Genomic DNA, 144,179 nt, shown 5'->3' with positions numbered 1-144,179 from the left:
CAATAGTGGGAATCATGACCTAGCCAAGTTGACAGATATTTTGGGGGGACACAATTCAATCCATGACAGTGGTTAAGTGCTCGGCTGCTAACTGAAAGGTCTGCGGTTCGAATCTACCAGGTGCTCCACGGGAGAAAGATGTGGCAGTCTGCTCTCATAAAGATCACAGCCTTGAAAACCCTATGGAGCAGTTCTACTCTGTCTATATGGTCGCTATGAGTCAGAATTAACTCAACAGCAAAGGGTTTGGTTTGGTTTGGTTGGTTTTGCTTGCTCAACATCTCCACTGGGTGTCAAGTAAACATCTCACACCGAACATTCCAACAACGGACTCCTCTCCCAAACCTCTGCAACCCACATTCTTCCCCGTCTCGGTGTATGGCAAGTTCATCTTTGCAGTTTCCGAGGCTAAAATAGCTTAGGGTCGTTGTAATACCCACCCCCTCCCCCCCCCAAATATGCCCATATCCAAACTCCTGGATCCTGTGAATGTGACCTTATTTGGAGAAAGGGTCTTTGCAGATGTAATTAAATTAGGGATCTTGAGATGAGAGCATCCTGGATTATTTGCGAGGGCCGTGAATCCAAAGACAAGTGTCCTTGTAAGAGACAGAAGAGGAGATGACACAAACACGTGAGAGAAGGCCGTGAGAAAACAGAGGCAGAGACTGGAGTTATGCAGCCATAAGCCAAGAAATGCCTGCAGCCACCAGAAGCTGGAAGAGGCAAGGAATAGACCCTTCTCTAGAGACTCTGGAGAGAGGGTGGCCCTGCCGACTGACACCTTGATTTCAGAATTCTGGCCTCTGAGAAAAAAATTTGTTGTTTTAAGCCACTGAGTTTGTGGTAATTTGTTAGAGCAGCCTGGGAAATTATTCTTCAACTTTAGTATATGTGCTGCTGAAGTGAACACAACTTTAGGAAATTAATACCATTATCTTTAACCTTTCTCACCTTTCTCGTTCCTTTGGGCCTTACCTTCAGTCTTTCAGCAAATTCTGTTGGCCCTATTTTCAAATTGTATCCAGAATCTGACCACTTCTTACCATTTCCACTGCTACTTACCTGGCCCACACTCTCAGCATCTCTTGCCTGGGATATTGCAATCTAACTAGTAGTCTCCATGGTTCTGCTTTTGAACCCCATCCCCACCCCCGACCCCAGTCCCTTCAGTGATCTTATTCACACTGAAGTTGGATCATGTCATTCCCCTAGCCACTATCTCAGAGTTAGAGCCAACATCTCACCTACAATGGCCTTCGTGATCTGGACTGGCCCCTGTTATGTCTCTAACCTCATTTCAGACCCTCTCCCCCTTGCTTACACTATAGCCACAATGGCCTTTTTGCTCTTCTTTGAACACATCGGTCATATTTCTGCCTCAGGGTCACCACATTGGCTTTTCCTTTTGTCTGAAACACTCGTCCCCCAGATACCCATGTGGCTAAAAAAAAAAAATGTGGCTAAATCATTATTATTCATTCATCTTCTCAGTGAGGTCTTCCTTGACCACCCTATTTAAAACCTCAATCCTGAGCCACTCTGCTTTATTTTTTTTCCTAGCTCTTATTACCATCTGTAAAAATGGCGTGGCATTGTCATCTGAGCTTCTCTAACTTCACAAGGGGTGTGGAGAGTCAAGATCAACAGCCCAAGGCTGATTCCTATCAGGAGGAGGTCAGACATGCCTCCGCTCTCCACCATCTTCACCAATTCTGACACCAACCGTCCCTCCCACAGCACTCTCTACTTCTCTGCTGGGTTCAATTATTCAATGCAATGGCCACACAGAACTCACAGACCATATTCAACAGGTATGGGGTTTATTAGGGATGCAACAGGTTATAATTCAGGTTCAGGTTCAGTTCTTCGATCAGGACAGCCTCTTCTCAGCCGTGCCCACAGGCAGGTCTCTCTCTGGCTCTTGGGCTGTCAGCCTGGCCTCTGCCACGCTCAGGCAAGTGTTACAAAGCTCTTTTAGCTCTGCCGATAAGTACACAGAGGCGCCCCACTCTGCCAGTAAGCTCTCAGCTCTAGCTCCACGAGTTGGCAAACCTAGCTCTACCAAGAGCCCAGAGGTACCCTACTCTGCCAGCAAGCCTCCTGCCTTAAGGCGCTCAGCTTTCTCATTCTGTGGGCTGGGAAGCCCACTGTGCCATCTCCTGCTGGTCTCCTGCCTTGCCTCTGCTGCCGCCATTTATCTGCCACCACTTCTCACCGTCATTGGTGTAACCACTTTCTCTTGGTCTCCTAGTTCCAGGAACTTCTCAGTGCAAGGATCTCAGGTCCAAAGGATCCAACTTTTCTTTCTTGGTGATGGTGAGATCCTCCCTTTCTGCTTCTGGGATGGCTCATTTTAAGCCTAGCAGAATGGCAAAACTAACCAATCCTCTCGTTAGTGTTTCATACACTTTATTTGCATGGTCGCACCCCCTCCACATGGATGCCATACACTCTATTTGCATTATTAGCAAGCTATTCAATCCCCCTGGGCCACGATTACCTTATTTTTATAGCCCCACCCTATCACTTGGGTGGGAGTTAAAAGACCATGGCGAGAAAGGTCATTTAAAAGTGATCCATCTCAGGATGCCATCTAAATATCATATATTTGATTTGTTCATTTTATTTATTGTTTTTCTCCACCTACTGGTAGGTAAGATTCTTGTGGAAATGGATTTTGGATTTTTTGTTGTTGTTGTTCACTGCTGTAACTCTAGCCTCTAGAATGGTGCCTGGTAAGTGCTCAACACATATTTGTTTAATGAATAACTGAAAATCAGACTGCGTCAACACTGAGAAGTACGCAAGAACAAAGGATGACTATAGTGAATATTATAATAGATACAATTCTGAAACAAAAGTAATAATAACCAAAAATCTGTGAGTGGTTACATAGGTAGATATGTATACTTTTTAAGGGTGGGAGGACGTATGGGAGTCCGTGTGCGCACGTAGATAGGTATAATTGTGAGCATTTGTATATATACACATTGGTATGTGCTGCATATATATTCATGTATAATAGAGCACGTAGGGGGCACAGTTATGGAAACTTTTTCGACATATCCAAACACCTTGTGGGACTGAGTTACTGGCCTTAAAGACTCAGCACCATAGTCTCAGGGGACATCTAGGCCAATTGGCATAACATAGTTCATAAAGATAATGTTCTACGTCCCAGTTTGGTGAGCAGCATTTGGAATCTTAAAAGCTTGTGAGCAGTCATCTATGATATAAATATTGGTCTCTTACCCTCTGGAGCAAAGGACAGTAAAGAAAACCAAAGACTCAAGGAAGCAATTAGTCAATAAGACTAATGGCCCACATGTATCAGAGTCTCCTCTTGCCTGAAATGAAAAGAACTAGATGGTGCCAGGCTACCACTACTGACTGCTCTGACGGGGTACACAATCAGAGGTACTGGTTAGAATGAGAGAAAAGTGTAGAACAAAACTCCAATTCATAGAAAAGACCACACTTACTGGACTGATAAGATAGAGACAAGAGGAACCCTAGAGACTATGGACCTAAGAAACCCTTTTAACCTGGAACTTTAACCACTCCAGGAGGTCACCTTTCAGCCGAATAATAGATTGGCCTATAAAATAAACAATAACACCTGTGAGGAATGTGCTCCTTTAAACAATCAACTATACAAGACCAAATGGACAACATTTGCCCAAAAGCAAAGATAAGAAGGCAAGGAGGGCCAGGGAAACTGGAGGGATGGAAACAAGGAAGCCAGGGTGGAAAGGTGGAGAGTGCTGACACATTGCAGGGATAGCAACCAATGTCATGGAACACTTTGTGTATGAAGCGTTGAATGGGAAACTAATTTGCTATGTAAACTTCTACCTAAAGCACAATAAAATGTTAAAACAAAAAAAGGAGAAAACCAGACAGCTTCAGTGCAGTGGTCTACATGAATAAATGCAATAAGATGGTACACCCTGTCTGCTATCTTAGGTTCCCTCATCTTCCAGAGACTAAGAAGAGGGAGAGAAATCCACACCATCAAAAGCTGTACTTTTGGTAACAGCTATTCTTTCGCTCAGACTCGCCTGGAGTGATCCAGTCCCCGCATCACACCTACTGCCTTGTCCAGCATAATACAAATAACTAAACTTTATTCCAGGGCAATGATGTTGTTGAAAGCCACGTCATGGATTTTCCCACAAGTTCTGTGTCCCCTGGTGTTCATTTAATCAGCTTTACTGGGCTTGACTGGAGTCCCTGGGTGGTGCAAATGGTTAATATGGTTGGCTGCTAACCTAAAAGTTAGAGGTTTGAGTCTACCCAGAGATGACTCAGACGAAAGGCCTGGCAATCTTCTGAAAAATCAGCCACTGGAAACCCTATGGAGCACAGTGCTACTCTGACATGTGGGATCACTATGAGTCAGAACTGACTTCCTGGCAGCTGGCTGACCTGGGCCCTCTGCTGGTGACTGGAGAGGGGACCGTGCAGGTCTCCCAGCTGGAGGCAAGCCCGTCCCTGACACAGCATTCTGTCCAGTGGCCATGTGCACAGGCCTTCTACAACGCTTTGTGTCCATTTTAGTGAGTGCAAATCAATTTACGGTCCCGTGAAAAAAATCTCTACAGATTCTAAGAATTAACTTGGATGCCAGGCAGTCTATCAGACCAGAATTAAGTGCCTCTCCCTAGGAGAAGTGAGCCTTCTGACTGAGGCAGAGGTGGTAAAACTGGCCAAAATAGAGCAGTCCTCAGGTCCAGAGAAGGCTGCTTAATAATAATTGGGAATATATACATATATATAGGGTCACTATGAGGTCTTGTTTTGTTTTATATATATATATATATATATTTTTTTTTTCCTCCCTGTCTTTGGTTGGGTTCTCTAGAGAAGCAAAACCAGTAAAGCATATAAATACATATAGAGATTTATATCAAGGAAACGGCTCACACAGTTGTGGAGGCTGAAACCTCCCAAGTCTGTGTATCAGGATAGAACCGAAAAACGAAAACCAAACCCACTGCCGTCAAGTCGATTCCGACTCATAGCGATCAGGATAAAGGCTTCTCTCAATTCACCTAGCTGCAGGGCCTGGCAAACCCAAGAGCAGCAGGTTGGAAACTGGGATCCCGCTTTCAGGTTGTGAAGATCCAAGAATTCCAAGATTTGCAGAGAAACTGATAGCTCAAGTCTCAAGAGCCGGAGGTCAGAAGAACAGGAGGCAGCGGAAGGATCCAGAGTGAGCCAAAAAGCCAGAACGTCTGCTTATATTTGGATGTAGGCCACGCCCCCAAGGAAAAGCCCTCTCCACTGATGGGCTACTCGCAGCAGATTCAATCATGGGAGTGGTCACACGTAAACGCTGGGAATCACGGCCTGCCCAGGTTGACACACAGTCATGGGAGTGGTCACACGTAAACGCTGGGAATCACGGCCTGCCCAGGTTGACACACAGTCGTGGGAGTGGTCACACGTAAACGCTGGGAATCACGGCCTGCCCAGGTTGACACACAGTCATGGGAGTGGTCACACGTAAACGCTGGGAATCACGGCCTGCCCAGGTTGACACACAGTCGTGGGAGTGGTCACACGTAAACGCTGGGAATCACGGCCTGCCCAGGTTGACACACAGTCGTGGGAGTGGTCACACGTAAACGCTGGGAATCACGGCCTGCCCAGGTTGACACACAGTCATGGGAGTGGTCACACGTAAACGCTGGGAATCACGGCCTGCCCAAGTTGGCACACAGTCGTGGGAGTGGTCACATGTAAACACTGGGAATCACGGCCTGCCCAAGTTGGCACACAGTCGTGGGAGTGGTCACACGTAAACGCTGGGAATCACGGCCTGCCCAGGTTGGCACACAGTCGTGGGAGTGGTCACACGTAAACGCTGGGAATCACGGCCTGCCCAGGTTGACACACAGTCGTGGGAGTGGTCACATGTAAACGCTGGGAATCACGGCCTGCCCAGGTTGACACACAGTCGTGGGAGTGGTCACATGTAAACGCTGGGAATCACGGCCTGCCCAGGTTGACACACAGTCGTGGGAGTGGTCACATGTAAACGCTGGGAATCACGGCCTGCCCAGGTTGACACACAGTCATGGGAGTGGTCACATGTAAACGCTGGGAATCACGGCCTGCCCAAGTTGGCACACAGTCGTGGGAGTGGTCACACGTAAACGCTGGGAATCACGGCCTGCCCAAGTTGGCACACAGTCGTGGGAGTGGTCACACATAAACACTGGGCATCACGGCCTGCCCAGGTTGGCACACAGTCATGGGAGTGGTCACACATAAACGCTGGGCATCACGGCCTGCCCAGGTTGGCACACAGTCATGGGAGTGGTCACACATAAACGCTGGGAATCACGGCCTGCCCAGGTTGGCACACAGTCATGGGAGTGGTCACACATAAACGCTGGGCATCACGGCCTGCCCAGGTTGGCACACAGTCATGGGAGTGGTCACACATAAACGCTGGGAATCACGGCCTGCCCAGGTTGGCACACAGTCATGGGAGTGGTCACACATAAACGCTGGGAATCACGGCCTGCCCAGGTTGGCACACAGTCGTGGGAGTGGTCACATGTAAACGCTGGGAATCACGGCCTGCCCAGGTTGACACACAGTCATGGGAGTGGTCACACATAAACGCTGGGCATCACGGCCTGCCCAGGTTGGCACACAGTCATGGGAGTGGTCACACATAAACGCTGGGAATCACGGCCTGCCCAGGTTGGCACACAGTCATGGGAGTGGTCACACATAAACGCTGGGAATCACGGCCTGCCCAGGTTGGCACACAGTCGTGGGAGTGGTCACATGTAAACGCTGGGAATCACGGCCTGCCCAGGTTGACACACAGTCGTGGGAGTGGTCACACATAAACGCTGGGAATCACGGCCTGCCCAGGTTGGCACACAGTCGTGGGAGTGGTCACACATAAACGCTGGGAATCACGGCCTGCCCAGGTTGGCACACAGTCGTGGGAGTGGTCACATGTAAACGCTGGGAATCACGGCCTGCCCAGGTTGACACACAGTCGTGGGAGTGGTCACACGTAAACGCTGGGAATCACGGCCTGCCCAGGTTGACACACAGTCGTGGGAGTGGTCACACATAAACGCTGGGAATCACGGCCTGCCCAGGTTGGCACACAGTCGTGGGAGTGGTCACACGTAAACACTGGGCATCACGGCCTGCCCAGGTTGGCACACAGTCGTGGGAGTGGTCACATGTAAACGCTGGGAATCACGGCCTGCCCAGGTTGGCACACAGTCGTGGGAGTGGTCACATGTAAACGCTGGGAATCACGGCCTGCCCAAGTTGGCACACAGTCGTAACTATCACACTTCCTATGCTCCAGACACTCTTCTAAGGGCTTCACAAAATTGTTTCGTTTAATTCTTATAACAACTTTAAGAGATAGGTACTATTTTTGTCATCGTTTTACAAATAACGAACATGAGGCACGGGGGGTGAGTGACTTCACTAACGACACAGAACTAGTAAGTGGCAACACTTGGTTTCAAACCCGGCAGTCTGACTCCAGAATCTACACTCAACTAATATGCTAAATTGCCTCCCAAGTTGTTAAAATAGTCAGCTTACCTTCCAGCCCCATTCCAATTGTTTTTTTTTTTTCCTTAGCCCACTTCTCTCTAAAAAAACAACAAATAACCTGTTCTGTTAGTTTCCAAGACTACCTGCTGTCGCGCTGACCCTGACTCGTGGTGACCCCATGTGTGTCAGAGGAGAACGCCATGGGGTTCTCACTGGCTGATTTTTCAGAATTAGATCGCCAGGCCTTTCTTCTGTGGTGCCTCTGGGTGGACTTGAAACTCCAACCTTTCAGTTATCAGCCAAGCGTATTAACTGTTTGCAACACCCAGGGACTTCTATTCATTCCCTAGGGCTGCCATAACAAACTACCATAAATTGGGGAACTTATAGGAAGAAAAATTTATTGTCTCGTGATTCCGAGGCTAGCAGTCCAAATTCAGGGTGTTGGCAGGGACGTGTTCACTCCCAAGGCTCCAGGGGAGGACTGATCCTGTCTTGTCTCTCCCAGCTTCTGGTCACCCCAAGTGGTGCAGAGCCTCTTCACATGGCTGTCTTTTCTCTGTCTCCCTCTGCGACTTTTCTGTTGTAAGCCTACCACTCAGACTGGATCAGGACCCACTCCACGGCTGTATGACCTGGTGTTTACTTAACTGATAACACCTTCAAAGACTTATTTCTAAATGAGGTCACGTTCACAGGTATGGAGGTTAGAACTTCAACAGATTTTGGAGGGACACAGTTTAATCCATAACCCATTGCCGTTGAGTTGATTCTGACTCACAGCGACCATATAGGACAGAGTAGAACTGCCCCATAGGGTTTCCAAAGAGTGGCTGGTGGATTTGAACTGCTGACATTTTGGTCAGGGAAATTAGAAAAAAAAAAAACAACAAACCTGAACGTCATTCCCGATGCTCTTTAGACAAGACCTCATCCAGTTATTTCAGAGGACTGGGAACATCTCCTATAAGGAAATTCCCTCAATACCAGCTCATGCATTAATCCATTGAGCAGAGACTATATACCAAGCTCTGGGGAAGCAGGGTGGACCAGAAAGGCAAAGTTCCTGCCCTCATATAACTTGCTGTCTAGGAAGGAAGCCTGATTTAAATAAATGCTTACGATCGAGTGTGATGTGTTTTATGGAAGGGCAGTACGGGGGCTATGGGAGCTGTGAGCAGGGCACCTAACCTTACCTATGATGTCAACCAAACCAAAATGCTTAACCCTGTGCCACTAGGGCTCCAAAATCCCCATAAAATCTCACCAACTGAAGAATCATCTTGCAAACAGTTGTGTCTTCCAGAAAGCAGTTGCATCATAAGCCCTAGTTCTGGCTATTCTTTGCAAGAAGCAGACTGGGGACATCAGTGCCCTGTGGGTATATACAGATACACAGTGTTTGAGCAAATAGAAAAGTAAAAATCTGAATGTACAAAACAAACAAATCAGAGGATGATTGTTTACGTTATAAAAGGACCCTTCAATTTAGAAAAGAAACCAGTGTTGAGTTCTTTGAAATAGCAGCTCTCTAGTGCAAGAGTGTTTGTTTATTTGATTAATGGTTGGGGTCAGAAAAAAATCTCATACGAAAATGTTAGAAGCCACTGGTCATGGTAAATTCTGGCTAAAATGATTACACAAACAGTGAGAGGAAAGTAATTTCATTCACCCCCACCTCTCGAATCCTCTTAAAATGACACTTTGAAAAACACGTCTTTGGCGTAAAGCTGAGCATACTCATAGTCCAGATGCCATGGGGAACAGCCTGCTTTACAAACTCACATGGAATTAAAATTGGAAGCCAGGGTACCTGTCAGCATGTTCACAAACCCAGGAGGTAAAGCAAGTCTGTTTACAGACACACAGTCAGACCCATAACTTCTCATTTACAAACAGTACACACGTCATCTTTTTATGTGTGTGGGTTGTTGAAAAAAATAACAGCTTGATCCTCCACCACCACAGTAAAGGTTTGAGGTCTTTGGAAAGCCCTTTAAGTCTTCAGGGATTATAAGCAACCACTCACAGTACAGTGTTAGTTTTCTGAATGCTAATTAAATTCAACCACGAAAACCATGGCTATGTGAGGAGAAAAGGTGGTAGTAAACATAGCCTGAAATTCTGCATTTCACCAGAAGATCTGAATATTTAGAACTACACCATTAAAAAGACATCTGTAGTCTTCCGGCGCTGCATGCTTTATGTAAATTTTCGCCGACTTCATGGTTAAGTACACAATTTCAGTAGATTTCTTTTAACTGGAAATTCAATCTATCCATAATGAGAAAATCCCACAGGGCAGCAAGGAACTAGATTGGTGTCGATCTTGACAGGCTTCGAACAAGAGACAATAAATTCCTGTCACCAGAGGGCACCAAAGCTCAAGTTGATAGAAAAGTTGTAAACCACAGGGTCACACCGTTGGGAATTAGGGAAAAAAAAACTCAAAAGGTCATTCCTGTGGTCTTTAGACAAGATCTCACCCAGTTATTTCAGAGGACTGTGAACATCTCCTATAAGGAAGAAATCCGCTAGATTTTTTTTTTCCATAGCCCAGTCTATAATTTAACAACTCTTCCAGCCAAGAAATACTCAATACCAGCTCATGCATTAATTCATTGAGCAGCTACTATGTGCCAAGCCCTGGGGAAGCAGGGTGGGCCAGAAAGGCAAAGTTCCTGCCCTCATGAATTTGCAGTCTAGAGCGGAAGCCTGATTTAAACAAATGCTTACAATCGAGTGTGATGTGTTTTATGAAAGGGCAGTATGGGGGCTTTGGGAACAGTGAGCAGGGCACCTAACCTTACCTATGATGTCAACCAAACCAAAACCTATTGCAGCCTACTCTATTCCAACTCATAGCGACCCTATAGGACAGAGTAGAACTGCCCCATAGGGTTTCCAAGGAGAGGCTGGTGGATTCAAACTGCCAACCTTTTGGTTAGCAGCCAAGCTCTTAGTTTCCTGCGGCTGCTATAACTTAATTACCACAGAGTGGGTGGCTTTAAACAACAGAAGTTTATTCTCTCCAGTTCTGGAGGCCAGAGTTGAAATCAAGGTGTTGGCAGGGCCATGCTCCTTCTGAGGGCTCTAGACAAGGCTTGGCGTGTAGCTGCATAGCTCTAATCACCTCCATGGACACATTGTCTTCTCCTCTTCTTGGTGTGTCCATTTTATAAGGATACATGTGATTGCATTTAGGACCCACCTGGATCATCCAGGATAAATTCCTCCTCTCAAGATCCTTAATGTATTCACAGCATGTTTGTTTCCCAGAGCTGCCACAACAAAACCCCATAAATTGGGTGGTTTGTGGGAACAGTAACGTATTGTCTCACAGTTCTAAAGGTTAGGAGTCCCAAATCAGGGTGTCAGCATTGCCACATTCTCTCCAAAGTCACTAAGGGGAGGCCCTTTTTATCTCCCAGCTTCTGATGGTCCCAGGTGCTTCTTGGCGTACAGATGCAGCATAGTGCCATGGTCACATCCTGTTTTCCCTTTCTCTCTCTGTGTCTCGCCTCCTGTTTGATAGGACACCATTATGGTGGATTAGGGCTCACCCTAATCTGGTATGACCTCATGTTAATTTAACTGATCACATCCTCAATGATCCTATTTCCAAGCAAGGTGACATTCACAGGCACTAGAGGTTACGACTTCAACATGGATTTTTGGGCAACACAGTTCAATCCATAACACAGTCTTTTTTTTTTTTTTTAAATAATTTTTATTGTGCTTTAAGTGAAAGTTTACAAATCAAGTCAGTCTGTCACATATAAGCTTATATACACCTTACTACATACTCCCATTTACTCTCCCCTTAATGAGTCAGCCCGCTCTCTTCTTCCAGTCTCTCCTTTCATGACTGTTTTGCCAGTTTCTAACCCTCTCTACTCTCCCATCTCCCCTCCAGACAGGAGATGTCAATACAGTCTCAAGTGTCCACCTGATACAAGTAGCTCACTCTTCATCAGCATCTCTCTCCAGCCCGTTGTCCAGTCCCTTCCATGTCTGATGAGTTGTCTTCGGGAATGGTTCCTGTCCTGGACCAACAGAAGGTTTGGGGACCATGACCGCCAGGATTCTTCTAGTCTCAGTCAGACCATTAAGTCTGGTCTTTTTATGAGAATTTGGGGTCTGCATCCCACTGATCTCCTGCTCCCTCAGGGGTTCTCTGTTATGCTCCCTGTCAGGGCAGTCATCGGATGTTGCGGGGCACCACCTAGTTCTTCTGGTCTCAGGATGATGTAAGTCTCTAGTTCATGTGGCCCTTTCTGTCTTGGGCTCATAGTTATCGTGTGACCTTGGTGTTCTTCATTATCCTTTGATCCGGATGGGTTGAGACCAATTGATGCGACTTAGATGGCCGCTTGTTAGCATTTAAGACCCCAGACGCCACACTTCAAAGTGGGATGCAGAATGTTTTCATAATAGAGTTTATTATGCCAATTGACTTAGAAGTCCCCTTAAGCCATAGTCCCCAAACCCCCCCGCCTTGCTCCACTGACCTTGGAAGCATTCAGTTTATCCCGGAAACTTCTTTGCTTTTGGTCCAGTCCAGTTGAGCTCACCTTCCATGTATTGAGTATTGTCCTTCCCTTCACCTAAAGTAGTTCTTATCTACTAACCAATCAGTAAAAAACCCTCTCCCACCCTCCCTCCCTCCCCCCTCTCGTAACCACAAAAGAATGTGTTCTTCTCAGTTTATACTATTTCTCAAGATCTTATAATAGTGGTCTTACACAGTATTTGTCCTTTTGCATCTGAGTAATTTCACTCAGCATAATGCCTTCCAGGTTCCTCCATGTTATGAAATGTTTCACAGATTCGTCACTTTTCTTTATCGATGCGTAGTATTCCATTGTGTGAATATAACATAATTTATTTAACCATTCATCTATTGATGGACACCTTACTTGCTTCCAGCTTTTTGCTATTGTAAACAGAGCTGCAATAAACATGGGTGTGCATATATCTGTTCGTGTAAAGGCTCTTATTTCTCTAGGGTACATTCCGAGAAGTGGGATTTCTGGGTTGTATGGTAGTTCTATTTCTAACTTTTTAAGAAAACGCCAGATAGATTTCCAAAGTGGTTGTACAATTTGACATTCCCACCAGCAGTGTATGAGAGTTCCAATCTCTCCACAGCCCCTCCAACATTTATTATTTTGTGTTTTTTGGATTAATGCCAGCCTTTTTTTTGTTGTTGTTGGAGTGAGATGGAATCTCATCGTAGTTTTAATTTGCATTTCTCTAATGGCTAATGATCGAGAGCATTTTCTCCTGTATCTGTTAGTGGCCTGAATATCTTCTTTAGCGAAGTGCGTGTTCATATCCTTTGCCCACTTTTTGATTGGGTTGTTTGTCTTTTTGTGGTTGAGTTTTAACAGAATCATATAGATTTTAGAGATCAGGCGCTGGTCAGAGATGTCATAGCTGAAATTTTTTTCCCAATCTGTAGGTGGTCTTTTTTACTCTTTTGGTGAAGTCTTTAGATGAGCATAGGTGTTTGATTTTTAGGAGCTCCCAGTTATCTGGTTTCTCTTCATCATTTTTAGTAATGTTTTGTATTCTGTTTATGCGTTGTGTTAGGGCTCCTAACGTTGTCCCTATTTTTTCTTCCATGATCTTTATCGTTTTAGCCTTTATGTTTAGGTCTTTGATCCACTTGGAGTTAGTTTTTGTGCATGGTGTGAGGTATGGGTCCTGTTTCATTTTTTTGCAAATGGATATCCAGTTATGCCAGCACCATTTGTTAAAAAGACTATGTTTTCCCCAATCAACTGACACTGGGCCTTTGTCAAATATCAGCTGCTCATATGTGGATGGATTTATACCTGGGTTCTCAATTCTGTTCCATTGGTCTATGTGTCTGTTGTTGTACCAGTACCAGGCTGTTTTGACTACTGTGGCTGTATAATAGGTTCTAAAATGAGGTAGAGTGAGGCCTTCCACTTTCTTCTTCTTTTTCAGTAATGCTTTACTTATCCAGGGCTTCTTTCCCTTCCATATGAAGTTGGTGATTTGTTTCTCCATCACTTTAAAAACGTCACTGGAATTTAGATCGGAAGTGCATTGTATGTATAGATGGCTTTTGGTAGAATAGACATTTTTACTATGTTAAGTCTTCCTATCCATGAGCAAGGTGTGTTTTTCCACTTATATAGGTCCCTTTTAGTTTCTTGCACTAGTACTTCGTAATTTTCTTTGTATAGGTCTTTTACATCTTTGGTAAGGTTTATTCCTAAGTATTTTATCTTCTTGGTGGCTACTGTGAATGGTATTGATTTGGTTATTTCCTCTTCGATGTTCTTTTTGTTGATGTAGAGGAATCCAAGTGATTTTTGTATGTTTATCTTGTAACCTGAGACTCTGCCGAACTCTTCTATTAGTTTCAGTAGTTTTCTGGAGGATTCCTTAGGGTTTTCTGTGTATAAGATCATGTCATCTGCAAATAGAGATAATTTTACTTCTTCCTTGCCAATCCGGATGCCCTTTATTTCTTTGTCTAGCCTAATTGCTCTGGCTAGGACCTCTAGCACAATGTTGAATAAGAGCGGTGATAAAGGACATCCTCGTCTGGTTCCCGTTCTCAAGGGAAATGCTTTCAGGTTCTCTCCATTTAGAATGATGTTGACTGTTGGCTTTGTATAGATGCCCTTTATTATGTTGAGGAATTTTCCTTCTATTCCTATTTTGCTGAGAGTTTTTATCATGAATGAGTGTTGGACTTTGTCAAATGCCTTTTCTGCATCAATTGATAAGATCATGTGGTTTTTGTCTTTTGTTTTATTTATATGGTGGATTACATTAATGGCTTTTCTAATATTAAACCAGCCTTGCATACCTGGTATAAATCTCACTTGGTTGTGGTGGATTATTTTTTTGATGTGTTGTTGAATTCTATTGGCTAGAATTTTGTTGAGGATTTTTGCATCTATGTTCATGAGGGATATAGGTCTGTAATTTTCTTTTTTTGTGGTGTCTTTACCTGGTTTTGGTATCAGGGAGATGGTGGCTTCATAGAGTGAGTTAGGTAGGATTCCATCATTTTCTATGCTTTGAAATACCTTTAGTAGTAGTGGTGTTAACTCTTCTCTGAAAGTTTGGTAGAACTCTGCAGTGAAGCCCGTAACACAGTCTTTTGCCATATAAAGCAATAGTCATGATTTCTGGGGATTAGGACACAGAGTGGGTTTTCGAGGGCCACCATTCAACACACGACCGGAAATTTCCAGAGGAAGTGACATCAAAACTGAGACTTAAAAGATAAGTAAGAGTTAGACAAAAACCCCCAGTGTCAAAATGGTTAAGTACTGGGGAGCTACCTGAAAGGCTGGTAGTTCAAACCCACCCAGAGGCTCCACGGGAGAAAGACCTAGTGATCTGCTTCCTAAAGATCACAACCTAGACAACCCTATGGGGCAGTTCTACTCTGTCGCATGAGGTTGCTATGAGTGGAAATAGACTCAATGGCACCCAATGACAACAACAGGTAAGTTGCTGGGGGTGGAGAAGAGGAGGGAGGAATGCTGGAAGAAGGTCTCTGAGAGAGGAAGGAGCACAGGGAAGGCCAGGAAGTGAGTTTTGGAGTTCAAAGGGCAGCGTGCAGAGGAGTGAGCCTGGGGCTTAGGTCAGTGGGACCAGATCATGCAGAGCTTGTGAGGCCTGTTTGGGGGTCTGTGTTTTATCTTAAGTCTTAAATTGTTTTAGAAGAAAGGGAGGGAGGCAGAACACAGTCAGATTAATATTTTAGCTCATTCAAAGCAGTGTGCACAAGGCAGTTGGGAACCAGGGAGACCAATTAAGAGAATTTTGCTATAATCTAAGCAAGGGCTGGTGGCCAGGACCAAATGGGGCAGTGAGGAAGAGACAGATAGAGTTAACCGTGCCAGTGGCTGAACAAAAGAGCTTTTAAAAGATTATCACCTAGAAGTTGGGTAAACAGGAACCACACCCTATCATGAGACAGATATGATTAATTGTGCTGGTGGAACAAAAGAGCTTTTTAAAAGATTACCATCTAGAAGTTGGGTAAACGGGAACCCACCCTGTCAACAAGAGATAGCACCGGGGCAGCCCGTGAATTACTATGTCCTTTTTAGTGTATTTCTAGTCCCCTCCTCCTTTGCAGGCTCCATATGTGAGGAGGAGCAAAGTCTGAGTGCTGTTTGACCTTCCTTAGCTCTCGGATGTAGTGCAGAAGATCAAGTGCGCTTGCTCCATGTCGCATAATAAGTGATGCCAAGGGCTGCCGAGAGGACTCCATCTTGAATATCAGCGGGTTCCATCTTAGATTCCAGATGGATGCGCAACCTAATTAATGTACACCACCATTCTGAGAAGTACCCATCCCTTAAAAGAAGCCCACTAAATATCGATTACTCTGTTGTCTCCACCGAACCCATATTAGCCCTAGCCTTACTTCCCTTTTCGAGTCAGTCTTTTGGAGAGGCTTAGATCCCCCCTGACTCCTTTTGCTTGACTCAAGCAAAATAAAGCTTGCTGAAGATAAAGTTTGTCTTTTGCATGTATTCTGACTCAGGAATAGACAAGGACTCTTTGTGTCAGGTTGGCAATTGATAAAAAGGAGGGAGAAAAGTAAGTTGATGGACAAATATTTAGAGTGGAAAATTGAAAGACTATGATGGGATATGAGGATTTGGGAGAGGGAAGCTTCAAGAATAACTCCTCAGTTCCTGGCTTGAGCAACAGGGTAAATATTGGGGTCGTTATTATGAGCAGGGGAACCTGGAAAAAGAGTAGGTTTAGGAAGGTAGGAAGGACAAAGGATGTTCCCTTTGGGACATGATTACTGTTAAAAGAAACTGAGAACTTTTCAGAAAGGTAGCTGTTTGACCCCAGGCTCAACACTTCCCAGAAACTTTGATAAAGATTTAACCCTTTGCAGAAACTGAAAACTCCTGATAAACACAGTTCTGGGAAGAGTTTTGGTGGCACAGTGGTTAAGAGCCCAGCGGCTAACCAAAAGGTCAGCAGTTCAAATTCACCAGCTGCTCCTTGGAAACCCTATGGGGCAGTTCTACTCCGACCTGTAGGGTTGCTGTGAGTCGGAATTGGCTTGATGGCAATGGGTTTTGGTTTTGTTTTGGGAAGAGTTCTGCTAAAAAAATTAAAAAAAATTTTTTTTTGTTGTACTTTGACTGAAAGTTTACAGATCAAATCAGTCTCTCATACAAAAATTTATATACACCTTGCTATATACCCCTAATCGCTCTCCCCCTAGTGAGACAGCACACTCCTTCTCTCCACTCTCTTTTTGTATCCACTCCACCAACTTCTGACCCCCTCTGCTCTCTCATCTCCCCTCCAAATAGGGGATGCGAGCATAGTCTCCTGTGTCTACTTGATCTAAGGAGCTCATTCTTCACCAGCATCATTTTCTATTCCATTGTCCAGTCCAATTCCTGTCTGAAGAGTTGGTTTTGGGAATGGTTCTTGTCTTGGGCTAACAGAAGGTCTGGGGACCATGACCACTGGGGTCCTTCTAGTCTCAGTCAGACCACTAAGTCTGGTCTTTTTACGAGAATTTGGGGTCTGCATCCCACTGCTCTCCTGCTCCCTCAGAGGTTCTCTGTTGTGTTCTCTGTCAGGGCGGTCATCGATTGTAGCCAGGCACCATCTAGTTCTTCTGGTCTCAGGCTGATGTAGTCTCTGGTTTATGTGGCCCTTTCTGTCTCTTGGGCTCATAATTACCTTGTGTCTTTGGTGTTCTTTATTCTCCTTTGCTCTAGGTGGGTTGAGACCAGATAATGCATCTTAGATGGCCTCTTGCTTCTGCTAAAAATTTTAAAATAGCAAAGTTAGAAAGTACTCAATTGCAAAAAATTAGATTAGCCATAACTGACCTATGGAATCCAGCTACACAAAATTAATAAACCAATCCACTTTTAGATAGCCCACCTTCTGCTGATTAAGTCAATGACAACGGCAGTGTAATGAGTTACTTAATATGGGCCTTCTAGCCATGGTCTTCAGTACCATGGGTTCCTGCCATGTGGTACCTCCTGAAATGGTTGAATGTTGACCGATTCTTTTTGGTACAGTGACTCTGTGTGTTCCTTTCATCTTTTGATGCTTCCTAAGTTGTTTAATATCTTCCCCATAAAATCCTTCGATGTTGCAACTTGAGGCTTGAATTTTTTCTTCAGTTCTTTCAGCTTGAGAAATACTGAGGGTGTTCTTCCCTTTTGGTTTTCTACCTCCAGGTCTTTGCCCATGTCGTCATAATACTTCACTTTGTCTTCTCGAGATGCCCTTTGAAATCTTCTGTTCAACTCTTCTACTTCATAATTTCTTCATTTCGTTTCAGCTACTTGATGTTCAAGAGCAAGTTTCAGAGTCTCTTCTGACATCTATTTTGGTCTTTTCTTTCTTTCCTGTCTTTTCTGATGACCTCTTGCTTTCCTCATGTATGATGTCATTCCACAACTCATCTGGTCTCCAGTCACTAGTGTTCAATGTATCAAATCTATTCTTGAGATGGTCTCTGATTTCAGGTGGAATATACTCAAGGTTGTATTTTGGCTCTCATCAACTTGTTCTAATTTTCTTCAGTTTCAACTTGAACAGCATATGAGCAATTGATAGTCTGTTCTGCAGTTGGCCCCTGGCCTTGTTCTGACAGATGATTATGAGCTTTTCCATCATCTCTTTCCAAAAATGTAGTTGATTTGATTCCTGTATATTCCATCTGGTGAGGTCCACGTGTATAGTTGTTGTTTATGTTGAAAAAAGGTATTCACAATAAAGAAGTTGTTGGTCTTGAAAAATTCTGTCATGCGATCTCTGGCATCATTTCTATCACCAAGGCCATATTTCCCATATGAAGTACCCTATGAGCAGGAACCAATGCTACTGACAGAAGTCCAAGCTGCACTGAAGATATTGGCAAAAAAAAGGGCTCCGGGAGTTGACAGAATATCAGTTGAGATGTTTCAACAAATGGTTGCAGCTCTGGAAGTACTCGCTGGTCTATGCCAAGAAATTTGGAAGACAGCTACCTTGCCAACCAACTGGAAAACATCTATATTTATGCCTATTCCCAAGAAAGGTGATCCAGTTGCATGTGGAAATTATCAAACAATATCATTAATACCACACAAGTAAAATTTTGCTGAAGATCATTAAAAAATGGCTACAGCCGTATTTAGACAAGGAACTGCCAGAAATTCAATCCAGATTCAGAAGAGGACTCAGAACCAGGGATGTCATTGCTGATATCAGATGGATCCTGGCTTAAAGCAGACAATACCAGAAAGATGTTTGCCTGTGGTTTTTTTTTTTTTTTTTTTTGACTATGCAAAGGCATTCAACTGTGTGGATCATAACAAATTATGGAAAACATTGAGAAGAATGGAAATTCTAGAAACACTTAATTGTGCTCATGAGGAACCTGTATATAGATCAAGGGCAGTCGTTCAAATAGAACAAGGGGATACTGTATGGTTTAAAGTCAGGAAAGGTGTGTGTCAGGGTTGTGTCCTTTCACCATACTTACTCATCCTGAATGCTGAGCAAATAATCCGAGAAGCTGGACTATATGAAGAAGAACAGGGCATCGGGATTGGAGGAAGACTCATTAACAACCTGCATTATGCAGATGACACAACCTTGCTTGCTGAAAGTGAAGAGGACTTGAAGCACTTACTGATGAAGATCAAAGACCACAGCCTTCAGTATGGATTACACCTCAACACAAAGAAAACAAAAATCCTCACATCTGGACCAATAAGCAACATCATGATAAACAGAGAAAAGTTTGAGGTTGTCAAGATTTCATTTTACTTGGATCCACAATCAATGCCCATGGAAGCAGCAGTCAAAAAATCAAAAGACACATTGCATTGGGCAAATCTGCTGCAAAAGACCTCTTTAAAGTGTTGGAAAGCAAAGATGTCACCTCAAGGACTAAGGTGAGCCTGACCCAAGCCATGGTGTTTTCAATCACCTCATATGCATGTACAAGCTGGAAAATGAATAAGGAAGACGGAAAAATTGATGCCTTTGAATTGTGATGTTGATGAATATTGGATATACCATAGACTGCCAAAGGAATGAACAAATCTGTCTTGGAGGAAGTACAACTAGAATACTCCTTCAAAGCAAGGATAGCAAGACTATATCTCACATACTTTGGTCAAGTTGTCAGGAGGGATCAGTCCCTGGAGAAGGACATTATGCTTGGTAAAGCAGAGGGTCGGTGAAATAGAGGAAGGCCTTCAATGAGACGGATTGACACAGTGGCTGAAACAATGGACTTAAGCATAACAACAATTATGAGGATGGTGCAGGACCAAGCAGTGCTTCGTTTTGTTGTACATAGGGTCGCTATGGGTCAGAACTGACTTCACAGCACCTGACAACAACAACAGCCTTGGTCTTTGTGACTCACACACGATGATTGTGTGGGACTATGCAAATAAGGTATATGGAAACTGTGATGGTTGGGGTTATGTGTCAACTTGGCTAGGCCATGATTCCCAATATTGTATGGTTGTTCTCTATTTTACCTGTTGGGAATCCTGACCTCTACATGTTGATGAGGCAGAATTGGTGTGGGGAGTGTATTAGGTCACAGCCTTGTAGGAGGGCTTGACTCGAGTCCCACCCTTACTCAAGATAAGCCCTTCCCTGGGGTGTGGACTGCATCTAAGATAAATGTGTAGATGACCTGGCTCTCTCTCTCTGCATCTGTACCCTGTGTTCTGTTCATAAAAGATTTACCTCCAATTCTTAGGACTTGACCCAGAGGCCTGCTGTCTGATCAGCCGATTCTGGGATTCACCAGCCTCCACAGTTTCATGGGCCTGGGGTCTACTGTCTGACATGATTTGCCAGGTTCCACAGCTTTGTAAGCCAGCAGCTTGTGGTCTGACCTGCCAGTTTGGATTCATCAGTCCCTGCAGCCACGTGGGTCGGGAGAAGCCTATACCTGACCCACAGATTTGGGATTTGCCAGCTTCCACAACCTCCTGAATCATTTCTTTTATATGGTTCGTGAGTTCTGTGAGATGTCGTATCAAGTTAGGGAACCCTTCCCAAGGTTTACCCTCCAGCCAAAGATTAGACACGCCCATAAAACAAGATGAGACTAAAAGGGCACACCAGCCCAGGGGTAAGGACTAGAAGGCAGGAGGGAACAGGAAAGCTGGTAACAGGGAATCCAAGGTTGAGAAGGGAGAGTGTTGACATGTCATGAGGTTGTTAACCACTGTCATAAAACAATATGTATACTGTTTGAGAAACTAGTTTGCTTGTAAACCTTCAACTAAACTCAGTGCCGTCGAGTCAAAATAACATACAATAATTAAAAAAACATGCAATAAAAAATTCAAAAAAAAAAAAGTTAGGGAACCCAAAGACGGGAAGGAGAATTCTGATGGAAGAAGGAGTATTGATGTTAGAGATGATGAAGTGGTACAGCAGTTTGGAAAAGTTGGACATTTGGGACATCTTTAACCTCTGCCTCATAGGAACCAACTTTGTGCTGATCTGGATGAAAGAAATTATTCGTTTAGTAATCATTTTAAATTTTCCTTTTGGGAACTCCTCAACAGTTTGTAGTAAATATAAGCTGATCAAAATTGTAATGTGATGATCTTATCTCTTCAGAGGGGTGCTTCTGGTTGAAGAAAAATTTTCTCCCTCAATAAAACTCTAATTGATCAATTGAGCAGATTTTTCTTTCGACACGCATTTGAGGGGTTTGTAGAAATAGATCCAAAGGGAGGGGCCCAGTGGTCAGTTGGCTATATGGAACTCAGGTAACAGGCCTGAGCATTGTCAGACTTTGTTGGTGTTGGACGCCATCGAGTTGGTTCCAACTCATAGTGACCCCATGTGTAACAGAATGAAACACTGCCCAGTCCTGGGCCATCCTCACAATAGTCGCTATGTTTGCATCCATTGTTGCAGCCATTGGGTCAATCCCCTCATTGAGGGTCTTTCTTTTATTCGATGACCCTCTACTTTACCAAGCATGACGTCCTTCTCCAGGGACTGGTCCCTCCTAATAACATGTCTAAAGTACTTGAGACCAAGTCTCAACATCCTAGCTTCTCAGGAACGTTCTGGCTATACTTCTTTTAAGACAGATTTGCTTGTTCTTCTGGCAGCCCATGGTATATAATTCAATATTATTCACCAACGCCATAATTCAAAGGCACCAAATCTTCAGTCTTCCTTATTCATTGCTCAGCTTTCACATGCATATGAACCTACCAGCTGCTCAGAGGGAGAAAAGACCTGGTGGTGCCTCCATAAAGATTACAGCCCAGGAAACTCTATGGGGCAGTTCTTCTCTCTGTCCTACAGGGTCACTATGAGTCGAAATTAACTCAATGACACACAAGAACAACAATGACCTGGCTACTGCTGTAATGTAGGGCTAGTATGTGTGCGAGACAGAGAGAGAGAAAGGATGGTGGGAGGCTGCTGGGAGAGGAGATAGACATGCATAGGGAGAATAAAGAGGGTGATGAAAGGTTTAGGAAGAAGTGAAGCAGACAACGGCCAAAACTAAGAGGGAAAAAGAAAAGGAGCACAGATACACACTTAATGGCAAACCTACATAGTGAGGTGTGGGAAACCCTTTCCTTCCAAGAATGCACTTTTTCACTTTTTTACTGGATGGCAATCAACAGGGATTTGGGATTTTTGGCTGCTTAGAATCAATTTTGTCTTCTTAACAGTATTCTTTTCTTTTCTTTTTTTTAATATTTAATCGTGTTTAGGTGAAAGTTTACACAACAAATTAGATTCCCAGTTCTACAGTTCATACACAAACGGTTCATGACATTGGTTACATACCTGTCATGTGTCACTCTCACCATTTCCACCTTGCCTGCCTCATCCATCCAGCTTTCCTGCCGCTCCTTGCCTTCTCATCTTTACTTTTGGGTAGATGTTGGCTGTTTGGGCTTGTATAGTTGATTGCTTAAAGGTGCACATTCCTCTCAAGTGTCACTGTTTATTTTATAGGCCAATCTATTATCTGAGTGAAAAGTGACCTGAGAGACTGGCTTAAGTTCTAGGTTAAAAGCTTTTCTTAGGGCAAGAGTCTCCGGGGTTCCTTTAGTCTCTGTCAGTCCAGTAAGTCTGATTTTTTTTTTTTTAATGAATTTGAGTTTTGTTCTACATTTTTCTCCCATTCTAACCAGGACCTTCGATTGTGTCCCTGGTCAGAGCAGTCGGTAGGGATAGCTGGTCACCATCCAGTTCTTCTTGTCTCAGGTTAGAAGAGGCTGTGGTTCGGGTGGGCCATTAGTCCTGTAGACTAATTTCTTCCTTGAGCCTTTGGGTTCCTTCACTCTCCTTTGCTCCAGAGGGAAAGAGAACAATAGTTGTATCTTAGACGGCCGCTCGAAAGCTTTTAAGACCCCAGACATTACTCACCAAATTAGGATGTAGAACGTTGTAAACTATGTTATGCCAATTGACCTAGATGTCCCCTGAGACTTTAGTCCTGAGCCTTCAAACCCAGTAAATCAATCCCATGAGGTGTTTGGATATGTCTAGGGAGTACCCATAACTGTGCCCACTATGTGCTTTATTATGTATATGAATATATATTCACATACAAACATGTATATACATATGCCCACAATTGTACCTATATATGCACATTCGTGTACACCCATACGCCTTTCCACACCCATATAACATACATGTCTACATATGGAACCACTCATACTTTTTTTTGCTTGTTACCATTGTTGCACAATCGTATATGTTATAGCATTTATCATAAAAATAGCTGTCCTTTATTCTTGTGTCACTCTCAGTATCTTCATTTACCTTGGTTACATTGTGCTGACTTCACTTCTATTGTATACTGCCTTTCCCATCACCAGAATTAACATGTTTCTACTATGGAAACCCTGATGGTATAGTGGTTAAGAGCTGCGGCTGCTAACTAAAATGTCGGCAGATTGAATCCACGAGGCGCTCCTTGGAAACCCTGTGGGGTAGTTCTACTCTGTCCTATAGGCGCTATGAGTCAGAATTGACTCGATGGCAACGGATTTTTTTTCCTATCTACTATCGCACAGGATTGGGCTGTGTTTCGTTCTGCTGTACATAAGGCTGCTATGAGTTGGAACCTACTGGATGGCACCTAAGAACAACTATCTAGTAAGTTATTCCTCACCCCATGCCTGGTAACCGTCAAAGAATATTTCTGTCTCAAATCAGCTCCAAGTCCAAAATCCAAAAATTCTTCCTTAACTGTGAAATCTAGAATAGAAGTTATCTGCTTCTGAAGTACAATGGCAGAACAGGCAGAAGCTAGACATTTCCATTACAAATGGGAGAAATTGCAGGGAAAGAAGACAAAACAGGCACCAAGCAAGTCAGCAGAACACATTACATTAGCCCTCAAGGCTTGAAAATAATCCTCTGCTCTCTGAGATCTTTTACACAATGGCCCTGCCCTCCAGACTCCAGGTGTTGGCCATACTCTCCAGATGCTGAGTGGAGAACGCCTGGCCCTGGGCTTCAGCTTCACCCTCCAGGCCCACTGGGACAGCGGCTCTGCTCCCTCAGCTTCAGGTGCGCCATTCTCCTAGTCCCTCTGAGCGGTGATCCCACCTTTAGAAATGCCAGACTTTAGATGCACCGTTCTCCTAGTCCCTCTGAGCGGTGGTTCCACCTTTAGAAATGCCAGACTTTAGATGTGCCGTTCTCCTAGTCCCTCTGAGTGGTGATCCCACCTTTAGAAATGCCAGGCTCCATGGCTCCACCCTTTGAAACCCCAGAGGTTGTGGCCATACTTTTTGAGGCTGAGACTGCTCAGCTTCCAGTGTTCCTTGTCTCTTCAGTTTCTACTTCCTTGGCCTCTTAGACCCTTGGGCCTCATGCCCACATCTGCACTGCTGGGGTAAGTGTTCCAAAGCTCTGTGGCTGTATTGATAAGTGCCTGGAGGCACCCACTCTGCCAGTAAAGTTCGGCTGGAAGGCACTCAGCTTTCCTGCTCTGTGAGCCTGCAAGCCTAGCTTCACCGATAAGTGCCCAGAGGCATTCCGCCCTGCCAGGAAGCCTCCTGCACACGGGCACTCAGCTCTCTTGCTCTGTAGGTGGGCTCCATTATCTTCTCGCACTGGTCTCCTGGTTCTGCTGCTGCCGGTTCTCTGCTGCTGCTTCTCACCATCTGTGCAGTCTCCAGTGTTAACAGTTCTCCTCACTCCCTTCTGAGTCTTCTATCCACATTTTCAAAGCCATTCCACATTTTAGGTATCTATTAGAGCAGCACCCTACTCCTAGTACCAAATTCTGTCTTAGTCATCTAGTGCTGCTATAACAGAAATACCACAAGTGGATAGCTTTAATAAAGAGAAATTTATTCTGTCACAGTCTAGTATGCTACAAGTCCAAATTCAGGGCACGAGCACCAGGGGAAGGCTTTCTCTCTCTGTGGTTCTGGAGGAAAGCCCTTGTCATCAATCTTCCCTTGGTCTAGGAGTTTCTCAACGCAGAACCTCAGGGTCCAAAGGACGCGCTCTACTTCTGGTGCAGCTTTGAGGTTGGTATGAGGTCACCATATCTCTCTGCTCGCTCCTCTGTTTATATCTCAAGAGAGACTGCCTTAAGACACTATCAAATCTTGTAGATCCCATTAATATAAGTGTCAGTAATCCATCTCATTACAGCCTGGTGATAGGATTCACAACGCATAAGGAAATCACATCAGATGACATAACGGTATACAATCATACAGTACCAGGAATCATACCCAGCCAAGTAGACAGATATTTTGGGGGGATACAATTCAATCTATGACAATATTGGTTAAGCTATTAACTGTGTCTGCAGATATTACTGGGGAGAAAATAAGGGTGTTAAAATCAAGAAAAAAGACGCCATTTAGCCAAGAAAGGATCCTGCTTATGTTTCGGAAATCTGGATTTCTAGATTCTATTACTATGTGCATTTTTCAGTTTTTTCATGGTTAATTATGGTTAAATATTTCTAAAGAGGACTGAACCTACAGATTCCTTGCATTAGAACTGGTTTAGAGGGCAGCCATCCTGGATTTATGTGGCAGAGCAGTTCTTCCCACAGGCCATGTGCCACTCACATTGATCCCTCAGTCCTAGAATCTAAAGCAAGGGTTGGCAATTTTTTCTGTAAAGGGCCATGTTATGGGTTGAATTGTGTCCCCCAAATATATGTGTTGAAATTCTAACCCCTGTATCTGTAGATACGAACGTGTTTGGAAATAGTATTTTTCTTTTGTTACGTTGATAATGTCATACCAGAGTAGAGTGGGTCCAAAACCTAATCACCTCTGAGTTATAAAAAGAGCGGAATAGACACAGACACACACACAAGGGGAAAACAGATGCTAAGCAATGTCAAACAAAGCCAAGGAAAGCAGAGGATTGCCAAGGAATGCCAAGGAATGCTGAGGAGCTTCAAGAAACTCCCAGGACTACCAAGGCAGAAGAAACTTTTCCTGGAGCCAAAGCCTTGATTTGGACTTCTAGCCTCTAAAACTGTGAGAAAATAAATTTATGTTCTTTAAAGCCACCCACTTGGGTTATTTTTTCTTACAGCACCACTAGGAAACTAAGACAGCTAAAAAGACAGCTAGATAGTAAATATTCTAGGCTTGGTGGATTATACAGTGTGGTAGGCTGAATTGTCCAAAATGCTCCTTAGGAGCAAGAATTGAGACTTTGTCTTGCTTACTTTGGACACATCAACAGGAAAGACCAATCGCCAGAGAAGGATACCAAGTTTGATAAAGTGAAGCGATAGCAAAAAATGAGGGAAACCCTTCAAGAGATGGATTAACGTGGTGGCTACAAAATGGGCTCAAACATAATAACAGTTGTGAGGACGGCACAGGACTGGGCAGTGTTTCTTTTCCTTATGTATAAGGTTGGCATGAGTCAGAGCCAACTCCATGGCAACTAACAACAAAACAACAAGCTGAGCAAGCCTCGCCTCCCCAAAGATATCTATGCCCTAGTCACCGGGACCCGAGAAAGTGTTACTGCATATGGCAAAAGAGAGTTTTTAAATGTAATTGCGTTAAGGACCTTGAGATGATGCTAGAACAGACAAGGAAATGGATTCTTCCCTAGAGCCTCCAGAAAGAGTGCAGGCCTCTTGATACTATACCTTAATTTTAGGACTTCTGCCCTCCAGAACTGTAAAAGAATATATTTATATTGGTTAAGGCACTAAGTTTGTGATAATTTGTTATAGCAGCAATGGGAAACTAATACATATGGTTTCTGTCACAACTACTAAACTCTGCTGTTGTATCAAAAGCGACTACAATGTATATGTGAAATGACATGACTACGTTCTAATAAAACTTTATTTATAAAAACAGTAGATAGGCTCGATTTGGCTTATGGGTTATAGTTTTTCAGCCCCTAGTCTATTTTTTCTTCTATAGTCTTACATATGGTCCACAATTCTATGTAGTCTTCAATTTTGGGACATGAGTTTATCTCCATTTTTTTCTTAAAATAAGCAATGTTCCAGTGGCCATTCTTGTGTATAATTCATTGAACCTATCTCAGATAATGTGTCTAGAATAAATTTTAGACATAGAATTTCTGGGTCAAAGTGTGTACATCTTTTTTCATACACTGATGTCAGGGTAAATACAAATCAGAAAAGAAAAAATTCCCTGGGGCAAAAGGGGAAAGAAACTCTCTACTCCCTTTTCTTGAGCATTTTCTTTAGAAAACTTGTAATTATAAATTCCGTCTGTGTCCCATTGAGATGTATGTAAATCTTGTATGTAAAAACTTTACAACACAGGGAAGTTTTTCTCAAGGACTTGGGGCCATTTCTTTGAAATGTAATCATCAGGGAAGATAACTCCCCTAACTCCCAGTTATCTTGGGAGGAGGGGGGCTTAGAGGCCTAAGGTCAGCGGGCAGCCAGGCTCCAAGTTGCAAACTCACCTCCTGTCATAAAGATAAGAAAAGTCCTATATATTTATTTTTTAATTTTATTGTGCTTTAGGCAAGAGTTTACAGCACAAATTAGTTTTTCATTCAAAAATTTATACACAAATTGTTTTGTGACATTGGTAAGATACAAAAAGCTTTATTTTTCCTTTGGATAAAGGCAATTAGCAAACACGGATGGTCACCCCAATTACCTGGTAGGTCTAGGATGAACTCCCTCTGTCAGTTTGTCATTCTGTGGTGACTTAGGTGTTGCTCTGATGCTAGAATCTATGCCACCAGTATTTCAAATACGAGCAGGATCACCTGTGGCGGACAGGTTTCAGTGGAGTTTCCAGACTAAAATAGACTAGGAAGGAAGGTCTGGCTATCCACTTTCAAAAATTAACCAATGAAAACCCTGTGGCTCACAACAGAACATTGTCCAATAGAGTGCTGTTGGAAGGTGCTCAAAATACGCAGCGGCCGCAACAATGGACTCTAGCACTCGTGAAGATGGTACAGGACCAGGCAACTTTCTGTCCTGTTGTACATGGGATCACCATACGTAGGAGCTGACTCGACAGCAGCTAACAACGACAGCAACACTGTGGCAAACGGTGCTGCCCAGTCCTCTTACTTGAGGACTAGTTATTGTTTATCTGGAGAGCTTGCTTGTATCTGCTTGGCTATGTAACAGGGTGAGGTTTCTTTCTGTCTTTGCAATCTCGTAGTGAATCAATTGCCTATCTTACACATCACATTCGGATTTAATGCTTATTCGATAACAAAATGTGTTTCCTCTTCTGTTTTTGTGAAGAGGTTTTCTGCATTGGCAGGAGATTTTGTTTTTAATTGTATTTTCCCAGCACTGACCTCTGGAAAACCCACACTAATCCACACTCTCAGGGGAGCACAAGACTGTCTGTCTGCCTGTCCACATGCTCTGCGCGGCCAATGCTCGGTAAACAGACACAGAGGCTGGAGTAAAACACCGGAACAATAGCTCACATTCATATTTTATATGTTAATATTCAAGGATTGGAGCAGGTTATTTATCTGGTAACTCTGAAATTGGGCTGTTTAATGTGCCATTTTAAATCTAGGCAACAGAAAAGAAAATTTCCAACACTTGAAAACATTGGCCAGCAATTACAATCTTTACATTTTACTTAGCCGCTAAAAATGAGCATGCTCTTAGTTGGTGACTGTACTTAGAGTTTGGTCCTCTCGGTGCTGGCCCATCTATAGTGGAAAATGGCTGGGTACATATGATTTCCTCATCCGTTGTCTCAGCAGAGGCTTGAAAGGGCAACGTTCCTGGAATGAGCTCTTAACCAATTTATTTTTATTCTAGAAAAAACTATCTTTGTATTCACAAGGAAACCCTGGTGGAGTAGTGGTTAAGTACTATGGCTGCTAACCAAAAGGTTGGCAGTTCAAATCTCCAGGTGCTCCTTGGAAACTCTATGGGGCAGTTCTACTCTGTCCTATCGGGTCGCTATGAGTCGGAATCCACTTGACGGCAGTGGGTGTATTCACAGTCCTATTTCTGTTGGTCCCTGCAGGAATTTCACCTTGGAACCCCTGTTTTAAGGTTATAGGATATAGGAGAAATGACTGATGAATTAATTTTTTGCAGATTTGGAGAAAAGTCAGTACCTTCTATTTTCCAGTAAAATTCAGTATGTTTCTAAGACAATTCATTGATTATTCCTGTGTTAACAAAGAACCCCAAACTGAGGGTTATGCTCAGATTGGCCAACAGCCCTGGTAAGATGCTTGGGGGGAACTACCTATTACAATGTGAGGATCCTCCATTAAAATAAGATAAGGCGTGTGAAGATGGCAGGCACACACTAATAGTTAACACTGTTGAGGACTTACTATGTGCTGGATTGGAAATATTATCCTGTCTAATTCTTAGAGTATCCTTGGGAGCCAGGTATCATTATTTAATTATTGAGGAAACTGGGGTGCAGGGGCACATGGGGAAACCCTGGTGGCGTAGTGGTTAAGTGCTACGGCTGCTAACCAAAAGGTTGGCAGTTCGAATCCACCAGGCACTCCTTGGAAAGTCTATGGTGCAGTTCAACTCTGTCCTATAGGGTCGCTATGAGTCAGAATCGACTTGACAGCAATGGGTTTGGTTTAGTTTTCATTTGATATCTATACGGTGATGTTGTATTTTCACTAAGCAGAGGACTCAAACTTATATTATTAAGTTATTAATAATATACAGCTAGGCCTCAATTATTTGGATATTAGGTGAAAGCAGAGATTTTTTTTTTCCCCTTAATCCAGCTGATTTATGTACATATGTTGACGCAATGTAAAGGACATTCATAAAACTAAGGGGCAAAATAAACAACCATGGGTGACTGACTTGAAGAACTGGAAGCAAAGCCACTGAAAAATAAAACCAAACGTGTTTTTTCTCTAGCCTTGGTTGTCATGCAAAAATCTTCCAGTGAAAATAGGATAATACATGAGAACTATTTTTGGGGGGATTTTGTCTTTTATTTTCACTTTAGATGGCTGGTATCTTGACATAAAATATTTATTGAACTACTTTTTGAGAAATATTTTGGTATGTTAACTATTACATAAAAAGGAAACACACTGGCATCTACATACAAATGTCTGGGCTGAGCATCCAGTTTGCTTCATTCCTTCTTTGGATTCTAAGCTCCATGAGGGCAGGGGATATGCCTGACTGGCAATGCTCAGTATATACAGGATATTTGTCAAATTAACTAATGAAAGAAAGCCAGGAAGAAGGAAAAACGAATTCCCTTTATTCAGTTGATTTAGATGCCATTGAGTCGACTCCGACTCTTGGTGACCCCACATGTGTCAGAGTAGAACAACTCTCCACAGGGTTTTCAATGGCGGATTTGAGGTGCTTCTGGGTAGACTTGAACCACCAGCCTCTGGGTTAGCAGGGAGCCATTAGCCATATGCACCACCCAGGGATTCTAGAGACCCCAGGTGGCACAGTAGAGCTGCCCCATGGGGATTTTTGGCTGTAATCTTTACAGAAGTAGATTGTCAGTTCTTTCTCCTGCAGAACCGTTGGTTTAAACCAACAATCTTTTGTTGGCAGCTGAGCACTTAACTGTTGCGCCACCAGGGCCTTCATAGAGATGGAATTGAGGACGGTAATGTAAGATCATGTTGCAGGGACAAGACATTTAGCTTCAGTGCCATATATGCACTCATTGCTGGTTGACTATGGCAATTGTGAAAGGCATTTGTGCTTGCAAAGAGTGACACTGAGCCACTCTTTTTGCTGGTGTGCTAGTACCTACCTTTGGGACATAAAAATCAAGGCAGTGGCAATAATTTTCATAAAGAGTTCTTTTATGTCTATCTATGTCAATCAACGTTTGAGCATATACCCACCCAGGCTGAGAAAAGATCCTTTTATTAGTGTTTTTTTTTTTTTTTAATTTCAGACATCCTTTTAATTTTTGTGACTAGCATTTAAAAATTGGTATAGAATAGGAAATACCGAATGCATTATACATTCTGAAGATGAGTATCATATCATGTACGTATGCATCGGATTTAGATAGAAAACGAGTCTCTTACTGTGCAAAGTGTTTTAAAGAAAAGTTTGAATCCAAGCTTTAAATCAAGTAAGTGATTGAGTTGGGGCAAATATGATCTTCAGATCATGAATAAGCCATTTATTTAAATCCCACTGATGCTCAAATCATACTGAGTTTAGTACAGAAACATCGAATGAGCACATATCCTGGTTCGAAACCATCCTCCAACACTTCCTAGCAGTGCTACTCTGTTTCCTTTGTTTCCTTACCAATAAGATGGAATAATAGTATCCACTTCATGGAGCCGTTTTGGGTATTAAATGAGCTAATATATGAAGAATTATTAGAAGAGTGCCTGGCACATGGTAAGGGCTATAAGAATGTTGGCTATTATTATCACTGCTGTTGTTGTTATGTGATGACAACTGTGTGAGAAGGTTCATATGCAATGTCTCATTTAACCCAAGATAAAGCAAGGGTTTTAGCAAAAGCAGCACTTTATACCTCATTTGAAGGACACCAAGGCTAAATAAACACTGGTTGCCGTTCGGTTGATTCTGACACAAGGCGACCCCTTGTGTGCTAAAGAATTGTGCTCCATAGGGTTATCAGTGGCTGGTTTTTCAGAATTAGATCACCAGGCCTCTGGGTGGCCTGAACCACGAACCTTAAACTTAGCAGCTGAGGGCGTTAACTGTACCACCCAGACTTTTAAACAGAAACTTCTAACACCTTAAAAAATAACTATCTTCTTAACTGTTCTTCTGTATTAGATCATGTATAGCAACCAGGGGAAGCCCTGGTGGCTTAGTGGTTAAGTGCTACGGCTACTAACCAAAGGGTCAGCAGTCCAAATCCGCCAGGTGCTCCTTGGAAACTCTATGGGGCAGTTCTACTCAGTCCTATAGGGTCACTACGAGTCAGAATCGACTCGACGGCACTGGGTTTGGTTTGGTTTTGGAGAGCAACCAGAAGACACCTTTTGTTTGGACAGACCATGTTTTTAAAATTTTTTGATTTTGAATGCCCTCAGGCATGGTTTATACTGTCCTACTGACCACAGTCCTCACCTGTCCCCATTGTCTCCCATTAACCACCTGACAATTTATGTTACCTGCCTGACATGAGTTTTAAAATCCTTGCTAAAGACTGAAATGCCAGCTATCAACTCCTCACTCTCTGCATGGAGTTGCTGTCCCCTGTCAGGTTCCTTAAACTGAATTTACCCATTTACTACGTAATGGGGCTTCCCCCTCCGCCATGCCTCCTGGTGTTTTTCCTGAAGGGCAGAAGTTGCTGTGGTGTGGTGTGAGCACCTTATCCAGCTACCTAGTGGAAGTCACTGGGTAATGGAAATGGAAAGAAAGTCTTCTATGAAGTACGTGTTTTACCAGGCCCACACCCACAGACATCTATCTAGGAACAATACCAGACTCATGTTCACAGTTTCAGAGCTCTTACGATGGCCGATAGATGAGGTGTGGGGATACTCTGTGTTCATATTGCAGCCTAGAGTACAATAAAGTATAGGTAAGCTGCTATATATATATTTTTAAGCTGCTATATTATGAGCCTTACCTTGCTATAACAAGGTCCTGTGTTTATACAGCACCATTCTCTTAAAAATTATTGATGGTAAACATTCGGATCTAATTCATCACCACACAAATAGGTGGGTGGCATATGACCTGGGAGAGATACAGCCACCAAGTAACTGCTCACTTAAAAAATATCTAAGGTTGTGTGGATGAAAAGCCGTGCGTTTCCTCTATTCCATGCTTGGGGCACGGAGCTCTGGCTTTTCTGGTTAATCTGATGGATGTAAGCAGTCTAAAGCTATACGAGTTGGCCATCCCCATTGTCTTGATTATCTAGTCCTGCTGCAACAAAAATACCACAAGTGGGTTGCTTAATGGAACAGAAATTTGTTTTTGCACAGTTTAGGAGGCTAGAAGTTTGAATTCAGGGTGCCTGCTCTAGGGGAAGTCTCTCTCTCTTTGTCCACTCTGGGCAAATGTCCTTTTCTTTTCAGGTTCTATTCCTAAGGTTCCTTGGCAGTCATGTGGCAGGGCATCTGTCTTCCCCCATCTCTGCTTGCTTGCTGCTTGCTTAATCTGCTTTTATATTTCAAAAGAGATTGATTTAAAACACACCTAACACTAATATTGTCTCATTAACATAACACAGAAAACCCGTGCCCAAATGGGATTATAGCCGCAGGTGTAGAGGTTAGGGTTTACAGCACGGACTTTGGGGGGACACCCAAATGGGATTATAGCCGCAGGTGTAGAGGTTAGGGTTTACAGCACGGACTTTGGGGGGACACCCAAATGGGATTATAGCCGCAGGTGTAGAGGTTAGGGTTTACAGCACGGACTTTGGGGGGACACCCAAATGGGATTATAGCCGCAGGTATAGAGGTTAGGGTTTACAGCACGGACTTGGGGGACACCCAAATGGGATTATAGCCACAGGTATAGAGGTTAGGGTTTACAGCACGGACTTGGGGGACACCCAAATGGGATTATAGCCGCAGGTGTAGAGGTTAGGGTTTACAGCACGGACTTTGGGGGGACACCCAAATGGGATTATAGCTGCAGGTGTAGAGGTTAGGGTTTACAGCACGGACTTTGGGGGGACACCCAAATGGGATTATAGCCGCAGGTGTAGAGGTTAGGGTTTACAGCACGGACTTGGGGGACACCCAAATGGGATTATAGCCGCAGGTGTAGAGGTTAGGGTTTACAGCACGGACTTTGGGGGGACACCCAAATGGGATTATAGCCGCAGGTGTAGAGGTTAGGGTTTACAGCACGGACTTTGGGGGGACACCCAAATGGGATTATAGCCGCAGGTGTAGAGGTTAGGGTTTACAGCACGGACTTGGGGGACACCCAAATGGGATTATAGCCGCAGGTGTAGAGGTTAGGGTTTACAGCACGGACTTTGGGGGGACACCCAAGTGGGATTATAGCCGCAGGTGTAGAGGTTAGGGTTTACAGCACGGACTTTGGGGGGACACCCAAATGGGATTATAGCCGCAGGTGTAGAGGTTAGGGTTTACAGCACGGACTTGGGGGACACCCAAATGGGATTATAGCCGCAGGTGTAGAGGTTAGGGTTTACAGCACGGACTTTGGGGGGACACCCAAATGGGATTATAGCCACAGGTGTAGAGGTTAGGGTTTACAGCACGGACTTTGGGGGGACACCCAAATGGGATTATAGCCGCAGGTGTAGAGGTTAGGGTTTACAGCACGGACTTTGGGGGGACACCCAAATGGGATTATAGCCACAGGTGTAGAGGTTAGGGTTTACAGCACGGACTTTGGGGGGACACCCAAATGGGATTATAGCCACAGGTGTAGAGGTTAGGGTTTACAGCACGGACTTGGGGGGACACCCAAATGGGATTATAGCCGCAGGTGTAGAGGTTAGGGTTTACAGCACGGACTTGGGGGGACACCCAAATGGGATTATAGCCGCAGGTGTAGAGGTTAGGGTTTACAGCACGGACTTTGGGGGGACACCCAAATGGGATTATAGCCGCAGGTGTAGAGGTTAGGGTTTACAGCACGGACTTGGGGGGACACCCAAATGGGATTATAGCCGCAGGTGTAGAGGTTAGGGTTTACAGCACGGACTTGGGGGGACACCCAAATGGGATTATAGCCGCAGGTGTAGAGGTTAGGGTTTACAGCACGGACTTGGGGGGACACCCAAATGGGATTATAGCCGCAGGTGTAGAGGTTAGGGTTTACAGCACGGACTTTGGGGGGACACCCAAATGGGATTATAGCCGCAGGTGTAGAGGTTAGGGTTTACAGCACGGACTTGGGGGGACACCCAAATGGGATTATAGCCGCAGGTGTAGAGGTTAGGGTTTACAGCACGGACTTTGGGGGGACACCCAAATGGGATTATAGCCACAGGTGTAGAGGTTAGGGTTTACAGCACGGACTTTGGGGGGACACCCAAATGGGATTATAGCCGCAGGTGTAGAGGTTAGGGTTTACAGCACGGACTTTGGGGGGACACCCAAATGGGATTATAGCCACAGGTGTAGAGGTTAGGGTTTACAGCACGGACTTTGGGGGGACACCCAAATGGGATTATAGCCACAGGTGTAGAGGTTAGGGTTTACAGCACGGACTTGGGGGGACACCCAAATGGGATTATAGCCGCAGGTGTAGAGGTTAGGGTTTACAGCACGGACTTGGGGGGACACCCAAATGGGATTATAGCCGCAGGTGTAGAGGTTAGGGTTTACAGCACGGACTTTGGGGGGACACCCAAATGGGATTATAGCCGCAGGTGTAGAGGTTAGGGTTTACAGCACGGACTTGGGGGGACACCCAAATGGGATTATAGCCGCAGGTGTAGAGGTTAGGGTTTACAGCACGGACTTGGGGGGACACCCAAATGGGATTATAGCCGCAGGTGTAGAGGTTAGGGTTTACAGCACGGACTTTGGGGGACACCCAAATGGGATTATAGCCGCAGGTGTAGAGGTTAGGGTTTACAGCACGGACTTTGGGGGGACACCCAAATGGGATTATAGCCGCAGGTGTAGAGGTTAGGGTTTACAGCACGGACTTGGGGGGACACCCAAATGGGATTATAGCCGCAGGTGTAGAGGTTAGGGTTTACAGCACGGACTTGGGGGGACACCCAAATGGGATTATAGCCGCAGGTGTAGAGGTTAGGGTTTACAGCACGGACTTTGGGGGGACACCCAAATGGGATTATAGCCGCAGGTGTAGAGGTTAGGGTTTACAGCACGGACTTGGGGGGACACCCAAATGGGATTATAGCCGCAGGTGTAGAGGTTAGGGTTTACAGCACGGACTTTGGGGGGACACCCAAATGGGATTATAGCCGCAGGTGTAGAGGTTAGGGTTTACAGCACGGACTTTGGGGGGACACCCAAATGGGATTATAGCCGCAGGTGTAGAGGTTAGGGTTTACAGCACGGACTTTGGGGGGACACCCAAATGGGATTATAGCCACAGGTGTAGAGGTTAGGGTTTACAGCACGGACTTTGGGGGGACACCCAAATGGGATTATAGCCACAGGTGTAGAGGTTAGGGTTTACAGCACGGACTTGGGGGGACACCCAAATGGGATTATAGCCGCAGGTGTAGAGGTTAGGGTTTACAGCACGGACTTGGGGGGACACCCAAATGGGATTATAGCCGCAGGTGTAGAGGTTAGGGTTTACAGCACGGACTTTGGGGGGACACCCAAATGGGATTATAGCCGCAGGTGTAGAGGTTAGGGTTTACAGCACGGACTTGGGGGGACACCCAAATGGGATTATAGCCGCAGGTGTAGAGGTTAGGGTTTACAGCACGGACTTGGGGGGACACCCAAATGGGATTATAGCCGCAGGTGTAGAGGTTAGGGTTTACAGCACGGACTTGGGGGGACACCCAAATGGGATTATAGCCGCAGGTGTAGAGGTTAGGGTTTACAGCACGGACTTTGGGGGGACACCCAAATGGGATTATAGCCGCAGGTGTAGAGGTTAGGGTTTACAGCACGGACTTGGGGGGACACCCAAATGGGATTATAGCCGCAGGTGTAGAGGTTAGGGTTTACAGCACGGACTTGGGGGGACACCCAAATGGGATTATAGCCGCAGGTGTAGAGGTTAGGGTTTACAGCACGGACTTTGGGGGGACACCCAAATGGGATTATAGCCGCAGGTGTAGAGGTTAGGGTTTACAGCACGGACTTTGGGGGGACACCCAAATGGGATTATAGCCGCAGGTGTAGAGGTTAGGGTTTACAGCACGGACTTTGGGGGACACCCAAATGGGATTATAGCCGCAGGTGTAGAGGTTAGGGTTTACAGCACGGACTTGGGGGACACCCAAATGGGATTATAGCCGCAGGTGTAGAGGTTAGGGTTTACAGCACGGACTTGGGGGACACCCAAATGGGATTATAGCCGCAGGTGTAGAGGTTAGGGTTTACAGCACGGACTTGGGGGACACCCAAATGGGATTATAGCCGCAGGTGTAGAGGTTAGGGTTTACAGCACGGACTTGGGGGACACCCAAATGGGATTATAGCCGCAGGTGTAGAGGTTAGGGTTTACAGCACGGACTTGGGGGACACCCAAATGGGATTATAGCCGCAGGTGTAGAGGTTAGGGTTTACAGCACGGACTTGGGGGACACCCAAATGGGATTATAGCCGCAGGTGTAGAGGTTAGGGTTTACAGCACGGACTTGGGGGACACCCAAATGGGATTATAGCCGCAGGTGTAGAGGTTAGGGTTTACAGCACGGACTTGGGGGACACCCAAATGGGATTATAGCCGCAGGTGTAGAGGTTAGGGTTTACAGCACGGACTTGGGGGACACCCAAATGGGATTATAGCCGCAGGTGTAGAGGTTAGGGTTTACAGCACGGACTTGGGGGACACCCAAATGGGATTATAGCCGCAGGTGTAGAGGTTAGGGTTTACAGCACGGACTTGGGGGACACCCAAATGGGATTATAGCCGCAGGTGTAGAGGTTAGGGTTTACAGCACGGACTTGGGGGACACCCAAATGGGATTATAGCCACAGGTGTAGAGGTTAGGGTTTACAGCACGGACTTGGGGGACACAATTCAATCCGCCACACTCAGTGATAACATTCACCATTTCACTTAGGGCTGTTTAAACTTTAAAGTGACTCAAGGGCCATTAGAGTCACGGAGGAGAAAAAAATCTTTGGAAAGCACAGTGTGAATAAAAGCAGCAAGAGAAGGAGAAGTTCCTGGTTATAGCCCACTCATATATATATTTTTAAAATATAGGTCAGATCCAGAGGAAGTGCAAGAAACTTCCTGGTGAATTTTCATTTATAGCATGTGTCTGGAAATCTCTGAACGTAATTTCTTGGTGTAAAATAAACTGCAGAAATCTGGGATGTGTCCGTCTGCTTTATGTTTATTGAAGCCATTCTATTTGAAGCTGAAATGTTGTAAAATTGTAGAGTGGAGTGAACAGCTACAATTAGTTTAGCAGACATGACCGTATTCCTCAGTTGAAAAGCTGTCAAGACCTCAACAATCAGATACAAAAAAGATCCTGGAACCCCATAAAATTCCGTCTCTTAGGAAGGGTAACATTGTCCTTTGATTGCTACACATCCCTTTGCATATTTAACTACATTCTCCCCACCTCTTAGTGAATTTAAAAAAAAAAAAAAAAAAGCACTTCCTCAAAATAAACAGCCTCAAATAACATTGTCAGAGATTTGGAACTGGTTGGGACAACCTGGAAGTTTAGATAACCCTAACTAAACCAAAAAAAAAGAACCAAACCCATTTCCGTCAAGTAGATTCCTGCTCGTAAGGACCCTATAGGACAGAGTAGAACTGCCCCATAGGGTTTCCAATCAGCACTTGGTGGATTCGAACTGCTGACCCTTTTGGCTAACAGCCATAGCTCTTAACCACTACGCCACCAGGGTTTCCAACTAGGCTCTCAAAATTAAAAGAGTTTGGGCAAAACTGTAAAAACATGATCACTCCAGTGAGGCAAACATCATCATTTTACCTGCAGGCTGCTTTAATTTTGGATTTTTCTTCCAAATTGAGATGAGGACGCTCTTAGCCGGTAAGGTAATGCTGCTTGATGAACCACCTGTAACAGACACTGCTGATTGCTTTTGCAACCAACAGTGGGAGTCTGGATTTTGTGGTTGGGCCCACCCTCCTTCATGTGACCATATGCTCAGTGAAGGTGACCCTATTTTCCATCCAGGGGTAAATCATGATCTTGCTGAGCCAATCATGGTAATCCCATTTTCCTCTCCAGTAACTGGTGTACGGATGGCCTTCTGATCTAATAAGACATGAGGGAGGGTCTCCTGGGAGGCTTCTGGAGAAGGCGTTCTTTTGGGAACTGTTGTGTCTGCATAGAACTCCTGGAAGAGTGGCAGCCATCTTGTGACCCTCGCACAGAACCGACACATTGAGGAAGGCAAAACAGAGAGATGGAATAAACTCAGTGCTTCATGATGTCATTAAAAACCACCAAATCAACCAACTCTGGAGATTGAGACTTTTTTAAATGGGTGATAGTTAATTTTCTTTAATGTGTAAGCCAAATTGAGTCAGGACTTCCTGTTACTTGCTACCCCAAGCATCCTAACTAGTACTGCAGTAAAGAAAATATCTCTATAATGTCATTGGTGGTAGAGCTTTCTGCTTCATGGGTTGAACTAAGACTTGGCCTCCTAGGAAACTAGGAAGGCAGTATGCTGTTGAGCAAAGAGTCCTGGACTTAAACTCAGAAGAACTAGTTCTAAATCACACCTGTTGTTTATTATCTGTCTGATCTCAACCAGATAAATCAGTCTGCCTGGGCCTCAGATCAGTAATTGTGATGGTTAAGATTGTGTGTCAACTTGGATGGGTCATGATTCTCAGTGTTTATATGTGATAACCCCCATGATGGGATCTGCTGTGAGTAGCCCATCAGATAAAATGGGGTTTCCTTGGGCACATATAAGTGGATGTTCCAAATATAACCATCCAAATATAAGTGGACGTTCTGGTTTTTGCCCTCTCTGGATCCTGCAGCTGTCTCCTACTCGTCTGACCTCCAGGTCTTGGGACTTGAGCTAGCAGCTTACCTGCTGATCTCGGGATTCGTTGATCTTCACAGCCTGTGAGCAAAAGTCCTGCTCTCCAACCTGACAATCTTGGGTTCCCAGCCCCTGCAGCTACGTGAATTGGGAGAAGCCTCTATCATGATCCACAGACTTGGGACGTTCCAGCCTCTACAATCGCGTGAGCCATTTCCTTTGTGTAAATCTCTCTCTATATATGTATATTTATATGCTTTACTCATTTTACTTCTCTAGAGAGCCCAGCCTAAGACAGCAATGCTTACTCATGGGCTGGTTTGGGAGATTAAAGGAAGTACTGTGCATGAAAGGCCATCAGATGAGCAAAGGTTGTGTTGTGTTATCTTTGTATTCCCATCACACATTGCCTAGCATATAGCAGCAGATATTTATATAGTACTTGCTCTGTGCTTGGCACTCTTTTAAGTACTTTTCATGTGTTGACTCATTTAATTCTCACAACACTTTATTATTTCTCCTTTTTGCAGGTGAAGAAAGAGGCTCAGAAGGATTAAGTAATTTGCCCAAGACCACACAGACAGGAAGTGGTAGAGCCAGGATTTGAGCCCCAGCAGTCTTTCAGGGTCTAGGATCTGAATTATCGCTCTGTATTCCATGTTGTAGAGGCTGAGCATTTGTTACATGGTACCTAACAGGAGTTCAATTAGTGTTTATTGGATAAATGGAACACAGTGGTTAAATTACAATTTCTTTTTCTTAAGAAGGACTGTTATACCATGATTCTTTTCTGTCTGAAGAAAAAGAGATTCTTTCAAGTTTTAATAGGCTTCCGTGACTGTGGGTTAACCTGGTAACGAGAGTGGCCCCAAGGTAGACATTACAAGATCAGGCCTGAATACAAGGAGTGCTCTTTTCCCTGAGGTCTAAGAGTTTCTAAAATGAAGAACATGCCTTGCTTCCCTATTTCTTCCTCTCCCAGCTGGCTTCTGAGAGCACATGCTGGGGCTCCACTGGCTGCTAGAACACACCCATGACTAGTCCTCTGCTTGAGGTGGGTTAGGTAGATGAACTGAGTTGAATAATGTCCCCCCAAACTTCACTGCCACCCAGAATGTCTAAACATGACCTTATTTGGGAACAGGGTTTTTGCAGATGTTATCAGGTTAAGATGAGGTCATGCTGGATTAGGGTGAGCCCTAAATCTGGTAGTATGTGGTGTCCTTATAAGAAGACACAGGGGAGAAGGCATGTGAAGACAGAGTGATGTATCTACAAGCCAAGGACTGTCAGCAACCACCAGAAGCCAGAAGAGGCAAGGACGGCTTCTTTCCTAGAGCCCTCTGAGGGAGCGTAGCCCTGCCAGCACCTTGATTTCAGACTTCTAGCCTCGAGACCTGTGAGAGAATAAATTTCTGTTGTTTTAAGCCACCCAATTCATGGTCCCTTGTTACGCAGCCCTAAGAAACGAATATACATGAATGAGTTTGTCTCATTGCTCTGCCATGTCCCTGTTCACTGTGGCTCTTCCTTGCATACGTCCCCTCTTCAGCACCAGTACTGCTCCACTCTCCACGCTTCCACTTCCTTTCCCCCCCATTAAAACCTGTGGTCAACAAACAATCCTAAAGGAAAAAATTCTAACAAAACAAACATAAATAACAAATTTCACACTAAGACATATAATTAACTCATAGTTAATGAAAGTGCCCTTCTCTTAGGACAGTCAGTAGTGGGACATTTCTCAGCTCCAAAAGGTGGAGCTAACAGACCAGCTGTTAAGGTGGCTGTAGAAGGAAGCCTTCTCCAGAGCGACAAGTGACATCTTAGAATGAGACCACCTACTCTTCTTGCCAGGCTATACACTGAGCTGTCTCAATGATCCCATCACCACTGAAGTATGTGGTCTTCCTCCTCCTCGCCCTGCTTTCCTTTCTTCCACACCTCCCAACTCCCCACTCCCTGTTAGTTCTGGGAAATAACTTCCTAGGTGTTACCGATCGAATTGGTCCTGACTCACAGTGACCCTACGTGCAACAGAACAAAGCGTTGCCTGCTCCTCCTCCATCTTCACAGGCGTTGCTGTGTTTGCACCCATTGCTGCACCCACTGTGCCAACGCATCTGATCGAGGGTCTTCCTCTTCTGACTTGCCGCCAGGGGGCAAGTGTCCCCTTCTGCCATCCCTCACTACACCTTTGCCAAAGGACAATATCCTTCTCCAGGGACTGGCCTCTCCTAATAACATGTTCAAAGTCTTGTGACCCTCACTCCTAAGGAGCATTCTGGCTGTACTTCTTCCAAGACAGATTTGTTCATTCTTCTGGCAGCTCATTATATAGTAATATTTTTCGCCAACACCATAATTCAAATACGTCAATTATTCTTCAGTCTTCCGCATTCATTGCCCAGCTTTCCAATGCATGTAAAAGGATTGAAAATATCATGGCTTGTGTCAGGTGCACCACCTCGGTCATCTAGTGCTGCTATAACAGAAATACCACAAGAGAATGGCTATAAACAAAGAGAAGTTTATTCTCTCACAGTCCAGTAGGCTAGAAGCCCGAGTTCAGGGCGCCAGCTCCAGGGGAAGGCTTTCTCTCTCTGTCAGTTCTGGAGGAAGGTCCTTGTGGGACACTGGTCTTCCCTTGGTCTGGGAACACCTCAGCGCAGGAACCTCGGGTCCAATGGTCGCACCCTGCTTCTAGCACTGCGTTCTTCGTGGTATGAGGTTCCCATGTCTCTCTGCTCATTTCTTTTATATGTAGTGGCTTAAGACACCACTTAATCTTGTAGACCTCACCAATATAACTGCCACTAATCCATCTTATTACATCATGGTGACAGGATTTACAAGACATAGGGAAACCACATCAGAAGATAAAATGGTAAACAATCATACAATCATACAAAAGCAGCAGGACCTAGCCAGGTTGACAGATACTTTGGGGACACAATTCAATCCATGACACACGCTTTAGTCCTCAAGGTGACATATTTGCTTTTTAACACTTTAAAGTGGTTTTTTACAGCAAATTTTCCCAGTGCATTGAGCAAATCTGCTGCAAAAGACTATGACTGATGTGGTCATATAAATGGACCTACCATATAAATGGCCTACCCGTTGCTGTCTAGTCGATTCCAACTCACAGTGATCCTATAAGACAGAGCAGAGCTGCCCTTTCCGGTTTCCAAATGCTCCTTGTAAATGGCCTACCATTTATAAAATGGACCTAATAATACTTTGTTGTGTTACTATGTCATGGATTGAATTCTGTCTCCCTAGATACGTGTTGACTTGGCTAGGTCATGATTCCCAGTATTGTCTGGTTGTCTACCATTTTGTGATCTGATATGATTATCCCATGTGCTGTAAGTCCTAACCTCTATGATGGTAATGGAGCCCTGACAGCGCAATGGTCAAGAACTTGGCTGCTAACCAAAAGGTCAGCAGTTCGAATCCACCAGGCGCTCCTTGGAAACCCTATGGGGGCAGTTTTACTCTGTCCTATAGGGTAGCTATGAGTCGGAACTGACTTGACGGCACAAAACAACAACATGATGTTAATGAGGCAAGATTAGAGGCAGTTATGTTAATGAAGCAAGACTCAATTTACAGAATTAGTTTGCATCTTGAGTCAATCTGTTTTGAGATATAAAAAGAGAGAATCGAGCAGAGCAGAGAGGGACCTCCTACCACCAAGAATGAAGAGCCAGAAGGGAAGAGCATCTTGTGGACCCAGGGTCCCTGCACTGAGAAACTCCTAGACCAGGGGAAGGTTGACGACAAGAACCTTCCTGCTACAGCTGACAGAGAAAGAAATCCTTCGCATAGAGCTGGCACCCTGAATTTGGACTTCTAGCTTGTGACAGGCTGTGAGAGAATAACTTTCTTTTTGTTGAAGCCACCCATTTGTGGTATTTCTGTTACAGCAGCACTGATGACTAAGACACTATACCAACTGGTCTGGCCATTCAACTGTTGAACATCTGGGTAATTTGCCATTGTTTTCCATTTATAAGTGTTACTTCTATGAATGCCTTTTTTTTTTTAGAGTAGAATTCATTTTTTTCACCCTCTGTTTCCCCTCCTCCTTTTCCATTCTACTGTCTCTTTCAAGATTAGAGACCTTCAGATTGAGAAATCTTCCCTCCTCAGTCCAGGAAGTGGGTTTGACTATACATCCTTTCCATCATGCAAGTCCTACCCAGGGCATCTAAGGCTTCTATAGTAAAGTCGGTTACCAATCTCGGGCCTAAAGCAGACAACACATGAATGCATAGAGAAGGAACAAAGAATGGCCGTGATGGGGAAGCTTGAAACGTGTAAAGGTCATAAAGGCTTTTGCAGGAGAAAAGAAAGGCAGGCTTCATTTCAAAATCTAAAGGAAAGGATGTAATAACAAAACAGAAAACAGGTGCACAAATATGGATATGGTTCTCCACACAGCCCACTGACTCTGAGAGGACAATGAAAAGACTATTGTGGCTGCTATTACAAAAGCGATGGGCTGGATGTAACTAGGGATTACATCTGAGATTCCCACCCCCCCGCCCCCACATACCTACCAGAGGAGGGGCCTGCAGCTGGCTTACTCAGGGAGGGGGCACCAGGAGGACCTGCCTGTAGAGAGCCAATCATGACAGTGCTAACGAACAGGGAGGCCTTCTAAGGGGGGTGCCTGGAGCGACGTGTCACTTTCCTTTTGTTGTGTGCACATCAGCCGGCATCCCTGCAGGGGCAGCAACTTGTTAGAGAAGGAGACAAGTTGCTAGGTAACCAGGGAGTATGAGGGAAACCCCACCTCCCTTCCCAAGGAGGCGAAGTGCTGAGGAGGCTCCAAGAAAGATTTAGCCCTTAAAAACCAGCAAAAGCAACTACAGCCTCAAAGATGGAGAAGATTAAGTGCTACCCAGAGGAGCAGCAGAGATCATTAGTGGTTCAGCGATAGAATTCTCACCTTCCATGTGGGAGACCTGGGTTCGATTCCCAGCCAATGCACCTCATGTGCAGCCAACACCCATTTGTCAGTGGAGGCTTGCATGTTGCCACAATGCCCAACAGGTTGCAATGGAGCTTCCAGACTAACATAGACTAGGAGGAAAGGCCTGGCGATCTACGTCCAAAAATCAGCCCATGAAAACCCTTAGCATCACAATAAAATCTGAAAACGATCATGGGGATGGCGCTGCACCGGTCAGTGTTTTCTTCCTTTGTGCGTGGGATTGCCATGAGTTGGGAGTTGACTCGAGGGCAGCTAACAACAACAAAGGAGTAGTCAAAACCAAACTCACTGCCGTGGAGCCGATCCTGACTCACAGCAACCCTATACAGGTCAGAGTAGAACTGCCACACTGGGTTTCCAAGGCCGTAATCTTTACGGAAGCAGACTACCACGTCTTTCTCCCATGGAGTGGCTGGTGGGTTCAAACCACGGACCTTTCGTTTAGCAAATCAGCACTTAACCACTGTGCCACCAGGACTCCTTAAAAGAATTGTTGTTAGGTGCCATCGAGTCAGTTCCAACTCATAGCAACTCTATGTACAACAGAGCAAAACACTGCCCAGTCCTGTGCCATCCTCACAATCGTTACGCTTGAGCCCATTGTTACAGCCACTGTGTCAATCCACCTCGTTGAGGGTCTTCCCCTTTTTTGCTGACCCTCTACCTTAAAGGAGTAGCAGGCTCCTTTTTTTTTTTTTTAAAGGGAAAGGCTGATTGGAAGACCTAGGGGTGAAAGGAGAGGGAAGGAAAGGGATGAATAAGGTCAGAGAGTAAAGAAGAAGCAAATAATAAAAAGGAGAGAGAGAGAGGATTGTGGAAGAGAAGGGTTCCCCTTCAGCACTGGAAATGGCCCATTACATGATGGTGCACTAGGGCCTCCAGAACCTCCAGGAGCCTCAGAGGGTTAAGACAGTCAGTGCAAACAATGAGCCAAAGTGGCTCTCCAAGTGTGGTCTGCCAACCAGCAGGGTCTCACCTAGAACCTAATTAGAAATGTAATCCTCAAGCCCCACCCCAGACCTACTGAAGCAGAAACTGTGTTTGACGAGCTCTCTGGGTGCTTCAGAAGCACGTTTGAGGCATTTGAGAGCCATTGCTACAAGGAATGAGACAGTTTGGGGGCGAGGCAGGTGCAGCATGGCGTGGGGGGACCTCCTCATACAGTCAAGTGTGTGTTGTCCCCCATTTGCAAGAATCTTCCTGCTTCTCTTTGTAACCACAACCCAACAAACACCTCCCCATATCCTACAGAACCATATTAGAGGTGGCAGAGATGAAGGACACTGTATTCTAGAAGGTGAGTACTTCAGGGTGGTGGAAGGAGGATGGAGCATGATGGGGTGGAGATAACTGGCTTGTTCAGAACTCCCTCCCTCTCAGCTGCTGAGAGTTTCATCTCCGTCCTGGGAAAATAGACCAGGACAAGCAACGAGGGAGGGCGGCTGGAGCTGATTCTCTTGAACGGTTTTCTGAAAAGCTGATAACATTCTGCTTGGAACAGAAGTGGCTTTGGTTAAGATAAGCGCATGGCGGACCTCTGGCCAGCTTAAGCCAGGTCTTTTCTGACTGCAAACCACCAACAGGGCTACTCCCAAGATACTTGCCCAAGTTGAATTGCCCTCAAAAGACAGGACATGTGAATTTACTCCAAGGCTTGGTCCCTCTGACTGGGGGGTTCCTCCACCCTCTGAGCACTAGGAGTCTTGCCAGAGGGCTGGCTTTCTTCCCATCCCCTTTGTCTGGTGTGGTAGGATTTCTTCCACGGAGTTGGCGACTGAGCAGACCGCACTGGTCAGGGTTGAACTATTCCAAAAGACAAACAGGCATTTGCCTAGTGACCTTTTAGATAACCTGCCCTTTTTTTCCCCCCTTTAGAATGGTAAGGAGGCAGCTGTTCATGGAAACCCAGGCAAGGGGCCTGGCGTGGAGTTTAGCTCCTGGGTGTACAGTCGTGGCCACCACACACCGCTGCTACAGCACCTCTGCTGAGCTGGACCTGCTTCTGCCCAGGACACGGGGTGAGGCTGCCAGGGCCGCAGCTCTGATGCTTAAGATGGGCTGTCTGACTACCAATGTCTGCTACAGCTCGTCAGGTATGTAAGATACTCCTGACCCAGCCAAATGGTGACATTTAGTAAGTAAAAAGCTATGAAAATGTCCATCATTATCACTTTACATTGTAATGATTTGCATATGTGTTTCCCTAGATTGTCCGTCCGACAAATGCCTGCGTCAATGTGTGGGTGAAAGAATGAATGAAATGCCCTAGAATCCCTTTCTTCCACTCTAGTTTGGCCTCTTGCAATCTTTCATTTCGCCCATAAGAAAATATTTCTGAGCTCCAGAGACAAAAAGCTATGCTTCCTTAACCATGCTTTAGGATTTGAGAATTGTTTTCAAAAGAATGTAAGATTGGCCCTCTTGATAATATTTATGAGTATTAATTTAATTAAAAAAAAGCTAAATTAATCAGAGAAGAGTATCATTGAGCACATGGTAACACTTTTTGGCTGAACTGCTAATAATGCAATGAATATGGGGAAAAGGCCCATTTGTGGGGGAAAAAAACCTATAAAATGGCCAAACCCACATTTTAGAGTGTGAATTAGAGTCCAAGAGTCATGCAACCAGACCATAAATAATTTATCAAGGAAATTATTTAGCGAGTGCTTACAGTGTGCTTGGCAACCACCTGGCCAGAGACAGAAGTGCTAAGACCAGGTTTACCCCATGCAGCTCTCTGCAAGCAAGAGGCCTTAGTGATGAGCTTGGAAGCCTAAGAGCCCTGAACTGCACGCATAAAAATAGCATAGCCCAGTGCATACAGTTTTAAGAGACCTATTTAAAAGGCAGAATTTTAAATTAAAAAACAAAACAGAACATTTAATGGGTCTTATTTTAAATTATTCACCCAGTAGATTTTTCTTATGATATAAACTCTGCACAAACCTAAGGATAATATGGAGAAGTTGGTTTTAGCTGTAAGAGGAGAAGGCTGGAAACAAACCAAGCCATTATCTTCCTGCAAGTGTCTTTATTCCACCCAATTCTAAGGAGCAATCTGGGATGCTCTTGTAATCATTTGCAATGCAAAGTAGGCTGGAAATTGGCCTTGTTTAAACGTGTGCTACCTCCAAAGGCCGCCCTCCGTCGCCCACCCTTGGCAGCAGCGACCTGCCAGAGATAAAAGGGGCGGCCACGTGAGCTGCTGCCGCTGAAAAGAAGCCTTTGAGCCGAACTGTTTAACTAATTAATGCAGTTCTCCCTCTAAGGTTAGAAATGAAAGGAGGGGAGAGAATTCGTGAGCGAGACACCACTCTGGGTCTATTATATGCTTGCAACGAGAGACGCCAGGTACTCACGCTTCGAACAATCCTTCAACCCTCCAGCGCAATCTCCCCTAATCCCCGGCCTTCGGCGGGATCACAGCGCGGCGGCGCTGCTCTCAGTGCGTCGATAACAACAGGAAAGACTCTAAAGCTTCTTTTGATCATGGCATAAATCAGAAGGAAAAAAATCCACGACTCCCTCCACGGAACTTTAGTTATCTAAACTGGAATATTTAAAAACTAAGCGAACCTTGGAGAGGACTAAATGACCCAGGATCAAGGTAGCGAGCTTCTGACTCAGGCAATTCCCTTTGTTTGAGGCTGAGCACTTGCCTCCGTCCGGACGGCCAGCCCAGAAGCCCAGGAACGCAGGCCGCAAAGTGGGGCGGGGGAGGGTGGGCTCGGCACGGTGCGAGCCAGCGCCCGTTTGGGCTGCAAAGCTGAGTATGTGGCCTTCTTCCCCTTCCCCCTTTCCCTCTCCAGTTATGCCACTACAGCCGGATCTATGTAAAATTGAGAAGAAAAATGTAGGTTCAGCACACTGGTGTTAGTTGCGCTGGAGTAGAATCTCACCCATGGTGACCACATGTGTGCAGAGTAGAACTGCTCCGTAGGGAACCAGTGCACCACCAGGGGAAGAGATGCAACAATTAGTGATGACAAGATCTCTTTGTCTGCAAGGCTCTAAGTACACACCCTTGGGGAAACTGGGCTGTAGGCTAAATGCAATGCTTAGTTCAATGCATGTTGAAATGAATGAAGTGTGCACAGAACATAACTCAAGATGTTTAGTTGGTAGTTTTTAGCCACCTTAAAGGAAAATGTTTCAGAATTGTGATGGAATCCAGGCTGGTCGGAGAATGAACGGGAGTGAGGAAATGGAAACAAGACGTGCAACTTTCCTTTTCTAGAAACTAGGTGTGAACAGGAGAAAGACCGTGCAGTAGCCTGCACTGGTTAAGAGCTCAAGCTACTAGTCAAAATGTCAGCAGTTCGAATCCACCAGCAGCTCCTTGGAAACCCTATGGGGCAGTTCTACTCTGTCCTGTAGGGTGACTATGAGTTAGAATCAACTCATAGGCAACGGGTTTGTTTTTTTTTTATTTGGTTTGAATCTCCAAATACATTTACATACCTGTGCTGCTCACTCACTGTGGCACCTGTGCTCTAAAAATTATCAACCACTTGTGGGTTTCTAACCCATTGACTTTCCTGGCTTTGCATTGCAATTATCCCTTAACCCAGCCAAGAGTCTTTGGTTCATCCTTAAAATCACCTTCAGCTCTTTTGCCCATCATCAAATGTTCCTGGCAAAATGTCAGCCCTAGTTAAATCCAACTGTCCACCTACTCTGTGCCTGCACCTGGGCAAGAGCTGAATGCCACTGGGAAAAGTCACACACCATCTGATTGGTCTCACTTTACGTTTATGAGCTCAACTCAAGTGAGCTGTCTCAGTCTGGATCCAACTAGGCAAAAAGAAAAGTACTCTAAGTGTCTAAAACAGCAGGAATTTAATACAGGTGGTTGGTTCCGTAAGTAATAGAAGGACTGAGAAATCAAGCAGGGGCTGATGAGGCAACTTAAGAGCTAGCAACAATATGAAGAAGGTGCATCAGAGTCAAAGATGGAGGCAGCATCACCATCGTTCAGGACCCAAATCAATGACTGGCAGCTAAAACCTTGGTGCTTATACGTTGATGACTCCTACATCTGTTCCACAAATCTCGATGGTGGTTCTAAGCCATTCATATATTCAGACAACTACTGATATTTCCACTTGACCGTCAAACAGAGCACAGTCAAAACATTACTCACATTCCTCACTCATAGTCCCATAATCTACTCCCTTCTCATATTCCTGGCCTTGGTGAGTGACACCATCTTCTACTCGGTCATTCTAGCAAAAAATATGAAATCATTTCTAAACCCCTCTATCTCCCCACACATAAAATCTCTCCTTTCCATCCTTACCAAACCTCACTAATACTCTAGCAATATCTCCCATCCTTCAACCTCCGGGCTGCTAAAACACGCTTTCAAAAATGTGTGCCTGAGTATGTCACACGCCTGCTTAAAATCCTTTAACGACTTTCAGGATACTGTTCAAACTGCTTACCTGAGCGTGTAGAGCTCTTCCAGATGTGCCCTTCTCTCCATAGCCTCATCCTACATCAGCCTCACTCACATTTCATTCTCCAGCCTTACCAAAATGCTCGCAGTTCCTGAGATATGTTGTATTGTTTCAGGAAGAGCCTCCGTGGTGCTCTTTCTGGAACTTTCTCTGTCTCATCTTTTCCTTGGTGGTGAACTCTTATCCATCTTCCAAAAACTCTTATTCAGGGGTCACCTGTTCTTTAAAACCCACCTTTGACCTTTCCAAGGAGAATTAACTGAAGGACAGAATTTGACTGCTTCTGTACCTCACACATATTTTTATTATTGCACATTTTACCATATTGAGTTTAGTTTCCTGCAAGCCTATCTCCTCTAGCAGATTATTGTGTTTGTATTTTCAGCATTTAGCACAGTGCCTAATGCAATGTCGGCCTTCAATACATGTATTTTGAATGGTTTAATTGACTCATAGAATTTAACTGACCCATAGAGTCAGTAGAACCTCTTAAGCAGGTCAGATAAATTTCCAGAATTATGGGGACTTTTCAGGGAAGTGGGCCTTCCGACCGCTCTCTCCCTGTCCCCGAAGCAGTGGTAAAAGTACTGCTACTCATAATTGCGTGAGGCTAAAATCACAATCATTGCATGGAAACTGAGCCAGCTGTGGCTCCGGCATCGTACAACTTTATTTGAACGTGATATAGCATTCAAGTACGGAAATCATATTGTTAATGAACGCAATGGGTTCCCCACCGCTTGTGCTCTCATTAAGAATAACCAAGAGTCAAGAGGATTTAAAGCAGTCATAGTTTAATACTCACAGGGAGTAGGAGACAGGGAGATCACTCTCAAAGTACTGTCTCCCAGAACAAAGGGCTGGGAGAACTTTTATACCATGCAGTAAAGGGGGAGTTATACATATTCATTGGGTTTCTGGGAAATAACATGCATATTCAAAAAGGGGTTGGGTCAGGCTTTTGGCAGGAAGTGGCTGGTAGACCTCTCGCTTCTGAAATGGGTCCAAATACTATATATATATAAAAAAATACTATAGATGATGTAAATCTAGTGATTTTAGTTCCTTGGCACTAGTGTTTTGGTTCCTAGACAGGACTCATTTTGGGATGGGGACATCCAGCAGCCAACCAAATCATTTCTGCGCCTGTGTGGGATTCTGGTTTTAGTTAGTTTGCCTGAAAAACAATCCAAGAGGAAACGTTAAGGGCAATCTGGTTGCTTATCATTTAGAATTTAGCCTCAGGTTGAGATACTGGTTTCCTTGTGTCTGGCCTAAGCCATATCTTGTTTGCTTTGAAATTTTTTTACAGCTTCTGTTCACAAAAGGGCTAATTTTACCTCAGAACCCCAGATCTGTCTCAATATATCTTGAAGTAGGCAAGTTTCCTCTGAAAGGGCCAAAATGAAGTAAGCTGAGGATTTTGAGGTCATCAGACTAGTTCTAGTTTGCCCTAGGTACCTGTGGGGATACCAGAGTGAGCTACGAAAAAGCAGGTGCTGGAGATCCATCGGTGTCAAGATGGCCACATATTTGCTCCCCAGTTTAGAGGAGCCTAGAGTCCAAGCCCCTGTCCTATTGGTCATTGTCAAACAGGAGCTGCCTTATTTATTCTCTAACTAGGTACTTCCCTTGTGTTTCCTCTATAATTTCCCCTCTGGGAAGGGGAGAGTACACTTTCAAAACTGTGTATCTGACTGTGTAACTTCTATGTGACTTTTTCCTAAATGAGGCGCCAGATCGTCTGGCCTGGGACATTTCTGGGTTGAACAGACCCTCTGGCCTAAACATTCAACCCTGGTGGCAACTCCGAAACCCCTAGAGTCATCCCAGAGTATGTTGGGAATGACATATGGATAGACCCAGCTAGCCATCTGTAGCAGTTTTCTAGGCTGCTGGAATGAAGGACTACAAAGTGGATGGCTTTAAACAAGAGAAATTTATTGTCTCACACTTCTGAAGGCTAGTAGTTTGAATTCAGGGTGTTGGTAGGGCCGTGTTCTCTCTGAAAGCTTTAGGGAATATCTCTTCTTGTCTCTCTCAGCTTCTGGTAGCCCCAGGGGTTCTTCAACTTCCAGCTGTAGCGTAATTCCATCTCTGCTTGTGTCTTCACGTGGCTGTCTTCCCTCTGTGTCTCTCTGTCTCTTCCACTCTTTTATAGAGTCACCACTCATACTGGGTTAGAACCCACCCTACTCTTGTATGACCTCATGGTAACTTTACTGATAACATCTTCGAAGTTCCAGTTACTGAACAAGGTCATGTTCACGGCCACCACAGGCTAGGACTTGTATGGGATGAAGAACTCAGTTTGGCCTTTGTTTCTGGTTCCTGGAAAATAATAGCCTTTGGAATTTCTCCAGCAGACCTGGTGTGTTTTGTTTTTCTAAAACATCCAGGCAACACTTTAACATGTAAAAATGAGTAGAAAGTCCTCAACTTATCACCTGGTAACTAACCTCAGGAAGGGAGGTGGCAGAATGCAGTCAATCATGCATATGCATTGAGGCCCCAGTAACTATTATAGAGGACCCTGGACCTTGGAGCTTCCCTTTGGTGCTTCCTGGGTTGTCAAGAATATCAATATCCATGCATGTAAGAGGGAGTGGTACATTCTGGGGGGACATGGAGGCCATGTGCTGGGATCTTTCCCAGACCTTGCCTGATGCATGTTTTCACTGGTATCCTTTCTGGTTATGATACATGGGTAGCTGTATGTAAATAGTCTTTGTGAATTTTGTGAGCTGCTAATATAGGGTCACTATGAGTCAGGATCGACTCAATGGCAATGGGTTTGGTTTTTGGTTTTATAGAGAATTAACTAACCCACAGGGGCAATGGGCCAGCAGGGGATGGCAGAACCAAGTCCTAACTTATATCCAGCTCTGAGTGGCTGGTGGTCAGGAAAAGGCTGCACAAACAGTTGATGAAGAAGGATAGAGTCCTTCTAGCTTGTGACCTTCCAGAGGGCTGGGGCGGGGCAGGTCTGAAGTGCAGGGAGTGGTGCAGATTCCTGAGCCTATGGCTGGTACCTGATAACCTGGCCCCAGGTAGCCAGAGATATTTTTACCTAACTCAGGGTGGCTGGAGCTGAAGCCTGACCTAACTCTGGGTGATTAGGGTCAGAGAGAGAAAGTGCCATGGAAGTGACTGATGATGAGACTCATGGAGATGTGGGAAGGTGAAGCCTGGATCTGTTGTTTCCATGTGGGAATTGGATTCATGTTCATCCTGGCCAGGCAGTTAGTGATAAATTTGGGATTTGCTCACCTTGGCACTTGCTTACTGCCTTTGGTGCAGAACTTCAGCATAAATTTTGGGGGGACACAATTCAACCCATAACCCCATCTAAGAGCCATCTCCCATGTATAACAACTCTAGGGGATGAGGGACATCTGTGACCACAAGGTGTGCTCTGCGTTGGAGGACATTCAAAGGAAAAAGATCAAATAATGCTTTTCATAGTGAAGTAATCAACTGGATTGAATTGTGTTTCCATCCAAAATAGGTTGAAGTCCTAATCCCTGTGCCTGTGACTCTGACTGTCCACATATATACAGGTAGTCCCCTATTTACCATGGGGTTTCATTCCAACTGCTACATTGTAAGTTGGTTCTGATGTAAGTTGAATACCTCATTTTTTTTTAGTTTTGTTATTGCCTTTTATTACCATTATTTTTATAAATCCAATCTTTATTTGTCTTTGGGGGTTGGAAACATTACTTACATTAAACTTACAGATATATTTTAATGCGTACAAAACAAAAAAAAAACCAAACCCAGTGCCATCGAATCGATTCCGACTCATAGCGACCCTATAGGACAGGGTAGAACTGCATACATACATAAATACACAAATCATAAACATTTACTCTGACAATAAAGAAGAATTGGAAATTTTGTCAGTTGTGGTAATAATTCCACTTGTGGAAGGTCCTGGATCATCCAGATTATGGCTGGGAATGAGGCTAGCATTTCTAGTCAAAAAATTTGTGAGAGCTGTGTGTATGGTCCTTATCTTTTTTCTTCATATATTTCACAGTAACATCTCATTGCTTCCTGAATCTGCCTATCAACTTTTGCAAAGCTAGCAGCCTTTGGGTCCATGTTTTCAAGCAACTCAAGCCCCCGATTTAGTTTAGAAAACTTAATCTATATGGCAGTGTTTTGAACAATAACTCATAAAATAGAACATCTGAGAGTGAACATATATAAATAGAGAAAGAGATCGAGAGATTTACATCAAGAGATTGATTGGCTTATGCAATTGTGGAGCTGGCAGGTCCAAATCCGTAGGTCAGGCTGCAGGGTGAAGACTTCTACAGGCTTATGTCCCAAGATCTGTAGGTCAGGCGACAGACAAGAAGAGTGCAGGGTTAAAAGAGATAGCTCTGCCACTATATCCATTTATATTCTGGAGGTAGGCCACACTCCCAGTGAAATTCCCCTTTCAACTGACTGGTCGATCACATCAGATCACATCATGGAGGGTGATTACATTACAATATGCTATGGAAGCGCAACCAGTCCAGTATCTGGCCAGACCACTAAGAATCACAATCTAGCCAAGCTGACACATAAAATTAACCATCACAGTGACCTTGTTTGAAAATAGAGTCTTTAAGGATGTTAAGATTAAGTTAACATGATGTCATACCAGAGTAGGTTCAGTCCTAATTCCACCTGCGTGGTGTTCTTATAAAAGAAGAGAAGAGACACAGAGAGACAGATGGAGGAAAGACAACCATGTGAAGATGCATTTACAAGCCAAGGAATGCCTGGGGCTTCCAGAAGCTGAGAGATAAGAAAATATCTTCTAGTCTCAAAGCTTTTGAGTGGCCATCTAAGACACATCTAATGATCTTATCCCACTTGGAGCAAAGGAGAATGAGGAAAACCAAAGACCCAAGGAAAATACTAGCCCAAAGGACTAAAGGACCAAATGAACCAGAGACTCCACCAGCCTGAGACCAGAAGAACTAGATGGTGCCTGGCTACAACCAATAACTGCCCTAACAGGGAACACAACAGGGAGTCCCAGACAGAGCAGGAAAAAAACGTAGAACAGAATTCAAATTCACATAGAAATACCAGACTTAATGGTCTGACGGAGGCTGGAGGAACCCTCAAAACTATAGCCCCCGGACGCTCTGTTAACCCAGAATTGAAACCATTCTTGAAGCCCACTCTTCAGACAAAGATTTGACAGGACTGTAAGACAAGGAATGATACACGTGAGGAATGTGCTTCTTGGTTCAGTAGGATATATGAGACCAAATGGGCGGCTCCTGTCTGGAGGCAGAATGAGAGGGTAGGAAGGGACAGGAACTGGTTGAATGGACACAGGAAACCTGGGGAGGGAAGGAGGAGTGTGCTGTCACATTGTGGGGATTACAACCAATGTGACAAAATAACATGCGTATAACTTTTTGAATGCAGAATTAACTTGAGCTGTGAACTTTCACCTAAAGCACAATTTAAAAAAACAAACGAACCAACAAAAACGTCCTCTATAGCCTTTGGGGAGAACATGGCCCTGCTAACATCTTGAATTCAGACGACTAGCCTCCAGAACTGAGACAATAAATTTCTGTTTATACAAGTCACTTAATTTGTGGTATCTTGTTATGGCAGCACTAGGAAATTAATACACTTGGTGATGTTCTAGTTAGTTCGTCAGTGGAGACCCCAAAACGGTGCCATCAGGGCTCCTACGTGAGGCCTCTGGGACAGGCCATTTGCAGTTACTTGGATTGTTTCAGCCATTGTTGTTATTAGTTGCTATCAAGTTGGCTCCGGCTCATGGGGACCTTACCTATAACAAAACAAAGCGTTGCCTAGTCCTGTGCCATCTTCATGATTGTTGGTATGTTTCAGTCCATTTTGTGGCCCTTGTGTAGTGTCTTCCAACCCACCTGTTGCTATCAAATCAGTTCCAACTCATAGCAACCCTATAAGACAGAGCAAAACTGCCACATAGGGTTCCCAAGGCAGTAATCTTTACAGAAGCAGACAGCAGCTTTCTCTCGCTAAGCAGGTGGTAGGTTCAAACCACCAACCTTTCGGTTAGCAGCTGAGTGCTTAACCATTGTGCCACCAGGGCTCCTTCCTTCCAACCTAGGGGCCTCATTTTCCAGCTGTACATCTGACAGTAAACTGTTGTGATCCACAGGGTTTTCATTGGCCAATTTTTGGAAACAGATCACCAGGCCTTTCTTCCTAGCCTGTCTTAGTCTGGAAGCTCTGCTGAAACCTGTCCAACATGGGTGACTCTGCTGGTATTTGAAATTCTGGTGGCATAGTTTCCAGCAACATAGCAAGACACAAGTCACCACAGTGCGAAAAACTGACAGATAGGTGGTGGTTTCAGCCATATTTACCCTTAACATCACACAGCTGATGCAGTTCATGAGGTAGCGAGCATGTTGTGACCCAGGGCTTTTCCTGTGACTTCTTGGGGTCAAACATCTTTGTTAAGCACAAAACTCTGCCTTCTAAAAAGAGTTTTTAAAAATAAATGTTTGGATCCCTGGATTGGCATGAGTGTGTTGTGGTGTGTGTATATGTATGCACACGTGTGTGTGTGTGTGTGTGTGTGTGTGAGTGTTGACTGAGGGGACAGGAAGGGATGTGTATGCAATGGCCCAAAGGTTGCAATGGAAAAGAATTCCTTTGGAAAAAGGAAAAGGCTTTGATTCTCTCCATCGCCCAGCTTGGCTGCTGCCCTCTCTCTTCAGGACACACTGTTCTCTGCTGTGAGCGGGACTAGTGCCCGCGTGTCAGGGATGGAGAGAAAATAGAATCAGAGATGTGGGTTAGCAGTAGGATGGGAAGGAGCACAGAAGCAAATTCATTTATAGCCTGCCGAGAGCCAGCCAAGGATCCCAGCGGGAGACAAGGGCAGGGAGAAGGCTTCACTTTCCTAAATAGAACTCTGTTTTGACATTCGCCTTGCAGCTGTTCTTCCCCACGCTCTTATGTCTCGCCAAGTGCATTAATGAAAAGACGCAGGATTTTAGCCTCTCACTGCGCCATCTGGTGGCACTCAGGGAAAGCTTCGGTGGTTCTTCCGCACGCGACGCCCAAACCAAAAAACCAAACCCATTGCCATCAAGCCGATTCAGACACAGAGTGACCCGATAGGACAGAGTAGAACTGTCTCGTTGAGTTTCTACGGCTGTAAGCTTTAAGGGAGCAGGCTGTCACGGCTGTAAGCTTTAGGGGAGCAGGCTGTCACATCTTTCTCCCGCGGAATGGGCTGGTCGGTTCAAACTGTAGACCTTTTGGCTAGCAGCCAGGTGCTTAACTACTGCACCACCAGGGTTCCCTTGCACACAGCCCAGTCCTCCCAAACCTTAGAGGAGTGATAGAGAGATGCGTACAAGACTCTTCAGAAGAAAGGCATAGGGCAAAGACCCTAGACTGGAGTTCAGGGTGGACTCTGACTCTGCATCTTATTAGCTGCAAAATCTTGGGCAAGTTTTTAAATTACTTTGCACCTCAGTTTCTTCATGTAAAAAAAAAAAAAAAAAAAACCCAGTTGCGGTGGAGTCGATTCCAACTCATGGTGATCCCATGTGTGTCAGAGTGGAACCATGCCCCATAGGGTTTTCAATGATTGATTTCTCAGTAGATCACTAGACCTTTCTTCCAAGTTGCCTCTGCGGGGATTGGAACCGCCAACATTTTGGTTAGTATCCAAGCACATTAACGATTTGCACCATCCAGGGGCTCCATGTAAAAAAAAAAAAAATTACATATGGGTCACTAATACGAATGAACAGAGTTTTTTGAGGATTCCTTAAAATAAAAGCACCCAAAGCGGTGCAGTAGTTGGAACGCTGCCACAGTCAATGTGCTCCCTCTCCCTCCCTCCTTCATTCCTCCTCCCTTTTCCTTCTCCTTACATGGTTTTGTAGCTAGCAGTCTATGAACTAAAGCAACATTGATGACAGCATGAGTCAAGGTCACCGATTATCTAAATAATGCAAAGCAGACTAACATTATGCACTTGTGGAACATTTACAATTTGGGTTAAAGGTGAGAGGGAGGACAGTTACAGAGCTGTACGTTCAGAAAACTCTCCAACATATTGGAAAATAAACAAAATATTATTTTCCCCTGTTTTTTTTGTTTTTTCAAATAAATCTGAAGATATCTATCCCACCAGCACTGGGGTGCAGGGCATGTGATTGCACATGGCAGTTCTTGCAGACACCATGCTCTTCCTGGGAGCCAACTTTGTCTTAAGATACATAATTGAGTTGGACGAGAATCCCAACCTAGCACAGTGAACATATTCATCACACAGGAAAGAAGACTCAGTGACAGACCAGTATGCCCTCTCGGGGGCTCTACAGTCTTTTTTAAATTTTTTTTTTTAGTGTGCTTTAAGTGAAAGTTTACAAATCAAGTCAGCCCCTCATACAAAAATTTATATACACCTTGCTATCTACTCCTAATCGCTCTCCCCCTAATGAGACAACCCACTCCTTCCCTCCACTCTCTCTTTTCGTGTCCATTCCACCAGCTTCTGGCCACCTCCACCCTCTCATCTCCCCTCCAGATAGGAGATGCCAACATAGTCTCAAGAATCTACTTGATCCAAGAACCTCATTCTTCACCAGCATCATTTACTATCCCCTTGTCCTGTCCAATCCCTGTCTGAACAGTTGGCTTTGGGAATGGTTCCTGTCCTGGGCTAACAGAAGGTCTGGGGGCCATGACCACCGAGGTCTTTCTAGTCTCAGTCAGACCATTAAGTCTGGTCTTTTAACGAGAATTTGGGGTCCGCATCCCACTGCTCTCCTGCTCCCTCAGGGGTTCTCTGTTGTATTCCCTGTCAGGGCAGTCATCGGTTGTAGCCGGGCACCATCTAGTTCTCCTGGTCTCAGGCTGATGTAGTCTCTGGTTTATGTGGCCCTTTCTGTCTCTTGGGCTCATAATCACCTTGTGTCCTTGGTGTTTTTCATTCTCCTTTGCTCCAGGTGGGTTGAGACCATTTGATGCATCTTAGGTGGCCGCTTGCTAGCGTTTAAGACCCCAGACACCACTCTCCAAAGTGGGATACAGAATGTTTCCTTAATAGATTTTAGTATGCCAATTGATTTAGATGTCACCTGAAGCCATGGTCCCCAAACCCCCGCCCCTGCTATGCTGGCCTTCGAAGCACTCAGTTTATTCAGGCAACTTCTTTGCTTTTGATTTATTCCAGTTGTGCTGACCTCTCCTGTATTGTGTGTTGTCTTTCCCTTCACCTAAAATAGTTCTTATCTACTATCTAATTAGTGAATACCCCTCTCTCTTCCTCCCTCCCTCCCCCCATCATAACCATCAGTGGGCCCTACAGACTTAAGACCAATGTCCTTGACCATCTCAAGTGACCAGGGGCTCCTGTTTCTCGCCATATTCCGTTGACTCACTCTTCCAGCTAACTTCCCCCTTTTGTCTAATTCTAACCTCAGTAAATTGCACTATCATGGATCTACCCAATTGCTCAAGTCAGAAACCCAAAACCTGGGAATCTTCAACTCTTCCTTTTCCTTCCACCTCTCCCCTTTATCAGGCACATCTAGTGTACCTTGTCCAATTTTCTTGACCTCATCTGTCTCCTGAATGCTCAGCACATGTTCCACCTTAGTTCCATTGCTGCAGACTGATTCCCTGTGGGGCCTTGGCTATTCTGTCACCTGAGGGCTGCCAGCCACACTCCTGGTATCCCTGACTCCTGTCTGAAGTACCATACTGTGGTGCACAGGGTGACTGCCAAAGGGGCCACATGATGTCATCCAGAAGACTGAGGGGTTAACTAGTAATGAGTTATAAGTGCCTATCGAGATGGAACAAATCACTCCAAAACCTAGTGGCCTAAAACAACCATTTAATTAAGCACGTGGACCATGTGGGCAGTAGGGCTTGGCTCTGCTCCTCAGTGTCCTCAGTTGGCAGTGACTCAGTGGCTGGTGCCACTCTGAAAGCGTCTTCACTCACAGGTCTGACAGCTGGTGCTGGCAGCTGGCTGGGACCTCAGCTGGGGCTGTCAACCACAGCCCCAACTCACGGCCTCTCTCTCTGGCCTGGGCTCCATCCCAGCCTGGTGGCGTTAGGGCAGCCAATTTCTTCCGCAGCAGCTGAGGGCTTCAACCATGAATGTCCCAGTGAACAAGGCGGCAGCCACATTGCCTTTCAGGACCTAGTCTGGCAAGTTATATGGCATCATTTCTGCTGCATTCTACTGGTTATGAGCCAGTTATTAAGGCCAGCCCAGACACAAAAGAGGGGATGTATTCTCCACTTCACCATGAGAAAAATGCCACAGAATTTACAGATATGTTTAAAACTGCCACGGGTGGAAAAATTTTAACCAAAGGGAGACAGGATGTATGAGATAAATTCCCTCCAGGAACTGTTGTGAGGTGCAGTATCTCCATACAGCCTGCCCAAAGACATCTGTGTGGCCAGGTGGGCCACCTGCTGTGTGAGTGGCTGTGTCTCATCACGGCTCGTTGTGAAGCAGTGGCCAGTGTAGAGTGAGCTGCTTCCCATCATTCTCAGACCTGCTTCCTGATATGGACTGAATTGTGTTCCCCCAAATGTGTGTCAGTTTGGCTGGGCCGTGATTTCCACTATCGTGTGATTGTCCACCGTTTTGTCTTCTGACGTGATTACCCTATGCGTTGTAAATCCTGCCTCCATGATGTTTATCTTGTAATCAATTTACAAGATTAGATAGTGTCTTAAGTCAATCTCTTTTGAAATAAAAAGGAGAGAAGCAAGCAGAGAGACATGGGGACCTCATACCACCAAGAAAGCAGTGCCAGGAGTAGAGCGTGTCCTCTGGACCTGGAGTCCTGTATTTAGAAGCTCCTAGACCAGGGGAGGATTGATGACAAGTACCTTCCCTCAGAGCCAATGGAGAGAGCCTTCCCCTGGAGCTGATGCCCTGAATTTGGATTTCTAGCCTGCTAGCTGTGAGAGAATAAATTTTTCTTTGTTAAAGCTATCCACTTGTGGCATTTCTGTTATAGCAGCACTAGATAACTAAGACAGCTCCCTTCTGGCCTGTAGTGGATGGAATCCGGGGATGCTGTTAAGCATCTTGCAATGCACAGGAGCCCCTACCCCCTACCACCACCACACACAACAAAGAATTAATATCCTACCCAATGTGTCCATAGTGCCAAGGCTGAGAAACCCCGCTTTATAATAAGGATGAGGAGTTTTAAAGGGTTTTACTGCCCTGGTATTACACCATTCAGATAAAGTCACAGCATTGGAAACCCTGGTGACATAGTGGTTAAGGTCAGCAGTTCGAATCTACCAGGCATTCCTTGTAAACTCTAAGGGGCAGTTCTACTCTGTCCTATAGGGTCGCTATGAGTTGGAATCGACTTGATGGCAACAGGTTTGGTTTTGGTTTTTGGTTTTATTCAAGCTTTGTCCCTGGCTCCGTTGCTTTAGAGAACCTGGGCTAAGATACTCTTCAACCAACTTGTCACCAAATCCTGCTGATTGTCCTTTTAAATCTCTTTTAGATCCAGTCACTTTTGTCCATCTTAGGCCAGGCCACCAGCTTCTCTCACCTAGGCCACAATATAGTTTCCCAAGGAATCCTTTCATATTTATACTAGTGATAGATCCTTACCAATCTACAGTAAAGCCAGAGTGATCTTTTTGAAACAAAGTTTATCACAAAATCTCCCAATTTAAAACTCTTTAAAGACCCCCTCATTCTTATTATAAAGCCAGGGTTTCTCAGCCTTGGCACTACAGACATTTTGGGCAGGATATTAATTCTTCATGGGGAGGGGAAGGGAAACTGTCCCGTGCACTGTAAGACGTTTAGCAGCATCCCTGGCTTCTATCCACTAGGTGCCAGTAGCACTTCCTCCTCCCACTTGTGACAACAGTAACTTCTCCAGACATTACGAAATGTCTCCTGGGGGCAGAACTGTCCCTGGTTGAGAGCCTGTAGTATAAAGTAAAAGCATTTAACACGGCCCTGTGTGGACTGGCCCTGGCCAGGTACCCCTCTCATCCGGGTCCCCATGCAGCAGCTATACTGGACTTCTTTCAGGATTCCGTGATCACGCCATATTATTTCCCCCTTCAGGCCTTTTCAATGTCTTCCCCTTGGCCTGGAACCTTCCCCTTTCCTCCACCTCTCCGCTCCCCTTCCCACCGTTCACCTAGCTAACACTTTATTATCAGTCCTCAGTTCAAATGCCACTTTTGTGAAGGCTCTTTTCCCAGCCTAGCGTAAGTTCCCATGGCACCCAGAACTTCTCACTTACACTTACCACAAGGATAAGGAATCAATCAACTTTATGATTGCTTGTTGGTGTTGTTTTCCTCGCTCCACTGTAAACAAGAGCAGAGATGTCGTGTGTCCTGCTCATGCTTGTATCCCCAGTGCTCAGCAGAGCTTGGCATATGGTAGGTATGCAAAACATTTGAAAATGGATGAATGAACACTACTAATGTCTACTAATAAGAATAGATATTATTCCTGTCTTTTCTTGCTTTAGATTTTTCTCAGCTGCTGCAAAGTAGGACCCCTCATTCCACGTGGGTGATGGCCTGATTCTCTGATGTTTCCCCAACCAAGCCATCTGCCCGATTCCTGAGAACCTCTCCAGGCTCTGCTCAACTCTCTGACCTGCTCTTTTCCAAAGAATTCATACAAACGACTATAAGAGTACTCTTTTTTTTTTTTTAACCAAACCACTCTAGATTAAGGACTACATCAAAGTCCAGGTTGTGTGTATCTAATCCCCCAAAATATTTATCAAAACATGGGATAGCCTCACTTTTCATGATCTGGCTATTGTGTCCACTAAATGGGGTTGCCTTCACCTTTTTTCACCTGTGACTCTTCACTGCCTCCTTGCCTTCTCCAACAGAGATGCCAACTTGGAAGTGTCCTTTTCTTGACCCTTTCTTAGTGGGATGCAAATCTCTGGGGCAGAGACTGTGTTGGGCTTGTGTCTAGTTTTGAGTAGCAGATCCAGGGTTGAAAGTCTGATATTTTTACATATATGCACGCGTGGGTTTGGTGCTCCTGCATGTCACAGGGCTATTGTTCGAAGTGGTCAACTTGTTGATCTCTGAAAACCTGGATTTTTCATAGGGCATCATTTGGAAATGATTTCAGTAAATCGTTTTTGTGAACTGACTTGTTGTGGTTTGGCTGATGCGTAACGCTAGGGGCCTCTGGAAAGCTAGAAAGAGGGAGCTGTAACTGAGAGCCCAAAGGCTGTCCTGCCTTGTAGCACAGCTTCTTCCCGGTGATGTGGGATCCCCTAAGGTTTGGTAACCGTGGGATTTACTCCCCCTAGTGGTTTGATGAAATATAACTTTTTCTGAAAGAAAGGGCAAAGTTTAAGTCACAGCTGCCATTCTCAAGGTATGGCTGTTCAGGATCCTCTTAGTGTGAATGAGGGAGGACAGTAGATGAGAAGCCAGTGGGTCCCCTAAGAGGAGGGATGGGGGATGGGCTCACAGAGGTGGGATGTTAGGAGGGCAGGTGGACACCCTTTCACTCTGCACATTTTGGAAGCTGCTTTGTCTGGAATTCCTGCTCCAGAAAAGTTTGGCTGGGGACTACCAGACACAAAGCCAGTGATGGAAGTGCAAACGATGTTTTGCTGACAAAGTCCCAGAAACAAAGGCAAGAATCAAGTACAATCTAAGGGATGAACAAAAAGAAAGGAAAACCAGGCATCCAATCTCTAAAGCCCTTTATCATCTTGCTAGAGCCCCGGGGTGGTGCAAATGGCTAAAAGCTCCTCTACTAAGTGAAAGGTTGGGGGGTCAAGTCCACCCAGAGGTACCTCAGAAGAAAGGCCTGGTGATCTCCTTCTGAAAATCTGCCACTGAGCACCCTGCGGAGCACAGCTCTGCTCTGACACACTGGCGACTGATTGGTTATCATCTTGCTCAGGCAGAAGAACAAAACAGGTGAAGGCCTCAACACCCTCTGGCGCTGCGCAGGCTTTCCAAGTTTTCAGCTGCTAGGTTTGTTTTGTTTGTTGTTTCTTTTTCAGCAGGGCATTACTTGGCCTAGGATATGTTTAAATCGGTGTCTTGTGAGTCACGTTATAACAGGCTTGTGTGCATCATGATTACTGTTCTTTGGCGTGTCAGCCCTGACGCAGGTTTAGCACCACACTTCAAAGTGATTCCGAGCTGCTTTTAACTGTTGGCTTGTTCTTAATCTGCCAGTCTTAAGTGTTTTCGCATCAAGAGGAGGATCGTTTGCTCTTTTCCTTTTACCTTAACAAGCTCCAGAGAGACACCGAGGGAAATGACAGTATCTTCTTTCGTCTGAAGTAGCCTAATCATTGGACACCATCCTGTGCTAGATGCTGCCTGCCCGTCTACACAGCCTAATAAGAGCTGGTGCAATGCACAAGAGACAAAGTAACGTTTACACTTAAGGACACACTGAAGAGAAACACTATCTTTCAGGGTCAGACGAGGTAAGCGCTCCTCCTTTGATACATAGAAATCTCAGTAAGTTCTCTGAGGCAGTAGTTGGCCAACCTGGTGTCACAGAACCTAAGAGATTTCTCAGTTAAATTAACTCAGAATCTCTGGGGTGTGGCCTGAGTATCCGTGTTTATTTTAAAAGCAATCTTGGTGACTCTAAGGTGAGAACCACTGGTCTAGAGGCACATGGAAGCCAGTTAGCTGGGAAGCACTGGTGGGCCTGACAGGTAATTAAATGTGCTCATGCCTCAACCAGACTCATAAGTGCTGGGGCCTTGGAAGGCCTCTTTCCTTCCCATCTTGACCTCAGATTTCCCTTCCATGTCTGTCGACTTCTCCTCCTCCACCCAGGCACCCAGAGAATTGCTGCAGTGGGAATCTCCTTAAAGCCTTCAGCATCCTTCTTGGGCTGAGTGTGGCATCCATTCTTCCCTGCCTCACCTCCTCCCTTGCTGACGCTTCCTCTTCCTCCCCAGGAATTACTGTGCTTGCTTTGGCTTCTTCCAGCTTGTTCATTCGCCCTGATCCCTCCATCCAGACCTTCCTTCTTTAGGAGGTAGTGAGAGGGAGGGACTAGACAAGCTACTGAAGCTCTCTGGATCTCAGTTTCCTTATCTGCAAAACGGGAATAATTTACAACCTCATAGGATGCTTGTGCGAGTTATGTGAGACGGTCTATGTTTAGTTAGCATGTCGCAGATGTTCAATAATGGATCTTGATGAAGCCTAGAAATCTGCATGTTTATATCACTTCAGGTAATAGGGGTGGCGAGGACTATGCTGAGAGATACTGGCTAAGATAGTGGCACTCTACCTCGGCTATGCTTTAGAATCACTGGGGTGCTTTTAAAAAGTCCCAGTGCCCAGGGTGACCCTGAGACTGATGAAATTAGAATTTTGGTGTGTGGGGAGAGTCAGGTAGCAGTATGTTAAAGGCCTCCAGGTAATTCCTGTGTGCAGTCAGAGTTAACAGCAATGATCAGCAAGCCTGGGTTTGAGTCCAGCTCTACCATGTACTTAGGTTTGGCAAGTCAGTAACCTCTGAGCCTCAATTCCTTCATCTGAAAACGGGAATAAAATATATACTTTTGTCTTAGTTATCTAGTGCTGCTATAACAAAAATACCACAAGTGGATGGTTTTAACAAAGAGAAATTTATTCTCTCACAGTCTAGGAGGCTAGAAGTCTGGATTCAGGGTGCCAGCTCCATGGGAAGGCTTTCACTCTCGGTTAGCTCTGGGGGAAGGTCCTTGTCATTAATCTTCCCTGGTCGAGGAGCTTCTCAGCTCAGGGACACCGGGTCCAAAGTACGTGCTATTCTCTTGGCTCTTGTTTCTTGGTGATATGAGGTCCCTCTGTCTCTTTGCTCGTAATATGAGGTCCCTCTGTCTCTTTGCTCGTTTCTTTCTTTTATATCTCAAAAGAGATTGATTTAAGACACAACCTAATCTTGTAGAGTAAGTCCTGACTCATTAACATAATTGCTGCCGACCCCACCTCATTAACATCATAGAGATAAGATTTACAACACCTAGGAAAATCATAACAGATGACAAAATGGTGGACAATCACACAATACTGGGAATTGTGGACCAGCCAAGTTGACACACATTTTGTGGGGGAGACAATTTAATCCATAACAACTTCATTGATTACACAGAGTAACTGAGATAACTTTATACAGTGGACAGCACAGCGCAAGCAAAGCGCTTAACTTTCCCTTCACCTGGGAGTGAACGTTAGAGGCCCCAGCCGGACCAAGGCCGTCTCAGCAGGCTTGGCCTCTGGGTTCAGCGTTCCCCTGTCTCTTTCTGCTCTGGATCCAGCAAGTTTATAAATAGGCTCCAAACATGGTCCAAGGGACCACTGGCTTCTCTGTGCCAATCACCCTGTTTTCAAAGTACTTCATTCAAAACGCTATTCAATTCAAAAAAATTAGTAATGATTAAATGAGAGAAGCAAACCATTAGTATTAGTTCTTTTGTTGTTGTTCAATGCCAATATGCAGTATGTCATCTAGCTTACAGGTTAATTTTTTTTTTTTTTAATGTCTAGTAACCTAGAACCATGACCACCATTAATAATATTATGTCTGAGGAACTATGTGTTCTGAGATGTAAACATTCAGCTTCCAAATCCCCATTTGGAACATACATGTGTGTAGAGTATATGAGTGTGTGTGTACATGGATATGTGCGTGTTTGTGAGTGTGGATTTTGTTTGTGAGGCTGTTTATGAGTGTGTGTGCATGCAAAATGTGTGTGAGTACATACATGTGTGTGAGTGTGTGTCACTTGGTCTAGGGAGGCGGTTGGGAAGACTATGTGCTGGGACTTGAAAAGAATGAGGGTTTCTAGCTCTCCTCACCAGTCTCTAGATTCTGTTTTATCTCCTCCGAAGTCTTAATGTAGGAGCGCTGGTGGCACAGTAGTTAAGTGCTTGGCTGCTAACCAAGACGTCAGCAACTTGAATATACCAGGCACTCCTTGGAAACCCTGTGGGGCAGTTCTACTCTGTCCTATAGAGTTGCTGTGAGTCAGAATTAACTCGATGCTAACAGGTTTGGTTTGATTTAAGTCTTACGGACAGAACTCTGGGGGCACAGTGGTAAAGCACTCACCTGCTAACTGAAAGATTGGTGGTTTGAACCCACCAGCCGCTCTGCAGAATAAAGGTGTGGCAATCTGCTTCTGTAAAGATGACAGCCTTGGAAGCCCTATGGGGCATTTCTACTCTGTCCTTTAGGGTTGCTATGAGTTGGAATCGACTTGACAGCAAGGGATTTTTAAGTCTTGTGTAAACTTAAGGCAACGGAAGGTGAGATCTTCTATTATAGTCAAAAGCCATTTTGAGGCAATTCACTCTGTTTCCATTCTTCTGGGAAATCTGTGTCGTCTTGGAAATTACAACAGGATCTAAGGTCGTCTGTTGCTTTCTAACACGGTCTTCTCAATGAAAAGGTCTAATCTCTTCGTGCTAGGGCTGCTAACCAAAGGGTCGGCAGTTCAAATCCACCAGGCACTCCTTGGAAACTCTATGGGGCAGTTCTACTCTGTCCTATATGGTTGCTATGAGTCGGAATCGACTCGACGGCACTGGTTTTTTGGGTTGGGTTAATCTCATCTGTGCCTGCCCAGAGTTGCAGGGTGTGGGGAGAGTGGAGAAAGTGCAAACAGGATAACATTGGGGGCCAGCCTGCCATATGCCAGGTTCTGTGATACTTGCTTCCGTCACGTTGTTTGATTTACTCATCAGAGGAACCCTGTCCGGTGAATATTATCATTTTGCTTTGAGAGAACATGTCCAGGGAAATTTAGCAACTTGCCCAGTGCTACGCTGGGATATAAGCCTAGATTGTTAGCTCAAAACTTGTACTCTTTTACCTCCCTACACTGGGAAATGACCGTTGTTTTCCCTCCCTTTCTGCTCTTCTTTTGCCTCTGTTTTCTTTGAGCCCTGATAGGACATTCCTAGAGCACTTTGGCGGTACAAATGGTTAAGTGCTCAACTACTAACCTAAAGGTTGGCATTTCAGACCCACCCAGAAGTGCTGTGGAGGAAAACCCTGGCAATCTGCTTCTGAAAGCCTTGAAAACCCTGTGGAGCGCAGCTCTTCTCTGATATATGCGGGCCGCCTTGAATCGAAATCTATATGATGTTAACTGGTTTGGTTTTTTTTTGGTAGAACTTTTCTGAAGTTAGGTATAACAGGCAGTTTGGCCTGAGGCTTGGTGGAATCCAGTGTAAGCCTCTACACTGTACCCTGTATGTCCTGGGGGAATGCCTCTTCCGTGTGAATACAAATTGCCTTTCTTTAGCTTGGAATTCCATGCCCAGGGTCACAGAGCAAGATACTCCAGTTTCTCAAAGAGAAGAAAACATTTTGCAGGATCACAGCAATTACTTAAATTTTTGCAAGATGAAAGCTGAGGCATTCTTTAAAATCTGGCTGTGTTAATACAGGGTTTTTCAACTAGTCAGGACTTCCAGCAAGATAATATGATAAACTCTAGGCACACTGAGAACCTTACACGGCCTTTTTTTTCAACTGAGATTATTATGGGTTGTTGATATTGTGATCACCCTGATTATTCCTGGGCATCCCTGGGAAGGGAGCATTTTCTGTCTCTCTCTGCTGCCTGGCCAGCAGAGATCAGCAGAGACCAGGGGTAGGCATAGAATGGGTCCCTGGGTGGCACTAATAGTTTGAGCTTGGCTAGTAGCCGAAAGGTTGGTGGTTTGAATCCACCCAGCGGTGCCGTCAAAGAAAGGTCTGGCTATCTACTTCTGTAAGATTATAGCCATTGAAAACTTTATGAGGCGTAGTTCTGCTATGAAACATGTGGGGTCACCCTGAGTTGTTATGTTAATGAGGTCCTACTGGAGCAGGGTGGGTCCTGAACCTAATTTCTCTTGAGTGGTGATTTATAAAGGGGAGTAGACACAGAAAGACAGACACACAACACAGTACGCTAGGTGACCACGGGGACAGAAGCATCTGTAAACTGAAAAGGAACTCCAAGGATTGCTGGCATTCTCCAGAGACTCACAACACAGTACGCTATGTGACCACGGGGACAGAAGCATCTGTAAACTGAAAAGGAACTCCAAGGATTGCTGGCATTCTCCAGAGACTCGGAAAGAGGCTCACAGAAGGAACAGACTTTTAGCATCAAGAACTGTGAGAAATAAATTTCTGTTCTTTAAAGTCACCCACTTGTGGTCTTTTTTGTTACGGCAGCACTGGGTAGCTAAGACAGATGTATTTATATGCTAAGTACTCTTCCAGATACTTTATTTATGTATTTATTTAACAAACACACAGAACACTTGTTATATGCTGGGTGCTGTTTTAAGTGCTTTATAAATATTAACTCAGTTCTTGAAAAAGCCCTATTTCATTTAAACTTCCTTTCAGCCCCGTGAGTAAGTGTTATTAGCGCCATTTTACAAAGCTGAGGCTCAGAGAGATTCAGAATCTTGTTGAAGGTTGCATCATTATTAAGTGTCAACCCGGGAGCCCAGTCCCCAGCCAGTAGGAAGCTGAGGCACACTTCCCAGCAGCACTGGGGCTTCCCTTTGAGCCTGGGATGGGAGGGGAAAGGGAAGATGGGGGACAGAAGAGAGAAACCCCAGCTTTGTGTTTTGGGAAGCTGAATCTTTAAAAGAGCAAACTGATTGTGTTGACAGAGGGAAGGGAGCTGTGATGAATGAATCCCCCGGAAGCAGGTGGGAGGGGCGGGGAGCTGTGGCAGGACCGGACTCTTTCTGGGTGGGGTGGGAAGGGCACTGTTCTGACAGTGGAGAGGTGGTGGGCAGCGTGGGGACCACGGGCACTGTGTGTCCTCCTACTACCAAACCAGCTGCTGGTGAGCAGACTGGCTCATGGTGACCCCCTGTGTCTTAGAGCAGAACTGTGCTCCACGGGGTTTTCAGTGACTGATTTTTGGGGGAAGTAGGCCATCAGGCGCACCTCTGGGTGGATTCGAGCCTCTAACCTCTCAGTTAGCAGCTGAATGTGTTAACCACTTGTACCACCCAGGGACTCCGTGTGTCCTGCTAGAGGTCTGATTTAAAATATCGGTCCCTTAGTGCTTGATTTGGCAGCACATACACTAAAAACTGGAACAACACAGAGAAGATTAGCATGGCTCCTATGCAAGGATGACACCCAAATTTGCAAAGTGTTCCATATTTTTACCAGAAATAGGCCTATCTTCTCAGAGAAAATTAAAGAATGGGAGTTGTCATAGATTGAATTATGCCCCCCCAACTGTGTATCAACTTGGTTAGGCCATGATTCCCACTATTCTGTGGTTGTCCTCCATTTTGTGGTTGTAATTTTATGTTAAAGAGGCTTTTGGTGGGATTTTAACATCCTTACAAGGTCACATCCCTGATTCAAATGTAAAGGGAGTTTCCCTGGGGTATGGTCTGCACCACCTTTTATCTCTCAGGAGATGAAAGGGAAGCAAAGAGGTGGGTGGGGGGAGGGGCTCACACTATCAAGAAAACAGGACCAGGAACAGAGTGTGTCCTTTCGACTTGAGGTTCCTATGCCCAGATGCTCCCAGGCCAAGGGAAAACTGATGACAAGAACCTTCCTCCAGAGCTGACAGAGAGAGAAAGGCTTCCCCTGGAGATGAAGCCCTGAATTTGGACTCATAGCCTACTAGAAAGTGAGAGAACAAATTTCTCTTTGTTAAAGCCATCTACTTGTGGTATTTCTGTTATAGCAGCACTAGATGACTAAGGAGTTAAAAAAAAAAAAAAAATCGGTTCCTTAAGGTCCCTCTACATTCTTAGAACATGCCTCGTACCTCCTTTTTTTTTTTTTTTTTAATATGGTCACATGGTCATGGGAGAGTCAGGGTGAAAAAGGAAGGCAGCTGGGTACAGGGGCACAGCGCGGGAACCTGCTGGGCTCAAATCCCCTTTACTGGATGAATTAAATTAGAATCACCATTAATTCATATTTAAATCTCAATAGGATTAAATTAAACCTGTGCTTCCTTCTCCCACAGGGAAGGAGAGAAAGGTTTTGGCAAACGTTGGAGGGGAGGCAATTGAGGGGTCCTGAGAGGGTTAGGGAAACCCTGGTGGCGTAGTGGTTAAGTGCTATGGCTGCTAACCAAAAGGTTGGCCATTTGAATCCACCAGGCTCTCCCTGGAAACTGTATGGAGCAGTTCTACTTGTTACTGCAAATCGCGGATTCAAGCCGCCTGCCGCAAAGCCAATACTGAGACAAGAGGAGGTAAGGAGCAAGAAGGCTTTATTGAACACCGGTATTCAAGAGACAGGGGGGTTAAATTTCTCCCACATTCTGTCTAATTCTAAAGAGCTAGTGGGAGGGTTTTATAGGGGGAAGGTTAGGGTTACCTAATGTTTTTAAGCACCTACGTAGCCCACAGATTGTCTTATACATCACAAAACAACTACAAGAAACTATTAAACCAAAGATATGTATGTCAGACATCTGGACTCTAATCAGCATGTTTGTAACAGCCTGAAAAAAAAAAAACTCACACAAGAATCTCTCAAGCTAGTGGAACTGTTCTGCCAAGTCCACTCTGGCTGAGATAGGGAGCAAGAAAGAAAGTTGTAGATAAACATGTTAGGAGCCTTTCTGCCGTTTTGCAGGCTGAAGGCCATTTCTCAAAAGAACAAAAAAGAGAAGAGAGACCAAGGCCACAGGAACTGAGAGAGCTCCTCACCCCTTTAGAAGAGACCGGTACAGCTGGTGCAATAAAAAAAATGTTTAGAGATTACTTAGAGCATCATTATGGCGTTGGTTATGCCACGCTCTCAATCACCCATTGTGAACAGGAGAAACCATGCTTGTTAAGAGTGGAACAGGCTGCTCAGCCATACCTTGAACAGAGCCTGCGCCATTTTCTAAAGACTAGAGATTAATCACCGTTTACACAGCTATACTAAAACAAATGAGAAAATACATTCTCTCTCCTTTAATATTAAAACACTGGAGAAAATGTATTTTCTGTACTTCATACTCTGTCCTATAGAGTCACTATGAGTTGGAATCGACTAGACAACAACAGTTTTGGTTTTTTGCTTTTCTTGAGAGAGCCGGAGGAAGGGAAGTTGTGAATTTGCTGGAAGATTCTTAACTGCAGGCGCTAGGCTGGGGATGAGGGAGACTTAAAAAAGGGAACTCTGGAAGCTGCTCCTGGGCAAATAAAGACCTGTGATTGGCAACCCCAGCCCTACCAGCCTTCCTGATTCCTGTTCCTGAGCAAAGGTCACTGGCTGTTTCAATCATCTTTTTTTTTCCTCCACCAGCTTTGCTTACCGAATAAGGAAAATCAGCATTGCAAAGATTGCAAAGTCAGAAGACGGCCTCTCTAATATTGTTTTCTAAGAATAGTTGAGCCAACCAGAGCTTTGGGTGAAGATGGCTGGGAATTCAATCCTGCTGGCTGCTGTGTCTCTTCTCTCCGCTTTTCAGCAAAGTAAGAGTCACAGGAGTGTGTGTGTGTGAGAGAGAGACTGAGAGAGAGAGAAAGGCCGGCCCTGAGGGAGGGAGCAGGGACACCACACGGTTCATCAGTTTTGGGCTGCTGACTTGCCGGTGGCTCTGGGTGTTCGTCAGAGCACAGTCGCCCTGAGGTCATCAGCTCCTGCCTGCTCGCCTCCTTCCTTGTGGGGAGGTGGAGAGTTGGAACAGTCCAGGGATTAGTTCTCTCAACCCCGGGCATTGCGGGCTCTCAGAGCTCAGCGAATTCTGCATAATCTGTGGTTACAATCCACAGCCCCAGTTCAAGTGAACACCAGAAGTGCGCGAACCTGGGGGAAGTGGGATATAAACAGTTGTTCAAAACGAAATGTGCCTGCTTCTAAACCGTCGTTGTGATTTCTTCCTGTTATTTTAATTCCTGTGTTTTTGTAAATGAATTGCATGTGGCAGGTATGATTATCAGATTAAAAGAAAATCTCCCACAGAAATATAAGATTCAGATTAAATAATTAGTTCTAAATTTTAAAACACCTTTCCGATAGGAATATTTAATATCTCGACTGCCCTGTTAAATAGACCGCTTTTTCTCCCCAGGAGTCACATCTGCTCAGTTCATATTATCTTACCTGCTATGCCAATTTATAACTCATGCTAAGGTGGGAAAAAGGGTCTGAACTTTAGTAAGCAGGATTTCTCCTCCAGTGTTTTCCTTGTTTTTACAAGTGCGCATGTGCCAGGAAGTCGGGCCCTGTTGAACGGCTCAGGTTACAGAAGCCGCTGGAAGTAGGGCCGCTCCACGCCAAGAATAAAGGCCCGGCCTCCATGCACACTAAAGGTCTTGGCTAGCCAGGTTCTTCGGTGTGCTTATGAAAACACTATACCTTCTGACACACATTTTGTGGTTTGGCTCACGATTGTTTCCGGAGTAAAGCAGGATGTTTTTACCAAGTAAGGAAGCGCTTAGTCTGAAGAACCCGTTCCAGCCACCTGACCCACGTAGACGCACATGGACTGGTGATGACGGAGACTTTGTAAATTCTGGAAGCCGCTCCCGGGCTGGATAAAGACGTCTGATTAGAGACCCCAGACCTACCTGCCTTCCTGAGGGACCACCAAAGCTGTGTGTGCTCTCATGGGGGACTGCAGAGACAGGGGGCGGGAGGCCCCGGATGGACGCTGGCAGAGGCTTTACAAAGAGGCTTCTGTTTGCTGGCTGGTGCCTAGGATAGTGTGAGCTGGGGGCCAGAAGGTCAGGGGGCTGAATGAGGTGAGAAGGTGGTGGCGGGAGAAGAGCAGAGGAAATCAGAGAATGGTGGTCGGTGGTGTCTTAGGGTTTTATAAAGAAACAGAACTGATGATTTTATATATATATATACACACACATAATATACAAAACCAAACCCACTGCTGTCGAGTCGATTCGGACTCATAGCGACCTTACCGGACAGAGTAGAACTGCCCCATAGAGTTTCCAAGGAGTGCCTGGTGGATTTGACCTGCCGACCTCTTGGTTAGCAGCGTAGCACTTGGCCACCAGGGTTTCCATATATATATATAGGAGGGCATTGGGTTTTATGTAGATATAACACCTAAACGTGGTTGATTCCAACTCATGGTGACTCCATGTGTGTGACAGTAGAAGGGTGCTCCACAGGGTTTTAAAGAAAAAAAAAAAATTTTTTTTTTTCATGTGTGACAGTAGAAGGGTGCTCCACAGGGTTTTAATGGCTGATTTTTCAGAAGTAGATCACCAGGCCTTTCTTTTGAGGTGCCTCTGGGTGGACTCAAACCTCTAACCTTTTAATTAGCAGCTGAGTGCATTAACTGTACCACCCAGACACACACACACACACACACACACACACACACACACACACGTCTTTAAGAATTGGCTCATGTGATTGTGTGGACTGGCAAGTCCCAAATCTGTATGTCAGGTGACAGGCTGGAGATTGCCGCAGTCTTGTGTCCCCAAATCCGTAGGTCAGCTGATGGAAAGAGAAGAGTGCAGCTCTGGCAAAATGTCTTCTATTTATAGTCGAGAAGCAGAATACACCATAGAGAAAAACTTTCTCTTTGCTATTAAGGCCTTCAACTGAAGTGGATGACACCCACCCAAATTATGCAGGGTAATCAGCTGTACTTAAGGCCAGATGATTAGATCACATGCCACATGTAACTACTTCATAATAACATCTGGACGAGTCTCTGAACAGCTGGGCCCCCTCACCTAGCCAAGCTGACATGTAAAATCAGCTGTCACAGTGGTTGGCAGGGAATGTTTAATGATGAGGTGGAAAAGTGAGAGTGTCTGAGCCGTCTAGTGCTGCTATCACAGAAGTACCACAAGTGGATGGCTTTAACAAACAAATTTATTTTCACACAGCTTAGAAGGCTTGAAGTCCAAATTCAGGGCACCAGCTCTAGAGGAAGTCTTTCTCTCTGTTGGCTCTGGGGGAAGGTGATTATTCCTTGGCTTTTTGGTGATCTTCGTGTAGTATGGCATCTGTTTTTTCCCACCTCTATTTCTCTTGATTAGTTCTTTAATCTCTTTGATATCTCAAAAGAGATTGACTCAAGACATACCCTACATTAATCCTGTCTCATTAACAAAGATGATCCATTCCCAATTGGGATTATAAGCACAGGCATGGAGGTTAGGATTTACAACACATATTTTGGGGGAACATGCTTCAATCCGTAACAGAGAGAAAGAGAGAGGGAAAATGAGTCAAAAGACACAACTGTTTATCTGCAACTGGCATTATGAAATGGGCTGCTTTTGCAAAAGTTCCCTATCTGGTGGTTATGGAGATGGGACAGTGTGCCACGGCAGAAGTAGCTCAGGTTTTGAAAGCCAGACAGACTCCTCTATTTGTCTGGTCCAGCCAATTGTCAGTTGGGTGCCGCTGGCCTGGACACTTTAACCCTTCAATATCCTCAGTAAAGAGGGTTAAGAGGACACTGGGCATGAAGTGCTCAACAGAGTGTGGGTGCTCAGCATGGTTAGTTCCTGTCCTCAGGTCCCTTCCTCATGGAGGAGAACCTTCTGCTGGATTGGAGGCAGCCTTATGGTGAAGGCGACCACTGTGCTGGGTGAGCATTGTGGAGGGTCTCAGTTAACTCTACTGAGAAAGCTAGCAATAGTGTTGCCGAGTGGAAACCCCAGGTTCTGCCTGGTGTAACTTGTTACAACCAATAAACAAGAGGCCAAGGTGGGAGAAGAAAGATACCTTTATTTTGTGGCATAAGGAAAGGAGCACTGGGGCTGCTGCCTCCAAGGCTGCTTGCAGGCAGTTTGGGGAGGTGGGATTTTACAGAGAGCAGGCAAGGAAATGCAAATTCATCATGAATATTCAGGATTGACCTTCAAGCAGGCGCTTAGGGCTTAGGAATGACTAGGCATTTTATTTAGACAAGGGTTGGATTCTCCAGGATGGAAGAAGAGGTAGGTTTTTCTTCATTAGCATGTTAAGCCTCCACCTAGAGGCAGTTTGAGGCCATCTTTTTTTTTTTTTTTATGGCCCTGGTGGTGTAGTGGCTAAAGACCAAAAGGTCAGCAGTCCGAATCCACCAGGTGCTCTTTGAAACCCTTATGGGGCAGTTCTACTCTGTCCTTTAGGGTCACTATGAGTTGGAATCTGCTCGACGGCAATGGGCCCATTCTGAAGTTACCTTGTCCAGGACAACTTCAGAAGAATGTGCGGCTTATTCTGCTCGGTGCCGGAGGATAAGCCAGAGCAGGTGTCTCTCAGAAGGGCTGGGCAGCAAGAGGAGACTGTCTGAGCTATCTAGTGCTGCTGTCACAGAAATAGCACAAAGGGTGGCTTTAAATAACAGAAATTTATTTTCTCACTGTTTAAGAGGCTAGAAGTCTGAATTCAGGGAACCCACTTAGGGGGAAGTCTCTCTCGCTCTCCATTCTAAGGGAAGGTCCTTGTCTCTTTTCAGCTTCTCTTCCTAGGTTCCTAGGTGATTATGTGTATCTTCGCCCCATTTTTGCTTGCTTGCTTGGTTAATCTGTCTTTTATATCTCAAAAGAGACTGATTGAAGACACACCCTCCACTAATACTGCCTCGTTAACAAAGAAAACCACTTCCAAGTGGGATTATAACCACAGGTTAGGATTTACAACACATATTTTTGGGGGGACACAATTCAATCCATAACAGAGACTATTCTCAAGTAGTGTTTAATCGACTTCTAAGAGGGAAATAAACTTGAAGCTCTCCAGAAAGAGAGGTTGAAATAGCCTTTCCATCCTCCTCATGCCATCCCAATGATAGCCACAGTCTCTCTGAGGCTCCTGACCTAAGATAAGAGAACAGAAAGGGACTTCCACTCCTTGGGCCTGGGGATGAGCACCCCAGAATCCTTTTACATGGCACTAGGTGGGGGGGGGGGGAGGAGGGGCTCCAACACTGCTCCTAATAGGTGCGTTTCTTTTACTGAAGCTCATTCCTCACATTTGTTAGTGTCACAGACTGGTGCCCACAGCCTAGAGAAAGAGCACTTTCAATACTTCTACTTCATTTTGAAGCTCTAGGCTCTTGGGCGGTTGCTGAATTACCAATCTATGAGCACACATCTTTCATTGTTTCCATTTTATAAAGGGAAACAAGAAGCCTTGCCAAGTGTTTTCTCCAAGGCTGTGTAGCAGGTTAGACACAGTTAAAAATAGCAGCATTCAGAAAGGCCAAGTCCCAGTTTTCCCTTCCACAGACAGACCCTCTTTTCCTGCCCCAACTGGGCCCATGAGCCCTTGGCCTCTCCAGACTGCATCTGGCCTGAAAGGCTTCGGGCCGGGGTAGGAGACACCAGCCCCTCATCCCACACTGCCCCATCCTCTCAGGCTTCAGGAGCTGCCACTGCAGTTGGAATGAGAAAGACTCCAATCCTAAGGGTTCACACACTTCAGAGGCTCAGCCACAGCTTTTAAATCCTAAACAACAGCTTGTTTGTAGTGGAGGGGGATTAGAGGAGGGCAGCCGCCTGCCCTCACTAAACCAGGTTCAGTATTTACTGGCTTTTTGTCAGAAGGGAGGAATCGTGTTTCAGGAGGAGACATATCACCCCTGAGAGTGTAACACACGGTAAGAGACTGAAGCTACAAACGAGGTGTCGAGTTTTAAAAGGACACTATTTTTAAAGCATTAGCAAGTAAGAAATGCATATTGGGGCACTGAAATAAGTGTGACAGGGCAGTGGTGTTGGAGAGAACTGGTGAGGAGCTGAAACTGGAAGAGATAATCCGAAGGAAAAAGAATAGTTCCTAGAAGTTAAGTAAGGGACTTAAGGGCAGGAGCAAGACCTACTGAATTGTGAAACAGACCCAAGGGGGAAGCGTAGGTCTGAAAGCGAAAGTGGTCCACAGAATGAATCATGAAATTAAAATGATCCAGGGCAATGTTGTTGTGTGTCATTGAGTCCATTCGGCCTCAAAGTGACCCTACAGGACACTGTAGGACTGCCTGCCACATAGGGCTTCCTGGCTGTAATCTTTACTGGAACCCTGGCAGCACAGTGGTTTAAGTGCTTGGCTGTTAACCCACATCACCCAGTGTGGTAACTTGTCACCCCCCCACCTGCCAGACACTACAATTGGTGTCATCCAATGCGGTAACTCCTCACCAACCCCCCTCCCGTTGGGTCAGTTAGGGTGTGGGCAGGCAGGCTGTCATGCTCACAATTGGGTGAAGAGGAGGGTCTCCTTGGCCAATGGGAGTGGAGAGGAGTTGCAGGGAGCTGTGAGGGGGTGGGGTCATGAGGGTGGGGCCAACTCTTGGCTGGGGGGCAGGCTGCTTCGCCCATGGTGGGGATTCACCTGCCAGCTTTATCGATCACATGTAGGTGGGGATGACACCATGAGTTACCGCACTGGGTGACACCAACCCTAGTGATGCCACTGAAATGTGGCAGCCTGCTTCTGTAAAGATTACAGCCTTGGTAACCCCGTGGGGTAGTTCTACGCTGTCTTACAGGGTCGCTATGAGCCCCAGTAGACTCGTGGGCAGCGAGTTTGGTTTGGAATCTTTACAGAAGCAGATTGCCAGGTCTTTTCTTCTCATGGAACAGCTGGTGGGTTTGAACCATTGACCTTTTGGTTAGTTGCCAAGCACTTAACCATTACCACATCAGGGCTCCTTTCCAGGGCAATAGGGGTTGGTAATCTAATTTACCTATGAGTCAGAATCCACTTGACAGCAACTAACCACGACACAGCAAATGAAGAAGCAAGTCATAACTGTCTTATGATAGGGAAACTGAGTCAGGCAGGGAGTCAGTGGCAGACACAAATAGGGCAGAAGTCTGCAGAAGAGAAGGAGCTGTTGCCAGAAGGAGGAAAGAAAGCACCTTGGGCTGTTGTCTTCAGAACTCAGGTGAAAAACGTCCAACTGCTCGTTATTTCTGGACCACACCTTCTTTTTTGAGGAGCAACATTGTTGAGAAATAATTGATATACAATAATGTGCACATATTTAAAGGATACAATATGGTAAGTTTTGTTATGTGTATATGTTTAAAACCAAGAAACCAAACCCACTGCTGTCGAGTTGATTCTGACTCATAGCGACCCTACAGGACAGAGTAGAACTGCACCATAGAGTTTCTAAGCAACGCCTGGTGGATTTGAACTGCTGACCTCTTGGTTAACAGCCACAGCACTTAACCACTACTCCACCAGGGTTTCCGTATATAAGAGTATATATAAGTAGATACACATATGTGTGTATATATTCAACCTGATGACAACAATATGCAAGTATATAAACATATGTTGTTGTTAGTGGTCATCGAGCATATATACGTCTATATCTAAGGAGCCCTGGTGGCACAACGGTTAAGTGCTCAGCTGCTAACTGGAAGGCCGGTGGTTCAAACCCACCAGTGGCACAATCTGCTTCCATAAAGATTACAGCCTTGGAAACCCTATGGGGCAGTTCTACTCTGTCACATGGGGTCACTATGAGTCAAAATCGACTTCACGGCACACAACAACAACACATCTAGACACATGTATAAACACACACATATATCATTATATCATCATTAAGTTAACGAGCACATCCGTTTTTCCTGAAAGTATCGTTTTGCCTCTTGGACCTGTCCTTCTGGGCTTCGCTCTCATCTCCAGGCAGCCCCTGATCTGCTTCATGTCACTGAAGAGTCATTTGCATTTTTGAGAATTTTGAAGGAATGAAATCGTATAGTGGCACTCTTTTTTTTTTTTTTCCTAGTTTGGCTTCTTTCAGTTAGCATGATTATTTTGAGATTCCTCCATGCTGTTCATTATATCACTAGTTCTTTCCTTTTTATTGTTGGATTGTTGTTAGGTGCTGTTCAGTCGATTTTGACTCATAACGATCCCATGTGACAGTAGCACTGCCCCATAGCGTTTTTTGGCCGTGATTTTTATAGGAGCAAATCACCAGATCTTTCTCCATCAGAGTCACTGGGTGGGTTTGAACCCCCAACCTTTCAGTTAGCAACTGAGAACTTAACCCTTGTGTCATGAGGTAGTCTCTCATGATATGGACAGGCCACAATTTGTTTATCTGTTCACTTGTTGATGGGCATTTGAGTTGTTCTCAGTTCCCAGATTCTGTAAATATTTGTGTACAAGTCTTTGTATGGGTGTACGCTTTCATTTCTCTTGGTTAAATACCTAGGAGTAGGATTGCTGGGTTATAGGGTTGATGTATGTTTTACTAAAAAATCTCTTCCAAACTGTTTTCCAAAGGGGTTGTAATATTTTACACCCTCGCCCCCCAGCCGTGGATGCGGGTTCCCTTGGCTCTTACATCCTGGTCCCCACTTGGTATAATCTGTCTTTTGAATTTTAGACTGTAATAGGTACGTAATGATATCTCATAAAAAAAGAGATAGTGTGGTTTAAATGTGCATTTCCCTAATGACTAACAAAAAAATTCCTCTTTATTTGCAGGTTATTTTGCTTTTCAGGTCGGAAAGGCAAGATTAAAATACAAAGTCACACCCCCAGCAGTTACTGGGTCACCAGACTTTGAGAGAGTATTTCGTGCACAGTAAGTTCACGATAGAAGTTTTCATTAAAAATTGGGAAAAGGAATCTGCGATTGCAGAGTTTCCAGGTTTGCATCTGCCCATGAGTCAGATTCAACTCGACAGCAACGGGCTTTTTTAGCTTCCTAGTCGTGCTGTGGAAACCCTGGTGGTGTAGTGGTTAAGTGCTACAGCTGCTAACCAAAAGGTCGGCAGTCCACATCTACCAGGCACTCCTTGGAAACTCTATGGGGGCAGGTCTACTCTGTCCTATAGGGTCGCTATGAGTCGGACTCGACTTGACAGCAACGAGTTTTGGGTTTTGTAGTCCTGCTGTGGGTTATCCTGGTGACATAGTGGTTAAAATGTCCTGGTGGCATATAGTGGTTAAGAGCTATGGCTGCTAGCCAAAAAGTCGGCACTCCTTGGAAACCCTGTGGGGCAGTTACACTCTGTCCTGTAGGGTCACTGTGAGTTGGAATCGATTCGATGGCAGCAGGTTTGGTTTTTTTTTTTAAGTCCTGCCATAACAGAAATGCCACAAAGGGATGGCTTTAAAGAACAGAAATTTATTTCCTCACGGTTCAGGAGGCTAGAAGTCAGAATTCAGAGTATGGATCTAGGGGGAGATTCTTCTTTGTCTATTTCAGCTACTAAACCCAAACCCACTGCCGTGGAGTCAATTCCGACTCAGCGACCCTATAGGACAGAGTAGAACTGCCCCAGAGGGTTTCCAAGGAGTGGCTGGTGGATTCGAACTGCCAAGCTTTTGATTAGCAGCTGGACTCTTAATCACTGGGCCGCCAGGGCTCCATTTCAGTGTCTAGTAGCTGAGGATCCTTAGAGTCCCTGGGCTTGTAGATGCTTCTGCCTTCGTGATCATCAGATACTGTCTGTCTTCCCTGTTTGTGCTCGCTTGTCTCTGTGTCTATGCTGTCCCTTACAACTCAGAAGTGATTAGGTTTAGGACACACCCTATGCTAATAACCTGTTGCCATCGAGTCGATTCCGACTCATAGCGACCCTATAGGACGGATTAGAACTGCCCCAGAGGGTTTCCAAGGAGTGGCTGGTGGATTCGAACTGCCCACCTTTTGGTTAGCAGCTGTAGCTCTTAACCACTACACCAGCAGCCCCATAACTCAATGAAGAAAGCTTTATTTCCAGATAAGCTTCCATCCACATAGATAAGGATGCCAACACATACTCTAGGGGGATACAGTTCAATTTGTACACACCTAAGGATAGGTGTTGATTTTTACAAAGTCTCTCTGGTCAGTTCTTTTGCATCTGGAAGACCTCTCCCACCCTTCGGGGACCTTGGCCTGCCACGTACACATAACTCCTGCTTCCTGCTTACAAAGAAGACATGTGGAGAAGACCCTGGATTCATTTGCAGTTTAATTTAATTTAATTTTGGCGCAAATATACACAACAAAGCATTTGCTAATTCAACAGTCTCTACATACATAATTCAATAACATTGATTACACTTTTTATGTTGTGCAACCCTTATCTCTATCTTTTTCCTAATGATTCTACCACTAATAAGGTAAATTCAATGCTCCTCAAGCAAAAATTTCCCCATTCCCCCTCCCTCCCACCCTTGGTAACTACTAAGAAGCTTTAGTTTGCACATATTTGTTTATTTCACATAAGCGAGGTCATACAGTGTGTGTCCTTTTGTGCTGGCTTCTTTCACTCAGCATTATGTTTTCAAGGTTCAGCCATGTTGTGCATATGTCAGAACTTCATCTCTTTTTGTGGCTGCATACTATTCCCTTGTATGTGTATATCACATTTTGTTTAACCGTTCATCTGCTGATAGACATTTCAGTTGTTTCCACATTGTTGCTATTGTGAATGATGCTGGTGTCCTGGCTGCATTTGCAATATCTAGTTTTAACAGACTGCTCTCCACCACCAGGCTGCTTCTCACCTTTACTATGAATCCAGAAGGGTATATTTACTGAAAGGACTGCAATCCTTGGGAGGGAGCTCTGTGCGTCTCTCAGACATGTGCTCTGGGTCTGGATGGCAAGTTGGTCAAAGAGTCTGTTGCAAACTCCTGAAAGTGTAATAGCCTCAAATTGGATTAGTTACATTACCAATTTTCCATCTTTTATATCTTTATTTTTTCTCTCCACTTCAAAACACAGGTAGGTCAGTATCATCCTTTGCCTGTTTCTCCATAAACCATTTCCTAAAATTAGAAATCTGTAGGAATAAGAAAATGCCCCCTTTTGCATGTATTTTGCAGCGCTTTAGATCTTCGAGTGCTTCTTGCTTTTCAGATCCACACAGAATGTTCCACCATGTTGTTGTTGTTAGGTGCTGTCAAGTTAGTTCCAACTCATAGTGACCCCATGTACAACAGAACAGAACACTGCCCGGTGGTGCGCCGTTCTCACAATCGTTGGTATACTTGAGCCCATTGTTGCAGCCACTGTTTCAATCCATCTCGTTGAGGATCTTCCTCTTTTCCGCTGACCCTCTACTTTACTAAGCATGATGTCCTTCTCCAGGGACTGATCCCTCCTGATAACATGTCCAAAGTATGTGTGAGACAGAGTCTTGCCATCCCTGCTTCTAAGGAGCATTCTGGCTGTACTTCTTCCGGGACGGATTTGTTCGTTCTTCTGGCAGTTCATTGTATATTCAGTATTCTTTGAACACCGTAATTCAAAGGCGTCAACTCTTCTCTGGTCTTCCTTATTCATTGTCCAGCTTTTGAATGCGTATGAGGTGATTGAAGACACCATGGCTTGGGTCAGGCGCACCTTATCCCTCAAGGTGACGTCTTTGCTCTTCCGCACTTTAAAGAGCTCCTCTGCAGCAGACTGCCCAATGCAGTGCATCTTCTGATTTCTTGACTGCAGCTTCCGTGGATGTCGATTGTGGATTCAAGTAAAATGAAATCCTTGACAACTTCAATCTTTTCTCAGTTTATCATGATATTGCTCATTGGTCCAGTTGTGAGGACTTCTGTTTTCTTTGTGTTGAGGTGTAGTGCATACTGAAGGCTGTGGTCTTTGATCTTCATCAGTCAGTGCTCGAACTCTCAGCAAGCAAAGTTGTGTCACCTGCATGTTGGCAGGTTGTTAGTGAGTTTTCTTCCAGTCTTGATGCCCCATACTTCTTCATATAGTCCAGCTTCTTGGATTATTTGCTCAGCATACAGACTGAATAAATATGGTGAAAAGATATAACCCTGATGCACACCTTGCCTGATTTTAAACCAGTCAGTATCCCCTTGTTCTGCTCGAATGACTGCCTCTTGGTCTGTGTACAGATTCCTCCTGAGCACAGTTAAGTGTTCTGGAATTCCCATTCTTTACAATGTTATCCATAATTTGTTATGATCTGCACAGTCGAATACCTTTGCACAGTCAGTAAAACACAGGTAAACATCTTTCCAGTGTTCTCTGCTTTCAGCCAAGATCCGTCTGACATCAGCTGTGATATCCCTGGCTCCATGTCCTCTTCTGAATCCAGCTTGCATTTTTTGCAGTTCCCTGTCGATGTGAGGTACTGCTGCACCCACTTTTCAATGATCTTCAGCAAAATTTTGTTGTGTGTGATATTAATGATACTGTTCGATAATTTCCATATTCTGTTGGATGACTTTTCTTTGGAAAAGGCATAAATATGAATCTCTTCCAGTTGGTTGGCCAGGTCTTCCAATTTTCTTGGCATAGACCATAGACGAGTGAGCACTTCCAGCGCTGCATCCGTTTGTTGAAACACCTCAGTTGATATTCTGTCAATTCCTGGAGCCTTGTTTTTTGCCAATGCCTTCAGTGTAGCTCGGACTTCTTCCTTCAGCGCCATTGGTTCCTGATCATATGCCACCTCCTGAAATGGTTGAACTTTGACCAAATCTTTTTGGTACAGTGATTCTGTGTATTCCTTCCATCTTCTTTTGATGCTTCCTGTGTCGTTTGATATTTTTCCCGTAGAACCCTTCAATATTGCACCTCGAGGCTTGAATTTTTCTTCAGTTCTTTCAGCTTGAGAAATGCTGAGTGGGTTTTTCCGTTCTGGTTTCCTAACTCCATGGTTTTTGCACATGTCATTGTAATACTTTACTTTGTCTTCTCCAGCTGCCCTTTGAAATCTTCTGTTCAGCTCCTTTACTTCATCCTTTCTTCCGTTTGCTTTAGACTTGATGTTCAAGAACAAGTTTCAGAGTCTCTTCTGACATCTGTTTTGGCCTTTTCTTTCTTTGTAATGACCTCTTGCTTTTCTTCATGTATGATGTCCTTTATGTCGTTCCACAACTCATTTGATCTTCAGTCATTAGTGTTCAATGGGTCAAATCTATCCTTGAGATGGTCTCTAAGTTCAGGTGGGATGTATTCATGGCCATACTTTGGCTCTCGTGGACTTGTCCTAATTTTCTTCCGCTTCAACTTGAACTTGCATATGAACAATTGGTGGTCAGTTCTGCAGTTGGCCCCTGGCCTTGTTCTGACTGATGATATTGAGCTTTTCCATTGTCTCTTTGCACAGATGTAGTCAATTTGATTGTTGTGTATCTGGCAAGGTCCATGTGTATCGTCGCCATTTATGTTGTTGAAAAAACATATATTTAATGACGAGGTCATTGGTCTTCTAAAATTCTGTACTGTGATTTTTGGCATCACTTCTATCACCAAGGCCATATTTTCTAACTACTGATCCTTCTTTGTTTCCAACTTTTGCACTCCAATCACCAGTAATTATCAGTGCATCCTGATTGCATGTTTGATCAATTTCAAACTGCAGAAGTTGGTAAAAAATTTCAATTTCTTCATCTTTGGCCTTAGTGGTTGGTGCATATATTTGAATAATAGTTATTTTAACTGGTCTTCCTTGTAGGCATGTGGATATTATCCTATCACTGACAGCGTTATACTTCAGGATAGATCTTGAAATATTCTTTTTGATGAATGCAACACCGTTCTTCTTCAAGTTGTCATTCACAGCATAGTAGACCATATGATTGTCCAATTCAAAATGGCCAACATCAGTCCCTTTCAGCTCATGCCTAGGATATTGATGTTTCATTTTTGACAATTTCTGGTTTTCCTAGATTCATACTTGGTACATTCCACATTCTGATTATTACTGGATATTTGCAGCTGTTTCTTCTCGTTTTGAGTCATGCCACATCAGCAAATGAAGGTCCCGAAAGCTTGACTCCATCCATGTCATTAAGGTTGACTCTACTTTGAGGTGGCAGCTCTTCCCCAGTCATTTTTGAGTGCCTTCCAACCTGGGGGGCTCATCTTCCAGCACTATATCAGACAATGTTCTGCTGCTACTCATAAGGTTTTCACTGACTAATTCTTTTCAGAGGTAGACTGCCAGATCCTTCTGCCTAGTTTGCCTTAATCTGGAAGCTCAACTGAAACCTGTGTACCATGGGCGACCCTGCTGTTATTTGAATACCGGTGGCATAGCTTCCAGCATCATGCAACACGAAAGCCCCGCAGCACAAGAAACTGACAGACGTGGGAGGTTCCACCATAAACACCATGAATTTGCCTGCTGCTATTTTTTTTAGGGCTCCCTTTATATTTCATCCCCAAAACTAAGTGCTTTAAGAAACATTGTGTGTTTCAACATTTATGTATCTTTGGGTTCTTTTGTTAATATTTTGAGATTTCTCATCTATGTTCGTGAGTGAGGTTGGCCTATAATTCTCCTTTCTTGTATGATCCTTGTCTCATTTTGGTATCAAGATTACACTAGTCCCACAGAAGGAGCTGAAGGAATCATTTTGCTCTTTCTATTTTCCCAGAATTTTAATAAGTTTGGAAAAGTGTGTTCCTTCAAAGTTGTGTAAAACTTGCCTGCAAAACAATCTGGGCCTGATGTTTCTTTGTAGAAAAAATTAAAAAGTATGGAGTTTGAGTTCTTTAATGATTATTGAGCTATTTATGCTTTTTATTACATCTTGAGTTATGGTCCTTGAAGCAACATCATCTTACTTAAAATTTTTGTCCACCCAAGGAGAATTTCTCAGACCATTCTTTAGGCTCCAAAGTGTGGGATGAATACCACTATTAGTACCAGCGATAATTTGAAGAGGTATGCAGATGTGATTTTTAAATAACATTGAGCCACCTGGTGAGCAAGTCACTCTCATTTTAATTCTCTTTGAATCCTTATTATTATGTCAAGTATAAAGTATTCTTTGGTGCCGGTATGTCCCCTGCCTCAAAATTAACAGATTTATCAGAGTAATTCATGTACATGCTTTGAAAATAAACTAGATATCTAGAGAAAAATAGGTGCGGAGAAGTAGATCACTAGATCACCAGACCTTTCTTCCTTGTCTCTTCTAGCCTATAAGCTCACTGAAATCTGTCCACCAGTGGTAACCCTGATGGTATGCGAAATATCAGTGGCATAGCTTCCAGCATCATAACAACGCACAAGCTACCACAGAAGGACAAATTGACGGACAGGTGGTGGCTTCCCAGAATTACTTCTTGGATATTCCACACCCCTAGCCCAGTTCTTGCCTTAGGTCTTAAGGCTTAGGATAAATCTGGCCAAAGTGAATTAAATTTGCTGCTAGTAAAACCCTTTAGACTTTGCCTGAGGTTGTTAGTACTGGATCCTCTGTGATAACCAGTTGTTCCAGGACCTGTTCGGTTACCTATTCTCCTCTTCAATGGGCGCTCACTTGAGCTCTGCAAATCCTTGGAAAAGGAATATGCTTTCTTTTCTGGCTCCCTGGCTTTGAGTAGGAATCGACTTGACAGCAGTGGTTTTTTTTTTTTTTTTTTCGCTATCTCTGGACCAAAGCTTTTCAGTCCCTTCAACCTCTCTTGAGTGTCTTCATGGTCTTGGTCATAACAGAAACGCTGCCTCCTTCCTACCCTTGCCCCTGCTGATGTTGCATTAAGCACGGCCAAGAAGCCTGGTGTTAGGACTCATTTTACCTTTAATGGAACTCGAGGTCTCATCAGCAATCACTTCAAAGTCCCTGACTGAACCACCGCTGAAGTACCTGTTTCCTGTCGAGTCACCTCAGGCTGGATATTTATTTGCCAAGCAGAGATGATTGCTATGGAGCCAGCCTGCTTGAGTTCCAGGCCCTGGCCCTTCCTCTAGAGTCCCCATTCAGATTCCTCTCTTCTTCCTAAGTGGGAGAGGTTTTGTAGATGACTTTCTCTAGAGTTCTGCAGTCCTTTGCCAGAATACTTTAAAAAAAAAAAAAAACTGAAAATAGCAGCTATGATTTCACCAGGGGCCATTTCTTCACCTTACTGCTAAACTTAGAAGATTCTATCTTGTCTAATGTGAACACCTGATCCCTTTAGATGAAAGGGTTTTATAAATCAGAAAAAAAAAAAAGATGCAAGTAATAAATTGATCTTGTTGCAATTTAAATAGATTTCCTCTGACTCTAGCCTCACTGGGGAGAATAGCTGCTGACCTCAGCCTTGTCGTATGCGTCAGGCCATTGTTTCCTGTCTTTCATCTTTGATATTTGGAGGCTAGGTAGTACTAGTTCTTTAGCTTTTCGGTTGTTCTTTTTAAATGAAAATTTTTCACATTATTTCTAATTCTGGAGCCTATGAGTTTACCGAGGATCCCAACAATGGTTTCATCAGCTCAGCGCTGGTAAGACAGAAGAATTACCTTTCATGTAGTCCTTGTTAATGGTCCCCTCTTTCCTTAAGGCTGAATTGTTCAGTTCCTGTTCTAAAATTAGCCTGCAGAAACCCACCATCATGAATCTGGATAAAACCTAGTAAGAATCTGGATACTCGTTGGAAATATTAGCTTCTCGTTACTCTACAACAGTTTGTTATTTTTTTTGCCATTTGACTAACTTTTGAATAGTCATTCTGAATTCTAATCCTAAAATTTGGAAATTAAAACTAGTGACCATAATGCATGTCTAGAAACTATGGAGAAAAGAAAAATTCACCAAGTTAATAATTTTTTCAAATGTTCTGTAACACTAACTAGGATTATAGTAATGTGAGTTAAGTACAAAAAGTAGAAAAGAGAGAGAGAGACAGGAAACACATTCCTATGTTTCTCACAAGTGTAAGACATCTCAGACATCTGCTGGAAGCACTACCCAGAACCCAGTGCCGTCGAGTCGATTCCGACTCATAACGACCCTATGGGACACAGTAGAACTGCCCCACAGAGTATCCAAGGAGCGCCTGGCGGATTCGAACTGCCAACCCTTTGGCTAGCAGCCACAGCACTTAACCACTACGCCACCTAGGGTTGCTGGAAACACTAGGTGTACTTATGTACTGAGTTACTATAAAGGGGCTCAGGATCCCTAGGAGGCATTGGTGGTTGAGTGGTAGAATTCTTGCCTTCCATGCGGGAGAGGTGGGTTCGATTCCTGGTACCTCATGCACAGCGACATCTCGTCTCTCAGCAGAAGTTTGCATGTTGCTATGATGGTGAACAGGTTTCAGCTGAGCTTCCAGACTAAGGCAGACTAGAAAGAAAGGCCTGGTGATCTACTTTCAAAAATCAGCCAGTGAAAACCCTATGGACTACAAATGGTCTGATCTGCAGCTGATCGTGGGGATGTCACAGGACCAGGCAGCATTTTGTGCCATTGTGCATGGGGTTGCCAGGGGCCTCCTTGATGGCAGTTAACAGCAACAGGGATCCCCAAGATAAGAGATTGGCTGTCACTGATGAATTCTTCAAACTCCGACGTCCACTGTCACAAACCACCAAACAGCTACTGTCACCCAAGCAGGGAAAATCATAATGACTAATTCTTGTTTTTTTTAGTTTATTTTTTATTGTGGTTTAGGTGCAAGTTTGCAGAACAAATTAGTTTCTCATTAAACAATTAATACACAAATTATTTTGTGACATTTGTTGCCAACCTCACAATGTGTCAACACTCTGCCCTTCTCCACCCTGGGTGTCCAGCTTTCCTGTCTTCTTGTCTTTGCTTTGGACTGGTGTGCCCATTTAGTCTCATATACTTGATTGAACTATGAAGTACGCCCCTCACGTGTGTTATTGTTGGCCGTATAGACCCGCCTAATCTTTGGCTGAAGGGGGAACCTTGGAGTGATTTCGGTACTGAGTTAAAAGGGTGTCTGGGGGCCATACTCTTGGGGTTTCTCCAGTTCCTGTCAGACCAGCAAGCCTGGCCTTTTTTTGTGTGTGTGTGAATTTGAATTTTGTTCTACCTTTTTCTCCTGCTCTGTCAGGGACCCTCTACTGTCAGAGCAGTCTGTGGTGATAGCCCAGCACCATCTAGTTGTGCTGGACTCAGTCTGGTGGAGGCTGTAGTAGTTGTGGTCCATTAGTTTTTTGGACTAACCTTTTCCTTGTGTCTTTGGTTTTCTTCATTCTTCTTTTCTCCAGCCGAGATGGGACCAGTAGAGTATCTTAGATGGTGGCTTTCAGGGTTTTAAGACCCTAGACACTACTCACCACAGTTGTAAGCAGGATATTTTCTTTATAAGCTATGTTATGCCAGTTGAGCTAGATGTCCCTCGAGACCATGGCCTCCAGTGCTCAGCCCAGTAACTCGGTCCCTCAGGGAGTTTGGATGTGTCTGTGAAGCTTCCATGACTTTTCCTTGGTCAAGTTGTGCTGGCTTCCCCAGTATTGTGTACTGTGTGATGACAGTGATTCTCCAGGTAGTCAGGGTACGGACGACAGCCAGCTGGAATCTGGATGAACTGCAAGCCTCCCTCCCTCATCAGCTTATTCTGCTCCTTATCACCACCACCAATGAAGAGTGGTGGTTAGACTCATGCCCTTCTGCCGCCAGCAGCAGCCTCCTGATAGTGTCCCCACACTGGATCTTCATTACTTGAAGAAGTTTCTTGACAAGGAGCAATTTAGATGGCTACAGATCTTCATGAGAAGATTAATGCCAGCAAACTCATCTCCAGGCCTTTTCCAGGCATATTAACCCATTGCTCTGACCCCTCTCTGTGTAATAACCTGGCCAACTTTCCAGGCTCTAACATCAGCCGACGGAGGCTGGGCCATCTTTTAGCGGTGCAAGCAGCTCAGAGCAGTGTACAGCCCACAGCTTCCCAGCAGCAGTCACCAGAACAAAAGCAGAAAGTAGAAGGGGCAAACTAAACAACTGAAAGAGGAAAACCTTGTAAGAAGGTCTTTAAATTGCCTTCTCTGTTTTTTATTTTTAAAAAGATGTCATGCTATAAGTCTGAGGTTTCCTCTTTGGAGAATGTTTCAGATTTTCTATGAACAAGATTGTTGTGAACAAAGCTTCATGTTGTGTGTTCACATCTATTGAATCTGTCTATGAAATAGCAGAAATATTCAGAAATGCTTTAGGCTACAGATCTCTCAAGAGATGTGTACACACACCCCTTATTGTGGGGGAGGCGGGGGCACTAAGTCATCTACTGTGGGGGTATGAAACATTGGAGGTTCTAGTTATATTTATTCTTAGAATCTTATCATTTAATTTTTGTTTTGTGTGTGTTTTATAATGTTACATGACTTTCTTTTGCAGTTGAATGTATTAGCTATATGTCTTAGTCAGTGCTGCTATAACAGAAATACCACAAGTGGACGGCTTTAACAAAAATTAATTTTCTCCAAGGATACCCTTTATCACTGCTCTTATTCAACATTGTGTTGGAGGTCCTTGCCAGAGCAATTAGGCTAGATAAAGAAATAAAGGGCATCCAGATTGGCAAGGAAGAAGTCAAAGTATCTCTATTTGCAGATGACATGATCTTATACACAGAAAATCCTAAGGAATCCTCCAGAAAACTACTGAAACTAATAGAAGAGTTCAGCAGAGTATCGGGATACAAGATAAACATACAAAAATCAGTTGGATTCCTCTACACCAACAAAAAGAACATTGAAGAGGAAGTCACCAAATCAATGCCACTTACAGTAGCCGACAAGAAGATAAAATACTTAGGAATGAATCTTACCAGAGACATAAAAGACCTGTACAAAGAAAACTACAGTACACTTCTGCAAGAAACCAAAAGACACCTACACAAGTGGAAAAACATACCTTGCTCAAAGATAGGAAGACTTAACATTACAAAAATGTCTATTCTACCAAAAGTGATCTATACATTTAATGCAATTCCAATCCAAATCCCAACGACATTCTTTAATGAGATGAAGAAACAAATCACCAACTTCATATGGAAGGGAAAGAGGCCCCGGATAAATAAGGCATTGCTGAAAAAGAAGAACAAAGTGGGAGGCCTTACATTACCTGATTTTAGAACTTATTATACCTCAAAAAAAAATTTTTTTTTTTTTTTTTTCCCGCCACAGTAGTCAGAACAGCCTGGTACTGGTACAACAACAAATACATAGACCAATGGAACAGAATGGAGAATTCAGACATAAATCCATCCACATATGAGCAGTTGATATTTGACAAAGGCCCCAAAACAGTTCAATGGGGAAAAGACAGTCTTTTTAAAAAATGGTGCTGGCATAACTGGATAGCCATCTGCAAAAAAATGAAGCAAGACCCATACCTCACTCCATGCACAAAAATGAGCTCAAAATGGATTAAAGACCTAAATATAAAATCTGAAACGATAAAGATCATGGAAGAAAAAATAGGGACAACGTTAGGAGCCCTAATACATGGCATAAACGGTATACAAAACATTATTAAGAATGCAGAAGAAAAACTAGATAACTGGGAGCTCCTAAAAATCAAACACCTATGCTCATCCAAAGACTTCACCAAAAGGGTAAAAAGACTACCTACAGATTGGGAAAAAGTTTTTAGCTATGACATTTCTGATCAGCGCCTGATCTCTAAAATCTACATGATACTGCAAAAACTCAACTACAAAAAGACAAATAACCCTATTAAAAAATGGGCAAAAGGTGTGAATAGACACTTCACTAAAGAAGACATTCAGGTAGCTAACAGATATATGAGGAAATGTTCACTATCATTAGCCATTAGAGAAATGCAGATCAAAACTACAGTGAGATTTCATCTCACTTCAACAAAAAAGGCTCGCATTAATCCAAAAAACACAAAAGAATAGATGTTGGAGGGGCTATGGAGAGATTGGAAGACTTCTACACTGCTGGTGGGAATGTCAAATGGTACAACCACTTTGGAAATCGATTTGGCGCTTCCTGAAAAAGCTAGAAATAGAACTATCATACGATCCAGCAATCCCACTCCTTGGAATATAACCTAGAGAAATAAGAGCCTTTACACGAACAGATATATGCACACCCATGCTTATTGCAGCACTGTTTACAATAGCAAAAAGGTGGAAGCAACCAAGGTGCACATCAACGGATGAATGGATAAATAAATTATAGTATATTCACACAACGGAATACTATGCATCGGTAAAGAAGAGTGAGGAATCTGTGAAACATTTCATAACTTGGAGGAACCTGGAAGGCATTATGCTGAGTGAAGTTAGTCAGATGCAAAAGGGCAAGTATTGTATAAGACCACTATTATAAGAACTTGAGAAATAGTTTAAACTGAGAAGAAAACGTTCTTTTGTGGTTACGAGAGGAGGGAGGGAGGGAAGGTGGGAGAGGGGTATTCGCTAATTAGATGGTAGATAGGAACTACTTTAAGTGAAGGAAAAGACAACACAGAATATAGGGGAGGTCAGCACAACTGCACTAAACCAAAAGCAAAGAAGTTTCCTGAATAAACTGAATGCTTCGAAGGCCGGCGTAGCAGGGGCAGGGGTTTGGAGACCATGATTTCAGGGGACATCTAAGTCAATTGGCAGAATAAAATCTATTAAGAAAACATTCTGCATCCCACTTTGAAGAGTGGTGTCTGGGGTCTTAAATGCTAGCAAGCAGCCATCTAAGATGCATCAATTGGTCTCAACCCACCTGGATCAAAGGAGAATGAAGAACACCAAGGACACACAAGGTGATTACGAGCCCAAGAGACAGAAAGGGGCACATGAACTAGGGACTACATCATCCTGAGACCAGAAGAAGTACATGGTGCCCGGCTACAACCGATGACTGCCCTGACAGGGAACACAACAGAGAACCCCTGAGGGAGCAGGAGAGCAGTGGGATGCAGACCCCAAATTCTCCTAAGACCAGACTTAATGGTCTGACTGGGACTGGAAGGACCCCGGATGTCATGGCCCCTAGACCTTCTGTTGGCCCAGGACAGGAACCATTCCCGAAGCCAACTCTTCAGACTTGGATTGGACTGGACGATGGGTTGGAGAGGGATGCTGGTGAGGAGTGAGCTGCTTGGATCAGGTGGACACTTGAGACTATGTTGGCATCTCCTGCCTGGAGGGGAAATGAGAGGTTAGAGGGGGTTAGAAGCTGGCGAAATGGACAGGAAAAGAGAGAGTGGAGGGAGAGAGTGGGCTGTCTCATTAGGGGGAGAGTAATTGGGAGTATGTAGCAAGGTGTATATAAGTTTTTATGTGAGAGACTGACTAGATTTGTAAACTTTCACTTAAAGCACAATAAAAACTGTATTAAAAAAATTTTATTTTCTGACAGTAAAGTAGGCTAAAAGTCCAAATTCAGGGCATCAGCTATAGCGGAAGGCTTTCTCTTTCTCTCGGCTCTGGAGGAGTGTCCTTGTCCTCAATCTTCCCCTGGTATAGGAGCTTCTCAGGCACAGGGACTACAGGTTCAAAGGACGTGCTCTGCTCCTGGTGCTGCTGTCTTGGTGTATGAGGTTCCACTGTCTCTCTGCTTGCTTCTCTTTTATGTCTCAAAAGGGATTGGCTTAAGACACTACCTGATCTTGTAGACCTCGTCAATATAATGCTGCTAATCCATCTTATTACATCATAGTGATAGGATTTACAACATATAGGAAAATCACATAAAATGGTGGACAATCACATAAAGTGGTGGACAGTCACACAATGCTGAGAATCATGGCCCAGCCAAGTTGACAGATATTTTTGGGGGACATGATTCAATCCATGACACTATAAAAAAATAAATAAATAAAATAAATCCCAAATTCTCACTGGTTTAACACAATGGAAGCTTATGTCATGCTTACATCCCAGTCCTGTATGACTCTTCCTGGTTGGGTAACCTTCCTTCCATTTAGAGGCCCAGTCTCCTTCCATTGAACGGCTCCTCATCCAGTTGCTCAGAGTTCTCTCCACTTAGTCAGTGGCTGGGCAAAGAGACTTTGGCACACCAGCTACTTAACCGTTTGGCCTATAAGTAACAAGTTTCATTTTCATCCACTTTCCATTGGCAGGAAGTAACCCAACCCAAATCCAAACACAGCAACAACTTTACCCCATCTTTGTTGGTTGCCTCTGGTGTGTTCTCAGTTGGTAACTGAAAGGTTGGCAGTTTGAACCCACCTGGAGGCACCATGGAAGAAAGAAAGGCCTGGCGATGTGCTTCTGTAAAGATTACAGCCAAGGAAACCCTATGGAGCAGTTCTACTCTGTAACACGTGGGATCGCCATGAGTGGAATTGACTCCATGACAATTTTCTTCTTATTTTTTTACTGTTCAGGCTACTTAATGAAAACATTTGAAGAGTAGTGTTTTAGGAACAGCCAGACTTGGAGCTGCCGGGCCATAATTTGATTCTTTTTTTCAAAATGAGATAACTTTTCAGTATACTTAATAACTGAAATTGGTCATTGTTGGCCATTCTTAAACTCAGGGCTCAAATGGTACTTAGGTCAGGACTACCCCCGTGCTCCCAGTCCTGTGGCTCAGATGGGAATCTGCAGAAGTCCAATGTCTGAGCCTCACACCCAGGTTCCCATGGTGTTGGGGACGGACAGCTTTAACTACTCAGTCTCCACAGTTTCCATCAGACTGATCTTAGGGCACTGACCAATTTGCCCAGGTCCTTCCCAATTTTGACACTGAAAGTTCCATGTCCTAGGAACCTCCTCAGTCCCAGGCAAACCAGGACAGTTAGTCACCCTACTGTCCCTCCAGCAAAGACCTTTCTGTTATGATTCCCCATTTATAATTTGAGGCCTGCAGTGACATCTGCTTATAACAAAGGACATGCTTCTCCTTAATCTTTTTATGAGAAGCTTAAATATCAAAAGAGCAAGGACACAGGATTATCGCACAAAGGGGGCTCTAGCCAGGGAACGGGTGGTCATGCAGGTATGTTGCAGGAAACGGGCTGTCCACTGGTGGTTACCATCAATCATATCCCCCGTTCCCACACAAAAGGAAAGTGATAAGTGGCTGTTGCCAGTTGTTTTCTGTCCTGTTGGGGGATTTTCCTGAGGATCGTCTATAATAAGAGAATAGAATATAACTGCCCTCATGTCCAAAAACATGTTTTCATGTCAACATCTGTAATTAGCCACTGATAAGATTGTCAAGAACACGTTTTCAGAGTTCGGTGCCCTTGAGTTAAACAATGTTGGCAGCTTGCTGAGAATGAGTTCTCCTGGGACACAACTAGGTGTGTGACCACTTGACCGTGGTGAGGGGCATTGGAGGGGCTTAGAGGAAGTGTTGATGGCAGAAGGACATGGTCATGTGGTGGAGGAGGGGGAGAAGGTCATGATGCTCAGGTAGGATATAATTCCAGGCATTCCAAGGTCAAGCAAGACCTGGTGTTCTTTCCACTTGGGCAGTCAGTCAACTGAGAAGATGGTCAGCAAATAGGGGGGCCCTGGGACTGGTGGTCAGAGGATTATTTTCAGTCTCTGAAAGATGGTAGCAAGAAATGGGCAAAGCCTCATTTCAGAGGGAGTTGGGTTTGAGGCAGGTTAGTAAAAGAGGAACCCAGAGAGAAGTACAATGTGCAGAATTGGGACATGGGGTTCAGGTGAGACCAGCAGTGAGTATCTGCTTGTAGGGATAAATGGATCCATTTTTGGGGAGAGGAGGGTGCAGACACATGGTGCTAAATTGCCCAATTACTCCAGGTTTTGCAGTTACGTCAACATTCTTGTCAGAATCTCAATGGCTCCTAGCCACCTCTGCTTATCCAGGATCTCAGCATCCCCTTCCCATTGTCCCTGTTACTTCTGGGAGTCCCAGGGGATGTGAACGGGGACACAGCCTCTGCTTGCAAGCAATTTAATAGAGGGCCGTGCCACTGCCCTGCTGCAGTGTCCTCTGTGAGCACAGTGCCCCCTCCCCAGGTTCTGGACCATCTTCCATAACTACTGGGGCTGCTTTAAGGTCTGTGGCGGGGAGGCGAGGGTGTAGTTCTCCCTGACTTTTTGTCACTTTTGTCATTTGAGGCACGGCACAGCTTGTGTCCAGAGTCTTACAAAGTGTTTAATGAAGATGGGCTTTCACCCCGAGAGTATGGCCGTGGACACCCCTTTAGCTCCGTAATGAAGTCACTCATGAGGTTCACCCTTCAGGCGAAGATTAGACAGGCCCATGAAACAAAACGAGCCTAAAGAGGTACACCAGCCCATGGGCAAGGACTACAAAGCAGGAGGGGACAGGAAAGCTGGTGATTGGGAACCCAAGGTTGAGAAAGGAGAGTGTTAACATGTCATGGGATTGGTAACCAATGTCATAAAACAATATGTGTACTAATTGTTTAATGAGAAGATAGTTTGTTTTGTAAACCTTCATCTAAAGTACAATTAAAAAACAGATAAAATCTAGACCCCGGCATGATCTGGGGAAACCTAAGAGAAAAAAAAAAAGATGGGTTTTCAGCTGCCAGGCTGGTCTCCACTAACATTTAAAACCAGTTCCTTGGGTTGGGGAGGGGGATAAGACATGCTCCTCGTTCTCCTCATTTCTTCACTCTTTCTTGCCTAAAACGCCACCGTGTTAGTTGTCTAGTGCAGCTGTAACAGAAATACCACATGTGAGTGACTTTAAATTCAGGACACCGGCTCTAGGGAAGCCTCTCTCTCTGTCAGCTTTGAGGGAAGGTCTCCATCTCAGCTCCTGTAGATCTGGGATTCCTTGGTCTCTTGGTAATCTTCACGGGGTGTCTCCCTCCCCCGTTTGTGCCTGCTTCTGCATCTAATTTGCTCTTTTTATGTCTCAGAAGTGATTTTATTTAGGACACACCCTACACTGACATGGCCCTATTAACATAACAAAGACTACCCTATTTTCAAATAGGATTATATGCACAGGTGTAGGATTAGATCCACAGGTTAGGATTCCAACACATATTTTTTGGTGACACAATTCAATCCATAGCAGTCACTTTCCTTCCTCTCTCAGATTAAAAAAAACAAAACAAAACAAAAAAACAAACCTGTTGCCATTGTTGGCTGATTAGGGTCCGTGCAATGAAACATACTCCAAGTCAGAAAGAGAGAGAAAGTTTATTAGGAGGTGACACCAACAGGAAGTCCAGCAGCAACGCAAGCTGTCTTTACGGAGTCCTGAAGGGCAATTTCTACATCAGAGCTTGTGTATTATTTTTGCAAGGGTTACATAATGTTTCTGAGCACACAGCCCACAGATGGTCTGATGAGCATATATCACAAAACAACTACAAGAACCTGTTTATTAGACTAAAGCTTTGCATGCCAGACATCTGGACTCTAATCTTTAGGTTTGTAACAGGCAAAAACAAAAACAAAAACAAAAAACCAAACTTATAAGTCTCTCGGCTAGTGGAATTGGCCTGCCAAGTTTACCCTGACGGAGATAAGGAGCAAGAAAGAAAGTTGCAGATCAAAAGCGCCAGGCAGCTTTCTTAGCTGCCGCCTTGCAGGCTGAAGGCCACCCCCAAGAGAACAAAGCAGAAGAGGGAGACCAAGGCTGCAAGAGCTGAGGAGGCCCCGAACCATTTTGGAAAGAGACCAGTGCAGCTGGTGTAATAAAAACAGAACATTGAAAGTGAGAGTGTACAAAATGCCAAGCAAAAAAAACTTACAGGTTACTTAGAGTATCATTATGACATTAGGTATGCCAAGCTCTCTATCACCCATTTTGAAAAGGAGAAAACATGCTATGAGGTGTTAGGGTCACACCATCCAGTGGATTCTGACCCATAGCAACCCTCTAGGACAGAGTAGAACTGCCCCATAGGGCTTCCAAGGAGCGCCTGGTGGATTAGCAGCTGTAGCACTTAACCACTGCACCACCAGGGCTTCTCTTTCAGATAAGAGACACAAAAGAACACAGGCATGTCAACTTGTGTAGACAGATACCCAAAAAGGCTGTGGGCCCACCGCCTCTGCCCCTGTGCTGCAGGTTGGCTGTTGGGGCTTGGCTAGGACCCTCTTGGAGCCCTGGTGGTGCAGTAAAGAACTTGGCTGCTAACCAAAAGTTCAGCAGTTCAAATCCACCAGCCACTCCTTGGAAACCCTATGGGGGCAATTTTACTTTGTCTTACAGGGTCACTATGAGTCGGAATCAACTCGATGGCAATGGGTTTGACTATTTTTTTTATTTGTTTGTTTAGGACCCTCTTACACAATATTGGAAACCCTGGTGGTACAGTGGTTAAGACCTATGGCTGCTAAACAAAAGATTGGCAATTCAAATCCACCAGGTGCTCCTTGGAAACCATATGGGGCAGTTCTGCTCTGTCCTATAGGGTCGCTATGAGTCCAAATCGATTCGATGGCAATGGGTTTGGGTTTTGGCTTTTATACAATATTATCCCTCTGCCCTCAAGTGCCAAACCAAGGCCACTACTTTAGTGTAAAGGAAGATCTCTAAATAGTTAGACTTTTATGAAGAATGAAGTGGGCTGCTTTTAAAGGTGCTTTTGAAAAAATTTCATCACAGCTAATTTTTAATTAAAATATATTGTAGCAGAACAATCCTTAATTGTGGAATAAAAGGTGTGTTACAAGACTGAATAAAAGATGGGACAATTGTGTTCTGTTTCTGCAAGGGTCATAAAAAGCCCTGACGAACTGTGGGAAGAGTAGAGCTATTGCTCTCTTTGACTTTGTGGAGAACAGGTCCATGGATTTAGCCAAAGGAAAGGAAATATTGGGAAGCCATTTATTTTTTACATACCTGTAATTATACAAATTTATAAATCTTTTCACTTAACCTGTCATAACAACTTAAAAATTTAAAGACAAATTAGTAAAAAGGCAAATATCAAAAGCAAAATAATGCCAAAGATGGTGTATCAGTTAAGGTTCTCCAGAGAGATAAACTCAGCAGGAGAATATATATATATATATATATATATATCCCTCACACAACTGGCTAATGTGAATGGGGGGCTGGCAAGTCCAAAATGTGTAGGGTATGCTGGCAGGGTGGAAACTCTCAGGCAGGAGTTGATGCTGCTGTTTTGAGGTAGAAGTTCTTCCTTAGAGAAACCTCAGTTTTGCTTTTAAGGCCTTTCAACTGATTGGATGAAGCTACTCAAATTATTGAGGATAATCTCCTTAAAGTCAACTGATTGATAGATTTTAACTGCATCTAAAAAATACCTTCACAGTGTCTAGATTAGTGTTTGATTGAATAATTGGGTAGCACTGGTGGTGTAGTGGTTAAGAGCTACAGCTACTAGCCAAAATGTCGGCAGTTCGAATCTAGCAGGTACTCCTTGGAAACCCTATGGGGCAGTTCTACTCGGTCCATTAGGGTCGCTACGGGTTGGAATCAACTTGATGACACAACGGTTTTTTTTTTTTTTTTTTTTTTAATAGCCTAGCCAAGCTGACACATAAAACTAACCATGACAGCTAGGAAACAGCAGAAAAAATAAACAAACAAAAAAAATCTTGGTTACGTCTCTGAATACTAGAAAGTTGTGCCTGTGGTTTGTGAGGACATCTGTGTCAGGCTCTAGGCAAAGCTTTAAGGACAACAGTAAGAAAATGAAGAGGAGGGCAATTTTGCATTCCCATTAGCCATTTCCGATGTTCTTTTGTGTCTCTTATCCCTCTCATAGCTCTCAGACAGCTGTGTAGGTAACCTCACATTCATCTCTGCTGGAGGGATTAAAGTTTTCCATTTGTGCCTCAGGATTCTTCACCAACCATTGAGTCTGGTGATGATGCAGTTTTCTTATCCAGCTTTAGGAGATAATTGAATTATTAAGGAGGAGCTTTTTCTCATGTAGTGAGGCTTAAGCTAATAAGGTTGAGCTGACCCATCCACAATTCCTTGTGGCATTATGGAGAATGAAGGAAGAATTATGCTTTGTAATAATGCTCTCTCTTTTTTCATTAAGTAACAAAAGATAACCCATGGTGACCTGGACTAGGAGACCTAGGTCTTCATGAACAAGCATCAACTATTTCTGGGTCAACTGCCTCATAGCCTTAAGTCCTTAAGCATTAAGGCTTTAAGGAAGGATGTGGGATCATTTATAATCCTTCAGACTATGATTTTTCCACCAAGGTCTACTCAAGACCTCATTACCAAATCACATTAAAGTTCTTGATGGTTGTAATATTGCCAGCAAAGACCTCTGCTAACCTAACCAAGACTACTTGGGGGTGTAGCACAGGAAGGAGGATGAATATAATTCACCTTTTTTCCCTTTTCTAGGTGCAGATGAATTAATTATAGTTCCCAAAGAATTATTCCCTTTTGCTTAAAATAGTATCACATTTTCCATCCAAGTCTCCTATGAATAGAGGCAATTTGACTTGACATTAGGACAAAGCTTTGAAACCAGATGTTGTCTACGTTTGATTCCTTAGTTTCTTCCTCAGTAAAATGGGAATGAAATATACTCATTAATTTACTTCAGGAGGTTTTAGAAGGATTGTCTACAGACCACTTTTTAATGTTACTGAGTGACCGAAGAGGAAGGCAATGGATATGAGAGAATTTTTTGAATGAAATTCACTTAATATGAATTGAGTTAATTTTCGGGTTCTTTAGATAAGGTATGGAGCCCTGGTAGCATAGTGGTTAAGAGCTTGGCTGCTAACCAAAAGGTCAGCAGTTCGAATCCACCAGCTGCTCCTTGGAAACCCTATGGGGCAATTCTACCCTTTCCTATAGGATCGCTGTGAGTCGGAATTGATGCAATGGCAACGGGTTTGGTTTTTTTGGTACATAAGATATAGAATGTTGTTCAGGGCTCAGAATCAGGACCATCTCACAGACTGTCTTTTGGAAAAGAGCTATGATTCATTTCTACTGCTGGCAACTTACATGTAGGAGAGTGATTCTTTTGCTCTGAGGTTTAAACCATGTCTGAATTCCACCTCGAAAAACTCATTTTAAATGTAATGATTGTTTAAGCTCTTCATGTACATTCTTATATGGTTTTGTAAGAATAGACTGGATGTTTACCTCTAGATGAAAAAAATGATGCTCTAGTCTATGGCTTTCTCATAAAATAACCTGTGACTTTATTTTTTTCCTGCAGACAAAACTGTGTGGAGTTTTATCCCGTATTTATGCTTGCATTCTGGATGGCTGGGTGGTATTTCAACCAAGGTAATTTTAAAATACAGTCAACTCTGTTCTAATGATGACCGTGGTGCTTAGAGCTATCGTGGTACAGATGTGCAGGAGCACATCCGCTGACCCTGGAAATCGTTTTAAACAAAATAAGCAATGTCTGTGTCCATCAAAGAGGACTCTGCTGTAGATATGCTAATTTTAGTTTAATTACAATTTAATCCAGTGTAGATATGTTGTTTTATTTGGAAGAAACTGAGTGCTGAATACTCAAGAATGAAAATGACGTGAGCTTTGTCTTCAAATCTGAGAGTCTAATACTAATTTAACTGCAGGAACGGAACACTGAATTCACCTTAATAATTACAGCTATTGTGAACGGGCATCTAAGATACAACTATTGTTTTTTTTTTTGTTGTTGTGCTTTAAGTGAAAGTTTACAATTCAAGTCAGTTTCTCATACAAAAACTTATACACACAATTGTTATGTGATTAGTTGCTCTCCCTACAATGTGACAGCACACTCCTCCTCTCCACCCCATATTTCCCATGTCCATTCAACCTCTGCCTTTTCATCTGACCTCCAGACAGGGGCTGCCCATATAGTCTCATGTGTCTACTTGAGCTAAGAAGTACACTCCTGACCAGTATCATTTTATGTCTTATCATCCAGTCTAATCTTTGTCTGAAGAGTTGGCATCAAGAATGGTTTTAGTTTTGGACTAACAGAGAGTCTGGGGGCCATGACCTGTGGGGTCCCTCCAGTCTCAGTCAGACCATTAAGTCTGGTCTTTTTACCAGAATGTGAGGTCTGCATTCCACTTTTCTCCTGCTCCATCAGGGATTCTCTGTTATATTCACTGTCAGGGCAATCATTGGTGGTAGCCGGGTACCATCTGGTTCTTCCATTCTCAAGCTGATGGAGTCTCTGGTTTACAACTATTGATCTTTATGCACCCGGAGAAAAAAAGACAGAAGGAAACCAAAGACTCAAAGTCTACAGGACTAATTTTTGAATAGTCTACATGAACCATGAGCATACCTACCTTGAGACAAGAAGAACGAGATGGTGCCTGGCCACCACTACTGACTGTTCTGACCAGAGACACAATATAGTCATATGTCACTTAACATCCACGATAAACCAAAAAAACCAAACCTTTTGCCGTCTAGTCGATTTTGACTCATAGCTACCCTACAGGGCAGAGTAGAACTGCCCCGTAAAGTTTCCAAGGAGTGGCTGATGGATTTGAACTGCTGGCCTTTTGGTTAGTAGCCAAGTTCTTAATCATTGTGCCACCAGGGCCTCAGTGTCCACGGTATGTTTTGTGAAATAGGATGATATGTGATTTGGATGTTTTGTGAACACCATGTCATAGTCTGGTCCTGTGTTTTCTTTAAGCTTTGTGCTTTAGCAGTGATCTTCAACGTGCTGAGAAGGATTCACTTTTGTGTTTGGTCCTCAATCCATGTCATTAGCAATTTCTCCATATCTGACATAGGTCCTTCTCGTATTTTTGTAAGCCATTTAGCTTTCAGTGGAATCGATCCTTTAATACCTTGGAGAATTTTTTCTTTGTTTTTGAGGGTCATCATGATTGTAGAGTGCAACATGCCCAAATCTCCAGCCGTAGCATTCACTGATTTTCCACCTTCATGTTATTTAATAACCTTTTGTTTCATTTCCAAATTGATACTTCTCCTTTGCCTCTTGCTGCTGCTATCACTAGCACTGGTTTTTGCCAAGTCTGGGAGCCCTGATGCATTTCACAGTAATATTTTTGAAAGAAAGTTAAACAGATAATGCTACAACACTCAAGAGATGCGCCTAACATAAGATTGGATTCTGCTGCCTATAAGTCGAAGCATACATTGTTATACAGTAAACTTTTTAGATAGAAAGTACAGTACATACATAAGCCAGTAACATATGTGTTTGATTATCAAGACATATGTATTATAGATTATATATGTACTGTACCACTGGCTTCATATATAGGAGCTGTGAGATTCACATGTTGCGTGTGGAAAGCTCTTGCATTCACTACATCCCATTCTCCAATCAGGACTTTTTTTTTTTAATAATTTTTATTGTGCTCTTTAAGTGAAAGTTTACCAATCAAGTCAGTCTGTCACATATAAACTTATATACACCTTACTACATACTCCCATTTATTCTCCCCCAATGAATCAGCCCACTCCCTCCTTCCAGTCTCTCCTTTCGTGACGGTTTTGCCAGTTTCTAGCCCTCTCTACCCTCCCATCTCCCCTCCAGACAGGAGTTGCCAACACAGTCTCAAGTGTCCCCCTGATATAAGCAGCTCACTCCTCATCAGCATCTCTCTCCAACCCCATTGTCCAGTCCATTCCCTGTCTGATGAGTTGTCTTCGGGAATGGTTTCTGTCCTGGGCCAACAGAAGGTTTGGGGACCATAACCGCCGGGATTCTTCTAGTCTCAGTCAGACCATTAAGTCTGGTCTTTTTATGAGAATTTGGGGTCTGCATCCCACTGTTCTCCTGCTCCCTCAGGGGTTCTCTGTTGTGTTCCCTGTCAGGGCAGTCATCTTCTGGTCTCAGGATGATGTAAGTCTCTAGTTCATGTGGCCCTTTCTGTCTCTTGGGTTCATAATTATCTTGTGACCTTGGTGTTCTTCATTCTCCTTTGATCCAGGTGGATTGAGACCAATTGATGCATCTTAGATGGCCGCTTGTTAGCATTTAAGACCCCAGACGCCACACTTCAAAGTGGGATGCAAAATGTTTTCTTAATAGAATTTATTTTGCCAATTGACTTAGATGTCCCCTGAAGCCATAGTCCCTAAACCCCTGCCCTTGCTCCGCTGACCTTCAAAGCATTCAGTTTATCCAGGAAACTTCTTTGCTTTTGGTCCAGTCCAGTTGAGCTGACCTTCCCTGTATTGAGTATTGTCCTTCCTTTCACCTAAAGTAGTTCTTATCTACTACCTAATCAGTAAATCCAATCAGGATTTTTGAACTCTATTGTAACCTTAGGAGCCCTGGTGGTGCAGTGGTTAACAGCTCGGCTGCTAACCAAAAGGTCAGCAGTTCGAATCCACCAGCTGCTCCTTGGAAACCCTAGGGGGGAGTTCTACCCTGTCCTATAGAGTGGCTATGAGTTGGAACTGACTCAATGGCAATGGGTTTGGTTTTGTTTTTTTATTTTAACATCACAGGACCACAGACGTATATGTGCCCAGACATTGCCTGAACGGATGTTATGCGGTGCAGGACTGTGGATGGTCTCGGATAGAATGGAAGAAAAACATAGAAGAGAACTCAAATATCTAAAAAAGTCCAGACTTACTGGACCAGTAGAGACTAGAGGAACTGCTGAGACTATTGCCCTGGAATATCCTTTAAACTTGGGACTCAAACCAGTCCCGGTGGTCATCTATAAGCCAGAAGACAGAGTGGCTCATAAAATAAATAACATCACCTGTGCTCCTCCAAATAATCTAAATGAGACCTAATGGCCAACATTTACCCTAGACCAGAGATGAGAAGTAAGGGAGGATAGGGAAGCAAGATTAATGGGAGGAAAACAACCAGAATGGAAATAATGAGAAGGCTGACACATTGCGAAAGTGTAACCAGTATGAATAATATGTCTAGAAATTGTTAAATGAGAACCTAGTTTGCCATGTAAATTTTCTCCAAAATCACAATAAAACATTAAAAAACATTATAGCTAATACGTCTTGTGCCCTTACTATGTGACAAGTACCGTTTTAAGTTTTACACTTACATTATGTTGTGTGTATAATTATAGAATTTAAAATCTTCCTATGGGGTAGGTTCTGTCATTAATTCCTACTTTACAGATGAGGAAACTAAGATACAGAGAATTTGTCCAACTTGTCCTTAACCAATACAGGGAAAAATTAGCTTTCAGATAGAGAGCAGAGCCTATAGGTATTTGTTCCAACAACCCATGTCCTTTTCGTAAACGTTCGAAGGATATAGTGCTAATGTTTATATGTAGCAGCTCTACAAACATCCACTTTCTATTTGACTGGGGCATCCTTGGCAAGCTGAGGGCTTTACCCAAACCCTGTCTGTCACTTTAACAGGGACTCAGACATAGCACCTGTTACCTCAGTCGGAGAAATCCCATCCCCTTTGCTTTCTGGTAAATTTCATTGCCTTATTTGGGTCTGACACTTGATTGCTACGATTTAAATAAAAGCAAAATCCAGTGGCTTCCAAAGGCACTGCCATTATTCTCTTTCTTATAATTTTTACCATCAACTGAGGAATTTCAGATAAAATGTTCTTTAGAAGAAGGCTTCTTAACCTTATTTCAAGTCACCCTTTGTCCCTAAGGGCGTGAATGAGAGTAATTGTTCCTTGTTAGGTAAGACCACATTAACAACTAATAAGAAAAGTGCTTTTCGATAATGGGACTCAGGCTCTGCCATCTGACCCGCTGGATTTCAATTATGAAGGGCTGAATTAGGCCAACTGCCTGTCAGGAAAGGATTTCTTGGGCATCTTCTTGCTATTATTTTCTTTTCCAAAGTAAGTTGCTTTAACTTTTAACTGCCCCTGGACAGTTCTCATTGACTTTATTAGAGTAATTAGAATAGGGAGTTTCAAAACCACCAGCGTGCTCAGAATCCTTGGACTTCCTGAGATGCCAGCGGCTCTAACCCAACTTCTCCAGCTCTTGACTTGGCCCCTTCCTTCAGGCTGTAAGCTGACTGTCATCCCCTCAGGGAGACCTTCTCTGACCCTTTCTAAAGGCAGCCTCCTCCAATTTCCATTTCTCTTCATTTCCTTCATGGCACTTTCAAGTCTGTAATTTTCTTCTAATTATTTTGTTTGTTGTCTGTCTGCTGATAAAATGAAAACTCCATAAAGGCAGGTAGCTTCTCTATCTTTTCAGTGCTTAGAATAACATACCTGGTATAGCAGAAATAAAAGGAGTTTGTGACCAAATAAAATAATGAATGTAATTTTACCCAGCAATATCAGAGTCCCACAGATAGACTCCAATGTTTACAAGAGAGCTCTGGCAATTTGCATCTGTGAGGTGCCGTGGAAGAAAAAGGGTCTCTAAGGTAGGAAGGACATTGATGTTTTACACTGGACAAAACGACAGAACATCGTACCACATTTTACATTTATTTTTTAAATAAAATTTCCATATAGTAAAATTCACAAAGTTTTAGTGTACCATTTGTTGAGTTTTGACAAGTGTATACACCTGTGTGACCAAATCCCTATCAAGATACAGAACATGATCACCACCCAGAAAGTTCCCTCATGCCCTCCCAGTTAGTCCCCATCCTCACTTCCTTCAAGACAAGAGACAGTCGACCATTCTGAGCATGATCACAGTAGAAGGTCCTGGACAGAATGGGAGAAAAATGTGGAACACAATTCAAATTCCTAAAAAAAGACCAGACTTACTGGTCTAATACAAACTGGTGGAATCCCCAAGACTAAGGCCCTTAGGCATCCTTCAGACCTGGAACTGAACCCAGTCCCTTTCAGTCAAACAATATACAGACCTGTAAAATGAACAATAACACTTGTGAGGAACGTGCTCCTCAGAACAATCAACCGTATGAGACCAAAAGGCAACATTTGCCCAAAAGCAAAGTTCAGAAGGAGGAAGGGGCAGGAAAGATGGACAAATGGAAGGAATCAGGAAACTCAGGGAGGAAGTGGGTAGAGTGCTGTCACATTGAGGGAATTGCAACTAATGTCATGAAGCAAAATGTGTATAAATTGTTGAATGGGAAACTAATTTGCTGTGTAAACTTTCACCCAAGCCACATGTTTTTAATTACCTCATACACATGTGCGAGCTGGACGATGAATAAAGAAGATGGAAGAATTGACACCTTTGAGTTGTGGTGTTGGTGAAGAATATTGAATATATCGTGGACTGCCAAAATGTTAAAAAAAAAAAAAAAAAAGACAAGAGACAAACATTGTTCTGCTTTTTTCATTGTCTTTTAGTTTTTTCCATTATAGAAATTCACATAATTGGAATCATAAAGTATGTACTCTTGTGTAATGCTTCATTCACTCAGCAAACTGTTTTTGAGGTTTGCCATGTTGTTGCACACATCAGTAGTTTCTTTTCATTGCCGAGTGTTATTCTGTTGTATGACTGTCCCACCGTTTGGTTATTTACTTGTCTGTGGATAGGCCTCTGGGCTGTTTCCAGTTCTTGGTTGTTATGAATAAAGCTGCAATGAGCATTCTTATACAAGTCTTTTTAGGGACATATGCTTTCATTTCTCTTGGGCAAATACATAGAAATGAAATTTCTGGGTCAAAAGGTAAGAGTATGTTTAGTTTTAATAGAAAGTACCAGACTTTTTCTCAAAGCCATTGCACCATATTGCATTCCCACCAATAATGTATTAGCATTCCAGTTGTTCTATAGTCTCACCAACATTTTGTGTTGTCAATCTTTTTTCATTTTAGCCAATCTGGTGGGTCTGTAGTGCTGTCAAATTTTAAGTGCAGTTTGCTGATGACTAGTAATGTTGAATACCAGAGAACACCAGAAAGATATTTGCCTGTGTTTTATTGACTATGCAAAGGCATTCAACTGTGTGGATCATAACATATTATGGATAACATGGCAGAGAATGGGAATTCCAGCACATTTAATTGTGCTCATGAGGAATCTGTACATGGATCAAGCAAGAGGCAGTTGTTCAAACAGAGCAAGGGGATACTGCATGGCTTAAAGTCAGGAAAGGTGTGCTTCAGGGTTGCATCCTTTCACCATATGTATTCAATCTGTATGCTGAGCAAATAATCCAATAAACTGGACTATACGAAGAAGAACAGGGCATTAGGATTGGAGGAAGACTCATTAACAACCTGCATTACACAGATGACAAAACCTTCCTTGCTGAAAGTGAAGAGGACTTGAAGCACTGACTGATGAAGATCAAAGACCACAGCCTTCAGTACGGATGACACCTCAACATAAAAAAACAAAAATCCTCACCACTGGACCAATAAGCAACATCATGATAAACAGAGAAAAGATTGAAGTTGCCAAGGATTTCATTTTACTTGGATCCACAATCAACACCCATGGAAGCAGTAGTCAAGAAATCATAAGATGCATTACATTGGGCTCATCTGCTGCAAAGGACCTCTTTAAAGTGTTGAAAAGCAAAGCTGTCACCTTGAGGACTAAGGTACACCTGAGCCAAGCCATGGTGTTTTTAATTACCTCATACACATGTGCGAGCTGGACAATGAATAAAGAAGATGGAAGAATTGACACCTTTGAATTGTGGTGTTGGTGAAGAATATTGAATATATCGTGGACTGCCAGAAGAACGAACAAATCTGTCTTGGAAGAAGTACAACCAGAATGCTCATTAGAAGCAAGGATGGCGAGACTGCGTCTTACATACTTTGGACGTTATCAGGAGGGATCAGTCTCTGGAGAAGGACATCATCCTTGGTAAAGTAGAAGGTCAGTGAAAAAGAGGAAGACCCTCAATGAGATGGATTGACACAGTGGCTACAACAGTGGGCTCAAGCATTGCAATAATTGTGAGGGTGGCGCAGGACCAGGCAGTGTTTTGTTCTGTTGTGCATAGGGTTGCTATGAGTCAGAATTGACTTGACGGCACCTAACAACAACAATGATGTTGAGATTTTGTTCATGTGCCTGTTTTCCTATATAAAGTGTCTGTTCAAATCTTTTGACCATTTTAAAAAAATGAGTTGTTTTTATTATTGAGTTGTGAGCATTCTCTGTATACTCAGGATACACGTCTTCTATCGGATATATGTTTTGTGAATATTTTCTCAGTCTTTACACCACATTTTGAGAGACTGCCATCGTAGTCTGTACCTTCTTCTTTTTTTTTCTTCTACAGCTTTGGCAAGTTTTCTGGGTCTGGTGTACATGTATGCCCGTCACCAGTACTTTTTTGGATATTCAGAAGCTGTTAAAAAAAGGTAAGAACTCAATAACGCAGTTAGGCAAAAAGTAGCAGGATAGAAAAAGTCTGGATTAATTTCCCATTTGGTGTCTGGGTTAGTGGGAAGTATTCTCATTACTGATGGTTATAGATGCAAAAGCGATCCATGTTGCCTGAGGCCATACACAATTAGGAGTGAGATGGAAAAATACAAGTATAAAATTGTGCGCTGGATGTGCGCTCCTTGACCACTATACTTTAAATCCTTGTAAAAATTTTGCACTGCTTCCAAAAAGCTGCCAAGGAAATGATCCTGCCCAGTCTTGATAATCTTCTGAATGTTCAAAGAAGCCAATTAGCCACTCTGGCTAGACAACCCCTTTAAGTGGTGAATCAAACTTTTGAAATGGCAGAAACACACAAGTTCAGGGCAGTGTCAACGATGAGCAGCCTAGCTAGGACTCGCCTTCTTTGCCATTACTCTCCAGTTTGTCATCTCTCTCCCTCATGATCGCAGGGTCACAGGTTTCCGGTTGAGCCTGGTGGTTTTGGCCCTGCTGACCTTCTTAGGCACCCTGGGCATCGCAAGCAGCTTTCTGGATGAATACCTGGACCTCAATATTGCCAAGAAACTGAGGTGGCACCTCTAACCTTTTCCCCTCCCTTCCCCTTAATGCTTGTAGATGCTCTTTTCACCCTACAGGCAATATGGTGTCAGCTAGTTAAATTTAAAAAATAAAAGTCTTGCTTTGTTTTTCTTGAGATGACCTTGTTAAAACGCCTGCTGCGGAGAATGCATTTCCGGTGTGTTTATGAACGGAGGCTTGTTTTGGGGGAGACGTGTCCATGTCGCCAGTTGTGTGCTGACTCTGGCTTTAAAGGTGCGTGCTGGGGTTGTGACTGCTCGCATCTGGACAAAGCAGCTTGACTGTGGAACATATTTCTCCGGACCCCACCGGAGCCTGCCTTTGAGAACCACTTCTCTCTTGAAGGAAAGTTCCAGACAGATGCTGATAAGCAGCCAAGCCCTCTTCATTCCTTGTAGGAAAGCAACAGATGGCTGGCACTGGGGGAGTCAGGCAAAGACATAGAGTAGCCGAAGAGAGTCATCAACGAATAGTACAAAACAAGCCTGGCTGTGGAATGTACTTCATAAAGAAAAAAAAAAAAAAAAAGACATATTATTTTCAAGGAACTACCCAGAGACTAGGGCTAAATGAATAGTCTTGCCCCTGGGGAAGGGAAGGACGGTCAGGCTATGCAATCTGGACTGGGCTCCACTGCCCATTCGGTGTCACTGGGGTCTGGGGGACTGTTCTGGCACAATGGAGATTATTTTTCTTTGCTTTATTCATCTGTAAAATGGGAACGATTCCACCTCCCAGTGTTCAAGGACCTTAGGGAAATGGGATTGTGAATTTATATAACACATTTTAACTTCAGGCGAAGAGCCCTCTGTCAATTTTTCTGAAAAATATTGGACAACCTTGAATCTGGTATGGCCATCTTCAAGAATGTATTAGGCCTTCTCTTTTTTGTGGGTCCAAAGGAAGTTACAAAGGCTATGAAAACAAAAAGAAAGGCATTTAGGCACCGGCGTTTCCGGAATAGTAGCGGAGAAGATAAAACAACCTCTTGCATTCCGAATAGCAGTGCTAAATATCTCAAAGTACTATTGAGGACCTCTTGGCCTGGGCCTGGGGATATCGGGATACTAGTTCAGGTCCCCCCACTCACTGGTTGTTGGGCTTGGGACAAGGCACCTGGCCAGTAAGAGGCAGTACTGTAGCAAAGTAGTTAAGACTCTAAAACCAACCTATGCCAAGCCTGCTCTACCACCTGCTGGCAGTGCAACACTTGCTTTAGCTCTGTGCCTCGGCTTTCTCTTAGGTGAAATGGAGCTAATACTTTAAAGTGGTCTATGGCCCTATGCCCTTTTTCCTTTGTATTCTGATCAGTTGCAGTGACTTGTATTGTGATATTTTAATTGTTTTATCCACTGAAAACAAGGAAGGAAGAGAGAGGCGAATTAGTGACCCTAAAGCTCAATTACTGTGTAGGCACATTCTTTGGAAGGGAAACAAACGAACGAACGAAAACCCACACGACTTTTCAAATCTTACGCTTGAGGATTTTTAAACAATTTCTGATTTATACCAAAATTGGATCTAAATAAAATATATAAACACACACACACAATTTGGTTAAACAAAATGTGGGAAAAGGAGTTTTCAAAAGAGGTTCTTGGAAAGAAAAAAAAAAAAAAGATGAGTTGCAAAAGAAGATATTGGCAGGGCTCACCCAAAAAGGGCTCTGGGAGAGGGTGCCCTTTTAGGCTGATTTGAGTATTTTGTCCACCTGGAATATCCTTCTCTATTGTGGCAGTGGGTACGTGAAGCTGTCAGAGCTCTGTGTCTTTAAGCATTTGAAGCATAGACTTTATTTCCTTTATTCTAAATTCCACTGTCACCAGGCAACATCTTGATTATTTTAATTCCCATTAGGTTTGGCTAACAGGAGTAAATGTGCTGGCTATAGAGATATGAGTCTCAGGAGTTTCTGACCTGTTAGACAGTTACACATTTTTTTTTGTTAGTGAATTGACTTATTTCACTTTTAGAAGTCAGATTCATTGCCTCAAAAAGTCAATGTCATGAAAAAGGAGTGGAGAAGAACATTTCGCTGCTAAAAGAGTTTTGTTGGTATTGTATTCCGACTCTTGGCAACCCCACGTGTGCAGAGTAGAACTGTGCTCCATAGGGTTTTCAAGGCTGTGACTTTTCAGAAACAGATCGCCAGGCTTCTTTTACAAGGAGCCTCTGGGTGAGTTTGAACCACCAACCTCCCAGGTAGTAGTTGAGTGCTTAACCATTCATACCACCCAAAAAACCAGGGACTCCTAAAAGCCAAATGGCTATATGGGATTGTCTTAGTTATCTAGTGCTGCTGTAACAGAAATACCACAAGTGGGTGGTTTTAACAAACAAATTTATTTTCTCATGATTTTGGAGGCTAGAAGTCTGAATTCAGGGCACTGGCTCTAGGGGAAGGCTTTCTCTCTCTGTCAGCTCTGGGGGAAGGTCCTAGTCTCTTCAGCTTCTCTTTTCTGGTTCCTTGGAGATCTCCATGTGGCTTGGCATCAATCTTCCCCCATGTCTGCTTGCTAGCTTGCTTGTTTAATCTGTTTTCTATCTCAAAAGAGATTGACTCCAGATACACCCTACACTAAGCCTGTTTCATTAGCATAACAAAGACAACCCATTCCCAAATGGGATTATAACCACAGGCAGAGAGGCTAGAATTTACTACAACACATATTTGGGGGAGACACAATTCAATCCATAACATGGGTCTTTGATCAAATCCTGGTTCGGGGGGGAAAAAAAGCTATGAAAGACATTTAGAAGATAACTGGGACAATCTGCATATGAAATGAGAACTAGGTGATTTTAGGGAATTCATTTTAATTATGTCAGGTGCGATAATGATATGGTGGCAAGGTAAGGGAATGCCCTTAATACTTTGGAGCTGTGCACTGAGGCATTCAGGGGTGAAGTGGCAGGACGTGTATTACTTACGTATATATGGTTCTTCAAAATACATATATGAAGTACAGATGGCAAATGTTCATTGTTAAATCTAGTTGGTAGTTTATGTATTCATTGTACTATCCTTTTTCCTCTTCTGATCATTTGAAAATGTTCATAATAAAATGTTTAAAAAACCAAAGGGAAGCTAAATCTTAAGTCACGCTCTTGGTAGTATTTTTTTAAGTTTTGCTTTGTATGCTCGATTTGCGATCCAGTGATATTGATAGAGCCACAGCATTTGTGCTGGTCTGGCAGCTGTCCTGAATGTGGGCAGCGACACTTGAGCCCAAGTGTGCGGAAGCTGCAAGTACTTACCTTCACCTACTGCACGAAAAGGAATCCCTGGGTGGTGAAAATCTTTAAGCCCTTGACTACTAGCTGGAAGGCTGGCAGTTCAAACCCACCCAGAGGCTCCTTGTAAAACAGGCTTGGTGATCTGCTTCTGAAAACCCTGTGGAGCAGTTCTATTCTGCACAGTCGAGTCACCATGATTTGGAATCGAATTGACGGCAACTAATGGCAACAACAATTGTGAAAAAGGAGGGCAGTGGTGGTTTGATTCCCAGCGAACTTTCCTCAAGTGCAGCCGACACCTCAGTGGAGGCTTGCATGTTGCTATGACGCTGAGCAGGTTCCAGCAAAGTTTCCAGATTAGGACAGACTAGGAAGAAAGGCCTGGTGATCTGGATTACAGCAGTTCAATCCTGTTGTGCATGACATTGCCATGACTCAGAGGCTGAGTCAGTGACAGCTAACAACAACGCTGAATGAAATCCACCACTCGTCTGCCAGTTTGTTGTACTGTGGTGGCTTGCGTGCTGTTACGATGCTGGAAACTGTGCCACCGACATTTGAGATACCAGCAGCACCACCCACGGTGGACAGGTTTCAGTGGAGCTTCCAGATTAAGACAGACTAGGAAGAAAGGCCTGGGAGTCTACTTCCACATAGCAGCCAATGAAAACCCTATCGATCACAATAGAATGTCATCCAATATGGTGTTGGAAGATCAGCACCCTAGGTTGGAAAGCACTACACAACAGCCACGACAATGGACTCAAACATACCAACCAGCTGGCGCCAAAATTAAAAAAATCAAACCTGACTTATAGCAGCCTTCTAGGACAGAGTAGAGCTACCCCATAGGGTTTCCAAGGAGCGCCTGGTGAAAATGAGACAGGTATTTGAGGCAATTCATCCAGGGGACTTGAGCATGGGAACCTAACACTCTTAGAACTTAACAAAAAAGAAAGAAGAGAATAGAAAACTGAAGAGTAAAGAGGAGGGGACAAAAAAAAAAAATCCAAAAGGTAAGGACTGGTTATAAAAATAAGAGAAGCCTTGTTGGCATGATGATGAACCACCCAGTGGCTCCTCGGAAGAAAGACTTGGCAGTCTGCCCCAGTAAAGGTTAAGGCCTAGAAAACCCTGCGGGTGCGGTTCTGCTCTGCCAAGGGGGTCGCGGTAATTCGAAGCTGACTCGATGGCAACCCTATAGGACAGAGCAGAACTGCCCCGTAGGGTTTCCAAGGCTGTCATCTTTACTTAAGCAGACTGCCACATCCTTCTCCTGCTGGGCAACTGTTGGGTTTGAACTGCTGACCTTTCGGTTAGTGGCCAAATGCTTTAGCCACTGCGCCACCAGGGCTCCAACAGCAACACGTAAATAGGTAGTTAAGCAGGGCCCGTTCCCACCACAGATAATTTTCCTCGCCCGTTTTCCTTTTTGTAGGGGAGTTGGGAGTTAAGTCATTAATAAGGAAGAAATCAGGTAACTTGTTTTATATCCTTTTTCTCCAGTCTTCCTCTTCCTTGAAGAGCAGTCAAAGGCAGAAACAGGTCATCAAATGCTTTTGAATGTTCATTAATCTATCAGCAGGAGTCCCTGGGTGGTGCAGATGGTTAATGTGCTCAGCTGCTAACCACAGGTCAGAGGTTTGAGTCCACCCACAGGTGCTGCAGAAGAAAGGCCTGGCAATCGACTTCCGAAATATCAGCTATTGAAAACCACATGGAGCACAGTGCTATCTGACATATGTGGGGTCGCCATGAGTCTGAATCAACTCAATGGCAACTGTTTTCTTCAATCTAGCAATAATAAAATGCTTCGTTTGCACTGGGGCAGATGCCCTGTGGAAACTCCAATAGTGAGTTCCCACACAGATGTTTATCCTCTCCCTCCCTCTTGACCTCCACACACTAATCACATAGATTTTATGAGATCAATAAGATTACATGTAAGACCCAGAAACACGTAATAAGTGGTTTTAAATGAGAAAGGTGTTCCATTCATCCAGTGGACAGATTTTAGTATAAATTAAAAAAAATCTGTGATTTTAATTAATTGGAACTAGGAGTATCCAATACTTCTCAGAGTTCCATGTTTTTACTTGTATTGTCAGCCTTTTTTCCTCCCTCTGAACCAGTTCATTCTTCTACCCCGCCTTATCTGCTAGAGACTATTAAGCCCACATAGGGGCCAAAGTCTGGTGTAACCTTGTTTTCTCCATGGTATCTGCCAGCAGTCTGGAACCACAGTCCATGGGTAGGGCTGACCTCTTCTTCCACAGTCAAATTCATTCTCTCTCCTTGGTTTGCATTTCTTAAAACTCACCTTTGTTTTGGTTCTATTTTTGCTGATGATTCTGTTCTGTTCTTGTGGCCTATGTTTCTGCTAAACCCAGACATTTTAAAACTTACTGTTTTACTATACTTTTTTTTAAAAATAATTTTTATTGTGCTTTAAGTGAAAGTTTACAGATCAAGTCAGTCTCTCACATAAAAACCCTATATGTACACCTTGCTACACACTCCCAATTACTCTCCCCCTAATGAGACAGCCCACTCTCTCCCTCCACTCTCTCTTTTCGTGTTCTTTTCGCCAGCTTCTAACTCCCTCTAACCTCTCGTCTCCTCTCCAGGCAGGAGATGCCAACATAGTCTCAAGTGTCCACCTGATCCAAGCAGCTCACTCCTCACCAGCATCCCTCTCTAACCCATTGTCCAGTCCAATCCAAGTCTGAAGAGTTGGCTTCGGGAATGGTTCCTGTCCTGGGCCAACAGAAGGTCTGGGGGCCATGACCACCGGGGCCCCTCCAGTCTCAGTCAGACCATTAAGTCTGGTCTTATGAGAATTTGGGGTCTGCATCCCACTGCTCTCCTGCTCCCTCAGGGATTCTCTGTTGTGTTCCCTGTCAGGGCGGTCATCGGTTGTAGCCAGGCACCATCTAGTTCTTCTGGTCTCAGGATGATGTAGTCTCTGGTTTATGTGCCCCTTTCTGTCTCTTGGGCTCGTAATCACCTTGTCTCCTTGGTGTTCTTCATTCTCCTTTGATCCAGGTGGGTTGAGACCAATTGATGCATCTTAGATGGCTGCTTGCTAGTGTTTAAGACTCCAGACGCCACTCTTCAAAGTGGGATGCAGAATGTTTTCTTAATAGATTTTATTCTGCCAATTGACTTAGATGTCCCCTGAAATCATGGTCTCCAAACCCCTGCCCCTGCTACGCCGGCCTTCGAAGCATTCAGTTTATTCAGGAAACTTCTTTGCTTTTGGTTTAGTCCAATTGTGCTGTCCTCCCCTGTATTGTGTGCTGTCTTTCCCTTCACCTAAAGTAGTTCTTATCTACTATCTAATTATTTACTATACTTTTTAAAGTTTGGTGCAGAATCTTAGGATGCATCTCGTAGATGGAGACCTTGAAAGGTAGATTCATATGTATGCAAGTTATCAAAGGAGGAGCCCTAAGAGGAGAAAATGGAAAGGCAGAGGGGGGAACAGGACAGAGAAAGGTAAGCAGCCAAAAGCAAGGGGGCAACTTCGGGCAGAGCCCCAGCCTCTGCCTGATCCTGCAGTGGAGCTCTGAGTTTGTCCAGGCAAGTTACCCGAGCTTCCGCAGTCGTCACCCGTGAGTCACTGGCTGAAGATCAGTCTGGAGGGATGTAAACTTCTAAGTTCTTTCAACTCTCTGTGGGTGGTGCAGACAAAAGTGGCCAGTGGCCCAGGGCAGCCCTCCAAAGAGAGCTGCAGGGTGGGCTGCCGAAGTAAAGTGCCCACGAAGGGGAGATGGGTTTACTGACAGTGTCCACTACAGTGGGGCCAGGCCCTTTCATGACTTTCCCCAGTATATTGCTTGATTTCCCTCCCTCCACCCCCATTTTTACATAAAAACTCTACTGTCAAATTTCCAAGTCCTGTGAATGAACTGGAAACCCTGGTGGAGCAGTGGTTAAGCGCTACGGCTACCCACCAAAAGGTCGGCAGTTGGAATCCACCAGGCATTCCTAGGAAACCCTATGGGGCAGTTCTACTCTGTTCTCTAAGGTCACTATGAGTCAAAATTGACTCAACAGCAATGGGTTTTTGGTTGGTTGGTGAATGAACCAGTTAGAAATTAAAATGTCATTGTACTGAATCTGCAAATGCACTTAAGAATGTTCCTTTCAAAGCCAAAAGACCCCCGATGGCACAGATGCTTTGTGCTAGGCTACTAATAAAAAAGTTGGCGGTTTGTACCCACCCAGTGGGGCCGAGGAAGAAAGGCCTCGTGATCTGCTTCCATAAAGATCACAGCCCAGAAAACCCTATGGCACTCAGCTCTAATCCGTAGCACGTGGGTCGTCATGAGTTGCAGTCAGCTTGAAGGCAATGGGTTTGGTTTTTTGGTTTTTCAAACTTGATTTTCCTCCCTTCCCTTTGCCACAGCCCTTGGAGTGCTGTGGCCAATTTAGAGAGTTTTAGTTGTGTGGCTGAATTAAAAAGGCTGGGGATGATTGATGCCTACTGTTAAATAAATGTTTTAAAAAGGATATCAAAACCTCGAGAAAAGAACCGGAGTTCCTCGGCTAAAACCCAGGAGTAACGTATCTGCTTAATTACAGGTGGTAGGTAGATCCAGGGACGACCCTATACTTTGGACTGATTCCAATAATCACCTTTTATTTGCTTTTTTTTTTTTCCTTTAAAAGTGGTATTTCAACATCACTTCATTTCTACATTTCAGAGCTCTGTACATTTCTTAAAAGGAAATAAGCAATGCTCAATGTACAAAGTAAAAACAGAAAACTAGAAAAATCTGAATAAAATGGAGCAAGCTGGCATCAGGTCATACAGTACAAATTAGTAATAGGATGTCATCTGAAGTGCCATACCACTGCTGTGATGATGAGTTAAGGAGTGAAATAAAAATACTCTATTTTAAACAAACAGTATATATATATTTATATGTATATATATATATATATTTTACAGATAGTAGACCCAGCGATATCTGCAGTATTGTAAAAACTTATTTACAAATAACCTTTTTTTTTTTTTTAAGACATTACATATACATCAGCACCGTAGTAAAAACAAAAAACAAAACGACCTTATGAAAATTGACCTCTCTATTTGTTGGTCCCAGGCCTGAGCTTTTGGAGGAAGCTTTTCAAAGGTCACGGGAGCCTCCGTTTCCGCTTCAGCCCCCTCCAGCGTCTCATCATTGCTTATATATTTATTTCCCATACCTTTCAGAAAAAGGTAATTATGTATTCTGGGTCCTCTCATTTATTTATGTTTAAATTTTTCATTTATTTATTTATTTTTGGTCTTCATCTGTTTCCACTCAGTTTCCCTGGTGGTGTTCCTCATCACTCAGGGAGTTCACGGTCACCCTGCTCGGGCTCTCGCCAGCCCGGCCACCTCTGGCCTCACATCCTGCCCCTTGCTGAGCACATGTATGAACCCTGGTATACGGACAGCAAGTCAAGGGCAAGGTCGGCCTGCCTGCCTCCTCTCTGCATCCCCTCTGTCCCAGTCTTTAGCCTTGACTTCTTTGCAGTTTCCCCCAGGACAAGCCAATCCAGGCCAGAGGCTCTGACTGTGGTATGGTGGGTGGAATGGAAGTGTACAGAAGGGAACCAGCATTTGGGACATTGAGGGAGGGTGACAGGGTCAAGTACATGCCACTCTTGCTTGCGAAAATAATTACGCCACATGGCCTCCAAAATGGGGCAGCGGGCAGGGCAAGAACTGAAGAAACAAGCCTAGGGTGGGGGGCATTGTGGATTCCTCCTGACAGATTTCACCTAGGGCCGATCTGAATGAATTACAGAGAACAGCTGTACAGAACTTTGAAGTGGCTTACTTTGCCCAAGTGACAGGAACAGTATCCTTCCCTTTTATAATCCAAATCTGTAAAGTGTAGCAATGGATTTTTTTTTTCACTCAATCTCTCAGGGTTCTGTATGTGTCTTTTTGGTGAGTAGAGATTATGGTAAGCAAAAGGCCGATTTCAGAGGCTCACCCTGGGATTTTCCCAAAGGGAGTCAGACCGGCCATTCCTCTCTAGGTGTGTGTGAAGTATTAGGTGTGGCTCACCTAAATCTACCCCCAGACCTCTGAGCAGCCCTCTAAGTTTCAGGCAGAGGATATTCATTCAAGTCTACATGTTTTAGAGAAAGAAAACTCCAGTGTCTCCTTTGCGGTTCAGGTATTGTCTAAGTTCTTCTTTCATTTATTTGGACTCAGTCCAGGCTCCCTAAAGACAAAAAACTCCATTTCTTCTTGGATAGTCTGTAAGGAGGAGCAAGGGTAGGGCTGGGGTGAGCAGTGCTGGGTGGCCCAGACACGGAGTCCTACAGTGCTCTCTCCACCCTGCGGCTGCTAGAAGGTGCAAACAGCCTAGATGTGTGCGTGTTATTGTACCAGACGCAGGAGGCTCCAGCCCATCTACCCGGAGTGACAGCCACAACTTGTTACCATCAGAGGGCTCCCTCATCAGGACTGTGGACAGACACTCCCCCAAGCTCGGTTGGCTATCCTCATGAGGCAGCTGGCAGAGATGCCTCTAACATTCCTGAGGGTCATCGTGGGGCAGAAGCCAGAGGCGGACAGAATCCGCTGTCATCTCCCTGTGACGATAGCACTGTTCTTGCCTCCTCTCCAGATACAGTAGCCTGTCTTGAAGCCTCTCTTTTCACCAAGTCCAGCGTTTTTCTGATCTGTGCACTTGGCCTGTGCAATCACCGAGCAGCTTTTGTGGGTATCTCCCTGGGGCGAGGCTCTGTCTTTTTTGTGTCTCCAAAGCTGCAGCCTCTGGACCTGGTGCAGGAGGGGCTGATGGATGCCTCATCTTGGGCAACAGACCTTCTTGGCTTGAGCAGCTTTTGCGAGGCCAGGTGATCCCAGGGAGGGCCAAGCCTCAGTCTCCCCACCTGCCCCTCAGTGTGCCTCCCCGTCTCACAGCAGAAATCTGCATGATGTCTTGACTGTGGTGTGAAAATCCAGCCCACTGGGGCTGTAAATTGCCACCTGGATCTTCCCATCAGCCACTTGCAGTTTTGCTCAGTTTACGTGGGTTAAAAAAACAAAAAACAAGGATGGGTCAACATCCTGTTTCTTTTTCACTTTTCAAAACTTTATAACCACTGGAGTCGTGGCTCATGACTCCGCCTCCCCCCTGACTAGGGGTTTCCAAACAATTCATCAAGCTCCTGCATCCACTCATCCCCTGGCCCACCCTTGATGATGGCGTCCACAAGGTCTGCACTGTCCGGTAGGCCAGGGAAGGAGGCCCCTGCTCCTTCACCACTGTAACCGTATGACATGTCCTGAGGGGGGTTCCGGTCATAGGCTTGGCTCTGGCTGCTTGGAGCAAAGCTGCCACCGGGCATCTGCTGCTGGGCTGGGGGCTGGCTGAACCCTGGCATGCCAGGGACGCCCTGGCTTAGGCCAGACATGACCATTGGCCTGGCCTGGCCGTTGCCTTGCTGCCCTGGGAGTGACGGCATCATCTGCCGACCCATGGCAGCTGGGTTGAGAGTTCTCACTGTGCCGCTGTTGGTGTCCACAACCGACTGGCTCAGTCCTTGTGGGAAGTGTTGCTTGGTCAGTCTTGGCTGCCCAGCTTGTAGTGGGTAGCTGGCGCCATTGTTGAATGGTCCCAATTCTCCACTAGTCCTCCCGGGCATCGTCTGTAAGCTCCTCTGCTGCCAGGTTTGTGCTCCTTGCTGGACCGTTCCCATAATGCTCTGAAGCCTTGGAGGGGCTTGGGGCCTTGTCAAGGCCTGGCCCACAGGCCCTTTCATCTGCTGGTGCTGCTGGGTAATGCTCGAGTTCACCAGCATGCTCTGACTAAAACCACTCACCACTCCGACCCCTTGCCCAGAGGCAGGCTGCCTCGGCCCCTGGGCTTGGCTATGTGCGATGCCCATGCCACTTTGGTTTGGGTGCTGCAACATTTGGGTCATTCCTGTGCTCATAGGGTACATGCCTGGTTGGCTGGTAGGCGTGCTGCTGTAAGGGGCCAGCCCCATCTCTGACTGGGCTGCCGCTGTGGCCATCGTTCCTGGGTTCTGGGAGGGTCCCATTCCCATCATGCCTGCATTCTGTGCCATCAACCGTGATGTTCGCATGCTCTGGAGGGCTGCCTGGCTTCTCACGGCTGCTATGTCCTGGGGAGAACCTGCAGCGAGAAAGGACACACACCACTCAGTCTACTCGATAAGTAACAGTGTAACAAGTCGTTAATGACAAAATTCCTTTATAAGAAAAGATCTCCTCTAATAATAAATCTTTAATAAAAACTAGTATTAAAAGGAGCGCTGGTGATGCAGTGTTTAAATGCTCGGGTGCTAACCACAGGGTCAGCATTTTGAATCCACCAGCTGCTCTGAGGGAGAAAGATGTGGCAGCCTGCTTCCGTAAAGATTTACAGCATTGGAAACCCTATGGGGCCGTTCTACTCTGTCCCATGGGGCCACTATGAGTCAAAACTTTTTTTTTTTTTAAAAGATTATAATATATGCTGACTGTGGAAAAAATTGGAAAATATTGACAAGCTCAAAGATGAAAATTAAAATCACCTGAGTTCCTATCATCCAGAGGTGATCATTGCTAACCTTTTATTTATATATAAATAAATACACACAAAAATTGGGATCATACTGTACACATTTTTGTAGTTTATTTTTCCGCTTAATATACTCTAACAATATTTTAGTTAGTTACGATTTCAAAAGCAATTTCTCTCTTACTCTTCTGGATAGGAAGCCATCCTCGACCAATACCATTTTCCTCAGAGGTGAGAGGTAATTCACCTTCTGGGCTAATTTAGGAAGAAACGGCTGATCACTTTGCATATTCTATTTGTGAAATGGAACATGGTTCAGTAGAGAATACTACCAATAAAAGCCATTAGATTAATTTCCCTTAAGAGCTGAGTAGGACTTGAGAGGTTAAAGGCCATTGCTTCTGCTAAGAAGCTATTTCGACAGACGGGAAATTTTTTGGATCCACTCTGTTGACTCCCACATGCTCCAGGTTCTTGGCTTCTTAACATGTCAGTGCCAACTGGCCACCTTCCGGAGTGAGAAAAAGAAATCCTCCCGCTATTTGCTGCTTGGCAATGAACTTCATGCATCTCTCCAAAAAAGTCCACAACTAAATCGGCAACGATGACTTCTCTGGACAGATTGCTAACGCGATTTTAACAATGCTGTTGAAGAGGTGGCCACAGTATCAATGCCAAGTCACTTGACCCTAATTAGGCATTTGAGTGAGTCCCTCTTCACATGTTTTTGGGAAATTTCCAAACTGACCAGGAGACTGGAAATGTCACCTTTAGAAGACTAGTCGATGTTGTAACGGCCTGGGAGGTGCACAGGAATGGATTTTTCTGTGTCCCTGCTAATGATTAAGTCTGTGAGAAAAAGAAAAATAGTTTTTCCTGGACATTTAGAGAAGATGTATCAGAGCCAATCGATACTATAAGCAAATTTTATCCCACCTTGGACCTGTGATGAGAAACCAGATGAGAAGAGTCTAACCTTGTTAACCCTGGCACCATGGCAGATAACTGAAGCGTGTTTTTGTCTTCCTGATGGGGTTATTGATTTCTGAGCAGCAAATATGTCTCCATATTTTCTTTCTTTCTTTAAGAAAGAAAATTACAGGAATTTTGATTATGAGTTAAGTTTTTGTAGCTTGAGATCAATATCATGCTGCTTTGGAAAATGAAATGGTTACTGCGGGAAAACCAGAAAGGTGTGGGGAAGAGTGTCCTTAGAAATGTTTCAATGGTTTGTTTTAAGCTTAATTATGCCTAAATGAGTTAAAAAAAAAAATAAACGCAAAAGTCCCTGGTAAACAACAGATGGTAGTTTATACTGCCACTTGCAATCTTGTTATAAGGTTTTGAGACCTTAGTGACTAAATCTGTATTGACCGCGTGGCCAATCTGATCAACTGTGGTGAAATGGGTTATTGAGTTGTTTATAAAAAAAGGCTAGGGGAAAAATATTGCTGACTCAGAGATTGATGGGATGGATCCAAATTATATAAACAGACTACTGGGCTGCTGGAAATAGACGATAGAACTTTCATAATTTGTACACTTTTGTTGCGTGTTTATAATGGACATATTGAAGCAGAGGGACCGGATATCGTCTGGACTAATTTTGCGAATGAGAAATAGGGATCTTTTTTCAGAGGACAGAGATGCTGCAATGCCCTCTAACAGGTATTGCAACATTAATCCAAGCCAACCTTCATTTTCACTCAGTGTAAATGACTGTACTATCTAGATGTAATTTTATTTAAAAAAGCCATTTAAAAAATCAGCAATCAGCAATTATATTTTAAACTTGAGAAACAAAAGCCTTTCATTAATCTAGCTTTTTACGTCTTCAGTAATTTTAAATATACAAAGGAAAAAAACTCAAATGCACCCCAAGAACTGCCTTCAGTCTTTATCTGATTACTACACATATGTTAAACACCAGGCTATTACTACTTCTTCCTTTTTTCTGGCTATAACAGATATTTTCGTAAGACACTGTAGTCAGATTAATTTTCTTGTCTGCTGGTTAATACCACAATGTCAAAGAAAATCTTCCATTTTCAAAATGAAATGATAATATGCAATTTTTGTCCTAGAAGGCCTATGTTCTATTTTCACTCACAAGAAGCTTATATTTTTGAAAAATAAGCATTTCCCCACAGGCATGTAACATCGCCCAGAGGCACAAAACTCAAGGAGAGATAGTTACTAAGAACTTTGAAATGTATACTGGTGAGGGGATGGTATAGGAGCGGCATGCAAGTTACTCCTGACAGTACTGCTCTCCAAGGGCAATATTTTTATCTATCAATTTGCTGTTTTCCCAGATGTATACCACCATGAGATTGAGGGTGTCAGTAAACTATATAAGAATATTGAAGGTAGAAAAAAATGATCATATTTCAAATCAATCAGCTGAGGGATCCTAAATGTCACTAGTCATAGGCTAATGCTTACTTACGTGCAGCTGGGTTTTTTACGTTGATTACCTGTGATGTGGGGTTTTATAAAAGTTCAAGAAATAAAGCTTTTAAATTGGACCCAACCAGGCCCATAAAACAAAATGAGACTAAAGGGGCACACCAGCCCAGGGGCAAGGACTAGAAGGCAGGAGGGAACAGGAAAGCTGGTAATAGGGAACCCAAGGTTGAGAAGGGAGAGTGTTGACATGTCATGGGGTTATTAACCAATATCACAATGTGTACTGTTTAATGAGAAACTAGTTTGTTCTGTAAACCTTTGTCTAAAGTACAATTAAAAAAAAAAAAGAAATTGGACCCAAAGCACTCAGAATAGCATATTCAAAAATATGTCTATGTTCCATAATGCAGAGGAATGATTAAATTTTGTTTGATCCCTTTATTCAAAATAATAATAATAAATGAGTTATGAACCTAGAAAACTGAAAGGACGCTATGCCAGGTTAATCAGATTTTTATGTTTCTAAAGCACTGTCCCTTGACCAGCAACATCAGCAGCACCTGGGAACTTGTTAGAGAAGCAAATTCTCAGGACCCCTGGCAGACCCAGTCAATCAGAAAACCCCTGGGGTGGGGCCCAGCCGCCTGTGTGTTAACAAGCTCCGCGGTGAATGTGACGCAGGCCGAAGTGAGAGAACTACAGGTGGAAGTGAAGGAACTACAGGCGGAAGTGAGAGAACTACAGGCGTACAGGGAGGGCATCTGTAACAGAAACTGCATGTGTAAGAACAGCTATTCCATTCTCTTCCCCACCATGACAAAATAAGGAACAGAATTCTTCAAAGAATGCCAGCACAGATTTAGTGCACAGAATACCCGAGGATAGTTCAATCCCTTTTGTCCTTCCGATGTCAAATCCGAAGACATCTAGAGTGATATAAAATGAACAGAGTCCCACGGTGGAAGGGAATGGTAGTGCTCAGCTCTAGGAGCCTCACAAGCACTGTTTGGTGAGAGCCAGCAGTAGACATCAGTGGTGTTCAGACTTTTAAACCACAATCCACAGTATGAAACATATTTTACATTATAATCCAGTATATGCACCCGGGTTTATACCAGAATTAAAAGATTCCCTTACTGTGATATGCTTTGATAATTTCTTTTCTATTGTGTTTCATTAAAAAAAAATGTTGATTGTGACCTATTAAATTGTTTTTACAACCTACTAATGTGTTGCAAACCAAAGGTGAATAAATGCTACCCTATATAAAAAAAAAAAAAAATTTTTTTTTTTTTTTTTTTAGTATCAGAGGAGCTCTGGTGGTGCTGTGGTTAAGAGCTTGGCTGCTAACCCAAAGGTGGGCAGTTCAAATCTACCAGCTGCTCCTTGGGAACCCTATGGCACAGTTCTATTCTGTCCTACAGGGTCACTATAGAATCGACGCAGTGGCAACGAGCTTTTGGGTTACCCTATATCAGGAATTTTTTATCCAGTGGTGTCACTAGGGGTAATGGTGTCACCCCCCGCCCCGCGGACCTCCTCTGTTACCAGACCATACCGAATCCTTAGTAATGCTTTTTGTACTGATGTAACCTAAATCATAATTCCTGTATATCACTCTTTCTTTTCCTTTAATTACTACTTCATTCTCAAAAAAGTTATTGATAAAGGTTCACAGATACTAATTACCACAATATTGTAGCTAAAACACCAGAAAATTTTTACAAAATCAGTGACTATAAAAACAGCAGCAGCAACGAAAACAACAGCGGGTGCTTGTAGCACGTACAAATACAACTGTCATTCAAAGCATCCTTGTAATTGGGTAACAATGACAGCTCTGATCAGAGGGCATTAAAACCTGCTGTCACCACGTCGATTCCGACTCATAGCAACCCTATAGGACACAGTAGAACTGCTCCATGGGGTTTCCAAAGAGCGGCTAGTGGATTCAAACTGCCGACCTTTAGTTAGCAGCTAAGCTCTTAACCGCTTCGCCACCAGGGCTCCAAACGTTCAAATAGTAAATTAGCATAGAGTTTTAGCCTTGTAGGTATATGGATACATGTGAGATGGGGCTTACAAAAATGTTTTTGTTGTTAAAACTAACTACAGGGATGTTTTATAAAAATTATAAATTTCTGCTGAAACACTGCACAAAAATTTTATGGTCATTTTGGTGTCACCCCCTCTAACAGTGTCACCCGGTGTGGTCCACACCCCCTGCACCCTCCTAGTGACGCTGTTTTTACCCAGTTTATTAATAAGGCTTAGGAAGGTCTGTCACCCTTGTGATATGATACACAAAGTTTGTATATATTTACATGTATGCATATTTCTGCAGAAGGGGCTTCATAGCTTCTGGTAGATTCTTTTATTTTTGTTGTTGCTGCCAGTGTTTTTTTTTTTTTTTTTTAAATCTTATTGTGCCTTAGGTGAAAGTTTACGGCGCAAATTAGTTTCTCATTCAAAAATTTATACACAAATTGTTCTGTGACATTGGTTGCAATCCCCACATTGTGTCACCACTCTCCCCCTTTGCCTTTCCACCCTGGGTTCCGTGTCCATTTGTCCAGGTTTCCTGTCCCTTCCTGCCTTCTCATCCTTCGCTTTTGGGTAGGTGTCAACCACTTAGTCTCGTATACTTGACTGAACTAAGAAGCATGTTTCTCACGTGTGTTATTTTTTGTTTTATAAGGCTGTCTAATCTTTGGCTGAAAGGAGGACTTCGGGAGTGGATTCAGTTCTGAGTTAGCAAGGTGTTCTGGTGGATTTTTTAATTTTTATTGTACTTTAGGTGAAGGTATTCAGAACAAACTAGCTTCTCATTAAACAGTACACATACTATTTTATGACACTGGTTGCCAACCCCACGACATGTCAACACTCCCCCTTTTCAACCTTGGGTTCCCTATTACCAGCTTTCCTGTTCCCTCCTGCCTTCTAGCCTTTGCCCCTGGGCTAGTGTGCCCCTTTAGTCTTGTTTTGTTTTATGGGCCTGTCCAATCTTTCGCTGAAGGGTGAACCTCCTGAGTGAGTTCATTACTGAGCTGAAAGGGTGTCCGGGGGCGATACTCTCAGGGTTTCTCCAGTCTCCATCAGGCTGTTCTGGAAGATTCTTAAAGGCATCAGTAACACTCAAGGAATTAGGACACATTGCTCTAGGTCCAACAAGAAAGGTAGAGGATGGGAATTAGGATTTCTGTTGTCTGTTGTTGTGTGCTGTTGAGCCGAGAGCGGCCTCATGTGACCGAGTAGGACTGCCCCATAGAGTTTCCTAGGTGGGAGAAAAATGTGGCAGTCTCTTCTGTAAAGATTTACAGCCTTGGAAATCCTATGGGGCAGTTCTGCTCTGTCCTGTAGGGTCGCTATGAGTTGGAATTGATGCCAATGGCTTTGGTGTTTTTTATAAATCTTTACGGGAGGAGATTACCACGTCATTTCTCCCGTGGAGTGGCTGGTGGGTTTGAACCACCAAGCTTTTGGTTAGCAGGAGAGCACCTAACCACTGCACCACCAGGGCTGAAAACTCCTGTGGATGAGATTGGGAAGGGTCCTCAGGTCATGTCATATAAGACCCTCAAGGGCTCTTTCCACTGCAGATGGGAGGGTCTGAGATTTGAGTGGCTCTTCTATATTTACAAAGGAAGGACAGCACTGGGCCCACAGCACACCCACTGCTACTAGGGTCATGAGTCAGGAATTCCCCAAAAGGCAACAGGATCAAGAGAGGGCAATTGGCCTCAAGGCCCTCTTTGTCTTCTATATTCAGAAGAAGATCAGTGGTTGCTGCAAGCCAGATTCTTCCACTTGGGCTGTTAGAAGTGAGGGCTTTGGCCAGCTGACCTGATGAGATTAGCAAGAGAGAAGCCACACAGGATTTCCCCCCTGTAGTCATTAAAATGACGATCTAGCCATCAACAAGGCTGATATTGGGCCAAGAGTATGTTCTTAAGACCAGACCAGATCAATTGCCATCAAGTCAATTCTGACTCATAGTGACCCTATAGGACAGAGTAAAATTGCCTCAGAGAGTTTCCAAGGAGCGGCTCATGAATTCAAACTGCTGACCTTTTGGTCGGCAACCAAGCTCTTAACCACTGCACCACCAGGGCTCCAGTATGTCCTTACTGGTTGCTAAACTATCAAAATATTTCTGTACCACAAATGAAGTGTGGAAGCCCTAGTGGTGTAGTGGTTAAGAGCTATGGCTGCTAACTAAAAGGTCAGCAGTTTCAATCTACCAGGCGCTCCTTGGAAACCCTATGGGGCAGTTCTACTCTGTCCTGTAGGGTTGCTATGAGTCAGAATCAACTTGGTGGCAATGGGTTTGATTTTCTGGTACAGTTAAAGAGCAATGCCCTAGTCCCTGAGAGTCCCCCTCCTCACAGCCACCCAGACTCCTCCCCTGAGCCCCTCAAGGGCATCTCCAGGGTCCAGAAACCAAAAGTTTAATGCCTGGCACAGGTGGAGGCCTCAGGAATCCATCCCATTGGTTGTTAAATACTTTGATTATTACTTGGGCATAAAAACGGCATTATAAGGCAGTGTCACTGGCTACACATTGACTTACACATTCCGAGTGGAAGGTATAAAACGGAAGATGTGTGCTCTGGCCTCACCTTGAAATTGATTGACCTGCTGCACTGGGTACGGGTTCCGCTGTTGTTGGAGGTGCTGCCGGGGTAAGTGGGACTGCTGCAGCTGCTGGAACAACAGAGGAAATGGGGGTGAGATGGGGAAAGAGCGTGCAGTTAAATAGCCTGGCAGTTCTAGGTGGGCAGGTTTTGCTTTTTTTTTTTTTAAAGAGAATATTTTATTGAAGAATGTCAAGCATACAGATTAGTGCATAAATCCCAAATGTACAGTTTGATCCATTTTCACAAAATGAACACACTCCAGCACCCAGCACCCAGATCGAGAAAAAGAACATTGCCTGAAACCCCTCATGTCCATTTCTAGCCAGTACCCTCCCTCAGACCCAGGGCAAACCACTATCCTAACTTTTAACAACACAGATTAGTTATAAGGAGCCCTGGTGATGAAATGGTTAAGGGCTTGGCTGCTGACCAAAAGTCTGGCAGTTCAAACCCACCCAGTGGCTCCATGCAGGAAAACCTGGTGATCTGCTTCCATAAAGACCACAGCCTAGGAAACCGTATGGGGCAGTTCTCCTTTGTCACATGGGGTCTCTATGAGTTGAAAATCGACTCAACTGGCATCTAACTTCAATAACAGGTTAGTTATATGGAAATAAATCTTTGGTGTCTGGCTTTTTGCATTCATCACTGTATTTGTGAGATTCATCCGTGTTAAGTATGTGTGTTGTTCATTCTCACTGTTGAATAATATTCCATCACATGAATATACCATAACGTATTTAGCCATTTCACTGGTGATGGTCATTTAGGGTGCTTCCGGTTTGGGGCTGTCATGACTACAGCTGCTCTGACCCTCCCTGTACATGCCTTTGGTGAACATACATACTCACTCTGATGCATCATAAGGAATGCTGACGGAGGGAGGTCCTCACTCAAAGGGAAAAGCAACTAATTGTTAATGACCTAAGTAGATGCTTCGGGCAGAGGAAGACTGGATTTTCTGGGGCGGTAAAAAAGGATCTTACTCCTGTGAGGCCACACTGCCTGTAAAATATATTTCTACAAGCAAGACATACAGCATTTGGTAACTGGGGGAAAACGTGTGGGACTCCCCAGATACCAGGAGCCAGGGGCCATGCATTTCAGTCTTCTCCCACTCATGGAAATTCTGCACTGCTATCGTGGTAACCAGTATACTGGAGAAGCTATTACGATCATTATCATGCTGCTTGTGAAAAGGGAGAGAAAACAGGAGTGAGGTGGAAAGAGCAGAGAAAGGGGCTTTCAGTTCTAGGTCTGCCATCAAGTAGCAGCGTGACCTTCAGCCTGTCATTTAACCTCCTTTCTGCAGCTGGTGAATATTCATTAAGCACCTTTCATCTGCAGGGGCTACAGAGAACATACAACAAGGTCGCTGCTCTTCAGAGTGTTCATTATAAAAATAACACACACTGACCATTTCTTAATGCATGTGATTATTTCTATTTCTTCCTTTTGTTTTTGTTCCCAGGCAGCCCTGTGATTTTCTTTCTTTCCTCCCCACTCCCCACAAGGCACAAAACTGTTGAAACTGATTAATTAATTACATTAAAGTGTAGACAAACCACGCTAATCTTTTAGGCAGCAATAAAGGCATTACTGAGAGTAAGTTGAATATTTAAAAGCCTCTCCTCAGCCAAACTTCCCATATTAAATAAGAAAATTAATTGTCCCCCTTACAGTGAGGACTAATCCTGAGGTAGCCTGTGGTGGGTTGCGGTGCAGCCAGCCCTGAACCAGGAGCCAGCAGACCCGGATTCCAGTCCCGGGCCTGCCTCTCTAGCTCTGTGATCCGGATAAATCATACATATGACCTCAGTTTCCTCATATATGACATGATGGGACTTCATGATATCTAATGTTCCTTCAGATCTAAAATTCTAAGTTCTGTCGAACCTTTGTGAATGGATGAGAGGTGACATATTCTGAACTCTGGCAGACCAAGGCATTAAATGTTAATTCAGTCCTACTTTCAACCTACCGTGCTCTGATTTCCAAGTCCATTGAGAATCCTTTTAAAGTTCCCAAAGATATGCAGGATCCCCCATCCTCCTGTTTTTCCTTGGGAAACCTGAGGGGTTTAAATCCACTGTTGCCAATATGCGTTAATTAGGGCACTTTTCAATCCTGTAGAGACCAAGACAAATCAGCTTGGGATAGATGTGGCAACGTTCATTCTCAAAGCAAAGAGTTGAGAGCCTACCACGGGTAGACCCCTAGGATAACTAGCTGCTGTGGACTCGATTCGGACTCATGGTGACACGTGTGTCAGAGTAGAACTGTGCTCCATAGGGTTTTCACTGGCTGATTTTTCAGAATTAGATCAGCAGGTCTTTCTTCTGAGGTGTCGCTGGGTGGACTCAAACCTCCAGCCTTTTGGTCAGTAGCCAAGTGCATTAACCATGTGTAACAGCCAGGGACTCCAGACCCCCAGATAGTCTGCATACATGAGCACTGTCTCTCCAGATGCAGGGAAGATGCATGTAATACACTGACTAGAGCTTTTTAAACGCAGTATCTGTTTCACTTCTGATGGCTGGCACATGTGGCCGCAGCTCTTACATCATATTCCTGGGCACCAGTGGCCTGTGACAGGTCGCCACACACATCTGCGTGCGGAATATAGCTGCCAAAGAATTTCGCACACATCTTTCCTCAGCCCCTCATTATCTCCTGATGCACCCAGTTGTTAAGGAATTCTACTCAGGTCATACCTTCCCATTCCCTCATCTTTTCTAAGGATGCGGTGCTCTATCTTCCTGTTTACTGGATTCTGAGGGTCCTCCTATCTCTTGCTTTCTAGTTTACATTATTTTATTATTTGGCTACATCTCTCTTTATCACACTCCTCCACCTCTCTCCTCATGCCCCGGGTCTGGTTTGAGTCCTGGGTCTGGCTGATCTCACTGAATGGGAACAGCCCTGCGCTCACATAACTGAGTTCTACCTGGTTGCCCTTGGTCCCCTCTGTGCCTCGGCCACAGCACACATATTGAAAGTCATCACTCAAAACTTTGGGCACACCTGAAATTCCCTGGGATTGGTTGAGGAGAGGATTTAGGAAACCCAGCTTCCCCTCAGTAGCTCCATTTATCACTGCCTGAGAGATTAGCATGGTTCCTTGCCACATGACTCATGCGGGGTGAGAGGGATAGAGCTTTGTTTGTACAATAGCTCCCAGGAGGCTGACTGACCTTGGTAAAAAAGGGAGATAATTACACAGCTGTACAGGAACACAAAAGCAAAAAAAAAAAAAAAGGAACGTAAGTGAATTGTGTTCAATGGTCCAATTTTTCTGTTTGGGGAATGACTGGCATTGCTTTGAAATGAAGCTTTTGGTTAGTAGGGACCTCGACATGCCTGTGCTCTACAGAGTATCTCGTATATATGTGGATGCTAGATAAATGTCCACAATTTTGATCCCATAAGGAACAGTCTAGAAGGGTAATTGTGGGACAGAGATTTGTTGGGCCTTGAGCCTTATATGACAACATCTCACCTCCTATAAGAGCCTGATGTGGTAGGTGCTTTGTGCGGGCCCCCACAGAAGCCACCACCTAGGGATAGCTCATAGAAGGTCTGGAGGCTTTCCCTGGGATAATACTAAATCAAGTGCTGATGTCTCTAAAAACAAAACAAATGGAAACCTACAGGAACAGCCCACAGGGAAGGCTTGCTCTCAAAGCTGGAGGGATAAGATGGCAAGGGTGGACAAAGATGCCTAAGGTAAAGCTTTATTTGCGTTAGGTCTTCCTTTAACTCAAAGATTTCCTGAGCTGTTTTTAAAAACTCTTGGGAATTTTCTTTAAGTTCATACCCTTTCTGTGACCGTAGTTCAGGTTTCTAGGTAGTTCTGCTGGCCCTGTTGTTCTGCTATTGTTCACCTTCCATTGTTCATGATCAATTTGACAGCATTCTCCTCAATCCCTCCTCCCACTACTTCTTTCCAAGAAACAACGTTCTCTGAATTATTTCTTTTTTCTTCATGCTAGAGATATGAGGGCTTATGAAGAATGTCAGTCAGCACCCGCCCCCCCCCGCCCCCGCCGCCAGCCCCTGCCACCCACTGTGTGCTGGTTACACAGAGCCCTGTATCAGAAACTAGAAGCAGTCAGGCTTCAATCAAAAAAATGTCTCTGGTAAATGGGCCTTCAAATGGATGGCTGAAGCCTCTTTTTTAAGAACCAATTCATTATAGGAAAACAGGGCTTAGAACCTGGTTTGTCTGGTTCGAACCCCTGGTGAGAACTTGCATTTCTAACAAGTTCCCAGGTGATGGTAGTGCTGCTGGTTAGGGACCAGTTCTGAGAACCATGAGTGGTCCTCAGTATTTACCATACCTAAGAATCACCAGCGGATCTTGTCAAAATGCAGATTGTGATTCAGTACATCCGGGGTGGAAATGCAAATTCTCAGCAGGGATTGGAGCTGGAATGAACAGACTTCAAGCCCTGTAGGAAAAAGCCTAACTGAAAGGGCTAAATTCTACAGGTTCTTCTGTGATCCTGGGTAATGCTAGACTGTTAGCATCTTGATGAAGGACATGAACTGTGACCTTCCGCAACAGCTGGTGCTGAGTAAATGCTCGCTGAATGGATGCATCACTCCACGGGTGCGTGTTACCTGCTCGGCCAGAATCTGCTGCTGCTGCTGTTGCTGCCTCTGCTCTCGCAGGAACTGTTGCTTCTGCTGCTCCATCAGCTGGGCCCGCTGATCCATGAGCATCTGCTTCATGATGGCTGCCTGCGGCTGGCTCCCCAGGAAGCCAGGACCCGCAGGGCTGGCTCCGGAGACCATGCCACCTGAGCCTGGGGGCACCGAGGACTGCAGGGGGCCTGTGGTCCTGGCAAGCCCGACCGGGTGCTGCTCCTGGGAGGGCAGGAAGAGAGAGATGCAAGGCGTCCACACAGAGTCTCGTTGTCATGTGAAGAGGAAGCAAAGGAGGAGGGAAACACAGGTCCTGAGCGGCACACATTGTATTTCCTTAAGAACATTCCAGTTAGTCCTCACACCCAGCCATTCTGCAGTGGAACTAAAGAGGCTACAGGAAGACAGTAACAGAGCATAGCTCTGGGAAATCTGGGGCCAAGTCCAGGGTGGTTCAGATGGGAGTTGGGACTGAGTAATGGCTAAGGACAGGGTTCCCCCAAAGGAAAGAGAAGAAGTCCTCAGGCTGGGCTCACCTTAAGTCTGGAATGTAGACATCCTGACCTTACCTGTTAGTTCTTACTGTCTACCCAGTCAGAATGGACTTCTTATCAGCAAGTAGGAGAAACATTTACAGAAGACTGCTGGAATTTATTAATCAACACATGTGATATTTGATGGATTCTAATTAATTGCAACATTTGACAGCTTTGGTACATACACACACACACACACACACACACACATATATAGATACAGATATAAAAGAAGTTGTTGATGGTGAGAGTTGGGAATAGTTTACACTGGCCAAAGCTATGCAATCTCCCAACATCTTTAAAAATAGGATTGTGTCTCATACGTCTGGGGTAATTTTAATGTGGGTGGGTGGGCTAAGTCTCTTGCTTCTATAATTATGTGTCAATCAGTTGAATGACAACAACTTCTAAGGACTGGTCCTTAGGGAACGCGAGGTGAAGTGGTTAAGGACTTAATCACCCATGGCCCAAGTCACTACTTAGAGAATGTGCTCAGAGGGAAGTCTGTGACAGCCAGACGGTGTAGACTGTTAGGGAAAAATGCCTGAAGAGAAGGATAAGAGTGCCTTAAGATTCAGTTTCTAGGAGTGGAGAGACACTTCCTTTTCCTGTTCCTTCTGCCAAGCACAGCTGGCAATGGCAAACACTGTCTGAACATCCCACAGCAATGTTCCTCCTAATTCATTGAAGTTTCAATCACCAGGGCTCCTTATGAGTGGCTCAGTACTGGGCAACAGAGGAAAGGGAGGGCAGCAAGCCTAAGCTGTGGGGAGTCGAATTCAGGACTGTTTGCCTCTTGGCTTGGCTGCTAACCAAAAGACCTGGTGATCTGCTCCCGTAAAGAATAAAACAAACCCTACCCAGTGCCATCGAGTTGAGTTTGACTCATAGCGACCCTATAGGACAGAGTAGAACTGGCCCATAGAGTTTCCAAGGAGTGCCTGGTGGATTTGAACTGCTGACCCTTTGGTTAGCAGCCTAGAAACCCCTATGGGGCAGTTCTACTCTGTCACATGGGGACCCTATGAGTCAGAATTGACAACACACAACAACAAGCCATTCATGCTTTTCTTTCCATCTATGAGATGCCTGAATGGCATGTTCTGTTGTTCTTCTTCCCTCCCTTCCCTCCATCCACCCAAACAAAACGAGCAAGCAAACAAATGGAAAATGTTAAATAAAACAAAACCCACAGCTCCTCTCACCTGGGAAACAATAGCAGAAGGTTAGTCAGTCCAGTAGCCCAGGTCACACAGCTAGTAAATGGAGAACCAGAAATAGAACACTGAACTTGATTCTAAATTCAGCGATCCTTCCACTTGTTGTTGTTGTTAGGTGCCATTGAGTTGGCTCCGACTCATAGCAACCCTATGCACAACAGAACGAAACACTGCCTGGTCCTAAGCCATCCTCACAATCGTTGTTATGCTTAAGCCCATTGTTGCGGCCACTGTGTCAGTCGTTGAGGGTCTTCCTCTTTTCTGCTGACCCTGTACTTTGCCAAACATGATGTCCTTCTCCAGAGGCTGATCCCTCCTGACAGTGACAACACGTCTGAAGTATGTAAGACGCAGTCTCGCCATCCTTGCTTCTAAGGAGCATTCTGGTTGTACTTCTTCCAGGACAGATTTATTCGTTCTTCTGGCAGTCCACGGCATACTCAACATTCTTCACCAACATCACAATTCAAAGGCATCAACTCTTCTTCGGTCTTCCTTATTCATTGTCCAGCTTTCACATGCATATGATGTGATTGAAAATACCATGGCTTGGGTCAGGCACACCTTAGTCTTCAAGGTGACATCTTTGCTCTTCAACACTTTGAAGAGGTCCTTTGCAGCAGATTTACCCAATGCAATGCGTCTTTTGATTTCTTGACTGCTGCTTCCATGGGTGTTGATTGTGGATCCAAGTAAAATGAAATCCTTGACAACTTCAATCTTTTCTCCATTTATTGTGATGTTGCTCATTGGTCCAGTTGTGAGGATTTTTGTTTTCTTTATGTTGAGGTGTAATCCATACTGAAGGCTGTGGTCTTTGATCTTCATTAGTAAGTGCTTCAAGTCCTCTTCACTTTCAGCAAGCAAGGTTGTGTCATCTGCATAATGCAGGTTGTTAATGAGTCTTCCTCCAATTTTGATGCCCCGTTCTTTTTCATATAGTCCAGCTTCTCGAATTATTTGCTCAGCATACAGATTGAATAGGTATGGTGAAAGTATACAACCCTGATGCATACCTTTCCTGACTTTAAACCAATCAGTATCCCCTTGTCCTGTCCGAACAACTGCCTCTCGATCTATGTAAAGGTTCCTCATGAGCACAATTAAGTGTTCTGGAATTCTCATTCTTTGCAACGTTATCCATAATTTGTTATGATCCACACAGTCGAATGCCTTTGCATAGTCAATAAAACACAGATAAACATCGTTCTGGTATTCTCTGCTTTCAGCCAGGATCCATTTGACCATCAGCAATGACATCCCTGGTTCCAAGTCCTCTTCTGAAACCAGCCTGAATTTCTGGCAGTTCCCTGTCAATATACTGCTGCAGCCGTTTTTGAATGATCTTCAGCGAAATTTTGCTTGCGTGTGATATTAATGATATTGTTCTATAATTTCCACATTCAGTTGGATCGCCTTTCTTGGGAATAGCCATAATGGACTCTTCCAGTCAGTTGGCCAGGAAGCTGTCTTCCATATTTCTTGGCATAGACGAGTAAGCACCTCCATCACTGCATCCGTTTGTTGAAACATCTCAATTGATATTCCATCAATTCCTGGAGCCTTGTTTTTCACCAATGCCTTCAGAGCAGCTTGGACTTCTTCCTTCAGTACCATCGGTTCCTGATCATATGCTACTTCTTGAAATGGTTGAACGTTGACTAATTCTTTTTGGTATAATGACTCTGTGTATTCTTTCCATCTTCTTTTGATGCTTCCTGCATCATTTAATATTTTCCCCATAGAATCCTTCACTATTGCAACTCGAGGCTTGAATTTTTTCTTCGATTCTTTCAGCTTGAGAAACACTGAGTGTGTTCTTCCTTTTTGGTTTTCCATTTCCAGCTCTTTGCACATGTCATTATAATACTTTACTTTGTCTTCTCGAGACGCCCTTTGAAATCTTCTGTTCAGTTCTTTTACTTCATGAATTCTTCCTTTTGCTTTAGCTGCTCGATGTTCGAGAGCAAGTTTCAGAGTCTCCTTTGACATCCATCTTGGTCTTTTCTTTCCTTCCTGTCTTTTCAATGACCTCTTCCGTTCTTCATGTATGATGTCCTTGATGTTGTTCCACAACTCGTCCGGTCTTCGGTCACCAGCGTTCAATGCGTCAAATCTATTCTTCAGATGATCTCTAAATTCAGGTGGGATACACTCAAGGTCATATTTTGGCTCTCGTGGACTTGCTCTGATTTTCTTCAGTTTCAGCTTGAACTTGCACATGAGCAATTGATGGTCTTTTCCACAGTCGGCCCCTGGCCTCGTTCTGACTATTGATATTGAGTTTTTACATCATCTCTTTCCACAGATGTAGTCAATTTGATTTCTGTGTGTTCCATCTGGTGAGGTCCATGTGTATAGTCACCATTCATGTTGGTGAAGAAAGGTATTTGCAATGAAGAAGTCATTGGTCTTGGAAAATTCTATAATTCGATCTCCAGCATTGTTTCTATCAGCAAGGCCATATTTTCCAACTACTGGTCCTTCTTTGTTTCCAACTTTCGCATTAAAATCACCAGTAATTATCGGTGCATCTTGATTGCATGTTCAATCAATTTCAGACTGCAGCAGCTAATAAAAATCTTCTATTTCTTCATCTTTGGCCCTACTGGTTGGTGCGTATATTTGAATAATAGTCATATTAACTGGTCTTCCTTGTAGGCATATCCTATCACTGACAGCGCTGTACTTCAGGATAGATCTTGAAACGTTCTTTTTGATGATGAATGCAACACCATTCCTCTTCAAGTTGTCATTCCCAGCATAGTAGACTATATGATTGTCCCATTCAAAATGGCCAGTACCAATCCATTTCAGTTCACTAATGCTTAGGATATCCATGTTTATGCATTCCATTTCATTTTTGACGATTTCCAATTTCCCTAGCTTCATACTTCGTACATTCCAGGTTCCAATTATTAATGGATGTTTGCTGCTGTTTCTTCTCATTTTGAGTCGTGCCACATCAGGAAATGAAGGTCCCGAAAGCTCGACTCCATCCACATCATTAAGGTTGACTCTACTTGGAGGAGGCTTTTCAGAAGTAGGCTGCCGGGTCCTTCTTCCTAGTCTGTCTTAGTCTGGAAGCTCACTGAAACCTGTCCTCCATGGGTGATCCTGCTGGTATCTGAATACTGGTGGCATACCTTCCAGCATCACAGCATCACAGCAACACGCAAGCCCCCACAGTATGACAAACTGACAGACACATGCGGGATCCTTCCATTAACACAGGCCATCCCCAGGCTATGGGTCACGATGCCAAATGTGCATCTCAGGATTGCCTGAAGATGCAATACAGTGTGTCTCCCATAAATCCACTTTGTTCTATTTTTCAAATGTATGTAAGCGCTGTTGCTGAAGTTAAGAAAAGTTAATGTAACCGTTTTTGTCTGTCTGCTTTTCTCAGTAAATGGACATTTATTAGGTAGAGAGCTAAGAAATATTTTCGATGTTAATAAAAAGACCTTAGGCTAAAAAACGCCAGGAACCTTTACGCTACCAGAAAGCTTACTTTCTGATGGACTCAGGCAGGGGTCTTGATATTTCAGGGTATTCCCTACCCTCTATTCTGATACTTGTCTGTTTTCTAACCCCTTCTTTCCAACGAGAAGAAGCTGTTTCTTGCCACCTTTTAGAGACAAATGGCTTATTGACTTAACACTTTAATTCACACGGAAATGTAGTTAACCAATCAGCAAAAATACAGATATATTTTCTGTATATACCAGTATATTTGATATATCAGTATATTTCATACCAAATACTTGCCAGTTTTGATAAAGAGGAGACAGCTGGAAAGTAAAAGACCCAAGGAAAGATAAGGTTTTGGTCAGCTTGATTTTATCAGAGGGCTGGTATGTGTTGGCCCTGTTTATCTTTACGTACTTCGAGAGATTCTTGTCCTTTGTGACCACCCAGCACAGAAGAACTGGTAAGCAGAGAAGTGTTGCTTTCCTAGCCCCCTCTTCGCCAAGGGAAAGAAAGGGAGAGGCAAGTGGGGTCAAAGTGTTGATACTTTTTACCACTTTTTGCCCCTGTCTTCCTGGAGCAAAAGGAATACTTCAAAAACTCAGTGGTGGTGGTGGTGGGGGGAGGGGGGAACTTTCCCCAAGGGATAGTCAGGTTATTACTTCTCAGATTATATATTTCTCCAGATGACTCCCTCCCAAAGGTTTTGCCTTCAGGTTTCTCACTGAAGAACTAATGACCCGGAGGCAGGAGGGGTTATGTGTGTTCTTAAACGGTTGCCCTCCCTATTAAAAACTAAAAAAAACCAAATCTGTTTCCGTGGAGTTGGTTCCAGCTCATGGCAACCTCATAGGTTACAGGGTAGAACTGCCCCATAGGGTTTTCCTGGCTATAATCTTTATAGAAGCAGATCGCTGGGCCTTTCTTCCATGGTGCTATAGGTGGGTTTAAACTGCCAACCTTTAGGTTGGTAGTTGAGTGCAAACCATCGGTGCCACCCAGGGACCTTGCCAGCCATATTAAACACCTGCAAATCTAGGTTGATAAACCTTTAAGGCTTTCCCAAAGAGCTCTGCTGCATTTGAGAGAGGGTGATAGGGCTGCCCCCATCTCCTCAGCCCCAGCCTTAGGTGTGTATTCCGAAGTGTGAAGATGCACCAAGTGACTTGCCTTACAAATTAAGCTGGCTGAGGCTATTAACTGTTTCACATGAGAGGCTCCTTTTAACCTCCAGTCTAAGAGGGCTTAATGAGAAATAGTCTGTCAAATCTCAGCATTTGAAGCCACCGCTCTTGTTTCTAAGGAGGACACACACTGCCTTATGCAATTAGAGAAAACCAGGCTGAGCTTTCCTCACTAAATGTAATGCCTTGAAGCCAAATGATGCAGTATTTTTAGTTTTAATTGCTGGCTTGTTCTCCACTCCACCCCCTGCCCAACGACCTCTCATGCCTTCCACCAAGAATCTTAAAACAGTCTCTTCCCCCCAGAAATCCAATTGGCCCCATATAGATCGTTACTCCCGGTACGCTCTCACTCTTTGGTAAGTTAAAGGGAGGGGGAAAAATATCAAAACCAATGAACCTGTTTTACATATCTTCCCCTCTAGAGAAAAGATCTCAGCAATTTTCTAAATTTCTAGAGAGAAAGGTGGGAGGTGTAAACAACATCCTACCTCCCCGCAAAAGGCAGTTTTTGACTTCAAAAAACAGCTGTGGTAAAAATATCTCCCAAGAGCAGCCAGCTGTTTATTTATAAATCTGTGCGCAGGGAAGCTTTATTTCTCTGAAGCGTTTTCAAGAAAAAGCATAGTGTTTGGGTGAGAGGGACCGGGGTTGCTGGCGGCGAACCAAAGACTGCAGGCTCCTTGGAGAGGGGACCACAAAAGGCTGCCTGCAGGGAGGAGACAGGGGTGACAGGACGTTGGGGATAACTGGCTGGAGGATGCCCAGGGCCTCAGCCTTTTCCAGGCTCTCCAAGCCAGGGAAACAAGGAGCAGCTGCCGTTCTTCCTCTGGCCCAGCAGATGGTGGTGTCAGCCCGGCTCTCCGCCGCGCAGCCCGTCGGCTCCGCCCCTCCTCACGTCCCCCCTCACTTGCAGATGGCTTAATCATGACTCCCGTTCCTCCTCCTCCCCGGCCCCCGCCCCGCGCGTCTGGGCCAGCGCGGCGAACGTGGAGCCAGGCAGTCAAGTGTTACTGCGTACAGCAGGTAGCCTGGCAACTGAGAGCATAATACCGAGCAGATGGTGTTCGCACGGCGTGATGGACATCACACACGACAGCCTGAGACAATCCAGGAATTCCCTGGTGACTCCAGGCCCTCTTTGCACAAAATGAGTTCTCTCTCCATTGCCATGTGTCTCTAGGGTTATCTCCCCCTCTCTCCGACTGACACTGAAAGAAAAAACTGGTTTCTTATTACCGACTTTTCTTCCTCCAGCCCGAAGGGAGGGCGATTTCAGATGGGGGAGGGCGCGGGAAGAGGACGAGGAAGGAAACTGGAAGGGCTGGGGGGCGGGAGGAGAAGATGGACAGCAGTGGCTACCGGAAAGGGGAAAGGGAGTGGCGGAAAGCCGACCCCAGGACAGACAGTCTGAGAAGGGCAGGGTACCTGTCACCCGGGCTTCACAAAGCCAGCGCGAGGAGGGGTTGGTGAGGAGCGTGCCTCGGCTCAGAGTCTTTGCAATCGCGTTGCCTACGAACATCCTAAATGAAATTTAGGATTTTATTAAAAAAGTCCCGTGGGGCATAATTTAGCCTCTCGACTCAAGCCTATATCCTTACAAGTCTTTAGGGGATTCCGACTAAGTCAAGAGTGGAGCCTGTGTGCTCCCGCAGGCCCGAAAATGCCTCTCTGCGCTGGCTTTCCTAACAAAGAAACCGCCCAGGCGGCCCTGGGCGCGGACAGGGACGGCAGGGGGCCTCCTATGAACAGCGAGGGGCCCTGGAGGGCCTTCTGCGCACGCCACTCGCCGGCCAGGGCCCCGGAGGCTGCGCCCGGGCGCGCGCGCGCGCGTGCCGGCTGGCGCGCTTCCCAGGCCCAGCAACACCGTGGGTGCCAGTGGCCGGAGAGGAAACCGGAGGAGAGAACGTGGGGACGGAGAGGAGGATTGTTATAGTCGGAAAAAGTACAAATAAAAACGTAAAGAAGTATGTTCTAGAAAACAAATCTGTTTTTCACACACTGAACTAAAAAAAAAAAAATCTTCAGCCCAAACGGAATTTTGACAATACTATAAATCAAGAGACTTCTATGTCCAACCTCTCACCAGTATCTAAAGGCTTTCTCCTGCATAGACATGGTACTATTCATGTTTCAAATTCCAGGAAAAAGTCTTTTTCAAAGGTGACAGCGAACGTTTCACAATGAACATCACACGTGCCGGGGAAGAGTTCTTCGGTCTCTTGAATCCAACACCCACAGTGGAGGCTACAGTGGAGGCTGGTTGGAGGCCCCTGGCTCTGACTTCGAAGGCTCAAGGGTGGTGAGGCCTGGGGAAGCCATCTGATCTCCTGTCTCAGTCCTCACTGCCTCAAATGAAAACCATATTCTTAAGACACCTCTTTGACAAGGGAGGAGCCCTAGTGGCGCAGTGATTAAGAGATGGGCTACTAACCTGCCGCTCCTTGGAAACCCTATGGGGCAGTTCTATTCTGTGCTATAGGGTGGCTTATGAGTCGGAATCGACCTGGGCAGCAGTGAATTTTGGTTTTGACAATGGAAACGTTGGAGATGAAATGGGAAATAAGGCATGTTAGAAAGGAAATGGTTAAGAAGTTACTAAAGGTTCCCCTACTTCCAGCAGGGGCCATTTGGAAAACTAATGAGCTGACACAGTGGTTCTCTAAAGTGTGGTTCCAGGATTTAGCATCATTAGCATTACCTGGGAGCTTGTTAGAAATAGGAATTCTCCGGCTCCACCCCTGGTCCACTGAATTAGAACCTCTGGGAGTATTTTACCTAGCCCTGGTAGCCAAGCGGTTAAAGGGATAGACCGCTAACTGAGAGGCCAGAGGTTCAAAACCGCTAGCAGCTCCGAGGGAGGAAGATGTGGCAGTCTGCCTCGGTAGAGATTTACAGTCTTGGAAACGCTTTGGGGGTTGCTATGAGTCAGAATTGACTTGACAGCAGTGGGTTTTGGGGGGGGGGGTGTTTTAAGAAGCCCTCCAGGTGATTATGTTGTGTGCAGTTAGAGTCACTGGGGCAAATAATTCTGGATTATGGGCACTGACTAATCCAGTGCTTCGGAACACATTCTTTCTGGTCCCAAACCTGTGCTGAGAATTTGCATTTCTAACAGGTTCCTTGGTGGCGCAGTGGTTAAGAGCTCTGCTGGTAACGAAAAGACAGGCAGTTCAAATCCACCAGCTGCTCCTTGGAAACCCTATGGGGCAGTTCCTCTCTGTCCTATAGGGTCCATATGAGTTGGTACCGACTGGATGGCACCTAACAACAAGTGCCCCGTCAATGCTAATGCTGCTGGTTAGGGACCAATTCTGTGAACCACTAGTAGGGCAGTGGTTCTCAAAATTTATCATGCATAAGAATCACCTGGGATCCTGCTAAAATGTAGATTGTGATTCAGTATATCTAGGGTGGAAATGTGAACGAACCGGTTTGAAGCCCTGCTGTAATCCACACTCTTTGCCCTGGTTAGATTGTAAACCCTGCACTTTTCAAAAGTACGTCAGTGTGCAGAGCTGCTTAGGTTTCTATTGCAAATTCTTCTGCATTTGCAGACGGGCTGATCAGGTCGGTGATGTCTGCAATGCAAGCCCAAGAACTCTGAAAGGAGCCCATTACCATGATTCCTCTGGGAAAGTTAAGATGCAACTCTATGGTGCAGACTGAGGAGCAGCCAAGACCAAGGAAGGGGTGAGTCCAGTGTAACTTGCTGGCTACGGAAGGACCAAACATCACTAGATGTCGCCCCCTGGTCTGACACAAGGTAGAACTACGGATAGTTATGATTTGAGGAAAGTCCCCTCTGGTTGGAAAGGATTTTTCTAATAGGGAGAAGACCGGAAGCCAACGATGGAAGAAGTCAGGTAACACTTATG

The 144,179-nt window shown here is 44.3% G+C and overlaps 2 protein-coding genes and 1 non-coding gene across 7 annotated transcripts; 2 read left to right on the top strand and 1 right to left on the bottom strand.

The window, feature by feature from the left end:
* Positions 1 to 70,175: 70,175 nt before the first annotated feature.
* LOC126077612 (U6 spliceosomal RNA) lies at positions 70,176 to 70,283 on the top strand. The gene has a single exon (XR_007517788.1). It is a non-coding gene; the product is annotated as a U6 spliceosomal RNA (small nuclear RNA).
* A 961-nt stretch (positions 70,284 to 71,244) lies between these two features.
* MGST2 (microsomal glutathione S-transferase 2) lies at positions 71,245 to 114,669 on the top strand. 3 transcript variants are annotated; one of them, XM_049885251.1, is made up of 6 exons: positions 71,246 to 71,339; positions 72,386 to 72,555; positions 80,507 to 80,606; positions 101,804 to 101,874; positions 109,726 to 109,807; positions 110,288 to 114,669. In XM_049885251.1, the coding sequence occupies exons 2-6, from the start codon at positions 72,498 to 72,500 to the stop codon at positions 110,418 to 110,420; spliced, it is 444 nt and encodes a 147-aa protein (XP_049741208.1). In that variant the 5' UTR covers positions 71,246 to 71,339; positions 72,386 to 72,497; the 3' UTR covers positions 110,421 to 114,669. The 3 variants fall into 3 exon arrangements, with proteins under 3 accessions (XP_049741210.1, XP_049741208.1, XP_049741209.1); XM_049885253.1 differs by lacking the exon at positions 80,507 to 80,606 and having other exon boundaries at positions 71,245 to 71,339; XM_049885252.1 differs by lacking the exon at positions 71,246 to 71,339 and having other exon boundaries at positions 72,366 to 72,555.
* On the bottom strand, positions 114,657 to 139,411 carry LOC126076684 (mastermind-like protein 3). Of its 3 annotated transcripts, XM_049885248.1 has the most exons (4): positions 133,867 to 139,411; positions 131,225 to 131,314; positions 129,226 to 129,310; positions 114,657 to 121,807 (listed from the first exon to the last, which is right to left on the bottom strand). In XM_049885248.1, the coding sequence occupies exons 1-4, from the start codon at positions 134,038 to 134,040 to the stop codon at positions 120,807 to 120,809; spliced, it is 1,350 nt and encodes a 449-aa protein (XP_049741205.1). In that variant the 5' UTR covers positions 134,041 to 139,411; the 3' UTR covers positions 114,657 to 120,806. The 3 variants fall into 3 exon arrangements, with proteins under 3 accessions (XP_049741205.1, XP_049741207.1, XP_049741206.1); XM_049885250.1 differs by lacking the exon at positions 131,225 to 131,314 and having other exon boundaries at positions 129,226 to 129,307; positions 133,867 to 139,410; XM_049885249.1 differs by lacking the exon at positions 131,225 to 131,314 and having other exon boundaries at positions 133,867 to 139,409.
* Positions 139,412 to 144,179: the final 4,768 nt, after the last annotated feature.

This window comes from Elephas maximus, chromosome 5 (assembly GCF_024166365.1).
Source record: "Elephas maximus indicus isolate mEleMax1 chromosome 5, mEleMax1 primary haplotype, whole genome shotgun sequence".
Taxonomy (NCBI): domain Eukaryota; kingdom Metazoa; phylum Chordata; class Mammalia; order Proboscidea; family Elephantidae; genus Elephas; species Elephas maximus.
This window is presented reverse-complemented; position numbering and strand designations above follow the sequence as displayed.

Excerpts from the sequence above, each read along its gene's own strand:
- MGST2 (XM_049885251.1), top strand. The coding sequence starts at position 72,498 with ATGGCTGGGAATTCAATCCTGCTGGCTGCTGTGTCTCTTCTCTCCGCT. Across the intron at positions 72,556-80,506 it reads TCTCTCCGCTTTTCAGCAAA|GTTATTTTGCTTTTCAGGTC; the intron begins GTAAGAGTCACA and ends CTTTATTTGCAG. Across the intron at positions 109,808-110,287 it reads TCAGAAGCTGTTAAAAAAAG|GGTCACAGGTTTCCGGTTGA; the intron begins GTAAGAACTCAA and ends TCATGATCGCAG.
- LOC126076684 (XM_049885248.1), bottom strand. The coding sequence starts at position 134,040 with ATGGTCTCCGGAGCCAGCCCTGCGGGTCCTGGCTTCCTGGGGAGCCAG. Across the intron at positions 131,315-133,866 it reads AGCAGATTCTGGCCGAGCAG|GTTTCCCAAGGAAAAACAGG; the intron begins GTAACACGCACC and ends TAAACCCCTCAG. Across the intron at positions 121,808-129,225 it reads GCAGGTCAATCAATTTCAAG|GTTCTCCCCAGGACATAGCA; the intron begins GTGAGGCCAGAG and ends TTCTCGCTGCAG.